The 126,318-nt window shown below is 35.9% G+C and overlaps 6 protein-coding genes across 7 annotated transcripts; 5 read left to right on the top strand and 1 right to left on the bottom strand.

Annotated features, from left to right (window-relative positions):
- The first annotated feature begins 24,356 nt into the window (after nucleotides 1-24,356).
- On the top strand, nucleotides 24,357-25,541 carry LOC115440952 (3-oxoacyl-[acyl-carrier-protein] reductase FabG-like). Its single transcript, XM_030165485.2, has one exon. It carries the CDS (start codon nucleotides 24,371-24,373, stop codon nucleotides 25,127-25,129), a length of 759 nt encoding a protein of 252 aa, XP_030021345.1. The 5' UTR covers nucleotides 24,357-24,370; the 3' UTR covers nucleotides 25,130-25,541.
- Nucleotides 25,542-28,283: 2,742 nt separating this feature from the next.
- LOC115441514 lies at nucleotides 28,284-36,590 on the top strand. The gene is made up of 4 exons (XM_030166334.2): nucleotides 28,284-30,647; nucleotides 31,840-32,000; nucleotides 33,419-33,508; nucleotides 35,903-36,590. Exons 1-4 carry the CDS (start codon nucleotides 30,500-30,502, stop codon nucleotides 35,987-35,989), a joined length of 486 nt encoding a protein of 161 aa, XP_030022194.1. The 5' UTR covers nucleotides 28,284-30,499; the 3' UTR covers nucleotides 35,990-36,590.
- Nucleotides 36,591-41,232: 4,642 nt separating this feature from the next.
- On the top strand, nucleotides 41,233-43,919 carry LOC115440980 (neuropeptide-like protein 33). 2 transcript variants are annotated; one of them, XR_005112622.1, is made up of 3 exons: nucleotides 41,233-41,314; nucleotides 42,713-42,817; nucleotides 43,528-43,919. XR_005112622.1 is itself a non-coding variant. In XM_037440419.1 (3 exons), the coding sequence occupies exons 1-3, from the start codon at nucleotides 41,297-41,299 to the stop codon at nucleotides 43,824-43,826; spliced, it is 378 nt and encodes a 125-aa protein (XP_037296316.1). In that variant the 3' UTR covers nucleotides 43,827-43,919. The 2 variants fall into 2 exon arrangements, 1 of the variants encoding a protein (XP_037296316.1); XM_037440419.1 differs by having other exon boundaries at nucleotides 41,297-41,314; nucleotides 42,713-42,773.
- A 27,426-nt stretch (nucleotides 43,920-71,345) lies between these two features.
- On the bottom strand, nucleotides 71,346-108,985 carry LOC115440778 (muscarinic acetylcholine receptor DM1). Its single transcript, XM_030165244.2, has 4 exons — nucleotides 108,235-108,985; nucleotides 84,948-85,056; nucleotides 74,485-74,660; nucleotides 71,346-74,304 (listed from the first exon to the last, which is right to left on the bottom strand). Exons 1-4 carry the CDS (start codon nucleotides 108,969-108,971, stop codon nucleotides 73,533-73,535), a joined length of 1,794 nt encoding a protein of 597 aa, XP_030021104.1. The 5' UTR covers nucleotides 108,972-108,985; the 3' UTR covers nucleotides 71,346-73,532.
- A 7,177-nt stretch (nucleotides 108,986-116,162) lies between these two features.
- LOC115440790 (esterase FE4) lies at nucleotides 116,163-119,612 on the top strand. The gene is made up of 3 exons (XM_030165257.2): nucleotides 116,163-116,373; nucleotides 117,362-118,677; nucleotides 119,209-119,612. Exons 1-3 carry the CDS (start codon nucleotides 116,245-116,247, stop codon nucleotides 119,414-119,416), a joined length of 1,653 nt encoding a protein of 550 aa, XP_030021117.2. The 5' UTR covers nucleotides 116,163-116,244; the 3' UTR covers nucleotides 119,417-119,612.
- Nucleotides 119,613-123,256: 3,644 nt separating this feature from the next.
- Nucleotides 123,257-126,068, top strand: LOC115440799 (para-nitrobenzyl esterase). Its single transcript, XM_030165269.2, has 3 exons — nucleotides 123,257-123,472; nucleotides 123,606-124,921; nucleotides 125,318-126,068. Exons 1-3 carry the CDS (start codon nucleotides 123,344-123,346, stop codon nucleotides 125,505-125,507), a joined length of 1,635 nt encoding a protein of 544 aa, XP_030021129.2. The 5' UTR covers nucleotides 123,257-123,343; the 3' UTR covers nucleotides 125,508-126,068.
- The last annotated feature ends 250 nt before the right edge of the window (nucleotides 126,069-126,318 follow it).

Raw genomic sequence — 126,318 nt, 5'->3', positions numbered from 1 at the left:
TCGAGGGACAATAGTTCCCCCAATTCTCCGCAAGTACGGACTTGTGGTTAGCTAGGTATTCCGACCAATAGCCGTGTGGTCGCGATCGAATCTATTTACTGAGTACTCAGCTTTGACTGAAATGTCCTAACCTAGACTGGTTTACCATCTGCATGATCTAAATCAAATGGATCTAAATTTTGTTACCGTTGGAGCTTGATTTTATGACTTAACTGGCTTAGCTTGTAGTTTTGCCTACGTTTTTTCGATTTCGGATAAAAGTCTGTAATTCGGGACAGAATGTGTCGGATTTCATTCTACGGTTTGTTATATTCTGCTATATATATATATATATATATATATATATATAAATGAATCCCTATTTCCCTTGGTCACGCTATCATGCGTGAACGGCTGGACCGATTTCACTATTTTTTTTATTGTGTTTGTTATTGTCAGGAAAAGGTTCTTATAAAAGAAAAAAATCAAAAAATTGCGCGGAAAAATAGAAAATTTAAGAAAACTTAACGAAAATATTAAAATTTATATAACTGTCAATTGTTTAAAATAACTGTCGGCGATTGACGGAGCGCACGCTGCAAATTCATAGTTAAGACGGGACAACGTCTGTCGGGTCAACTAGTTATATATATTTTGATAAACGCCAAAGAAACTATTGAGCAGACTTCAACTCATGTGTAAGGAGGATCAGTGCAGTGCACTTTATGCTACTGTCTATGTAAGAACTTGACTGCCTTGCTGACGTAGTTGTAATTGTAACGGTACGAGTACAACTACCGCGCTGAGGTCTTGGGTTCGATTCCCGTTTGGGTTTAATCATTGTGACTGGGTTATTCCATCTTAAAAACATTACTCAGACACAGCTCGGAGTCAGGAAGTTGACGGTGTGATACCCTCGTGCATCGGAAAGCACGTAAAGCCGTTGGTCCTGCGCCTGATCTCTCTTCGGTCATGTCGGATTGCCGTCTCACCGAACTATAAGAGTGAAGGAACAGAGAGTGCACTTGTATATTGCGCACACACTTGTGCACTATAATATCTCCTGCGTACTTAGCTGATCTCCGTTGAGATTGTCCGCCGTGCCCGAAATTCGGTAAGGAAAGAATCATTCAAACTATCTTCATATGTTTAAAATGAACAACGCAGTCCTGTCCTTATCAATCAATTGTTTAAAATCAAAACAATTATAGACATGAAAAACAACATGTTAATTTACAACCATCCAGACGGAAGCTGTCTGGAAAACCTAATGACTGAATATTAAAAATTTTCCTCCCGAAAAGACAATGTAAGAAAAACTGCCATTAAAATTCATTGTCGGTGGTGCATGATTATTATGCCAATGTACACTATGGGCACATTATTTTAATAATGGCCGCCCTATATGGGCCAGGGCGTCATTTTTGTGTAGTATGACAACGCTGGAGAAAATAGACGGACATTTATTTATTTATAATTAGGACAACCAGTAGTTGTTACATTATACATAGCTCCAATAAAATATAACAATAATGATAGGTTTAAATGCTCAACATTTTAAGGTGTCACAGCATGCATTGACAAATAAAAATATCAGCACACATATTAATATTAACTAGACATACATCATTAATGCGTATTAAACCGGATGTCTTTGTTATATCATCATTTTTTTTTCTCTATTGCCCCTTCATCTGTCGGGAAATATTTTTCGCTGAAATATAAAAATAAAAACATTATTTATTTATTTAATATGTTACATAATCAATAGTTTCCTTTCCTCTGAGTGCGTAATCATAAGCTAGAGCTTTCAAACCGCTGAAATGACGCTTTTAATACAAAAGCAATGTTGTAGAACCTTATAAAGTTATGAGACCAATCTTGGCCAACATGAATTTAATTCTCTTAATGATTTCTTATGTTTTCCCAAATATTGGACATTGAAATAAACGCAATTTTTAAAGTTTTATTTTAAGCCTCGAGTAAAATTAAACATAAAAAACCAGGATAAAATCCGTTAATTGTTACTTTCGGTAAAATTAATTAAAAACCTTTTAATTAGCGTACGTATGGTCACCGGATAAATCAGTGTTTAGTATGCCCGCACACGCGGACCCCTAAAGCGTAGTATCCGCTCCGCTTTTGGCGCTTGGTTCGTCGGGTGCGCACGCGCTGCCGCGCCGCCCATCGCAATGCCTGTATCGAGTTTTCATAACTATTTATGAAACGTACATAGTTATAACATTACGCCTTTTTACCTTTCAGAGGTAGGTTAACACACACCCACTGTCCGCATAGGTATAATAAAGTTTTCTTTAAAAAAAAGTTTTGGTTACCTAGGTTACATAAGCTATGAAAGTTTACTGGATATTACATTAAGTTAAATGGATACAAAAAAATATTTGTTTACCTAGCTTATATAAAATTATGAAAGTTTACTGTTTATATTAAGTTCTTTATTTAGTTCCCGAATGAAATATTAGGTACTCAAAAATCGTGAAACCGATTAATAATGATTTCAATGAAACATATCCAGAGCAACCAGGCAAATATATTTCACAACTGTGGAAGCGACGTATGCAGTGTTTTCAAATTCATACCTCCTCAAATCAATAACCAGTGTATGACCAGGCACATCATTTTTGTGACCGTCTTAGACGCAACGTATACACGCAGCCCCTGACTTCGATTTCCGGTTAACAATGAAATTATGTGAATTTTATTTTCATAACTGCCTCAGTGGTTTAGTTGTATTGCGTGCGCGGTATTGGTGTGAAGTCCTGGGTTGAAATCCAGAGTTAGGCAAAGTGATATTTGGATAGTCTGAAAGTTGTGCTCGATGTGGCGATAGGCTCGCTCGCTTGGCAAATTCACACTTGGCAAAAAGCGGGTGCTGTGTTTGCACCTTGGCCGTGGCCCTTTGGGCATAAACACTTGATATGTTTTTATTTGTGTTTTGTTTCTTACAAAAAATATGCTGTTTTTAGAGTCTAGAACCTTTGGTCGCTTTGTCGTTTTTTGTTTATGTCTTACAAAAAAATATTTTAGTCTAGAATTCGCCATCGGGCGCATTGCCGATAGATTGTCTTCATGGGATAAAGTTAAGCTGAAAAGTGCATGAGATCTTGATATAAAACTATACCTATAAATTAATAAAATTAAAAGACCGTGAGGTATTTTGAAAAAGACGCCATTCATGCTCATACAATTATGTTGTTACCACAACTCAACATTTTTATCTCTTATTCTTAAGCGTTAATTTCTCAAATAGCTAAATCAATTTTGATAAGATTTGCCAACGAACTTATCAGAGAGTAAACGCACGCATAATCTTTATAAACTTTACACGCAACCAGAGATGCGTGGAAAAGTTAGCGTAATCATGTAATTGTAGCTTCCTACAGCCAATCAGGGGCCATGTTGTCCCATAATACAATGTAGACTATGCGCTGAGAATTATAAAACATCCAGACATGTATTACCGCTATGTCACGTTCAAATGCAATCTATCCACAGCCTTATTAAGTGAATACATTGGGATTGGAGAAAAATCAATCAAAGCTGAATGTTTTTCTTCATTTTACAATTAAATTATTATTGAGATATTTTCACAATAAATTGCAAAGGTCGTTTAAATAAGAAATAACCAGTGTTCGATTTTCAAATCATTAAATATTTATTCCATTTTCAAAATTTGAATAAATTACTTACATACAAAAATAGCAGTTTAAGTGAATATAATTTACCATAATGAAGTATTCTGCGTAGAATTGTCGTTATAATTTATACAAATGCAATTTTGCTATATAATTTTACCGTCACATTATCTCTATTGAACAAATTGCTCAAAAAACAATAGCAATAGCAAATGTCAATCATCTAGCGATCTGGCGACGTAATAAGGCAACCGATCCCCCCTTAAAAAGGGCACAAGGATCCGAGGCATAAGAAAAAAGCTAAAATTATGAGATGGACCGATCGTGTTACGAACTATAGCAAAAACTGAGTTGCGCATGCGGAGTACGACACTGCTCATAAGGATCGGGTTGTGAGTAAAAACTTTGTTAGGTTATAAGATATAGTAGGGTCGGCGTCGTGTCGTGGTGTCGGCTTGGAGAAAAACTAACATCTGCCGAAATTAATGTAAATGTGTTGCTAAATCAAAATAAGTAAAATTATATCAAATATTTATTTTATCACGTACCCAGATTTATATTGCCCATGTTATTAATAAAACAATTTGGAAATAATGAACACAAAAATAAATAGTGTTTGTTTAATTTTATTAACTTATTTTAACTGTATTTTTGTTTTCACTTATAGCAACCGCATTTCACCTTTGTTTACGTGTAAATGTCGTGTCGTACTCGTATCGTGGGGTGTAAAGGGGCATATCAATTGTAGATGGGCAGTCATCGTTTGTTGACGGTACAGGAGGCGTAGTTCTGTCTCCCGTCGACCGTAGTAAGTGCACACGGGGGGATTTCTGTAATATTTTCAATAATTATAAACTAAAATGTATTCAATATTTTTTTATCTTTGCTATTTGCATACATTTCCAGCGTCTGTACAGTTATCTCTAAGCGACATAAGGCATTAAAAGTATTAAAAAAAAACTGTGTTGTACAAAAATAATATAAAATATTCAATAATTTCTAATAGAAAAACTGAAAAACCTATTACCATTTTCCAAAATCTCACGAAAAACAAAACTCGAATAAACATTAGAACTCGGACGTAAGATGAAAAATGCCCTCGTCTGCCGCAGCCGCGCACGTAGAATATGATATTCAAGGTACGCGTCCAAGCAAAAACTGGTCGCTTCCATTTCGGTCATCCGCCGTACTACTCCGTTTATTACGGGTCCTCTTATGTTAATTACAATTATTCACTACGGACGAGCACATCACATACGATACGCGACGCAAAAACACAACCTATACAATTTTAATGCGCCCTTAGGAATTTACGGAAGATTCCGCGTGGGTTAAATGAAAAAAGATGTGTCGTCAGAGTGTGCGGCGAATTTTGATTCGTACGCGATACGGGAGCGAGTTGCGGGTGAGAAGTTACGTTCGGAATGGTAGGGGATTTTTTGTAATTAATTTTGATATAACGAACGATTACACCTATAAATTCCAGATAAGACTTGAAACTGGTACCTACTATGAATTAGAACTAAGGTTTATAATTAATAAAAAACGAATGAGTACGAAAGTCAGGGCTATAATCAGCCAACAATTAACAAATTATGACTAGCTTCAATAAAATGTACGTATCAATGTAAGTACTAAATATTACTTTTTCAGTTAAACTGAATGTAACATCTGAGTTGTGTCAATTCGTAGTTTCATAAAAGGGGTGGGGACACGCCCTTATCCCCCCCTCAATACGGACCACTTTGTATATAATTTTTTATCCCATACATGATATCTTGACAACAAAACGATATTTATGTATGACGGACTGCAATTTTATTCCTTTTCTAGGATGTGTTGTGATGTTACTGTATCTTGTATCTTCCACCTGCCAGTTCGATGTGGGGTCAACGCAACCAATTTTTTATATTACAGAAAGGATTTCGTTTATATTTTACGGTCGGCTTCTGGTCTTATATCAACCTTGTTTAGTAGATACCGTCGCAATCTAATTTTGCATAAAACATAGTATAGCTCACCTGGGATTCAAATACAGGACTTCTCAATCCATATATATACGCGCTTGTATAATCCAGTGTATAAGATAAAGTATTTTACTGATTTCTGCACTGTATTATGTGCTGTCCCACTGCTGGGCATGGTCCTCATCTACAATTTCTTATTGTTTCTTTCCTGCCAGCCCGAGCTGGCTTCTTTGATATGATGGCCTTAATATGATGTCCAAAATAAAATGTCTTTAGTTATATAATCGACTTAATTTAAGTAATAATTAAATATTCTCATGTACCTTGACTTATCATAAGCGCAACTATGTTCGCCTACGTGATGAATAATGCATTTTATTTACAAAAAATGGATAAAATGTTAATTAGAGAGGACAAAGACCTTCGGAACCTCCTATGATTATTTCCTACAAATCATTTCAGTCATTACTAGCTTTTGCTCGCGGGTTCGCTCACTTCAAACTTTTCTGGGTTTAAAGTCCGCTATATTCTGCCCAAGGTCTCAAACTATCTCCATAGCAAATTTCATCAAAATCCGTTTAGTGGGTTTTGAGGTTTGAGCATTGAAACAGAAGCGGCATGAACGTTGATTTACGAGTATAATATGTAAAGATAATATTAGTACATAATTCCATTCTAAGCCTTTGATTAAGACATGCACGGTTTGTAAATTCACTGAATCCTGTTTTATTTTCCTGATGATTATAGTATTAAACCCTAAGCAATTAATGGTGTTTGAATTCACGGAATTTAATTAAATTAATTAATTCTGATGGCACGCTATAGATTCCAAGAGGCAGGTTACGTAAAAACAAAATATTTTCCTAAAGTAATAAATTACAGTACATTCTTGGAATTATATAATTTACTAATAATCGTTAAGGTTTTACTTTTTCCCCCATAGGTTTCTCATAACATAATTGAGGGTGAAATTATTTGCGCGGATATTTTTACCACAACTATAAATAATAATGTGTATGATTTTGAATCAGCTTCAGTTTTTTTTTTTTATTTTTATTGACACTATTGTAAAGTTGTAATAAGACAACTTAAAAATAAACTATTTTTCGGATTTTATCGTAGTTTTTATATTCCGAAAAATAAAACCGAAAAAATAGTTTAATTTTAATATCTAACATTCGCGTAAATGTCAAGGAAAATTTTTAGATTTAAACCGCTCTTCCTTGTCCAATCTCTGTCTCTTAATTAAAAAAAGAAACACCTAGCAAGATTTTCCGATTTCCGTCGCTTTTTCCAGCAATCTAATTCTAGTTCAGTGTGCATGCAGGTGCGTCGGAAGGTCAACCATATCCAGGAGCGCCTGCGCATACAGATGGCTGCGTATAGCTTACTTTCCTTACATCCGCCGGAAACGACCCGTTGCGTTAGGCTTAATTCGGAACGCAATATGCAGTATTATTGTTTAGAAATGTTCGTGGTGATAATATGAAATATATATTTTTAGTATGAAAAATACATTTTAAAATAAAGAAAAAGCTTTATATATGTATTTTTAGAAAGTGTAATAATATTATTCATAAATATTTTTAGTGATTAGTAATATGTGATATTTTTGTATTTAGGTGTCAAATTATTTTACACAATTGGTAGACGTCAAACCATTACATTAATTATTTGTAACTTCCAAAGAAAATAATATAAAATATAATAATATGAATTAATGTAGCCAATATTTTTTTATATGGATGTTTTTATGACTACGTGTGTTCGTTTTTTAATCAAATAAATATTCAGTTCACCAGCAGATAACAGTATTTTTTATTTGTAGTAATTACTAAGGACTCGTTTCACGAGTTTTAAGGAAATTTTATTCGACACTTATCGTATTAAATAGCTAAGGTACCTAGTACTCATTTTATTACCATTAGGACATATTACATTATTAGATACATCTTCATTAAATTATATATTTCTTTTTTTTCCTGTGTAGTCGACATCATATCACACATCTTGTCCATTCCATCCTCAGGTTGTCTGGAAGAAATCGCAGAATGCGATAAGACCGCCAATTGTAATATACAATAAAAGTGTAATAAATAAAATAATAAAAAAATATTTGGGATCATAGGCTACAATATGACTTTTGTATTTGGTCGACACATGTAACCTTTACTCAGAAGTTGTGAAACAAACCCTAAGCGTTATGCTACAAGTTATTCAAATTCCAATCTTAAACAAATAGCACACAGAATATTATTAGAAAGATCTACCCCCAAGGGTCCACGGGAGCCTCGACGGGGCCCTACATTGACATGACCAAAAATGTTCCACGAAAAATCTGGTTTTGATAGTAAAGAACTAAAATGTTGGCTTGACTTCACGTATGAATGTAGGCAGATAATATTTTAAGCTGTTGCATGTATAAACTTGCATATTCTGAATAATACGGTAGAAATTTTGCTCTAGGCCTACTGGAACCAGCAAAATAAGTGTTCTATAAGAAATCAAACTTTGGGAACCTCTGATTTAACCAAATAATAAATTTCCTTTATCAATTAACAATGGCCTACCACTCCAAATACAATTAGTTCTAGTTAGCACTTCACATCCTAATGAAACAAAGAAACGTTCACATGAACTAATTAATTATATTTTATTCATTATTACCAATTAGCAGTCGTTATTAAATCTCATAATTTCCTCCCTTTACAAAGGAATGGAGTAATTGAAGGGTAAACATAATACATAAGGTATTACGCTATCATAGAGATAAGCTTACGCCTACGTCTGCAAGGGGGTAGACTGAGACACAAATAGACTAATTTAGTAGTACCACGAATTGATAACTAGAGGCTTTGTTATCAAATTTGAATCCAGGACCTCTTTATTATATTATATAATTGATCTTTGATAATGTGTTTGTGTGAAAAGAGAATGATTAGTAAAGATGTATTGCAGTGACGAAAGGAAAAATTTGCTGAAAGGTAACCCGACACAACATATAAGAAAGAAAGAAAAACGATTTATTAGGCACAGCCGCAACATAAACAATCACAATGTACCTTAAATACAAATAATAATAAAAAATAATAATTTAAAATGGCTGGTCGCGGCTGTGACCGGTAGGTTACCACTAGGTTAGCATAATATTGTGATGTGGTGCGAACCACAACACAACGCTGTTTTTCAGTAGTCACCTTAAGAATTAATATAGCAACTAATATGCATGAATGCTGTCTGCAAATCGTTCTAATGATAATAAGATTCTACATAAAGAGAAGCCGGAAGGAATCAGGGTATATGGATCTTTTGCCACTGATATATTGATGTTTTTTGATTGTCTCGGTGGCGTATTTCTATAACGATACGATTGTAACACTGCTAAGTATATGACAAAAAGTAGGAGCATATACTCTGGGATGAAAGGCATGCCGCGTGAGTGTCCGTTTGGGTGTTTGTTAGGTATCTACGCAATGGCAGTTGCGGAAGTCATCTAGGTACTTCGTGTCGGAAGAACCCGCAGCGGAAGAACGATACAGCGACGGTTTTGTTGGTATGTCGTGCATGGAATTATACTCAGAAACGGCTCGACAAATTTAGATTAAATATGGCACCCAGATCATGGATTAACCCGTATTTCTTATTCCAGAAAGATAAAAAACTGCGCGAGCACAATTTATTATCTAGAATGACATACTCACGCCTTTTTATCCTCGAAGTTGTAGGCAGAGCCGCAACTGATTCACCCACTTTTCGCGAACGCCGGCATAATTGTATCGACTGGCGAGGAGTAATCATCAATCGTCAGTCGACAATCTGGATTTTCTCCACTTCCCATTAAGTGTTGGGTCATTTGCCGTGCCCAAAATAGGAATATAAAAATTGTATTTTACTTTTATCCCGACGTTTCGAAGACTTTGCAGCCTTCATGGTCACGGGAGGGACTGACTGACTGACTGACTGACTGACCGTGAAGGCTGCAAAGTCTTCGAAACGTCGGGAGAAAAGTAAAATATTAAAACCGCGATAAAATCCGTAAAATAATTTAATTTAAATGTCTAACATTCGCGTAAACATAAGAAATAAAGAATAGTGTTTTTTTATTAAAGTGGACACAGTAAATAGGACACAGTCCATATGAGTCGCACGTGCCCATCCGCCAGATGGCATTGTTATGCAATCGACGCGAAAGTAACTGTCCAGGGACTTCCTGGCCGGAAACAAATGTGTTACTGAGTTTAAGTTCTGCACACGTCCGTCCAACGGTGCTGTGAATTATGATTGGTGTGAATGGTTCCCACAGGTTCTTGAGGGCTGTTTGCACCCAACTACAGGGGCCGTGGAGAGCTGTGTTCGATTCCAAGAAGAGCTTCTTTAGGCGTAGAATATATGATTGTTTCTTAAGTTGCTGGACTATGACCAACAAAATGTTAATAAAAAACATAACCACAAGAATACGTGTTTTTGAGTCGGCAATTCGTTGTTCTTAACAGTCAATTTCGTTGTGACGGATTCTCTAAAGTTTTAGTTATTGAAGTTTTATAGTTACTGAAGACTCTTTGCTGTACAACTTTCAAGGGGCAATGTAAACAACTCAGAACTGTGAGCATCTTTTGTAGGCAAAGCGTGTCAGTCACAACTTAGTAACCTCTCTCAACAACCAGGACGTAGTTACAACAGTAGAAAGAATAACACACACACTTTCCCTTTACACATTTCTAGACGTATTTAAAATCATTCTAAAAGGGATTTACATTTTTAAATTTTAAATTTATATTTAAAATTTATATTTATATTTAAAATTTTAAATATAAATTTTAAATTTATATTTAAAATTTAAAAATTATATAATATATATTTTAAATTTACCGGAAAATAAACGCGGCAATTTGTATCGAAAAAAGATAAATCCCGGTGCATCGTAAGGCTTTCCATCACGTGTACCGGGAGAGCTTATCCCGCGGTTCCAGAAGCCATACTTCACTCCAATGCGCCTTCGATATGCCCGTCGGCCGTCGGCTTTACATTGCACGGAATTTTATGTGAATATATTTGATAAAATTTTGAAATGTATCGAAATATTGAATGTGATATTTAATAGATGTATTTGACGCTATTTCGAATTATTAAACATCTTCTCAACTCTGAATTTGATAGTATGAATAACTACCTAAAAATAAATGATTGCTTCTCCGCTTTCAACAACGCAAAATGTACAATGTTGCAAAAACCAATGAAGATTATACGACAATATATATTTCACAATTACCTAGCCTTTACTCGCGCTTTTGCCAATTTAAAGTACCTTCCCGGCCTGTAAATTCTTTTACAAATATTCGCATTTGAATAATACTACATCCAAACTGAACAACAAACCTAACCCTAACTCATTACGAACCAAACAGCACAAAACTGCAACCAACATTACCAACAAATTCAAACATCGAACATAACTGTAACCACACGTGTCAATAACAATAACATTACATAATACTGGCCGTTTAAGCGCGAACCAAAAAAGAATATTCCCACATGACTATGGTTGCTATTAGGCGGGCTGCCTTATGAGATGGACTGCCAGCTAAATATGTATGTCGTTCGGTTGCTTATGGTACGGATCCAAAATTATGGCAATCTTGTCGAGTATGGGTTCGCTTTCCACGTCTGGGCTGGGGGTTTTCTTGCTTTGTTAACTGAATGAACTGATGCGTAAGGCAGTGTACGCATAAGGTTACTATGCATTTTATCGTAGTCTCTCGTAACCTTATCTAGACGGTTTGTGTGTTGCGTTCATGTGGGTTTACAGCAAGGATTGTTTTCCAACTTGTAAATTATAGAGTGTAATTACAATTAGGTATTGATGAAGACAGCTGGCAACTGAATCTTATGGAAACAATTGGTGGAAGCCTTTGCTAACGACAAGCAAACTAATTTATTCAATTCTTCAGCTATGTTATTTGTCTGAATAAAGGTTCATCTATACATGTTATAAAAACAAAAGTCCTCTTTTCTGTCTGTCAGTTTGTTATCGATTTTCTCAAAATCTATTAAACCGATGTTAATAAACTTTAGTATGGAGATATTTTAACACCTTGGGAAGGTTATAGGACACTATCTACCACAGGAAAATATATTGCAGGAATTTTATCTCAGAAAACACCTCCAGGCGAGCGAAGCTGCGAGCAAAAACTAGAATTATTATAAAAACAGCGAATAATAATCATCTAAGAATGAGCAGCGCTTCACAATGTCATGAAACATTGAATTGACTGAAACTTTCTTTACAGTTTACTGAGAGACATTAGATTAAAGTTACGTCAGTTGTATATCTTAAAATAGATTTAATACACGAGTTATATGTCAGTATATCTGAGACAAGAAAAACCTCTGGTTCGTCGACATAACATTTAGACTACCCAATTTACGAGTACTAATAAAACATTTAGCTAAGAAATATATGAATATAGCTTTCCATATCAATCTTATTTAGGAAATTTCCCAAACTAGGAGTCTGTTTAAGATTATACTGTTAAGCGGAGTACGTTGTAGATAGCTAATATTTGTGTAAAGTTGTGATAATTTTTGTGATGTCACAATTCGAAACTCAAACATTGTGTATTTATTTACTTTGGGCTTTACGCGCTTTCATAAATTTTATGACACTTGTTTCGGACTTGATTAGAATTAGGTCTTATATCTTGCAAAAAACTGGTTTTTATTTGCAAAAGATATAAGAGTAAATTTAGTCGTTCCAGAATTTGGTCTAAACAGTTCCTTACTCAAAAAAATTGTGGAATGAAAAATTAAGGAAGTACGTCTTTCTAATATTCTTATTGATTTGAAATTAGCTTTTGCTTGCGGATTCACAAATGTGAAAGTTTATCCGGGATTAAAGTCCCTCTATATATTTTCCCGGGATGAAATGTAGCCTTTGATGTCGTTCCTAAATCTCAAATTCTTCAATATCTAAACTCATTAAAATTCATTTTGTAATGTTTGAGTTTATTGAGTTCAGACAGACAGACAGTCGCGGCGGGAAACTTTGCTAATATAATCCAAATATTCTTTATAGGTAGTCAAGTTATAATAAATTAATTTCTACGCAAACAAGAAATTAATTCTTTGTCATCGAATTGCAAAATTCGGCTTCACCTTTCGATAAAAAAGCAACTAGTTATGTAACATATTAAAATCTCTATACCATTGCAATAAAACAATTTTGCGGGCGAACTCGACCACGAAGGCTGCAGTCTTCGAAACGTCAAGAGAAAATTATAATATAAAACCGCGATAAAATCTCTAAATAGTTTTATTTCATCTAACATTCTAACATTAAGGTCACAGGAACACGCTGGATGCAGGCCGCTTTCGAAAGGTCCGTTTGGAAATTTTTAGTGAAGACCTATGTGCAGTGGACTTTATGTGGTTGATGATGATGTTTAACATTCGCGTAAAGATAAGAAAACATTATCTATTTGAGTAAAACTCTGATGGTAGGTCTCTCATATGTACTGGTGGTGTCATATGCACTGGTGGTAAGTCTCTCATATGTGAGAGTCGGCCTGGGTACCACCGCAATGTCTATTTCTGCCGCCAAGCAGCAGTGTAGTCACTGTTGTGTTCCGGTTTGAAGGACATTGTAACCAGTGTAACTGGACATAATAAGACTTAAAATCTCATGTCGCAGGATGGCGAGCGCAGTGGAATACCAAACTATAGGTGATACAAGATGTTGGATGGTGTTTCTACGATTTATGAGCATTCGTATCGCTTACCATCAGGCGAACGACAAGCGACTCCTCATTCAAAGAAGTTAAAAAAACTGACGGAAAGCTTGAAACCCAGGCTTCACGTGTCAAATTAGCTAAAAGTAAATGAAACTTCACGTACACATTGATTTACACATGACATAACCATCACTTAACACCGCGCGCCATCTACGCCACCTCCAATTGACATGACCTTATAAGTCCTTATGTTTGGCCACACAATTCTGACTACCCTTTTATGGACCGCCCCTTTTGGAGGCGACACTCTAATTATTGTGAAACTAATTTGTCTGTTATGGCGTTTGTTTGTTATACGTATTCCGTGTCATCTGTGACGTCAGTTAACTACGAGGCTATTTATAAATAACATGTTGTTTGAAAGTAAAATACAAATCATGTTAAGTACAAATGATTAGGTTGCAAGAGAGTCGGTCTTTATTGCTGGAAATTGCTTTAGAGCTAAGGTTAGACGGCGATAGCCTAGTTGTGTGTGGAACGGACTGCCGAGAAGAATGTCCGCAGGTTTAAATCCCAAGGTCACACACCTCTGACTTTTCTTAAAATTATGTGTGTATTCTTTGTGAGTTCTGGCTCTGCTTTTGGTGTAGGAAAACATCGTAAGGAAACATATCTGAGAGGTTTATAGGAATTTTGAGGGTGTGTGAAGTCTACCAATCCGCACTATGTTAGCTTGGTGGACTAAGGCCTAATCCCTCTCAGTAGTAAAGAAAGCCCGTGCAGCAGTAGGACAGTATACTGGGCTGATATTATAATTATTAGATATAATATTGTTTTTGCTCACTACAATCTTATTGGAGTCCTCAGACATTCACGCCTGTTTCGCCAAAAAGATACACAGAGGTGCGACTAGCGCACCCACTTTCGACCATGTGTATCCGTCCTATGATAGGTGTGAGCCTATCGCCATATCGAGCACAAATTGCAGACGCCGTGGTTACACTGAAAACTACAGACACTAAAAACCGTGCTGACTACAAAAAACCCATTATAATTTTGCCTGACCCAGACTTCAAGACTGAACTCGTAATACAACTACGCCACCGAGGCAGTCGTTAAAGTCATAAGTTTAATAACAAAATGGCTTTAGTGATTTTAAAACTATACGATTTCAATCACAATATTTTTCTTACTTATTTTTTCACTCGTTTTGTACCCTACAACTAATAGTACAGCGCACGCGTTTTGCCAACACGCGAGCTACTTATCCGCTCCATCATTGTTAAAAAAGCAGTGATGTCATTTGTTGTCATGCCATGATCTCATCCGAGAAATCACAAAACAACCGTTAGTTTCCGATCTAATTTCCCTAAAAAAGCAGTTTCCACCGACCAAATGGATTGTGAAAATAATCCGATACATATAAGGATAACAGAGTGTCGGTTGATTCAGAAAATTTCGGATTTAACGGGTCCGTGAGAGATTTAAAATAAGGGAAAACGCGCTGTTACGGACATACTAGTAAGTTACTGTGATTTGATTTCTGAAGTGAAAATTCTTTAGAATCGTTGTGATTTGAAACTCGATGAAACAAACCCCAAACAGAACAATATAAGCCATAAAATAAATTAACACTAAATATCACACATTCCAGATTTTTTTCCCAATAAGGTAGCGCATGTTAAGCAAAAAAGTGTGCCAAGCACTGGTATAAAAACGATGAAAGTAATAAAATAATGGTAAAGAAATCAATAGCGTCCATAATATCATCCAACTAAATTACCTCATTCCAGAGAATATTTAACTAACGATGCCAGATTTCAATAATGCTATAAGTTATTGATTAAATAATTTATACTTCATGAAGCTATATAATTATAATCTAATTTTAAATATTCGTTATCTATAATATAATCACCTATAATAATCTATACAAAAAAATTCGCAATTCGTGAGTCTGCTTGTGAAACAGCTTGTATTTCGACAAAGACCTCCCTAAAGATTTCTACTATATTCTATCCCGTGTGAGTCATATGGCGCCTTCTTTTGTAACATTATGTTCTAAAAAAAGTCTAGTATCGTGCCTGCTAAATGACAAAACGCTTGCACCCATGACAAAGAACTAGCATTCATGCCGAAATAGGGTATCTCTTATGATAGAAATGGTGTTAATTGCGAACTACTGTCTTACTGGTTTAACTAAAACATACCAATCAACTTACGATCAGCCAATGGCAAATAACAACCTCGTAAACTTCAGGGTCCATTTACAGCAAAACGATAATCGCATCTACGAACAAAACAATTAGCAGACGAATAACAATATTTCAAAGAACTTCAAACATACAATAATAAAGTCGATAATTTTAATACAAACAAAATTACAGTACAAAGAACAGCAAATCTATAGTGTTTAGACTCAAGTTTTAGGCTCAGTATTAATTTGGACAGACATGACTATGATAATAATTTGTGTTTAAACAAACATCACTCCTTTATCCCCCAAGCGGTAGGCAGAGGTGTAACAATTGCACCTACTTTTTTTATATGTGTTTCGTACTATGATGTGATACAGGGAGAGCCTATCGCCATATTGAGCACGAATTCCATACTCCAGGCTCATACTGAGAAGAAACATCTAATATTACTTTACCCATAACAATACGAGTATGTTTTACTGTTTTAAATTTAAATTATCTTTACGCGAGATTCAAAATAAATTCTCGATGTTTTCAGGCTAGATTTCCTTTCTAAAACGTAGCACTCTTCTTGAACTTGAAACTTGATTTTAAAAAAGATAACTTAAATAAAATAAACATAACAATTTCATTTTTCGTATTTTTGGCTCTATCATGCTTTAAAGTATGCAAACTGGGATTATTGTACTGTTCATTGAAACCTTGGCCATTATTCTGTATGATAGTGTAAACGCGTAACGCGGCCGTGTCATGTTATCTTCGAGAAATGTGTGTGGAATGGTATTCTGTAAGCCAAATTTCTATAGTCCTAAACATGATGCGTTGTGTTACGTGCTTGTTACACACTGTCAAAATAACGTGCGGGATAGAGAATAAGGCCCCTGGCCTAGAAATTTATTTATTTATTTACTGACACACCATGGATTTATCACACAAAACATACATATGACAGATCCACAATATTGAGTACTTACTTTAGGTGACAAACCTTTACAGGAGCCTTATTCTGTATGTCAGTGTAAACGCGTAACGCGGTTATGTCATGTTATCTTCGTGAAATTTGCGAGGAATGGTATTCTGTATGCCAATTTCTATTGTTTTTAACTTGACGCGGTGCGTTACGTGCTTGTTACGTAGTGTTAAAATAACGAGTGGCATAGAGAATAAGGCCCCTGGTGTATACAACACTATTGGCTATTTTTTTTCTAACAGAAAATTGAAATTATATAAATTTACAAAATAAATGAATTCTTAAAATCTTTAAAAAGTACAACATTACATAAAATAAACTAGCGAATTCTACTAGTTAGGGCACAGAATTCTTTGGAGCTTTATGAATCGTGAAGTATTGAGTCATACATATTATGTGGAAGCTAGCATATATATCGATAGTGTATACGGATTCCTATTTGCATGCTGCCTATGAAGCTATATTGGTATAAGCTCGATGTCCACAACAGTTCGCTTTACCTTACCCTATCACGTTTTTGGAAACGCGTGGTCGTATGTTTACGTACTGCGTTTGATTTGTCCGATGGTCGGTCTAGTTAGATTAGTTTGCACACGGCGTGATTTTAATCCAAACTGCGTTTTACACGTTCCAAAATATGATTTGAAATTGAATAGTTTATAACAGTTTCCCATACTTTGAATGGAAACATATTTCGGAACCGAAATGCCGACATATTAAAATAGTTTACGGCGGTGCATTAATCTGCAGTACAGTTGAATTTTAACGATGCAGATGTCTATATTTATTACTCCAAGATTTATTAACATTATTCCTATATAATATACTGACCCACTGCTGGACAAGAGCCTCCTCTACTACTGAAAGGGATTAAGCCTTAGTCCTCCACACTGCAGTCCTCCTGGCCTAGTGCTGATTGATAGTCGTCACACACCCTCATAATTCTTATAGAAAACTTCTCAGGTATTCAGGTATCCACACGATGTTTTCCTTCACCGATAAAGCAAGCAATAATTCGTAAAGCATACACACATAATTTTAGAAAAGTCAGAGGTGTGTGTCCCGAAGATTTAAACCAGCGGACTTTCGTCTCAGCAATCCGTTCCACACCCTATTACGCTATCACCGCCTTTTATATCACTATAAAGTAACTCAATATTGCATAGTATGCCAATTTCATACGGGATAATCCTAGAGCCCAGTCCTTGAGACTTGAAATTTGCAGTGCCTGTATGACAGTATAAAAACTTCTTAATAATTTTAAATATTAATGGTTACTAAAATCTTTCCGGAGATAAGTATTTATTTATCATATTTTTTAATATAACTATATAGTAGTTACCAATATATAGTAATAATATAGTACAATAGTAAACAGTTCTCTTCAATTTCGAAAAATACTGGTAACTGAATATCTTTGCTGAACAGCCAATTTCAGTTGACCCATACGCAATAAAAGCAGACTTTATCACAAAGCTCTTCTTTTATTGGACTTTGTACCTTAGGTCACAGAACTTTCAGACAGTCGACCTGCCAATGCCCTGTCTGTGAAACTGTCGATAAACCTTTTCTAGCGCATGAAATATTGAAGACCTAGATTTATTGTTACACCTTTAATTCTCAGGATAATTAAATACGTTAATAGGTTGACAAACTTTTTAAGGTTAAAGGTGTTAATTTAAATTATTGTTTTAAATAAAATAATTGTGCATGTCAGTTGTCTACATAAAAATATATTTTGGTTTCCAAATGATAGTCTTTGATTGATAGAAAAAATTACAAAAAATTAAAACCCTTTTTAAAACTAAAAAATAATTTGACTTTACCTATATATATTGGTTACTTACTAATTTTGAATTCGGTGACTAATGCAATTTAAACATTATCTTCATACATTTGTTAATTTATTTAACTAGCTTACTTAACAAGACAAGACTCGTGAGGAGTCGCTCGTTAAATCTATATAAAAATCTAAATGTAAGCTAGAGATCACTGTTAGCTATGTCAGAAAAATATACCTTTAATATCGTATTCATACTTAGCCTACGTTTTGTGATTCTAGAATCAAACCATCGTAGGCTTGATTCTATAATCACAAATTAATTTACTTCCAAATACTTAAATAAATAAATAAATATTGTATAGGGTTTTCATATCATTCATAATAATATTCATTATAATACCTACTTAATTATAATTGTTACGTTCTATATTAAAAATAAATAAAATTTGAATGATTTTCAGTAAATTATCAAATTGATCCAAAATTAAAGAGTCGAGAAATTAATTATTATCATCCAACTTTCAATATAATATTTAAGTATATATGTAGGCATTTTATAAATTTATCAATGAATGAATTTTCTGTCAACTTGCGCCATCTATGGTCAGATTTAAAAAATATTCAAAAATGAAATCGATAATGTTTAGTATACACAATGTATAAAGTTAAATAAATGTGACTAGAATCCGATAGATGGCGCCAATACTCAATGTCACACCAGGACTAGTTTTGAGTGGATAGGTAGAAGTGTAAATATGTATACAATTCATCAGACGGAATTACATATTATTAGGTCGGAAATAAATAGATTCGCAAGTGTGTCCCATCGCAAGTAGTAATCGCAAAGACGAACGCGGTGCAGTTTCGTGCAATGCTTTCTAGTAATGGTATAACATGGTGAGAAATATTTTTATATATACTCAATTACCATCATTGAAATGATTTCAGCTGTATAAACTCATATTAAAATCGATAAAACATACAACCGACCAAAGTTATCGATTAGATATTCTACAGGTTACAAAGAGCATTTTCAACACAATTTCTACATAACATGCCCTACTTGCTCATAATTATTAAAATCGATTTGTACATTAACGACATGCATACCACAAACAGTATACCAGGAACTCTAATACTAAATAAACGCGCGTTTTGACGAACAACGCAGAGGTCTTGTTAGACTGGACTTTAGTAATTTGATGGCAAGGGGGAAGGGGGTTTGTCTATCCATTATGTAGTGGCAATCAATGGTAGGTGTTGGTGATTGTTGGCCGCCGAGTGACGAATAGTTTCGAGCTATAGAGTAGACTTAGGTTAACAATTTTTTTTATAAAGTAATCAGCTACAAAATCAGATGCTTGGCAAATATGTAGTAGTAGAGATGTACACAACGTTGTCTAATATTCCAATTTAGGATCTTACAATGACTACGTGATGAACCTTTTATAGAACCAACACAAATTTCGATATAAATATTTCATACCAATATCTCCTACAAAAGTGCAATGAAACCGGAACGTGCCATTGCTATTAGTATTTTGTTAGGAGCTACTTAACTTGAACTGTTATTAATTAGAATAGCAATTGCAAACGCAAACGAAAATAAAATTTCTTGTTGAAGATTAGAGTTAGTCACTGGTCGTAACATATTTTCTATATCCGCCCGGATAGCGACCACCGTACATGTTGAAACCTGCCATAATGGCTCACGTGAGTTTGTCGCGTTCTGGGATCAACCTGTGTAAATCCGAGTCCAAGAAGCCGGCATCAATGTGTTGACTGCCAAGGGGTAATCATCTCTCGTCGGTCGACATACTATTGGACCTCACTCCACGTACTATCAGTGGGATCACTTTGGCGCGCACGTATAAAAAAGAAAACTTTAAATATTATTTTCTGTATTGTTGTCAATGTATATAAAGGCTGAGGTTTAGAATACTGGTTATCAATACATTGTTATTTACACTTAAATGTACATAGAGACAAGTAAGATCATCTAGATATATTATCAAGTACGATTTCGCTTCAAAATGATAGTAACATCACTTACAATGATGAGTATACGTTGCACTGTACTTATCAAGATATGAAATATTATTGCCGTTACTAAAGTCAGGTGTACGGATTGCAGTACAGTTGAGTCGACCACAATTAAGTAGTGTACGGAACGCCCGATGCACGTAGTACATATATATCGATGTCTCAAGTGACATCGGAATTGAAACTCTTGAATACATTTTCCAAATAAATCGAAATAAAGAGGGATTTAATCGTCTACCCGCATTTTTCACATACTCTCTTAAAAGCTTTTTGTTTGGCCGCAGTTTCGCTGCTCTTAATAATTTTAATGCATAGTCACCGCGATGCCGGTAAAATATTAACAGAAAATGTGGAAAACCGCAATTCGCAATGCGTTTTCAGGGTTGCGCAGTGAAATACGGTACCCGTAACATTAATAAATATAATATCACTCCTATACACCGTCCCACTGCTGGACACGGGCCTCTTCTACTACTGAGAGACATTAGGCCTTAGTCCACCACGCTTGCATAGCGCGGAAGGATAGACTTCACCCATCCTCAAGATTCTTATGGAGAACTTCTCAGGTATGCAGGTTTCCTCATGGTGTTTTCCGTAACCGTTAAAGCAAGCGATAATTCACAAATAGTTTTAGAGAAATCGGAGGTGTGTGCCATTGGGATTTGAACCTGCGGACATTCGTCTCAGCAGTCCGTTCCAACACCCAACTAGGTTATGGCCGCTTCTAACATCACTCCTGTAGTAAAATTATTTAGCTATTTATAGACAATTCATGCTAGCCCTAGTATGACTTTATAATGTATAAAGGCAAGTGATCCATAAAACGAGGTGAAAAGAGCATATGAAACACGAATTAAACAGTCTTACTTATAAACTTACTTTAGCGTTAAGATGTGACTAAGAATTCCTTAAATAGCTTTCGAAAACATCACCGGTTTTCTAGTTTAAACCTTATTAAGGGGCAAGATGGCCGGTTTTAACTTACAGCTGATAAAGTAAATTTGTGTTTTAACTAAGCTTAACTTTGCGAATTTTTTATAAGTAAGGCTGATATTGTTTAAATACGATATTTTATTAATTTATACCGTCTGTACTTATCTTAAAATAAAATATCGTATATGGGAGATAGAGGGAGCTTTAAGCTATGAGAGTTGAGACTAATGTTCAGAAAATTTTAATAGAACTCCACATTATCTTTGAATACTATAATTTTATTTTATTTCATGAACGGACAACGCAGACGGCGCCACGGAAAAAAGCTAGTATCACTATTTTATCAAATCTTACAATGCCTGTTATGCATAACTCAAAACGCCTGCCAAAATATTAACAGCAAAGTACTCGATAAGACACGTGTAAAAAGTAAAAACTACCACAGGAACACTTTGAATACAGCAAAAATTGAAACATTATCCAGAAGAGTTTACTGGGTTTCAAACGAATCGTCAGTAAAATATATAATTCTTGACACGTCAACGTAGATTATTTTGCTGGTGGTAGGATATATTTTATATCCGCCTTCTATAATCTCATATCAAATAAGTATGACATCTTTTTTGGTTCACTTCAAAATCAAGTTCAAAATTAGCATACTTAATAATATTATTTAAATGAAACCTCGCATTTTTAATGTACCAGTTACTTGACACGTGACATGCCATTTTAGATAGTCAATTACAATCTGTTTTACCTCCGTTTCTAAATAATTTATGTCGTGTCAACATCTAGAAGGTTGCAAATATTTTTATTACAATATGTTAGTAAGACTAAATCTTAGGAATTTCCAATAGTTTGTAACCAGTTCTGTGAACCTAATAAAATAAAAAATAACGACCAAAGTACAGAAGGTGTTAAAACTCGCCATAGTGGCGCACGTAAGTATGTTGCGTTCCCGGATGAGCCAGCAGCCTGTCCATATACGGTGCCAACAGGCCGGCGTAATTGTGCCGTCTGCCGAAGGGTAATCATCTGTCGTCATTCGACTTTCTATAGAACCCCATTCAACTTACCATCAGGTGCAGTGGGATCATTAAGCCATGCACGTATAAAACAAATAAACATTTATTTACACACAAACATTTATTTATACATAAATATTTATTTACACACTTTTTATACAGCAAGGTAATCGTATTTAATGCCAAAGGTATTTCCTACCAATCGACCTTAGGGTAGTTCAAAGATAAACAATGTAACTTTACATGGTGAGATAAATATTTGACTAAATGAATAGCATATACATAAATTAATAAATACATAATATCTAATATTCAATCGAGCATCAGTTGTCTCACTCTCATTTTATAATAGGATAGGGGCTAGGGACTCTACTCGAGCCCGCCCATTGTTTCTGTTTCTCTAGACTTTGGGTTGCCAGTACTTGAGATTGAACACACGATTATGCCCAATCTATGTTGTCTTTAACGAGATGGACGAACGACCTGGTGAGGGTCGCCGGAGCCCGATGGATGAGGGCGGCCCAGAACCGGTCCCTGTGGCGCTCAATGTGGGAGGCCTATGACCAGCAGTGTACGATTCCCGGCTAAAATGATGATGATGTTTTGTACTCTCTCAGCACGCCCCATGGGGAGTAGTACAGCAGCAGACTGTCTTACTCCCGCGAGGGTTGCGGTTGCATGCACATGCGCACCCTGCGACCTTCGATATTAGGGAGAGAGAGTCGAATAGCGCGGTTTTAGTCTATAGGACGGTTCATACCGTCGAGTCCAGCAGAAATCCGTCATCGGTTTTCCCCGTGTCAAGAAAAATAATAAGGCTCGCTTACCAGGCAATAAGCGGCGATAGCCTAGTTGGGTTGGACTGCCAAGACGAATGTCCGCAGGTTCAAATCTCAAGGGCACATACCTCTGACTTTTCTAAAATCATGTGTATATTCTTTGTAAATTTATCGTTCGCTTTAACGGTGAAGGAAAACATCGTGAGGAAACCTGCACATCTGAGAAGTTCTCTATAGGAATTTCGAAGGAGTGTGAAGTCTACCAATCCGCACTAGGCCAGCGTGGTGGACTAAGGCCTAATCCCTCTTAGTAGTAGAGGAGGCCCGTGCTCAGCAGTAGGCAAGTATATAATACAGGGCTGATATTATTATTATTACCACTCAAGGGGTGCCTTCAGCGTTATCGCTTAAAGTAAGCATTCCAATAAACCGGTATTGAATAAACAGACTTGCGTCATACTATCAAATGTACGGAAATAAAAAAAAACACGATTACTCGCAAAGTCAAATCATAGAAAAGTTGTTTTTTTTGTCATGTATTCGATTCTAAGTATTTCTGTAGTATCAGCGTACAGTACAAAGGGGTCGAGCGAATCTATACTACTGTTGTTAATTTCTATGTGAGCATTGTTCGTCCTTTGTACGAATAACAGTGCTTGATACTTGGAAAAAATATTCTATTTTTTTGTACGTTTTGTATATTTATTTGTGTAACATTGCCTATCAAAACTAAAATATGCGGGGGCTTGGAACCCCTGGGGCACTCAAGGACGCCCTAGCCGTTAACTGCAGCATGACGCCTACCTTCCACGCTGTCAACCATCGCGGGTGTCACCACAATGTGGTCAAAACGCACAATGTGCACTAACGGTTGATGGCCCTTGCTACGTACCTGCGACCCTGCAATAGCCTTTATTAGTCACCTCTTACAACAGGCAGCGGATACTATGGTGGAATTCTCCAAATACCCCCAATCCACAGGGTAAACTATGTTATATACTATCCCACTGCTGGGAAAGTAACATCTTTACTACTGAAAGGATTAAAGCAACCATATTAAACCTTAGCTGTTACTGAAGTTAATAGAATTTCGGATACTGGTGTCAGATGGTAACAGAGCATATCCTCGAAATAATTGGTGCTAAAATAATGCGCAAAATATTAAATCAAATTATAAAACAACAAACAAACCAATTGACAAACGTATTTTCATCATATAAAGTTCTACAAGGTTAAGAACACTGTCATTTATTTTAATGTAAATAAACATAATATATTCATTACCTTAGTAAGACGGAAACTGTACGGACATGAGTTTCGAAAATAAAGTGGTTATTGTGACCGGCGCTGGCGGAGGAATTGGGGCAGCTACTACCAAAGCATTTGCTCAAGAAGGAGCGCATATAGTCATGGTAGATATCAACGAAAAAAATCTCAAGAAAGTCGGCAACGAAATTTCACAATACAACAAAAACTATCTGCTAATCAAAGGCAATGTTTCTGTAGACGAAGACGCCAAAATGATCATAAATAAAACAATAGAAACATTTAAAAAATTAGATATACTCGTAAACAACGCTGGCAGTGTGAAATTAGGAAATATTTTAAGTGGTAACTCAGTGAAAGCATTTGATGTGATGATCAACAATAATTTGCGGTCAGTTGTGTTAATGACAAGTGTTGCTGCACCACATTTGATAAAGACTAAAGGGAATATTGTCAATGTATCTAGTATAACAGCGGCAAAGAATCCCACCGTGTCTCATTTGATGCCTTACAGCGTCTCCAAGATTGGTGTGGAACATTTCACACGTGGTGCTGCACTTGAATTAGGGCCTTCAGGAGTCAGAGTGAATGCTGTAAGTCCTGGACCTGTTAAGACGAATATAATTGGTATTATGGATGCAGCGAAGCTGTTCCTTGCTGATGTCAATATCGGACAAAGTCCCATGGGCAAGTTGTGCAAGACTGAAGAGATAGCGGACTTGATTCTGTTTGTAGCAAGCGATAAAGCGAAGAGTATTACTGGATCTGTGTATATTTGTGATAATGGTGTGTTGTTAAAGTAATATTATTGTTTATATTATGTATTTAAATAAGGGTCTTGTAATAGTTTGTTCGTATGATGTCATTTTCTTTAATAATACTACAGTATGACGTTCGTGGGTTTTAATGTTATACTGGTTTTCAAATTAAAAGCAGTGATGGTGACCTTGATAATTGACTTTGATTAGAAGGTGGAAAGAATAATTAGACAATGCAGTAATATGCTATAAAAGTCAAGCGACCTATTGTTTTATCATGGCTTTTCTTCAATTTACGTTTTAATTTATTAGTTATTGTATTTCATCAGATATAGGTACCGAATATTGAGCCTAAATATGAATTATAATTAAAATATTATAAACATCGATATTCTTCATTGTTATTGTAACTTTATTGGTGTTTAAACTATGACATAGTAAAGATTGTAAATCAGTAATTATACTATATACATTTATTTCTCACCCTGACCTAATCTTAACCTTCAAGCAATATTTTCCCTTGAACATATACGTTTATTTCACGTCGATTAACACGTTCACTGCGCTGTGAGGTCTTATTGACCCATGTTTAACTTACATCCCGTGCGGCGAATTAAATAGTTCTCGTTCACCTGGTGCGGAAGGCATAACTTTAAGAATTCTTATTGAAAGAAAAAGACAAATAGACTAAGCTATTTCCTACTTCAATAGGAACACTTTAGAATATTAAATACAATTATGGGTCAATTTGACCTCTCCCGCACCTAACGATAAATATTTCTCTCCAGTGCGGAGATATTATTACATTCTTACCTAATCGTTTTAATAAAAAGCGCAGGCGTCATAATGTGTTTTAAGGCCTTGAATCTAGAAAGCCTTTGACACGAAAGAAGCCACGAGTAATATCTAGTTGTATTATAAAAGTATCAAATCGTTTCAATCGCTCTCACCCTAAGGTAGGGTTGGAAAAATTGTATTTAGTAGAAAATAAATGCTATCTATGGATAGATAGTTGCGCGGACGATGCGGCCGCGACCGCACGGTACGATTCCCGGGCTAGGACGGATCTTAGTAGATTAGTGATTGTGAAATACAAAATATACATATAAATTATTTATATTACAAATAACATACTATAGCAAATAAAATCACGTTTTATACAAGGTATTATAATATAAAAAGAGAAATTATCTTATCACATCCATTATCGAAAATATTAACATTATATAAATAAATAAAATGTCGTTATTAGCATAGAATACGAAAGTAAATTTATTTAAAAACAAAACAAAGTCTTCACGCATTTGTTCGCGAAAGGGTAAGCAGAGGTGCGACTAGTGCAGTTTAACTTGTGTCTTAGACGTAAAATAAAAAAAAAATTGAACACATAAAATATTATTAAAAGATCTTTTTAATTTAACACGCTTTAAAGCACTACTACTGCTCTACGATATTCGTCGCAGTGGCAATATCAAACTTATTGTGAGAAATATACTCACGCGCATGCTATATTTGCAGTAACAACAAAATGACTAAAAAATCAGAGAAATAAAACCGGATTTTTCGTGGAAATATTCATTATAGGGACTTGATTTTGGCACGACGATAGCAAAGGCAAAGACGAGTATGTGGTTTCATTTATTAACATAAGAAACAAAAACGGTCACATTGAATAAAACTTAAATCTCACCAAAAAGAAGGAATCCTGACGGCCGACAAACAAATCTTTAAACTTTCTCCACAAATTCCCTTTCAACTCGCTAATCTAATCCCGGATCGAATCAGGAAATATAGCGTTCCATCCCTTCCCGTCTTATTTACGGTTGCCGCGCGAAAAAAATATCGGTATCCGTCTTGCATTGGATAGCTTTCCCCCACTTTTTCTGAAAAATGTTTGTACTAAAACTGGATGGTTAGTGTATTAAATGCTGTGATATTTTTACATACGTAGCATCACGCCCTTTACTCTTTACAGGGTTAGACAGAAGTATCATACCGATATTTCACCAGGTATTTTAGATACCATAAAATAGGAGGTTGGTCTATCGGCTGATATTAAGTAGAAAAACTTCATGTCACGAGCAACTCTGGAATTCAAACCCGAGACTTCAGTGCGACAGTCGTACTCCAAAAGCCATATAATTACCGCATCCAGGGATTCATATCTTAGGATCTACGCTAGTGTTACCCAAAGAGTAGACCAGCTAGAGTGTCAAGTATTTTAGACTTATTTCCGTCCCACAAAGGCACGCTGTTGGTGGTAGGATATATTTTATATCCGTCCAGATAGCGACCACCGTACACAAGACGTTTAAAACCTCCTTGGTGGCTAACGTAAGTGTGTCGCGTTCCAGGATCAGCCTGTATAGTGTGTACATTCGATGCCAACAGGCCGGCATAGTTTAATATAAAGCATGCCAATTTCAATCAACACTTATGCTTTGACCAATCGCAAAGAGCAAAGCATTTTAATTGACAGAAAATAATCAATAACATCAGGCGTTTAGTCACGATAAGCCTAATTACGTCACACGTCACACGACTTTATAATATTTTGTTTATAGTTTCACACAGTATCAGCCCGGGGTCTAGGATTTGTGTCCGTTGTGGCGATAGGCTCGCCCCCTATCACATCATGGGACGGAACACACTTGACAAAAAGTGGGTGCCCTGGTTGCGTCTCTACATATCCCTTTGGGGATAAATGCGTGTGCGTGTGTTTGTTTTGTTTCACACTTAATTATTATAAAGACGTCAAACATAACCCTTGGCATGACCAAGCAATTCATTAAAGAAGTAAATAACGATCCATTTTTGCAATTCATTTGACATAAATCTAACCGGTGCATATTATATTATGGGAACTGCCAACCGGATTCCCCCGGCTTATGGCATTGGAATTAAGCCTCATTTGCGACACGGTTAAATAATGTCCGATGACGCATTACTGTGAGAACAACATTATTTGACATCACTTGACGTAGAGGTGTTTATAAAAAAGCAACAGTAAATTAAAACAAAATCAAGAATGGACTTAATATAATATATAATATCAGCCCTGTATTATATACTGTCCCAGTGGTAGGCACGGACCTGCTCTATTACTGAGAGGGATAAGGCCTTATCCACCACGCTGGCCTATTGCCGATTGGTAGACTTCATACACCGTCAACATTCCTATAGAGAACTTCTCGGGTATGCAAGTTTCCTCACGATGTTTTCCTGCACCGTTAAAGCAAGTGATAATTCACAAAACGCCATCTAGTTTATGTGAACTTTATGCCTATCCTAGGTAAATTAGATATTGAAGCGGCTTCAATACGTATAGGTATTAGACTAGGGATAGAGCGACAAAAAATGCGAGTAGCCGGAATGCGCCGAATCACTTTTTATCAAAAGGCTGCAGTCGTTAAGCTGTGTCATTCACAATAGTTTAAAAATCGGAAAATGTTGAGCGAAAAACTATCGTGAACAATAGTCCTAAAAGCCTGTTTTACAACTTCTGAGTATTACGTCATATGGACGTCATATTATGTTGAATTAAGCACTGTATATAATATAGCAAACTACGTAATATATTATGCTAGCTGTATTCATATCAAGTAAATGTCAATTATTGTGAAAGTAGTATTAAGATATTTTTATTGTGTAACTTGTTGTCAAATTGTGCATCAGTTTTATGAATCGAATAATAAAAATATAAGCCGACTAAATACAAAAGTCAGACTCTAATCTCCCAAATAAATGGTTATAACCTGAGTACGATCTACAGTAACTAATACGATAACAATCTAATAAAATTTACTTGAAACAGACCTTAAGTCTTTTGCAATACTGACTTTTAAAAGATATCGTCCGCGTACCCTTTTTCTAGTCTTTGCTTACGGCTATACCTGAGTGGAATAGGCTTTGTGACGAATATGAAAAAGTAGCCTATTTTCTTTACAGCTTACACTTTATCAAATTTTATCAAAATCGATTGAGTGGCTATTTTACAGCGGGAATTTTAGTCTCGAAATTGACTCAAGCGAAGCCGCGCACTGAAGCAAATATACTCTTTACTACATCGTAACATCTTAACATTAATAAGGCATTATGGGAACAAACATCTGATGAGTTTTGCGCAAGCGTAGTGCATTGCATTACTTTGTAATTCCAGTTTTGTTGTAAATTCCTTATGGGCAGTAACTACCCATCGTGCATGCTACTCTTTCAGTTCAGTTGTGTTAAAAAGAGCTAAAAACGCCCTAAGTCTCAACGCAGACGCTGTTAGGTTGATTTATTAATTTAGCAATGTATTTTGGACAACTAAGTTTCAGCTCCTTGTCGCCATTGTGTCGTGTGTTGGTGTTCAACAAACCGATGTATACAAAGATATGGGAATCTGCGTAACAGCTTACTTTATAAAGTTTTTTTTATCGAACTCCACAGTCAACATCGGGGACTCTTGTGAATGGCGTACAGGAATCCCCTAGCTTAAAACTGCAGGGAAGAAGTTGGGGTTGGAAGGGGATAGCTGGAAAGGAAGTGTGAGGGAAATATAAGGAAACCTCTTAGGATGGGAGGATAGAAGAAGACCAGGAAATGTTTGCGAACTTTATGGACCTCAATGTGAATTGGCAACCATGAGGTGTCCACACTTAACTGTGTGCCTAGGGCCGCGACAAATGTACCCCCGCGGTAGTGTATGGAGTTTTGTGTTAAAGTAGAACTCTTTTACGAAAACATCGTGTATTATTAAAATATGTTTCATTAATTTGATTATATTCTGAGGGTTAATGGAACATTGGCCCAGATTTTTTATTGATATACGTTTTCTATTGAAACGGCATGTAGGGCAGTTAAAGTACAGTTAATTTTGCGAAAAGGTTTTCTTAAATGGGCCGTCTATTGTCGTGTGGGTTTGTTGTTATCATACATGGGCTATGACCCCTAATTTGAGTCCTAAATCGACTAATTTCAATTAATGTTTCTCTTATAATTAAACGCGTAAGCTGTTGAGGATTCCAAATTGACGATTAATAAGATTGGTAAAGTTTTGTAGTACAAGTTGCATCTCTACCTATCCATTTGAGAATAATAGGCGTGAGCTTATAAGAACAAGGACATCGCTAAACATTACCTACTTAATTTTATATGTAGAACACAAAAAATATTAAACATTGACGTTTCTTAAGTCATGAATAAATTCATTTGATAAATTAAAATTATTTTTTTTAAATATTATGTATAAGTGCTATGTTTGAATCATAGTTTTAATTAATAAAATACGAAAGCAATTAGTTATAAATTAGTTACGGTACAAGAGTTAATAATTATTTTTTACTATTCTGTGAATATTTCCAAGAACAGTTTGAATAACATTAATTTCCTAAAACATTTTTACGTCAAATAATGTCAGAATAAAGTGTGACCATGGGTTGTGGTCCTTCACGCGACATGGTCAAAGTCGGGGGAGCTACCAGCCCGGGGAAGGTGGCGAATGGCAAAACCGCTGACCCCGACGAGCCTGATGATCTACCGACCGTGGTTTTACCAGACACCCCGGCTCAGGCCAAGCCTCGTGAGTATACCTCTGGGGCCGTTCAAATATTACGTAACACATTTTTGAAGATTTTTTTTGTAATATTCTCAATTAATAATATAATATATCAGCCCTGTATTATATACATACTTGCCCACTGCTGAGCACGGGCCTCCTCTACTACTGAGAGGGATTAGGCCTTAGTCCACCACGCTGGCCTAGTGCGGATTGGTAGACTTCACACACCCTCGAAATTCCTATAGAGAACTTCTCACGTATGCAGGTTTCCTCACGATGTTTTCCTTCACCGTTAAAGCAAGCGATAATTCACAAAGAATACACACATAATTTTTTAGAAAAATCAGAGGTGTGTGCCCTTGGGATTTGAACCTGCGGACATTCGTCTTGGCAGACCGTTCCACAACCAACTAGGCTATCGCTGCTTTTTTATTTTCAATTATTTTACGCAAAATACCGGAAAGTCGCAAAATTACCTTTGTTATTGTTTTAAAATAAAAAAAACAATGTTACATAACGCTTTGTACGTGACTCCCCTCCCGCCCCTGTAACGCACCGTGAAGTTTTACAAGACCCAATACTTGAACGGACTTGTAATACTTGAACGGCCTCTTTACGTACAAAAATTTAGATGAAAACCGATGAAGGTACAGTCTTACCCATATCCAAGTCATTTGTTAAAATGTAGTATTCAAGTTTACGTTATACTATGTTGTCAATTTTATCGTAATATTTAGCTGTCCTGTGCTGTTTTGAACGACCAACCGTCTAATATCTCAATGATGAACTAGAGACTTGACATTCAATAAATCACCTGCAAGGCTTAACTAGTTTGGTTGTCACAATTTTAAATTATTTTGCTACTGTTTATGAGAAGTAATGCTTACTATCAAGCGATTATTAGTTATGCGTACAGGTGGTAGATTTCTCATATGTAAGAGTCCGCCTGGGTGGGTACCACTGCAATTGCTATTTTTTCCACTAAAAGAACAGAACATTGTAGCCAGTGTAATTACTGCACATAATAAGTCAACATCCCATGTCTTAGGATGGCGAGAGTAGTGGAATACCAAACAATATTTTATAATTCAAGATGTTGAATGATGTTTCTACTGTTTATGAGCGGTTGTATCGCTTACCATCAGGCGAACAGCAAGCTCGTCTCGTCATTCAATAAAAAAACCCTTATAACAAATACGAACTAACATTCCAGCGGTAGCATTCGAAATCCCAGTGGAAGAGTTTGACGGTAACCGGCGACCATCTAACACCCCGCCAGCTCACCTGCAACGGCTGCTGCAACCCCCACAGCCAGATATCAGCCTACCAGAGATCGAGGAGAAGCTAGCTGAAGCGGAACAGAGAAGACTTTCGGTAATTTTACTTTTTAACAAGGTATATTTTGAACTCGGTGGCGTAGTTACAATTGCGTAATACATTACGGTATGGCTGTAGTACCGAGGACGTGGCTTCGTTGCCCGGGTCGGGCAATGTGATATTGAGTTTACCCCTCAGTATCAACGCGGACTTTGGAATTTTTGCCCTATATGGCCATAGGCTTGCTCTGTCACATCATGAGACGAAATATCACAGCGAAAAATAGGTGCACCAGTTGCGTCTGCTTATACTTTCGGGGATAAAAGGTGTGAGTGTTTATTTAAAACCTAAATTATACACTGTATAAGTGGTAAAAACACATATTGGAGCATTGATATTGATCATGTTCGCTTGACACTTGGCAACTGCAACAGTTATAGTATACAAACCTACTTACATCCATCAAGGTTTGCTGGTGATCCGCCCTGTGGAATGGGGGCGTTTGGAGAATTCCACCACGGTATCCCCTGCCTGTCGTAAAAGACGACTAATAGGGGGGCCATCAGGGGGGTCGTCGGCGGGCGGCTGGGGGCCGTCCGCCCTTAGTGTACGTTGTGCACATCTCGCACATTGTGATGACCCCCGAGATGGACGGCAGCGTGGAAGGTAGGCCTCATGCTGCCGATGACGCCGAGAGCGTCCTTCGGTTACGCGGGAGCTTCTGAGTCCCCCCATAGGAGACGGGCCGCAACAGGCGGCACCGCGCAGGGACGACTGCGGACGAAAACTTAAACATTTCAGTCAGAGGAAGCCCACAGTCGTCCCTAATGCGCCGAAGACGGCCACCGCGGAGTTTTAGTTGGTATGCCGTGCGTGTATATAGGTTAGGGACTCGGCCCGGCGGTCACCCGAAGGTCAAGATCAAATCCGGGTGGCTCAACGCCGGGCCGTAAGGCACGGTGACCCCAACGTAACCGCTCAGTCGCCCCCCCTCCCGAAGGCTGTGCGGTAGTCATAAGGAACTATCTCCGCGAAAACAAAAAAAAAAGGTTTGCTGGTGATAGGATATATTTTATATCCGCCCGGATAGCGACCACCGTATACAGGGTGTTAAAATCCGCAATAATGGCTCACAGAAGTGTGTCGGGTTTCAGGATCAGCTTGTGTATCTTCAGTTCCAACAGGCCGACATAATTACTACCGAGGGGTAATCGTCTCTCGTCAGTCGACATTCTATTAGACCCCACTCCACTTACCACCATGTGGCGTGAGGTCAATTTACCGTGTACGGATAAAACAGATAGTTATAATTCTGGAGAATTTCGAATGCGCGACGTATCTTGTTGTTAGAGATATTGAAAAGCGATGAGATTGAATGAAATATTGAAACGTAATAACAATTTTATTAGGATAAAAAAACTGCATTACAATAACATGTACTTCTAATAAAGTTAAAATGTAATGATAACTTTCAGATCCTACAACAGCGTGCAGCGTCTGCCCAAAAACGAGCTCAGAAGATGATCAGATCTGTCCACGAATTGGACACGCTGGCCGCGGAACATGTAAGCACCAAACCTTCAGAAGTAGCTCTATATATCTATACATATTATAAAACAAAGTCCCCTTTTCTGTCTATCTGTGCGTTATCGATTTTCTCAAAATGTACTGAACGGATTTTTATGAAATTTAGTATGGAGATAGTTTAAGACCCTGGGAAGGTTATAGGCTACTTTCTACCCCAGGAAAATATATAGCGGGAGTTTTATCCCGGGGAACTCCTACACGCGGGCAAAGTCACGAACAAAAGCTTGTAAATAGTATTGATGTGGATGTTTTGTGAAGGTATTGTTTGTCTATAAAGGAAGACTTGAAGGAGAAAATGTGCAAGTGGGTCACCTGATGGTAAGTAATAACTGCCGCCCATAATAATACCAGATATTAAATGGTTGCTAGTAGTATACGTATAAATCAATAAATGGTTTTGGTTTAATATAAAAATTGCTTTTTAACTGCAAAAGTGCACAATGAGTCCTTTATTCCAAAAAAGAGCTTTTATACAAGCAATAATAAACTAGTACTATAAGCTTCCAATCATCCGTAATATAATAAAACAATAAATCGGATGAATGACAGTGGAACAAAGCTTTGAATCGATAATCCGCTTATAACGAAAAACTCTTTGTGACGCTCGAGGATTTAATTTCGATATTGATGAAGGCTTGTGATGAAACAATCAACTGTTTTTTGTATATTAATATTCATTTCATGCATGAATTCCCAACCGTAAAATTGTGTTTTGTTTGTACTTATTATGATGAGATTGGCGCATTGCTTTGCCATCTGCCAGACATTGTCAATACGTGTTAAAAAAATTAATGCTGGCCTACTTGGGTATCGAATTTTGGACATAGCCTACAATCAATACCTAGCGCCTAGACCAAAAATTAAAAAAAAATGATAAGGGTTTTTTTTATATTTCACATGTTAAGTATTAAAATAAAACTACTGGTCTGCCCCGTGACCACGAAGGCTACAAAATCTTCCAAACGGGAGAATAATAATATAATATTATCAGCCCTGTATTATATACTGTCCCACTGTTGGGCACGGGCCTCTTCTACTACTGAGAGAGATTAGGCCTTAGACCACCACGCTGGCCTAGAGCGGATTGGTAGACTTCACACATCTTCGAAATTCCTATAGAGAACTTCTCAAATGGGCAGGTTTCCTCACGATGTTTTTCTTCACCGTTAAAGTAAGCGATAATTCACAAAGAATATACACATAACTTTAGAAAAGTCAGAGGTGTGTGCCCTTGGGTTTTGAACCTGTGGACATTCGTCTCGCCGTCCCTTCCACAACCAACGAGGCTATAACGGAAGAATATTATAATATAAATAACCGTGATAAAATCCGATTTTTTTTTTTTATTTTAACGTCTAAAATACACGTAAACATAAGAAATCATCATATTAAGTATCAGTCGAAGAAAACGAAACTATTTGTTGAACGAAATAACTAATCCATTCTCTAATACTTGGAATCTCTAAATATGTCTCTTTCCAAACAAACAAAGTAGCCTGCCAAAACATAAGTCAAGTGAGTCTCACCTGCATTGCGTAACGGAAGTCCACAGTTACACCACTTCCGATTTGCCAATTTGGCAACGGTCATACCGAAATCTGAGATGTTACAAAACTTTTAGATATATATGAATATTTTAGCTATCTATAATACACTTGAAGTCAAAACTGAACTCCTTGTAAGCATATTCCACGATTTGCGATTACGATTTAATATAATTTAAGTTCATATGCAGAAAATCAAAATCAAGTACCTATTTGTTACAAATAAATTAAATTCGACGGTCGAATTAAGACTATTAAAGGACCGTATATTTACCATCATCTAAAACCGAGTTTATAATACAAATTTTGTACCGATTCTATTAGCGGCGATTCCAACAAGCTATCCCAACATTTTTTTTTTGTTGCTTTGAATGATGAGACGAGCTTGCTGTTCGCCTGATGGTAAGCCTGAATAAGACCGCCCATAAACAGTAGAAACACCATCCAACACCTTGAATTACAAAGTATTGTTAGGTATTGGCGCTCGCCACCCTGAGACATGAGATGTTAAGTCTTATTATGTCCAGTAATTACACTAGCTGCAATGTCCTACAAATCGGAACATAACAGTGACTTAACACTGTTACTTAAAACACACATAATTTTTTTTATTAGAAAAGTCAGAGGTTGTTGCCGTTTGGTTTTGAACCTGCGGACATTCGTCTCGGCTGTCCGTTCCACAACCAACTAGGCTATCGTCGCATTATTAACAATTTACTTAATTAAATTTATGTTCTTTTGAAATACAAAAGATATTCCGTAGCATGAGGTTGATCAATGAAACATTTCTATAGAATCCATTATACAATAGATTTGTAATTATTCTAGGAGCCGACTGAAACGAATAAGCTTGGCACAAACACGCTGACCATCCCGCCGGAGCCAGGAGTGTGTGAAGACAAGAACATAGCGTGAAGATACGCTAACATTCTCAATTTTAATAAGATAATTTTATTTATAGGATAAGTTATTTAATCAATGTCAAGGAGCGTTAGACTTATATTTATATCGTATTATTAAATAAAAAAGTAACATAGAATTCCTTATGAAATGAAGCCGTTATTAATGTACAGTCAGCCTCAGAATTACCGCAACAAATTCAAAATGCTTCCACACATTAACCTCAATTAAAATATTCTTTTTTTTACCTAAAACACAGTAAACCCTTTGAAGTTTATTTTAGTGAAGAAAAACGATGGTTGATAATAATACAAAAACAAAGACGATTTGATATTTTTAATTTATTCAGCTACTTTTGTGACTGACTGTACCCATTAATATTGTTTAAAGTAATAATTAAATTATCTGAAGATTAATATAATTTTTACTAAATTTCGAGTTGTACGAATAACAACTGCATTTTATTACTTTACTTATCCTTTCAAGAGTAAGTCGTGACGATAAGAAACACAAAATATTTAAAATTACCATAAATTATTCCTGTTTTTATCAAGGAATTGTAAATAGGAAGTAATTTTAACATTTTCTTTATGAAATAAACGTTTTTAAATTTCCATTTGTGTTTGGGATTCCCTCTTTCCTCTGCTAATGAATTTTAAAGTCGATCCCTCTCCGCGCAACATTGCGTAAGATATTACTCAAGAGGTACACAGGGAATTATTTTATTGAAAAGTATTGTGTTATCGGTATGAGTTTGGAATAAAACATACTATTTTATGAAAGTCTCAAAATAATTATAATGAATTTATATTAATAAATGTATTATGTAGGTATATTATACGTGTATTTATGTATGTATTGTTTATCAATATTTTTTTATTATTATTTATTGTTACATATAATTTAATCCACTGCACTACTCTCCCTTTCTCTTTCTCGTTTTTATATTCATCACATGGTTGTCTGGAAGCCATTGCCTAGAGCAGTAAGACCGCCATTTGTACTTGTGCCTTTTGTCTCTCTTTTCTTATTTATATTATTTATTCTGTTTTGAGTATAAATAAATAAATAATAAATTTCATACTTACCTGTATTATATGGCAAGGCTAGGAAAACCCTATCCTATATATAAGAAATTTGTTACATACAAATTTCAAATATTTACAAAAAATGACAACAAAAACTAATCTACTAGCAAACTGTTCCTAAAACAAGTATTACTTTCATTTTGAAACATCTTCGAGTCAAAACATCGTGTAATAGAATACAATGTTTATGAATATTTAAATCCTGCGCACAATGAAAAATGTAAGAAAGCCGGAGGATGCCATTTGTCGGAAGTACTTCGCGCATCCGGTCCTGGAGCATGCAACTTCCGTGAATTGTTTATGGTCACTGCATAGATATGAAGACGTCGACTTGAACCAAGCGAGCAGAGATGAATCTTAAATATGATAAGTTTTGAGATGAAATATGAATGAAATTGTTCACCTGTTTTCGTTTGTGAGATTTGGTATAGAAGAAAAGTTATCGAGGCATACAAATATTGAATTCTTTAGGCACTGCGCAGACGTTCACTTGTTGAATAAATGAGTAGACGACAACATCTGGTTGTTAGTTTTAATTAGTTAATAAATCATCTGTTCATATGACCAATTTAGCAACCAAAGTCGGCGATTATATTATAATATATCGGCACTAAAGAAAAGCCGGTAAACACCTTTACTTACCCAAAAAATACTGTTATATAACATGGTTTCAAAACCAGAAATCCATTTTCTCGTGCCTGCAGTTTTAAAATGTAGCCAATATTAAAATATTCTTGCAGTCAAATATAAGGTGTGAGAGAAATAAGAGGAACGCTTTGTACAAAGCGAGCGGCGGCTGGTGCCAACAAAATACAAAGGGAATGGTCCGGTAATGGTCGAACAACCGGATATTTTACGAGAAATAGTGCTAACTTAGTCATATTTCAAAGCACATCTTGCTCGTAGTTGCTACTTGCTATCAATTGTAAAATCTCTATTTTGAGCCATCTTACCAACTAAGAGGCTGCCGCGATGGCTTAGTTGTACTGCGTGCTCAATATAACACGGCTATGAGGTCGCGGGTTCCAATCCGGGTTTGGAAGTGATATAGGATTTTTTTGCATAGTATCAGTCCGGAGTCAGTAGCCGATATGGCAATAGGCTCGCCCTTTATCACGTCTTAGAACGGAACGCACATGCGAAAACTGGGTCCTCTGGTTTCAGCTCTGCCTACCTCTTCGGGGATAAAGCGTAATATATGTCTCTGTGCGTGTGTGCGTATGTATGTATGTATAAGAGGTACCCAACACTACTAAAAACTTATTTTAAATTCTTTTCCAAAGGTAGATAGATGGCAGAATTTTATGGGATATGACGAGGTAAGCAGGTTGCTAAAAAATATGTATTACATAGTACTTAATAGCTCCACACCTGCTAATTTTTACACGTTAAGTTTAATATGCCTCATTTAAAAATTTGGCTACGAAGATGTGACCGGGGATCAGTTGCGAAGTGTCCATTTAAACCGATTCCTGTCGGTTTCTCTTTCCCAATTTATGAAAAAACGAATTATCATCAGAACATCTGTATTAGTTTGAGGCCGACGGCCAGTATATTCTATATTTCCCCATCATCTGGAGGCAAACTTAACTCCAATATACGCATAGAGCCACTACATAAACTAGGACTAAAACACGGCGAGAAAAGGTAACCGAAGTACACCAAGAAGGTCATATATTATGTTAATGAACTGGTTTGTATGATCCAACCAGTACACAGTAATTATCTAATTACAGCACCGCTCGTATTATTTCGTTGATTTGGCATTATTTACGCGGCCCGACGAGCACTGAGGTTGCAATACGTTGAGCATCGCGGGTTGCAATATCAAATATCTGTTATTGTATGCAGGGATATTTTTACGGAATTGGGTACCGGGGTGCGAAAAACAGCCTACACCTGGAAATAAAATTTTTGGTCGTGTAAAAGAAATGGTCGCTCCTTCTTTCGACGTCCTTCTTTAGGGTGATCGACTTCCACCCCCTTGACCCTACGATTGGCTCACGCACCCTTGCAAGACTGGGTAAAGAGGGCCTAAACTGTAATTTTAAACTCAATGTTAAGTCAAAATATAAATCCAAATATATTTTTGCTTGAGCCAAATATAATGCGAGAATTATTAACAAAAATGAGTATAAATTGCTAAATTTGCTAATTCTGGCAATTAGCCCGATGATTATAAACGAATAAATATCGCGCAAAAATTTTAATTGTAGTATTCATGCAATAGTAATTATTGTATCTACGCATGTGTGATGAAATCATGAGGCGCATTTTGTATGGAAAAGATATTACGACGTAATTTATTTAATACATGAATCTAATATTAATGATAATAATTATGATTAGTATTCTATAGATTTTGTAATTTTCTTTTTTGCCTTTTAATGGGAAAAATACCTTTAAAAATATAAAAAATATTATTATTAATTTTACACTAAGGTATTATTTCAGGCACTAGCCTACTCCCTAATCTATATACATGTATTACACTAAATATGGCACTTAATGTCTAAAAAAATATCTAATTAATTTTTAAGAATTAACATTGTATGTATGTACTAAAAATCTTTTAGTAAAGCCAAAATCTTGGAAATATCGCCTAGTGAAGCCATTGTCCCTGACTATGATGAATAGTCTGAAACACGAATTTCCAGGCGATACGACGCTTATATAATATAGTTATACGTCTCTCTAACACAAAATCAGCTCTGACAATAAATATAATTTCATACATTAAATTTATACGTTAGAAACATACATAAAACTTAGATTTACGTTTGCATTTTTATGATAGTCCTATCTTGCAGGATAAATAGCGGCTATTTATATAAAGCCTTTTACCATATATTCATAGATATTTATGTACCTACTGTACTAAACTTGTTGGTAAGTTTAATATATTGTAATAACTCGCTTTTGCTCCGGCTGCGCACACGTAAGGAAGTTTTTAAATAATAAAAGTCCCGCTATATGTTTTCGCATGATGGAAAGTAGCCTATGTCCTTAGTAGTAGGGTATTAAACTATTTCTATACAAAATTTCACAGAAATCTCTTATCTAATCAGTAATTTTTAGGTTATCGCGTTCAGACAGACAGAGGAGGCGCGGGAATTTTTTTAAAACATTAGTCGTTGTAATAACAATGCAATAAACATCTTAGCCAGTGTAAATACTGGACATTATAAGACTTAACATCATGTGTTAGGTTGGCGAACGCAATGGAACACCAAGCAATATTTTGTAATTCAAGGATGGTGTTTCTACTGTTCATAGGCGGTCGTATCGCTTAGGTAAATGCAAGGTACATGAACCTATGCTTCCTTAAAGCATGGCAGGTTCATACTATGATCTCATCTACCCCACTTCTACATAACAATGAAATTCACGAATATACATATCTAGCATATCGCGTGTAGCAAAGACCTGGTTACCCACCTATCGAGAACTCCAATTACCACGAGGCGTGTATAATTATTCATTTACGTGTGATTATAGTTCTATCATGCTGAGAACAATAATTTTATTTTATCACCTTATTAGTAAATTGGTATGATATGAGTTGTAGATCGTAAGGTTCCAGCTTCGATGTTCAGACCGAAACCATTAGTTTTCGATTTAAAAATACATTGTTTTCTCAGAATTCAAAATTTTCCTTGACACTATGACCGGATCACCCTGAATTATATCATAGGATGGAAAGTAATGTTTTGAAAAATTGTCTGAGCGACTATTGTACCTCTACCTACTCCTTCGGAAAAAAGGAATACTCTTCCTTCTTGTCAAAGGAAAAATATGAATATAGTATAAAGATAAAGCTATAAACATAGCTACAAATGTAACATAATCTTTATTTTTATCCTATTCAATTAAGTAAGTATAATCCGAAAAAAGGACTAAACATGCGAAGTTGTGACCATAAACTAATTTCTATCACTTAAATGCCAAATTAAAAAAATAAACCCAACAAATAATTATCGGCTTCCTGCAAACCATCTGAATATATAAAATCTGCATACCCAGGAAAAACCGTCACGCATAGCCAATTCGCCAAATTAGGAATTGGAAAGAAATCCATTGTCCGATGCAAGGATGCTCGATGCAAATGACGCAACAGCGGCTTACAACATGCATTCCTTGACGGCTTCCCGGTCAGAACACGACCGGATGTCGGCTTTACAGTATAAATAGTTGCGTTAACTGAATATCGGCACACTTCGTCTGAAGAACAATCATGAAAGCCTACATCACTGTAAGTTTTTTTATATATTACAGCACAAATCGTTTTTTCAATGAAATATCTTATCGATTTTAAACTAATATGTTTATCAAATGATCTGGTTTTAAGAAAAAAGTGGCAATAATTATAGAGTTATTGTTTTTGATAATGGAATAAAATCCAATATAAATTTAAATGTTTTAAATGACGGTTTCTAGTTGTTAAAGCAACAGTAGCAAGCAGTAAAGTCTTTCGCAACAAGTTAATAGCGTCTACGCGATGCCTAAATCATAATTTTGTTTTAATTCACACTACATTAGAATTAGATAGTATAATAAGCCTAGTATATGCCATCATGCAGAAATTTACGCGCTATCGTATTGTTAACTCAATGCTTTTGATGAAATAATTTTGTATGAAAATTTTAACAGCGTCCCGTAAAGGTATATGGAACTAAAATATAGTGTGAACATTGCGCGCATATGCTTAGTAACGATAAACTTAAAATGTATGCGTGTCGGCAAGACTCATTTGTTTTTTTAACGCACATTCATTGTCAAACAACTATCAAAAAATGCGTAACTTATTCGGTAAAAATACTGTTCGTAAATTCCCTCTAGGGTTTGAGAAGGTCTATGTTTCACTACACCACCACTATTGCCAGATATAATTAATAATTAATCCAATATATTTTTGAAATTGCACTGTCCGTAATGTTATCTTAATAATTAGTTACAAAAGTTTGTCGACCTGTTATTGTATTTGATTAACGGTTCTATACTTATTTTACGAGTTTTTTCCGAGTTTTATCGTATTCTAATAAGTAAATAAAACATTACATGTACAAAATCACGGCCGATTCATATTAATTACACTTAGCACTTTTTTGATTTTTGATCAAAAACTCTTTTGAGGTTAAATAATTGTATGTTTTAAATATAAAATATTAACTAACATGGTGATTCGTTTTAACCAGATTTTGATATTGTTACGTCTCCTAATCCAATGCGAAATTGCATATCTTAAAATTGATTCATTATTAATTATGTTCTACTTATGGACTATAAATTTTCATTTAATTTTTTGTAACAGTATAATACTTAGAATAATTATCCTTGGTTGTGTTGTTTCATATAGCAGTACTTAATATGCTCTATATGCATGCTGCGTTTGTTGTTTAGAATGTCCTTTTAACTTATGTTTAGTATCTAAGTTTAAATTTATATAAGCTTGCTAAAAAAGAGAATTTAATTTGTAAACCAATAAAAAAAAGTTCCAGTGTATCAATTTATTTGCATCTCTAAATTAAATTATTCTTGTTAAAATAAGTCAAGTTCTACCCGGAACTTAAGATGTTTGTTTGGGATTGACGATGAAACCTATATTCCAGTCAATAAAAAATATTAAAATAAATTATAAATTATGTTCCAGCTGGCCTGCCTGTCGGCAGTACTTGCGCTTAGCCAGGCTAGCGGCATTGGCCTCGGCTACGGCGGCTTGGGTCTCGGCCAGGCTACGGGGGTGGTTACGGCTATGGTACGTACTAACCTTGAAATAATAGCTTCCAGTGGCGAAAGGTGGAATTTTCCGAAAGTGGACCCGAAAAACTTTATAGGTACTAATATGCTTTGAATATGGTTTTGCAAATCGTTCTGATCATAATTAGATTCTAATTTAATAGAAATTCTACATAAAGAGAAGCAAGCAGGAATCGGGTTATGTCTGTATTTTCGAGTATATCGCCTAATTTTGATTTGATAGTCCATTTCGATAGATAAATAACATTAATATAATTAATATCTTGACGTATTGTAAAACAAAGTTCCCCGCCGCGTCTGTCTGTCTGAACGTAACTAACTCTAGAACTACCAAACGAATACATACGGTTTTGACATTAATGCAGTTCATGATTGAAATTGACAACGATTGTTAAACATGTAAAAATAATATATAGATTTGTTTATTAGATTAATATACTAGCTTTCTGCTGGCAAGTCTACCCGCGTAAAAGTCCGACAAAGCAGAAAAATTGTAACCAACGTTTTAAAATAAATTAAAAATATCTTGAAAAAGAATAATTTTCTACGATACCCGATTTTCATCCAACAAAGCCTATATTCTGCTACAATCTGTGAAATCTCATCTGGGAAAAAGACATGAAAATGTATTTAATAGTTTTTCGTCATTCGTTAAATTATCTCTAGATTCATTTTTACCAATGTGATAATTATTTTAAAATAATCCAGGACTCGGCGGTGGTCATCTCCTGGCTCCAGCGATCTCAACCGCCAGCGTGGTGAAAGCCGCCCCGATCCCGGTCATTAGGACCGCTGCCGTAGCACCCATCATCACTGCTCCTGTCCTACGCACTGTACCAGTAAGCGTCGGCTACGGATACGGTGGCTATGGACATGGTGGCTACGGACACGGTGGCTACGGATTGGGTGGCTACGGACTTGGCTACGGACTGGGCGGCTACGGCAGGGGCTGGGGCGGTCTAGGCAGCTGGGGCGGTTGGGGATTGGGCGGCAAGCATTACGGCTGAACCAATAAAGACGAAGTGCATCTTTCTGTAAAACCAAATTGATTGTCCTTCGATTGGCTCATGCACCGTAATAAAATGTATTCACACGTCTAATATTGTCGTTTCAATTTGAGTCATTCAAATCAGTCAGTGTCAGTCAAATGCTATCGTATGATGGCATCTCAGACGGTCTCCGCAAAGAAATATATTAACCTGCATCAAACTAACCTGCTTTACTTTATACAACACTACAAAACTAATATTGGCATAAAAAATAATACAATACTAAAAACACTATTAATAAATAAAACTCAACTAAAAATATAATTATGTTAAAGCACTGTTTTCATGACTTCAGAATATAAGGGTAAAGTTTGAACCAAATGAAACGGATGTCATCTAAGCATTTTCCGCAATTACCTCGGAAAACTTTTCGATTCCATTTACTTTGCGGTGAAAACAAGTTTAGACCACGCTGTTTTCTTGCTGAACCTAGTTTACAAGTCTCTGAGAAATGCAATATTTTTCTCTAATTATCCTGATACTGGAAGTAAACAAATATTTCAAGGATTTTACGATTTAGATAGGTTAGAAACATTTGTAATGCAAAGCAATTGGCTCAATGATATAGCGTGCTTGAGCTTTGAACCTATTAGAAAAAGTGTTAAAAGTTTTTGAATAAAAAAAAAATGCGTTTCGCGGATTAGAATTCATTTCAGTTATTGCAATAAGTTCATTGCGATATAAATCCATGCATCTAATAATACTGACCTACATAATCCTAGCAACCATCAAGATGTCCGATTTATATTACTTTGAGATTTTGATCAGACCATCTGAGGCCGAGGACAAGATGTCTTTAGCATTAACCCTAACTTTATGTAGGTGCAAGAATATAGCGAATTATAGTTAGCATATGTCAATAATATTTTTCATTTTTACCACACACATCATACATTTATTCCCGAAGGGGTATGTAGAAGCGCAACCACGGCACCCACTTTTAGCCAAACGTGTTCCGTCCCATGATGTGATAGGGGGCGAGCCTATCGCCATATCAGGCACAAATTCTAAGCTCCGGGCTAATACTGAGCAGAAAAATTCAAATATCACTTAGCCCGACCCAGGATTCGAACCCAGGACCCCAGAGCGCTGCCGTCCCAATACTGCCGTTTCATTTTTACCAACGTTAAAGATTTATAGAAAGACATCTAGGCAACGGCTTCACGTCCAGTTACTTTAACATGCCAAATAAAAAAATATAATGATCAAATAACATAACAACAGCATATCAGAAACAGTTGATGTCTAGTTGGAAACTTCAAAATTAGTTTAGGCCAAAGGCTGACGAGTTGCGAAACTATTAAACTTGGTAGTAAATTACCTGCAAGTTTAATGTTCAGCGTGAATCAGTTAATGTGCGGCTATGATAGCCCTACGAGACTCGGTAAGACTGAAACTATAGGTTTTAATAATTAATTAGCTTTTGCTCACTTCTTTGGCAGCATGAAATGATTTTCCAGTATAATTATCCCGGGGTAGAAAGTACCTTATGCCATTTTCAGGGTATCAAAATCTTCATATCAAATTTCATCAAAATTTGTTGAGTTGTTTTTGAGTTTATCGCGTTAAGACAGACAGACAAATGCAACGGTGGACTTTGTTGTATAATATATTTGTAGAACTTTTTAAAAGCAACAATTCCATTATACATGTATAACTTTAACCGTTAACGCAGTACACATAACGAAAGCTGTCAAAAGGGATAAATATTTCCCGATTTTGCTACATTTTTCATTGATGCTCCGCTTCAATTTATCATAACGTAATATTATATCGCCTTTAGCCTTCCTCGATAAAAGATACAAAAATTCGTAATAAACCAATTTTATTTTAATGTCGAATATTGAAAATAAACAAAAAGAATCATAAAATTATTCCATTTCCTATTACAAAGTACAGAAGCTAAACATTGCGATACTTAGTGATACATTTTTTCAACCTCTACAAAGATCACAGGAAACAAGCTCAAAACTCAATAAGAAGCGGTGCACGTAATTGGCTCGAGCTGTATCATTTGTACCATCTCACTACTAAATGGAATTATGAAGCCGGTGTCGACGTCTCGCGGATTCGCATCCACAAATAGATCGGAAAGAGACGCGCTTGTAGGCATATTTGAATAAATTTATATCTACTACTTAAAACACACACAACAACAAGAATTCAAAATGTCTACAATTTTATGAAGCCGATGACTATTGAGAAATAAGGAAGACTTCATTTAATCGTCAGCGTATTACAATTGTGATCTATAATTAAGAAGAAATCTTAATTTCATCACGGCATGCTGCAGTTCATAGTAGACCTAGTCACTCACAAAATAACCATCTGTTTAGCAAGAATAAGGAGAAGTAATAACAAGGCTCCCAATATCATTAAGTCTAAAAAGCGCCATAAATTACTATACACGCCGGTTTTCTGTAACAATGGTACCGCCCCGGTCAAGTTCATAAATACCAAAACACGACACAAATTGACAACTGAATTTATCATGTAAACAATTTCGCATCCCAATGAACGTGTAAACAAGTTATAATAAATTGTATTGACATTACAAACATATGAGGTTAATTAAAATTGACACTTTCGTTTATAAATTAATTATGTATCAAATAATATTATTTTATTTGTTACAAATAATTTCGCTTGTTTCAATATAATTTATGATACGGTGCGACCGAATGGATGGCAGTACTCGACAGTAAATATTACTTCGAGTCATAAGTGCATGTGCTCTGTGCACATTGTTTTGAGGTTAGAGCGTTTTCGTCTTACGGCCTGTTTTAATACCTCAATCTTAGTCTTCATTCCGATTCCGAGAATAAACCAATCAAAATAATTCATTTATAAGCATGTCAAAATTCATTCTGATTGGTCCATTTTTGAGATAGAAGCCAGCGATTGAGGTCGTTTATTGAAATTGGCGATTAGTCATTTTATATCAGTGATTCTCTTTCTATGTCATATTATAAATTTGATTCTTGAATGTCGTTTTTAAATTTGTATTTTCTTATAATTCAAATCGGAACACAACAAAGCTTGCAAACGACTGCTTAGCGACAGAAAAAGACATTGCGGTTGTAATTGATACCTAAGCAGTCAGGGTCTCGTGTACGAATAACCTATCTAGAGAATGTATCAGAAACTCAATATAATCTTTGTATAACTGACCGGGAAAATAAAAAACCTGCTTTGGTGGCGCCACTATTGCTTTTTCCTTTTAAGAATAACATTTTTAAAACAATAAATTATTTCTATATTTCACCGCAACATGGCAAGGTTTTATATTTTCATGGTCAAGTTCTAACTATATGTCATCCACACGCTAAAATCCTTCCCGTAAATAAATACTAGACAAATTATTTGTATTTTAGGCTAATGAACACGAACCTCAATTAATGCAAGTAATTTTGGCATTTACATTTGCAAATGATATGCTAATAACTATCATTAACAACGCATGTTTCAGTATATTGTAGTCGAATATTGACTTAATCGATGGAAACCTGTGCCAATTATGTCTACAGTATATGGATAGTAACATCACTATTATGTTCCAGCACAGTATATACTGCTATATAGCTGGCATTGGCCTCTTCTACTACTGAAAGGGTTTTAATTCATCATTATAAAAAATAAAATAAAAATGCTTTATTCATCACGTAGGCGAACATAGTTGCACTTATGATAAGTCAAGGTACATGAGAATATTCAATTATTACTTAATTAGATTAGCTTATATAAACAAAGACAATAAAATAAATGAAAAATATACTTAGTAAACAAAGAAGCCAGCTCGGGCTGGCAGGGAAGAAGAAATAAAATTATGTATGTATGTATTTTTAAATAAGCAATAAGGGAGAAACGCGTCGCGATCCTCACCGGTGAGGACAATAAAAGCCCTAACCTAGCTAACCTACCAGCCTTTCACTAACTACCTAAGCGATGACTACCCGAAGAAGAAAGGCAGAAAGAAACTCCGGGCTTTATTTTTGTCATCAATTGTCTATTCATTTATAATATTGTTATTAAATATATATATATTTTATTAATAAGTCTTTTCTATACAAAGTCTGATTAATTATATAAGCTAATACACGCACATCACCGTAAAATTGCGGAGAAAATCCACATAAAAGTATTTAGCAATAACTAAAAACTAACGGAAAAAAACAATAATACTAAAAAATTATAAAAACTATGAAACAGTCAGTGTACAGCGTGCATACGCCTACATTTACAAACATAATATTTTCATTTCATATTTTGTCGCAGATCTTGGTCAATATAATTAAGATTATAAATTTTAAGGCTGGTGCAACAAAATGATCGGTCGGTCGTCTATTATACATTGATAATTCAATGAGTCAATATAAAATAAAATATGTCACATAAATTTAAAACTGTTACCCAGTATAATGTCAAAATTGTAGAAAGGTACACATGAGACGTTTATGTAGTTAATTTATAATATTGGCGTTAACATAGGGTTGGACAGGGTGTGCAGGACTGTTTTTCCAAACCGTCTGATCATCGAGGTAATCCTTTACATTATAATACCCCTTTGACATTAATTCGCGCTTAACATGACACTTAAATTTGTAGCCGGGCAGATTGGTTATTTCAAGAGGGATTTTATTATAGAATTTGATACAATTCGCTAGATAAGATTTATTTGTTTTACAGAGCCGAAAATTTGGAACAACTAGTTTATTCTTATTTCTAGTGTTCAAACAGTGCAAGTCACTGTTTTTCATAAAAGTACCTAGGTTCTTACGGACATACATAATATTTTGAAAAATGTATTCAGCTGGCAAAGTCAGTACATTCACCTCCTTAAACAGTTCTCTAAGGGAATCGCGAGACCGAAGGTTATAAATTGCACGAATCGCTCTTTTCTGTAAAATAAAAATGGTCTGCAGATCTACTGCAGTACCCCACAGAAGAATGCAATAAGACATAATGCTGTGGAAGTAAGCGAAATATACTAACCTTGCCGTAGCCACATCAGTTAAATATCTGATCTTCCTAATAGCAAAGACTGCAGAACTCAATTTACTCGAAATTCTTTGAATGTGGGGTCCCCATTGTAATTTCCTATCGATAGAAACCCCAAGGAAGACTGTAGAGGGTACTAATTCTAGTTTATTCCCGTCTAAATCAATATCAGTTCCATTAATCTTGTTCAGTAACGAGAATCGAACACATTTAGTTTTTGCTGCATTTAATAGAAGATTATTGGCAGAAAACCAGTCAGAAATCAATTTAAATACTTTATTTGGCTCTACAAAATTTCCTTCCCTTCTATTTAGTTTAAATATTAGTGAAGTGTCGTCAGCGAATAATACAACTTCAGCCATTTTGTTAATAATGTACGGTAGATCATTAATATAAACTAAAAACAGAAATGGTCCCAAAATTGAACCCTGGGGACCCCAATCCCAACTGTGGACCCTGCAGAGGAAACGTTGTTGATAAAAACTTTTGTTTCCGACCCGATAAATATGAAGATATTAGTTTAAGCCCCACTCCCCCTGATGCCGTAATAGTGGAGCTTTAAAATGAGGGTTCCATGATCAACGCAATCGAACGCCTTGGAAAGATCACAAAATACCCCTAAAGCATCCTGCGATCCCTCCCAGGCATCCAACACAGCTTTAACTAATGCACGTCCTGCATCTTGCGTGGACCTACCCTTTGTAAAACCGAATTGCCTGTCATGTAGAATCTCATTTTTATTAAAGAACACCAGCATTTGATTAAGCATTAACTTTTCGAATATTTTACTTAAAGTTGGTAAAATAGAAATAGGCCTATAATTGGAGGGGGGTGTTGGAGCAACCAGTTTTAAAAATTGGTACTACTTTACTTATCTTCATAAGATCAGGGAATATGCCGTCTCTTATGCAGCAATTAAAAATATCAGAAAGGATTGGGGCGATGCTAACTATCACTGACTGCAACGCTTTAACAGACAAACCCCAAAGATCTTCAGTACTCTTCATGTTTAAGCTCCTGAATACTTTTATAACATCATAATGAGTAACACATTCAAATTCGAAATTTGGAATTGATAAATCTAAATATTGTTTTAAGAATGACTCAGCTGCCTCTGGTGAGGATGGCAGACATTTTGTCGTCTCAAATGGTATGGTATTGAAAAACTTTTCGAAGTAATTAGCCACAGAATTATTGTCTGAAACTAGTTCGTCATTAATGTTTAATACAATCTTGTCATTACACTTAGTTTTGCCAGTTTCAGTATTAATTATTCTCCAAGTTGTTTTAATTTTATTATCCGATTTTTTTATATTTCTACTAATATAAGCAGCTTTGGCATACCTACATACACTTTTAAAAATTTTAGAGTATGTTCTTACATAATTAGTAAATTTGACATCAGGTGTAAAGGACCTTCTGTCATATAATTCGTATAGAACATCTCTACTACGCCTAATACCTTTGGTTGCCCAAGCACTGAAAGATATTTTATTTTTTAGTGTTACTGATTTTACACTACATGTTTTATTGAATACATTTGTCACACTATTTAATAATGTTTCAAACATATTATTTGGGTTGTCCGAGTCGCAAGTCAGCATAGGTAGCACGGAATTAAGTTTTGTGCTAAATTTCTGCAAATTACGTAGGGATAGTGGTCTAAATTTAATAATGTTTTTACTTCTTTGTTTTACACAATTAAGTTTGACCATTTGACAAGTATGGTCTGAGCGAACACCGCTTAATAATTCTTTATAGTCAATTTTAAAATTTGAGATAACATTATCAATACACGTGGCCGAAGTTGTAGTTAGTCTAGTTGGCTCGAGAAAGTGACAGTTAAGATTAAATGATTGGAGCAAAGTCAAAAATATACTTTTGGCTGTTGTATCTATCAGTAAATCTATATTAAAGTCTCCGCAGACTAAAATCTTACTATGCATCTTAAGTTTTTTTAGAATATCCTCCATTTTAGAGATAAAAGCTAATATGTTGGATGAAGGAGGCCTATATACACACAATATGATATAATCACTAGTCTCTGCACATGAGACCTCACACACTCGTTCAACAGAAAGTTTTGTTATATCTTGTCTATCCTTGTAAGAGATACCATCCTTGATGAGGATCATGGTGCCTCCACCTTCTGCTGAAATCCTAATAAACGAGCTGGCAACTCTGTAGCCATTGACACTAAACGCCATTCTATCTGGTTTCAACCATGTCTCAGTAAAACATAAAATATCAACATTATACCTTTCCACAAATAACTCAATGTCAAAAGTTTGCCAGAGAAACGATTTATGTTTTGGTGGGATAACATTAAAACAAGTCATCTTCCTCTGTTGTCATACTTAAATGTTTAAATTATTGACTACAATAGTATTAGTAGTACTACTAAAACATGTAGTAATTGAGGACTTCGTCATAGTACTTATGACTGTCTTAATATTATATGCTAACAATGTAGCTATAGAATGTCTACAAGTATTTGTCAGATACACTGTATCCCTAGTCAAACTTAAACTACATTTTTCAATAAAATTATTGACGTCCAGATATAATGCGGGTTGACATATATTATATACGTTCTATATTCTAATTGATACTATTATAGTAGTTGAAGTTACTTTTTGAAATTCAATTTTTAAATTGTGGCTCCATCGTTGGCAGACGATGATTTTGCCAATGTCAAAGTTGAAAGTAGGAAAAGTTACGGTAAATTTTTATGGGTCTAATATTATCTATGACTGTTGAGCGGTAAATAAAGCAATGGCAATACAAAATAATCGAAAAACACATTATACGTAAATTCAGAATAAGAATATTTACTTTTTGAAATACTTTGATAAAAAATATATGTCATTTAAAATTTTACTAAAAAGAATTTGAAATCCATGTAATAATGTAGTTATGTAGCTTTTAAATTTGGTAGATCAGGTGGCTATCAAATCACTAATAGCAAACTGTGACGTCACCCAGTGTCACTGGCCACACCGCTGTGTGAGTGAGAAAGAGATAGCGCGATACCGAACCACGCCCCACTTTTGCTCAAAACCATACTTCCAATATGAATAACTGCTTTAACTTTAAAACAATATTGCAGATGTTTTCACATAAAAAAATATTTTTCGTATTATTTATTTGTTACATATAAAATAATGTAAAAAATCAAACATAGGATACTGCCCTATTCCTAGTTCAATGTGTTTAAATACAATGTGTATATTCCATATGTCCATATATCTATAATAAGCGACGGTAGGTTCATGAGGATTTTGAAGAATCGAACGTGAGAAAAAGAGATATATTCGCGCACATATTTCTTTTGAGTGTCTTAAAATATCTTTACTCCATCCGAGCCCTCATAACATATCGTAAATTGGACAAAAAGTAACCAGTTCATAATCATTGTGTGCGAATTTGAATGTGTTTCACTCTTACGAACATACCACCATTACGCGAAAGATTATAGAAACATTTTATATTATAAACAACAGTACGCAACAGTCTGAGGTATATCAGTCAAGTCTCTTCTGCAAAATGTATATTCTATACACAGTCCATTACTCCTTCACGAATAGCGAATGCGATCCCAAGAGAGTCCTCTCCCGCGTTAATTGAAAAAGCAATTAAAGCCCCCGCCGCCCTTCACTCTCTCAGACACCCCCGACAGTCAATGGAAACATAGGAAACTACCCGCAAGATTTCGATCATATTCCGTAATGAATTTCTGATATTAAGAATTTGAGGGGTGCAATTGAAATAGTTATTTGGAAATATCGATCTAGAACGGATTTTGCAATAAGCTAGTCTCTAGTCATTTCATGCGACGCAACACACACGATGAAAAGTGGGTGTCCAGGTTGTCTACCTCTTTGTAGATAAGAGGGTGGCGTGTCTTTAGATATAGGTGTGGTTTAGTCATAGTTCGGTTGGTCCTGACATTCATGGAATGAAAATATGAATCCTGCCTGTAATTATATGGGTTAGTTACTAAAAGATAATACTAACGAGCAAAAAACATATACATAGTTACCTAGTGTTCACATACTTGCCATCCATGTTAAAATTAAATGATTAAATATAGAATCTGAAATTTACCTGTCAATATCAATGTCATAAAGTGTATGTGATGTATGCTCTACTATCTGACTTCTCTAAATAAAATCTTTGTAAATTCTCTTAGAGCATAATTTTATTCGAAAATAACCTATAATTTGCCTAGGAAAATAAAAAACCTCGCTATGCTAGGGTAAAATATGGAACTAATATATTTTTTAACAACGATAACTTTAAAATGAAAAATCAAATGTCGCCACCAAAGCAAGTTTTTTATTTCCTAGACAGTCCATAAAATCCAACAATACAGGCTCTCTTGTCCAATATACAATACTTAGAAATTCAATACAAATAAAACACAGATCCATCGCATTTTGCATCAACAAATCCAAGTCTGTAAATCAGATATCCCGAGGAAGTGGCATCAATCTTCAACGAGATGCGCGATTACACTCGGTGACAAATTTGATCCAATAACTGAACGAACACTTGGGAAGCACCGACTAACTTCATTTTGTACTCTCGCTGATGCAATAACAAATAATATTTACGGTGAAACGCGAACGCTGTTTTAAGAGATGGAAATCAAGTGTAAAAGTAAGAAAATCGCGAGTGTATTTTAAGAGGGACAAAGTAAAACGCGTATGTGTGTTTAATATCAGCATTATTGTGTCAACTGTCGAGGGATAATCATCTCTAGTCAGGTGACATTTTATTGAATCCCACTTACCATCAGGTGGAGGGGGTTGCTATGCCGTTCCCCTATAAATAAATACTTATAACCGCGTGTATGAGCTTTTTAAAGAGAAAATTACTGCAGTCTACCTTATCGTAGATTCCGAAGACCTCTGTACATAGAATAGATTAGATATTTACATAAGAATGCAGTGTCGTTTTGTGTATGACTACTTTAGACCATAACTCACTACCTTGAGACATCAGATTTCTTCTATTGACCCTATTGTACCTAACGGTAAGCGGAGTGGGGTCAGATAGGTTTAACTTACGAGAGATAATTATCCTTCGCCTATGGATACAATTATGCCGGCTTATTTGAGCCGGATATACACAGGCTGATCAAGGAACGCGATACACGTAGATGGCCTTGTGTGATGGTTATCCGCTCGGATAAAAGAAATATCCAACCATAAAAAAAAAGTTGCTAAGTCCATTAATGCTCACTGATTACCCAATGCTACTTGGCTACATAAATTGCCATTATATATACATTCAACTGGTGGTAAATCTCTTATATGTGAGGGTCCCCCTGAGTAGGCACGACCGCAATGTCTATTTCTGCCGCCAAGCAGCAGTATGTAGTCATTTTTGTGTTCCGGTTTGAAGGACATTATAGCCAGTGTAACTAATGGACATAATAAGACTTAACATCTCATGTATCAGGATGTAGAACGCAGTGGAATACCAAACAATACTTTCTAATTCAAGGTGTTGAATGGTGGTTCTACTGTTTATGGGCGGTCATATCGCTTACCATCAGGGCCCTTATTCTGTATGATAGTGTAAACGCGTAACGCGGCCGTGTCATGTTATCTTCGAGAAATGTGCGTGGAATGGTATTCTGTAAGCCAAAGTTCTATAGTCCTAAACATGATGCGTTGTGTTACGTGCTTGTTACACACTGTCAAAATAACGTGCGGGATAGAGAATAAGGCCCCTGAACGGGAAGCTCGTTTTGTCATTCAAAGCAATAAAAAAATTAAAAATATATAAATCCAATCACAAGAAAGAAGTTGCTAAGTCCATTAATGCTCATTAATTTCATTGCTTACCCAAAGCTACTTGGCTACATAAATTGCTATTGTATATACATAAAATTGCCCCATTTAACCAAAAGCCAAAGAACATTTCGTTTCCCACAAGGCGTTAAAACAATTTTGCACTTAAAGCATTCATTACGGGCACTCGAGGAAACTCGGGCTCACAACCCCGCAAACCTTGTTAAAAACATTTCATCTAAGAAGCTATGTACGACTTTATACGAATTTTTTTTACAAAGGTATTATGTGTAAATGATTCGTCTTAATGTAGACCGAAAACTTAACAAAGTAATATTAACTTGGCTGGTAAAGAGATATTTTTAAATATAGTCAGGGAGGCCCATTCCATTCATAGGAGCAAATCTGTATTTTTGCAATTACAAGCGTTCTAATCATAGAATAATTTTGATAATTGTATAGGTAAAATAGAAAAAAAAATCCCTTTCTGGGATCAGCCTGTGTAGATTACAAATAGACCGGCATAGTTGTGTCAACTGACGAGGTGTAATCATCTCTCATTAGTGGTAACTAGATAATGGTACTATCTTGACCCTACTTACTATCAGGGTCACTATACCGCTCTCCTTTAAAAAAATCCTCATAAGAAAACTAAACGTATATATTAAAAATGTCATTTCAGTAGTATCAGGACATAGCATAAATCTTCAAGTAATAACACAAAAATTCCCAAAGGAACGATGAGGGATCTATAACAAATAAGTTTAAAATAAATTTTCAGTGCAATTCTGTAGTGTCGGTGACGCGAGTAAAACAGCCGGTCAGGTTCACAATCACTTTATTACTGGTTGACGCGCGGGTGAAGATGTTTGAGTCGCAGCTCGAGGGTAGATATAAGTGAACGTTTTATAATTGTTCGCGTACATATCAAATTCATAAAATTACTGTCAAGCGGGCTTTGATAGATTCAATGGCGGTATTGAAAAATTGTTTCTACATTTTTATACCAATGAAGACGAACGGTAGATTGGATATCGACTTTCCAACAGTAACAAGCCGACTCGCAGTTTTAATTACAAATCATTGAATATAATACGTTCATTATCAAAGCCTAGTGTTATAAAGTCTTACTTATAAACTTGTTTTAGCGTTAAAAGATAATTAAGAATTGCTTAAATAACTGTCACAAACATCACAGGTTTCCTACATTAAACCTTATTAAAAGGCAAGATGGCGGGTTAACTTACAGCTGATCGAGTAAATTTGTGTTTTAACTAAGCATAGCTTTGTGATTTTTTTATAAGTAAGACGGATAGTCTTTATAATATCCCTCTATGCGGCGATAGCCTAGTTGGGAGTGGAACGGACTACCAAGACGAATGTCCGCAGGTTCAAAACCTAAGTCACCTATGACTTTTCTAAAGTTATGTGTGTATTCTTTGTGAATGATCACTCGAACGATGAAGGAAAACATCGTGAGGAAACCTGAATACATGAGTTCTCTATAGGAATTTTGAGGGTGTGTGAAGTCTATCAATCCGCGCCAAGCCAGCGTAGTGGACCAAGGCCTAATCCCTCTCAGTAGTAGAGGAGTCCCTTGCCTAGCAGTGGGACAGTATGGAGCACAGGCCTGATATTATTATTATTTATTATACGTAAAGTCACTATAGTTTCTTTCCTTCACAGTAGTGGATAATTGTGCTACACAACGTGTACCTCAAATAAAAACACATGGCACAAGTTGGTAAATCTTTCTTTATTCAACATATTGCCTTTCAATAGGAGAAAACGTAGTGTTAGTCACAGTGCATGGATTTTGAAAATTTTACCAACCATAGGGCTTTTATCACAGTGTGCAATTGGCCTAAATTAGTCGCAAAAATAACGTTTTTAAACTTCAAAATCCTTTGGTTGTTTACCGTGAAATAGTAAACTTTCGCAAATGATTCTCAAATATATTTTATTCGCCAATCGATGAATGCCAAAACATAGCTAATTGACATAAAAATCGTTTATTTAACAGTCATAAATTTAATCACGTTCTACAATACAATGTTTAAAAATAAAAGTGTGGGCAACGGCGCGCGACAGGAAAGTCTGCAAGATGGCTTTTAAGGCTGAAAATATGTGACGGTTCGTGAGTGAGCAAACTGCCACAGTTACTTGTTTTCAGTAGGTGAATATTGATAGTAAATATGATATATAGGGGACGTAGGTGTCATATTTTTTTGCGTGGTTGGAATCGCTAAGGTTATTTTTTTATAACTTATTTCATGTAATGTTTAAATTTCTACTAAGTTTATAATATATTATAATTTGTGTAAAATTATATTAATTTCTTATCAATATGTTTTAATGATATGTGATACAGACATAGTAAAGCGAAAAATCTCAAATAGCTAACTTATGGTTATGAAATCTAAAAAATCTTTATTAACATGGCAACCATACCTAACACCACACAACATTTGCCGTATTCTGGACTTTAGGTATTAAATTAACACTATCCCAAGGGTAATATGGTTTGTACGCACAAATGCACATATCTTTTAAAAAAATAATAATGATAATAATAAAAGAAAGATGTATGAATCGAACTAACATGCCAAAAAATCTAAATGGACTCACTGAATCCACCTGTTCTGTGTGTAGGGTAGACGTATGAAAATTATTAAGCACGAGAGGCGGCCGGCACGCGGCGGTTAAGAGCGATTTAAACGCCGCTTTGATATTTTAACAGAACGTCATTAGCGGAGTAATATGCTCATATTTTTGTTTGTAAGTGGGTAAGAACCTGATGTATGGTAAACAGAGATAGTACATAGGGATAATTGTTTGTGAAGTGATATTCGATTACAATGTTATCCTCACAGTCACCAGCGACTCGTACTTCTTTGCTTAATTAAACATATACAGTTTTACTTATAAAATTATTTTAGCGTTAAGAGTTAGTTAAAAATTGCTTAAACAGCTTTCAAAAACATCACCGGTTTCCTAATTTAAATTTTATTAAGAGGCAAGATGGCGGCTTTTGACTTGCAGCTGATCGAGTAAATTTGTGATTTAACTAAGCACAGCTTTGCGATTTTTTTATAAGTAAGACTGTAATAGTTTAACTACAACTTTGGACTTTGCTAGAACACCTAGTGCACGTAATACTCACACATAGTAACGTACACAAAATTAATTGCAACTGCGCCGCAAAATTTGCCATTCTGCACTGACGACGAACGTGGCCATTCGCCTGGTAGCTCGGCACTTTATTGGCCAACGGACCGTGTGCTAAGCCGTGATTGGCCGATTAATTTGGCGGCAAATGTGTTCGAATTTTGAATTTCGTTCGCTCTTTAAAAACGTTTGTCAAAACAATTAGAATAGGAGTCTATCTTCATGCTAATAATAGGCGATGCACATTTACTACTAATGATTTCTTGTCTTACATCTTAGTTTATTAAGTTTAATAAAATAAGCAAATTATTAAATCCTATCTAGCTGTGGTCGCGGTGAAAGAGTTTTTCGGCGATAAAAGTTGCGCAAAATATTTACCTAGAATAAAAAGTAGCCTATCTTCCCAGGGTATCAAACTATTTTCATGACAAATTTCATTGTAATCTGTTCGGTAATTTTTGACTTTATCGCGTTCAGACGGACAGACACGTGGGACTTTGTTTTATACTATGAAAGGATAAGAAAGTACTGTTTAAATAATGTACACAAAAACACTTAGAAGTTGTCGTTAAAGCATACATTCACACAATAATTTTACTATCCTCAGTAAAAGAAAAATATCCAGAACATATTAACGTAAACCAACCAAAAGCACTCAACCTAAATAAACGAAATTAGGTTAACACATTAAGAAAGTTCAAAAATAACTTTGATTTACGCGTTACGGTGTAGTGTTAATTTCGAACTCAGGGTGTTCTTAAACGAACCATTCTCTAGCGTTTCCCTTAATTTGTTTGCATAACTTCGATATTTCCCGCGGGGATCGATTGCACGGAATAATAGAGAGCAACCTGTATAATGCGTTTAAGCGGGAGTTCCACTCGTGCGATTAATTAACATGCAATAAACTAAAAGTGTATGATAATGTAGCGATTTCACGTACTTAGATAAGTCACGTATCTCCCGTACCACATTAGTTTATAAGCACTATTTGTACATAGAATAAATCAGACCAAAAATCATCTCGTGACTACATCCCATGGGATAACGTTGGCATATTGGTAACCCGATATTGGTAATTTAGCATAACAACATTGGCTGTCAATAAAAAATCAGGTTATCTCATAGACGCACTAGCATGTAAAGCCGTTGGTCCTGCGCCTGATCTTTATCTGTTTATGTCGGATTGCCGTCTCACCGGACTACAAGAGTGAAGGAATATAGTGCACCTGTGTATTGCGCACATCCTTGTGCACTATAATATCTCCTGCGTACTTGGCTGATCTCCGTTGTGATTGGCCGCCGTGGCCGAAACTCGATTAGGAATCACCATTAGTAATTCGGCATAACATTTGCTGTCAATAAAAAAAATTATTGTCTAAACACGATATGGTTAAAGTGACAATGCCAGTCTTCTTCAAATTGGGATAAAGACATCAGAACATGTCTACGGGCTGCATTAATAAATACAATTGAGTTTTGTTCTGAAATGCGATATCAGTTGAGACGCTATCAAACGAAGGTCGGCATCTTGAGATGTCGATAGTTAATGAACCTATACTCTCAAATGACATTACAAGTCACAATATGTGACGGATTTTGACAGTTGACTTCTGTTTTTGTCGCAGCGCCAACATAACTGAGTGCAAGCTCTTAAATAATAGTTTAAGCTTAATTAATTTTATTAATATAGCTCAATATATTAAATGTCTACTTAAAATTTTACTCAAAGGTCTTTGAGGTTGTTTGATCATCTTTTAAAAGATATGGCCTAATAGTATATACTGACATACTATACTCGTTAATTTATTCTAGAAACCTTAACATAAATAAAAAAATAAATGAAGGAATAAATTTCAGTTTAGAATTTAAAAAATCACACTAACACTAACTAAACACAACCATGTATTCACAGTTAACCAGTTCTGATCCCAAACAACTCATTTAAGTGTACGACTATTTAACGACGCAACGGAACTCCCCCTTACCAGGTACTTGGCAACTACGCTGAAGGTTGGCCCAGAAGTTGGCTCATAAATATCTTCGCGCCGCAGATTTATGGGCGGCCGTCTCTGTCTCGCACAATTCTTACAATTATATTTCTCACGGAAAATGTTATTACCTTTTGACAATTTGCGAGCGCTTTTATTGCGCAATCTTATTTTTGGTCCGATTGAATTTACGAGGTAATGTAACCGATACTACACTTTTATGTCGTTTTGAATTTTGATGAAATATTTTTAGGAATATAAAATGTTCTGTGTATAATAAGTGATGTTTAATTTTCAAAGTTCTAGTCAAAAACCATAGAAGAATTTCATTGTACCTAGCATACATACCATAATTTTTTAATATGTAATCTTTGAATAATAGTTACACTGATAGGAATAACACATAAAAAAGATACACTCGAATTGAGAACCTCCTCCTTTTTTGAAGTCGATTAAAAATCACATAATATCCATTATCCACTCACCTCCGTAGTACACCATAAGTAATTTTATATACTACGTCGTAGCACTACGCGATACAAAACGCTACGAACTACGCAGTCTACTAAATGCGACGCGACGTTTATATTAGTGAGCTCAAAATTATTTGTCCTGATTTTTAACTTGCTACGCGCTACGGTGCTACTACCATAATCCGTCTACGCCATCTGTCCTATGCAATTGTTTCACTTTTGACTAATTGAATTATCCAATTCCACAGCTTTGCGGATTTGATTCCAGGATATGGTGTTTCAACGCTATTACGTTGAACGAAGAGAACAGATTGTATCGGCAGATAAATGTATTGTACAGACGTATAACAAAAATAGAGTTATGTTTTATTTACTTACTTTTAAAGATATCAAATTATACTGTTCATATACAATATTATAGTTTTTCATGAATTTAGACCTAAAAATGGGGGCAATAGAGTATAGGTTTTCTTTTAAAAATCCATCTAGGTAGCTGTGGCGAAAGCTTAATATAATCCGATACCTATCGGCTTCCATTTCTGTTGAATCTAACTATCATTAGAACAATTTGCAGACCGAATATATGTACATTAGTACGTATATGTTGGATTTCGGAAAAACTCACGCTACGCCACTGTTACACTCACACTCATTTCTAAAAACAAAAGTACTAGTGGTGTAAAGTACTAAAGTATTTCATTTTAAAAGTACAGAATATAACAAAACATAATATCTAGTATATCAAGATGAGGCCACATTCTTGACTATAATGTTTATACCCAAACACTAATAAAAATTAAATCATAGACTCAAAAAACACGTACTCAATTATTCTAACCCAAATACACATAAAAAGGTAACCAATCGAGTTATCCTTCCCAATCCCAGGAACAGCTCCCGAAGGTAACATCCACACACGTTCCCGGCACGAATAGGGATGTCTTGATTAAATTTTCAACTAAAAGTAATTTACAATCCGAGCGTGCGCCACTTAAGTAAAAAGGCGTAGATAGCTTTGTAAGTAGGTTTTTTCATTTATATTTAGGTCAGATACAGACCAAATGGACCTTAAACCCTGCGAAATATGGGTCATTTTAAAGTAAGCCTGCATCGTATCATAGTTTATATGTCATGGAACAGTCCATCTCGCGAATTTTATCCAAATGTATTCGGTAGTTAATAGGCTTACTTCTAACAGACATCCAAATAATCATAAAGAAGTTCTCATCTACATCAGGATTACGATGATATGCATGGTCAGAATATAAAGCAACTTGGCTCAGTAAAAACCGGTTGTTACGACTCCCGTTATTACAACGCTTCGTTATAACGACATAACAGCCTGCCGACATATATATATATATATATATATATATATATATATATATATATATATATATATATATATATATATATAAATAAGAAGTATTGTTATGACGACTATCGGAAATAGCGATCAGAGTAGGTGATACATTTTATCGATTTTAATAATCTTTATGCAGTTCTGCCTTTGTGGTGTAGTTGTACTGCATGCGCGGTACGGCAGCGCTCTGAGGTCCTGGGTTCGAATCCCGAGTCGAGAAAAAAGTGTTATTTGGGTTTTACTGCTCAATATCAGCCCAGAGTCTGGAATTTGTGCCTGATATGGCGATAAACACGCCCCCTTTCACATCATGGGACGAAACACACTTGACGAAAAGTTGGTGCCCTGGTTGCGCCTCTGCATACCCCTTCGGAGATAAATGCGTGATGATGTGTGTGTGTTATGCAGTTCTAATATCAAATTCCCTTCGCCTTATAGTCCCAATATCTCCATGTCATCAAAATGTTTTAATTGCCTTAACATAGTTACACGGCCGGTAATGAATATTAAACGCATTAACACATGAGTATTGGACACGGCTGCTAATGGATTCCACTAGTACCTATAACTAATTCATAATCACCTTAGGAACCGTCGTAACCATGTATTTTTTATTGCTTTGAATGACTAGACGAGCTTGCTCTTCCCTGATGGTAAGCGATACGACCGCCCATAAACAGTAGAAACATCATTCAACACCTTCAATTACAAAGTATTGTTTGGTATTCCACTGCGCTCGCCATCCTGAGACATGAGGTGTTAAATCTTATTATGGCCAATAGTTACACTGATTACAATGTAGCCAGAGTTGCATGTTTAAATTTATCTGAAAAACTTTCGGGATTAATTCTGCCTGTGTGTATACTTTCCGTAAAATAAAGTAAATGTTTGCAACTTTTTCATGTACAGTCCCTAACAAAAATAGGTAAACAAATTCAAAGCTACAAATCGCCTATATACGATGATTTTTTTTTTCTTTGGTAAATTAAAGTAAATCCCTTCAAGTTATTTTTGTGAGGATTTTTTAGTTGTTATGATCACAAAAGTTTATAACCATATAAAGAAATTAAATTTAATTTGTACTCGTAGAAATTTATTGTGAATGATCTATGGATTAACTTAAGTGTTTTTCCCTAGAATTTAAATTAAAATGTGTTTCATATAAGTATATTATGTTGCTTGCTACAAAAACAATGCACACTTTAATAAAAAAATAATTAAAGGTTCATAAGAGTGGGGGATTGGAAGAGGAGTTGCTATATTTATTATTTGTTTGTTAATTTGTAATTATTATAGTTTCTTTACTTTGTAATGGTGCAGTAAAGGACATGAGGTACCATAGCCAAGTGACAGATATTTTTCTAGTTTCATTTTATTATACGGGAGCGCAAAATATCTTCACTGCACGTGATGGTAAGTGAAGTGGGCTCCAATGGAATGTCGACTGACAAGATATTATTACCCCTCGACAGTCGACACAATTATGCCGGCCTGTTGGAACCGAATGTACACAGGCTGATCTCTGAGCGCGACACACTTATGTGGACCACCATGGCGGGTTTTAACACCTTGTGCACCGTGGTCGCTATCCGAGCGGATATAAAATATATCTTACTTTATATAATAAAATTGCAAACTAGCGTTGAAAATAGACAAATCATGCTTCGTTAAAGGCGTCAAAGCCACTCGTCGCTTTACTTCACCTTTACATAAAAACAAAAACACAATTTTTAGTTAAATTTTTATTGTCTTTGGTTATACAAAAACATGGATTAATTTTAAAATAACTTACAAAACACATTTATTTATTTTTTTTAATTAATTAATCATTAAATACATTGTGAATTACTAAAATTGTACATTGATTATAATAAAAACTATTTTTTTAATGCGACATTTTGACACTAAATAGTCGTTTCTTCCACACACAATCAATCTATCTACTTTTCGCTATCAATTAAAATAATACTGTTGTTTAACAATATAAACATAATCTTTTATACAATCTGATACAGCCATTACTTAAAAAAATATTGTCCACTAAAATCGAAAACACATTTTCGAGTATGAAATAATGGTATGATACTAAAGATTTTTGGAAATAAATTTAACAATACTGATGTAAGTAGCTTTTTAAACACTGTGTTAATGAAAAAGTAGATGTAGTCAAGTGTAGTAGAACTAAAACACATGTCTACACGTTGAGCAATAAATGAAGCGAATCCGAAGAAATAAGTGGCTTTAAGGCTTAAATTTCACTGACACATGTGTATCGATTTATTGTGGTATAATAAAAAAATCTCTGAATACGGATTTTCTGATTTTTCAAGTTATACATTTCCAGTTACAGTTGTATATAACAATAGCAAATAAATTGTTATCTGACAATAAATATAAACATTTAAAGAAATAACACATCAAATATGAAACGTTATATATTTAAATAATCTTATATTTAATAAATTTTGAATATATTTGGCACAGGGACGTGAACATTAAACAATATAACTTCAATATAAATTGAAATAAACAGAACAACTCGTTCCAGACAATATATTTTTTTATCAATATGTTTGGCACTGCACCCTACTCGTACACCATGCAAAATCCCATCGAATATCTATTACGATACACACTTATCGAATCGTTTATATAAGTTTATTTAATTTATTTTACAACACTACTAAATACACGACAATATATTTTTTATATTTATATACTTCAGTTCGTTTTACTCCCTTGTCATTATTTTAATGATTTTTAAAAATTCGACATCTAAATATTTATTATTATAATTAATAATAAACTGGATTTTTGTATTTTAAAATATAATTACCTCAAATATAGTGTATTGTTTTAGGTTTTAACTTTAAAACATATAGAAGTTATATTTTAAAATATCGTTATGTCAATAAATAGTGTTAGATTTGACTCTCGTCTGGATACAAATATTAGAGTATAATTTTATTGTTTTTAAAGTCTACAATTCATGCCAAGTACGAGCGAATGAATATTGCAACTGTGAAGAAAAATACGTTTTGCAAGATTTTTTATTTATTCATTTTGTAGCTAAGGTTATTTTGAGAAACATGGCATGAATAAATCAATTCTTGAAAATTGAGTTATTTATGCCATGAACATAATATATAGTCAGGGCCACCTTTTAGTCAAGGTTTGTGTTTAAAAATAAACAGTCCACAGAATTATGAAAAGATAATAGTGTCTAGAACTTATATGTATTATCCAGTTGAGGATTTCTTTGCAATTTATTTTAGCTCTTTTACGTAGGTTTTTAAGAATGTTGATTTTTTATAGCAAAGCTATAATCCGTTTCGATACACCCACGTCTAAATACATAAACTATTTTATTAGATTAATCACCCACATAAATGTTATTTCTTGTAAGTAATACCACATGAAATATAAAATGGGGCGTAGGAAACAAAATGTCACATATTTTTATGATTATTATAGAAATAATATTTCTTATATGAAGAGTATTAAGTTTAAAAATGTTATCATAAGAAGACATTGATGGCGGTAGATGAACTGAAAACAATAAGTGAAGATCATGCAAATTAAAATTTCATAAAATTCCATATGCTTAGTCCTGCGGAATTGAGGATTAATATTACAAAGTAGAATAAATAATATGAATGCATAAATAATTAAAAACACTTGACTTTCAAAGCAAATTAGAATATTATTTATATTTGAGGTAATTATATACATAGTATATAATATGAAAAATGACAAATACGTACATTAGAGCAACTATCGCTTACTATACTATAGAAACGTAAATATTTATAAAATATAAACAAACTATGCTAAGTCACAGCGGAATAACCGAGTTCGTGAATTGTAGTCGCAATCATTTACCAGAGAATTTGACAATAATTTGGCACTTATTGGCACAAGTTGTTTCTGGAAATTCGTAAAATTTTGTTAGAATAAAAAATGACTTCATCGTCAATGAAAATACTATTAGGAAGAGAACAAAAACGAGCTGAAAATAGCATTACAAAGAGAACCAAAGCAGGGCTGAAAGATATTAAAATTTATTTTATAAGCAGTCGGTAGAAACTATTTATTAGAAGCAAGTTCTTTTAATAATACTATTTTATTAAATATTTTGTTTTACTAAACCAATGTATAGGTCCTTAAATTATCCTCTCTGAAGTCTTATTTCGGGTATTTAATATGGAGTTATCATGCCTACGGGCATCAGATATACTATCCACAGATCTTGTTTTACGTAAATCTATGTTATTTAGAATACCAAATTCTCTGATAAACATCATTAAATCTATTAATTGCAATGAATGTAAAACTCTGTATATTTGCCGTTAACACATTAATACACGTACACGTAAAATATTATGCTATTGAGCGATATCATGTTGACACTGAAGAAATCTTTCAGTTTTAATATTTCATGGAAAAAATTACACAAAATACACGCTCTTAAAAATTACAAGCTATAAAGTGCGAAAATAATAACTATGTACACTGTTTCGCTCGCGAGTTAGCGATGTAAGCACAGGTATATTACTTGTGCAGCCTCTGTTCTACGCCAAATATTACTTGCTTTTTATATATGGGATAAAGTAGCAAGAATGTATAGTGCACTTGATGCTATTTGTATGTCCGTCATGGGGAAAAAACACTGGTATAGTATGTTACTTGTGCAAATACCTTCTTGTGCGGCTCTATGCTTGCTCTTAATAATACAAGCCATAGTTATTATTGCACAAGTAGTGCGCTTCTTTTAAACTGTACTCATTCACTCGATAGGGCGGGGAAAGCACATGTACTTACACATCACTTGTGCCAGCTTGCAAGTTAATTATAATCCTTCATTATTACTAGTAGCACAGCGAGATATTCATCGCTTAAGAAATAATACCACGTTATTTCCGTCATTTAATTAGGAAAAAGGTATGACTATCGCTACACCAAATGTCCTTATCAGTCATCAAAATAGAATAAGTAAGTAGCTTGTAGATGTCAAAAGTGATAAACATTTATTAAGAACAAACATAGATCTGATTTATATTTATATTTTGTATGTAAACTTACACTTAACTGCACCGAATTAACAATAACATAAGGCATGTTTTCATTTGGCATTGATGTTTTAACTCGCAAGGTATGTACTAGTTTTGTACTATATTTACATCTGTTAAAAATGATAACGCAATATTGGAAGACCAGGACTAAATGTAATCAATCAATAATAAATATACCGATAGTAATAAAAGTATTATTGGGATGGACATGATCCTTTACCAAGCTACATTAAATCCACGTAAAGATCTTGAAATTACAATTACTGAGTTCAAAAATGTTCTTAAAGGCACACTTAGTACGAAAAGTCACTGCTTTCAACATGGTTGCACCTCATTTAATTCTGGCACGTAAAGTGATCAGTGTCACTGTACCTGAATGATGTGACACTGCACCGGACGAGAGATGATTACCCCTAGGCAGTCGACACAATTATGCCGGCCAGTATGAACCGGATATACACAGGCTGATCACGGAACACGGCACACTAACTTGAGCCACTATGGCGGGTTTTAACACCTTATGTGCGGTGGTCGCTATTCGGGCGGATATAAAATATACCCTACCACCAGTGAAACTTGTTGACTGTTAATACAATACGTATGGCGCCTTACGTAGATAGAAAAAATGAATATGCTCAAAGATAACTTTCCAATACGTAACAAAAGAATATAAATCTACAAAAAAAAAAATATATTCAATTTCAAAACGTTGTTTCAACTGACAACGAATCAATCAAAATCCGGTACATAGTTTGACATTCCAATATTGCGCAGTCACGAGAATAAAAAACATGTTAACCCTAGAATAACCTACAAAACAATTCGGTCTAGAAATCTAGATCAAAGTACACACGGAAAATATCTTGTTAAAACTTTAAACTATTTACTGTGCGCATTGTCAATACTTTAGGAATTAGAATTAAAATGGGGCCGAATAACATTACATTTTGGTTTTAAGATGATAAATCAATCAAATGGAATACCTGTTGTTGCATTTGGCACTTTAAGTTTAAATTTAGATTCGCAGAGGCCCAAATATTTCTTTTGCTTGAAATTAAACTACTTAACTGATTTTATTAACGATAAGTCCACAGGAATGGTCCACTAAGTCTATAAGTCCATCCTTTGACCATGAAGACTGCAAAGTCTTTGAATCGTCGGCGGTAAAAAAATTGACAATTTTATCGCGAAAAAATCCCTTAAATCATCTTATTTCAATGTCGAGCGTTTACGTAATGATATATTTCCCTTAACTTCTTTCTTTGAAAGCTAAACGTTCATCCATAACCCTTTTTGAGTTGCAAATATTTACGTGCAGTAGAGATCGCTGGCCATGTAATGACCCATATGCTTATACGCACACCACACCTGATAAATTTTCACTATTTTCAATAGGTATATTTGATATACCCAGAAAACAACATAATCCATTTATTCCACGCGGTAAACTTACCAGTAAGCTGTAATATCAGTTAAGTTATAGTTAACGAACTTAATCCATCAGGAGTGCTTATTTCTTTCTTTTAACTTTGTAATGTTATTCGGTAACATAGAGGGTGATTTTTCACTTTCAAAAACATTTTGTATTCTGATTAAAAACTATTCGGAATTTGTAGTTAGCACGTTGGTGCGGATTTTGCTATAAAATCTGATACTTCTGTAATGTGGAAGTGGAATTCAGAAATATTTTGTATTCTGATTAAAAACTATTCGGAATTTGTAGTTAGCACGTTCGTGCGGGTTTTGCTATAAAATTTGAGACCTCTGTAAGGTGGGAGTGGAATCTGAACAAACGTAGTGGCGACCCACTGATTCATTAGTCCAGTTTGATTTGATTATACAGGACTAGTCCACCATTGTAAATAAGGACTATAATACTGCTGTGCTAAGCGCAAAAGCGGTGTGTCAGGGAAAGCTTAATTCGAGATAATCGAAGTTTTATAAATATAGTTTTATAGTTTTGTAAGTAAAACTGAGATAAAGAAACTGTTTTGAGTTTTTTTAACAAGTTCTAAACAAGATACCGTTATTGAGGTAAGTTATTTGATGGGTATTTCTTTAAGATATCTGACGACATAAAACTCAAGATTTTATTTTTTTTGAGATACCGCTTTTGATCTTAGCACGGCAGAATACGATTCGGTTGATTAATATTAGATAAAAATATAATTTGGCATACAATGTAGCATAAATACTAAGGTATTTACTATCTTGATGAAATTATAGAAAAATCACCCTTATGTAAGGAGAATTACGTATTTCAATAGACATTATTCATGTGGCACACAAACTATTAAAACATGCTGTAAACTAACAAGTATGATAAGTCAAAAAAACATATTTTTGAGCATAACTTCTGTACATAATGTGAGCTAAAAATATTAACCTTTTACAAAACTTGACTTGAAATATAGTCAATTTGGACTTCCATATGATCGGTGGTTTTGCCAAGTCGGACATTTCCAACTTTGCCGTAATATTAATGTTTCACGTCTGTGAGAATGTGGGAACTTCGAAATATGGAGCAAAATATTTTAATACGTGATATTTTTTCATTTGTATCATGCTGGTCAGTCTACAACATATAAATGACTCAAAACCCGTAAATCTCCGTAAATTGGTACAAAACTTGGTAACATTCGATTCTAAGACTTAATATTTACCACATGATATTATGTATCTACTTCTACACATATATATGTATAAATACATACAAAGGAACGTTGCACGACATATAGATTGATGTATATTATATTACACTAAATTCATTGATTATTTTGAAAGAAAATCAGTTGTAAAAAGGTCTTTTTTGACTTATGACCTTAGCGACAGATGAATCTTTCAAAACGACCATTATAGAACCACACCCATATTTTTGTATATATGAATATTATCACCTAAATATTAATGGCGATACAAACACACTAGATATAGTTATTTACATTTTTATTATAAATACATATATTTAGAATTTAATTATGTCTCACCTATAATTTATTATGACGAAAAGATATTTTTTATTAATAAAATTTCAGTGGAAATAATACACATCCAAACATTTTGGGGCAAACGATGGTTACATATGTACATAGAGAATGCTGGCAGTGACCAAAGTCCAATATAGTAATACAGAATAAATAAAAAATACACGAAATACGGAATAAAAAATATAGAACACGAAAACATTACTTCACCGAAAAGTAGTTACAGACAATAATACAAAAAAGGTATATTACATTGTTATTTGCTAATAATTATTAAAAAAATCACATCGATTTAGACATTATTTTTTATACTGAGGGAACATCACATACAAATGTAGCTACATGACTAGAGTAAGGATTTCCGTGAACTCGTTGTATGATGTTTGTATGTATAATCACAATATGTAATTGATGTAAATCCGTCTTATAATCACAAGAATCGTACATAATGCCTGTGTACACGAGGTGTATATAGTCTAAAATGTAAACAAATATTTACTCAATGCTTCGACAACAGTTTGCGCTGAAATTCTGCTTTAGTCGCCTTACATTTGAATTTTTATCACATATTCTAGTTTAATCTCAAATTTATAGTCAAATCATAACAAGTCGTCAGTCTGTTTACATTTTAGACAAATTGTATTGAATATTTAAAGATATATATTGCAACGATGCATTGTTATTTCTTATCTGTTCTACTGTGCATCGTTGCCGGTCTTATTTCCGTTCCCTGATAACTTACAGCCATTTACAATAAATCCCAGACTAATTTGTATATTTGGAATCAAATACTCATAATTGTTGCTTGATCCAAACTAAAGGCCTCGCCAGACTGAGCTGAGTACTAACGGCGTGCGAATTACTACGTATGGAAGGCACCACACAGAAACTGCCGCACGTAGCTTGGCTTGGTTCAACGCGCGACGTGAATAACATCGTAGTTACGCTCTTGGTCTGGCGAGCCCTTTAGTAATCTTTATACCTATAGAGAAATTTTGGTCGCAAAAGTTTAAATATCAGCAATATAAGCTCCCACGTCGAGTCCTTCTTGGCTTTCATTCTCTGAAATCTACTGTGCTAATACGTATTGCAGAATAATTTTATTACAGTCTAGACTTTGGAGAAAGCCTTATAATTTTTAGGAAGGAAAAATGTACGAGATTTAATATATGTACTTAAAGCAATTGCAACTATTTCACGATGCCTCTGTAGACTTAACAGATCGACTTACAAAAAATATAATAGAGATTATTTGAATATGAATTTATTTGATTTGTTTGTTACTGGATAATATAGTAGTTTTCTTTCTAAGGGCTGATTTTTATGGTAGGTAAAAATATATTCATAGGATAAAACAAAGTGTTAGAGTTCCATGAGTGAAATAGTGAAATCACTTTATTTTATATTCAGCAAGATTACAATTTACATGATGGATATATTTAAATTATACTATTTTACGAATTTTATCGCGGTTTTAATATTTGTCACGGGGGGGACATGATGACCATGAAGGCTGCAAAGTCTTCCAAACGTCGGGAGAAAAGTAAAATATTAAAACCGCGATAAAATTCGTAAAATAGTTTAATTTAAATGTCTAACATTCGCGTACTTAAGAAATCATTATGATGGATATATTTTATCTGATGGAAATAGTTTAAATATATATCGATGTATTATGGTTTTTACCAACCTATTTCGTTTTTCTGATTATAAGTCGTATTCACATCAGTCTGTAACCACATCCTACTCTTATCTCTGCTACCGTCAGATTCAATTCTATACACGAACCACGTCTCACAATATGATTATTGCTTTGATTTTCAAATAAACACTAATAATATTTAACGACATCTATCGGCGGAATGGTAAATAAAGGCTGTTTCCATGTTTCTCTCTCTTGAATTTGCACGTATTTTTGTGACATTAGAATATAAGAGCACATTCACACGACGCGAAATTTTTAAACGACGCGCTGTGAACGCGATTTGCGTTCTACATCCTAATTTGCGCACTTTAACGCGTGGAAAATGTATATTAACAGCGCGTCGCGTGACGTCGCCCTTATAAATAGGTAATCTCAGGTACTAATAAAAATCAAATAACAATGACATACACAGAATTGAGAACAAGGAATATTTTAGCAAGTAGCGCTTGACAAAGCCACCACAAGAATCATAAACAAATCAGTATCTCGTTTGCGTAAACCAAGCGTATATAGGTCGAATCTTAAGCATCTGACCATGACCTGGTCATGCCAAATACGGCCTTAAGAACATACTTAGACAAGGACACTGGTGTGTTACAAAATATTTACAAACACCCAAAAACAGTATAAAAATTATCATGAAGACTTGTATAGAAAGCAGAAAATTTTTAATTATCAATATGCACTCAAAATTGCCTATTTTGAAAGGATTAGTAAAATAATAGTACAGGTTTTCCCGTCGACATAATTATCATTTTTGGGAAACATAATTATATCATACCAATTTTGATTAAACAAAATAAAAAGGATATATAATATGATACCAATTGATACAAGGAAGCAACGGAATAAACTCGAAGCCTTTTCAAAATTCAAATTTCCTCACCTGCCCCGCATTAAGCGTGATAGGAAATCCACTAAATTCGTAATATTAACCCTAGAAGCTCAACCTTTATCCAGAACATCGAGAAATAACTAGAGGGACATTGTTTTATCCTCTATCTGTTAATGTTTCAATATTTCCATACTAAAACCTAATTATATCTTTGGCAAATGTTTATCTCCAGGATAAATTTTAAAATAAATTTTAATTTAAAAATGTTTCCGTATTACGTTGATTAAAGTACTCCGTATAAAATTTGGTAATTAATATTCTCTTTGTCTAAGGAAACATAGTATATGAGTATTGAATACAAGTATCTTTGTGTAACGGCAATAAAACGACTTTCATAATAAAACTACGTATAAAAATCTATGAGGAACAAAGGCGATGTTAATATTATGGAAGAAACTGGAACAGAAATGGTGGACTAAGTTTGCGATTGTGTTTTCTTGACACAGAACAATAACTTGCTGCAAAACAAACACCAAGTCAATAAACAAAAATAAAGTTGGACTGCGCCATACATCGATTTAACCAGGCCAAACTAAATCGAAGTATTGTATTTCATTAACTTTAAACCAACACAATACAGAAATATATTTGGAACATAAGAAAGCAATAAACTAGCGAACCAAAATATCACACAACGTTCTAAATTACCTACGTATGGACGGGATGCTCAACTCACTAATGAAATTAAATTGTTTCACAATAAATTGCTTTCAACAAAAACAACGTCGGGCAAAGTTTTCAGCTTCCATACAGTTAAAGTATTCATATTATATCTCATTTAGTTAATTTCCAAACTAATAGAAGTTTCGAATTTAATGCATGCAATTTGATTTGTTCAGTAAACACGCTCGACAACCGCGCTCCGTCTGAAGCTCGTGTAATTCCGAATGCTGAATCAATAACAACCTACCAACACCTAGATTTGAGCAAATATTTGAGGATTGCACTAATATTTGTTCCAGCATGGAAATTCTAACTGTATTGTAACGGTGTTGATTGGTTTAAATTTTTGTGATTCAGTAACGGCGGCAGCGTACCATATTTTTGCGATTGCCATTTTGTGTCGAAAGAAATCGACACATTTTGCTTTCCATACCAGATTGCATGATTAAAATTAAAACAAAGCCAAGACCGGGCAATCTAGTCTTGGCGCTGTTGCTAAATCACACGAATCCAACCTGGAAACCAGTGCTAAAGCCCATCACGATTCACGACTAATTGTAAACGCCTCTAGTCATCGCCTCTCTGTTCCTGTTATGCCATTTGCAAGTCAAAATCCTCACATACGTCCTTCTGAAGGTGGCGTTGCATAATGCATAGCACACTGGGTTAATTGTAGAGTTAATATAGCATAGAGCATAGAAGAAAGACCAGAGTTCGTCTGGTATACATTTCGTGCATGCTGTTAGTGGTTTGAGTAATACAAGAATGTTGTAAGGCGTCCAAGTTATGATAAACGATAAGAGAATAGCCGAGAGCGTCTTAGCCGCTTTGGTCTCTTGTTTCTTCTCTTGCGTCTTCTTCTTCTTCGGCTGCTTAGCGATCCCCTTCCCTGCTAGCTGTTTCGGAATTATTTTCGCGTTGAGAGGTATTCTTACGTCTTGTATATGAGACGTTCTTCTCGTCAGCGCGGCATGTCCAGCTGGATGCAGGTTCAGTTCGGAATCTCCTCTTGTCGGCCGATAGTGGGTTCTGCCTTGAGGCGGAGACTCCTCAGTAATCATCTTGATCGTTGGTCTTTCTGTGTCGACATCAGGTAGTCTGATAAGAATGGTGTAAACGGAATCCGCTGATGCGGACTTCGGTGCTGGTGAGGTAGTGGCGTTGATTCGCGTGTTAGGGGGGAGAGACCGGCTATCCCTTGCGGCGGGCATCACTGCGGGGGGGTCGTACGTGCGGCGGAGGGGAGAAGTACCTCCGTCTCCAGACCCGCTGGAGCCTCCGCGCGTCGCGTAAGGGTCTCTTATGACGTTAAGTGATGTACACCTGGTAGACAAATTTAAAAATAAACACTAAATTCAACTTTATAATATACGGAGTTCTATCAATATTTTAGGAAGTTTTAAATTTTGGTCGATTTGTAAAACGGATGCGGTTCGCAGTTAATCGACATTTTTACCTTGATAGAAAATGTTCTATAACTATACTTATTTCCTTGTCCCTTACCTCGACACAGAGCTTTGCAGTGGCGTCTCCACGGACACGGGCGTCGCGTACCCAGGATCCGAGGGTTCCTCCTCGGGCTCGGTATCCTCCGTATCCTCTCTCCCGGAGTGCCACCACGCGACGCACCACGCCCTCACAGCCGCCAGACCGCGCTTCGGTCTTCGAGAACTTGAGGACTGAACAAAGATATTGGCACATTAGCTGGTTCACTATATATATTAGATCAGCACACAATTAGATACGATAGCCGTGGTTTTTTATTATTTAAGCCGGCAAAAAAGCAAGTTAACCCGATATTAAGATTGACTGGACGTAAACTCCTATACTTCCAGGAGTCATGGTCAATACGCTGTCGGATATCAAAAGAACAGGGGCAAGGAAGAGCGGGGCTCGTGTATCTTGGACTATGAGAGTGAAGGAAGAGAAATTGCACCTGTGTATTACCCACACTCTTGTGCTTTATAATATCTCTTCTGTATCTGACGTCTCCGTAGAGATTGCCCGTCGTGGTCGTAAATCAGCTATAAGAGATTCATAAGGCACTTTAAGAGACCGGCTGAACGAATAATAACACCACACAGGATGATTCCTGTCTCGGGTTAATAGTTTTACAGACTCAAACAAAGTATTGCCTGACGACTAAGACATATACGCTTAAACTAGACTAAAGAGGCGATTAAGTTAAACTACCTATTTAAAACGTTTATAAGTAAGAAATTTTGTATAACATCAAATAACTCTTAACCAATCAAGAGCTATTAAGAAGTCGTACAACTTCGCAAAACTTGATATTAATTCGCTATAGTTTCACAACAGGCCTGTCTCATTGCGCCTTCGTGCCAAATGATTCCCGGTGCTTGCACTTGGCAGGCTTCCAGACTCCGTTGCCTTATCTTGTTTGTCACGCGAATATGAACCGTACGTGTACATAATATGGTGTGTGATGAATGTAGCTACTTTGTGAGGTTTAGTGTAAATAAATGTGTGGACATTTTTCATTGGTTTCGACGTTATATGTTTCTGTATGCATGGATTATTTATTTTGTATACTTTTTATGTAATGTTGTATAGACAGTCTCATTGTAACGTCTTTAAGGTTTATAATGTTCGAAGGTAATTTAAAACTCCAGTTACTTAATTTTTAATTCATTCAGTTTCAAAATAAAACCTTTAGTAGATTAATATGGTCCGATGTACACATATACGTCTGCTCATATGAGGGGGAAAACTAAACCACAATACCTATCTAGAGATAAACAAGAGCGAACACACAAATCTGAGCGTGAAACTGGCCCAATTTGCACGGAATGTAAAACGACGGCAACACCGCAACCGGCAGGCACTGACTGATGCAATCCAATTTAACAAAATCCATCCGACATGGACTCGCAAACAGTTATGTCGCCAAACTACAATGATGACGGTTAGATAGTTTTTTGAATTCTTATTACATTTAAAACACCCTCAGGGCGTACTTAGTTGAAAAGAAAACAGCTCCTCCACACTTATAAAATGATGACGGTTGGATAGTTTTTCTTATTACATTTGAAACACCCTCAGTCCGTTATCAGTTGAAAGGAAAACAGCTCTGCCACACTTAGCACTACAATATTTATTTCTTAGAACACTTTTGGACCTCAACTCACTAGATACTACTTTTCGTCTCCGACGCTCAAATAGAAATGTCTAACTTAGCGCAAGCAAACCGAACATAACGTCTGTTTTCATTCTACTCACTTGAGGTTAACATCAAAATGCACTCTTTTTTTTAATTTAAGGTCATAATCGAAAGCTAAATGCAGCACTATATTTTCAAATCTTAAGTTTGTTATACTACGTGATATTTAGAAATCATGACACAGTTGATTATAATTTAGATTGCATGTTAATTAGTTGATTTAGTTTTCCGGCAATTTCTACACTCAGCAACAATGTCAATATAATATCTTACATAATTATTCGGGTATTATAAATAAACAGTATACGTAATCCTGAGGATAGATAGAGAATATTGAAATAAAACCAAAGAATGTTTTTTTTTTAATTTTAATAGCTTCGCGAATCATTTTGTATAGGAATCGTGTATTTCCAATATTAATCCGATTTACGAGTGACTTTGGAACTCTCAGTAATCGCTCTCTCACTGGCGGCAGACCTGGCGCCGTAGCCAAGATTTTTACAAACGTTAACGCTAACCTTATGTATAAGAATGACATATCCTACCGATAAACTTATCGATTGTTTATATCGCCTTCATATATTTTGTTTTCTTTTAACGTTAACTATTATAGAAAGCCCATTTTACTTCGGCTCCGGTTGTGTTTTCGATTCTCGATTAAGTAGTATTTAATACTATCTTACCCAGTATGAACGTGCCTGCATATATAGAAAGAAAAAAGAAAAATAAATTCGGCACAATATACAGAGACACACAAGTAATATTTATATTAAAAAATCAAAGGGGTAAGCAGCATGACTCCCTGTTACTGCCGAAAAGTTTCCACATTAATACGAATGCGTGCTTAGTACTGATCTATCCGATTTAAGAGGAATACTGGGTTACCTGATATCAATCGAATCATTCAAATCCCAGAGATGATTCAGAGGTCAACTCATCCACTAATTCTGTTTGCATTAGTCCGAACGCAGCTTTCGCAGTAAATAATAATTAATCCCTAGTGAACAGCCTCTCCACAATCCAGTGCACATTACTCTAATGTTGGTATATCACAGGAATTCCTAGAATTTTGGGAACGAAGAGTCCATAACAACATATTTACCTACTTAGGGGTAGGCCAAGATATACCCATATTTACCTAGATATTTTGAGTTCCACGTGTTCTATTGCCATTAACAGGTTACAATTTTGGGTTTTGGATTGATATAGAACTAAGAAGCACAATATCACAGCCAACCTGTAAATCGAACCCGAGGTCTTAGCATTGCAGTTATACCGTCATGCAGCTACGCCACTGAAGCATTCGTTATTTATTTTTCAACCTCGTAATATTCAATCTTATGGACAGTATTGTCTTCTTAAACAGTATAATGGTTACATACTACTACTTAGCTGTAGAAATAGATATATCAGTACTTATTTTTATTCAACCCTACTGCATCTGATGGTATTGAGTAGAGTCAAGATTGTGGATCAACCAGAGATGACAGATGACCATTCGCCAGTCAACACAATTATGACCGCTTTTTTTAACAGATAAACACGGACTGGTTTTCGGCACGCGACACACTTACGTGGTACTACGATGTGTTTTACGCCTTATGTGTAATGGTTAAGATCCGGACGGATATAAAGATTCTACTACCAACAAATACCATGACGTATACATATATAGTAAACAAATATTTTTTTAACAGCATTTATAGTCGTGTGTATTCTTTGTGAATAATCGGTTTAACGGTGAAGGACAACATCGTGAGGAAACCTGCATACATGAGAATTCTTTATAGTAATTTTGAGGACGTGTCGAGTCTACCAATCCGCACTAGACCAGCGTGGTGGACTGAAGCCTAATCCCTCTCAGTAGTAAAGCAGTCCCGTGCCCAGTAGTGGGACAGTATATAATTCAGGGCTGATATTATTTGTATTATTTAATAATAGTCGAGTAACGCAGCGCGGATTCTAGAAAGATACTCTGACAGACGGATACTACAAGCGCAATGAAATTACTTTTCTATTCAACGCCGGGCGAACTCGTAATTTCATAGCTCTGAAAGTTCCGGATTATCTACCGATCACTCTGACCGGGAAACTTTGTAAGAAATACTATGTTTACTTGAACATCTCTAAGATATTTGTTGCGTCATCGGATATGTTTTATACCCAATTGGATAATGAATCGCGCACATAGCGAAATGCTGAGCTAGCAGAGGTGTAGCGTGTGACAGGGTCGAGGAGGGGTTCCATGAACCTAAGCAGTACATGTAAAAAGGGTCGACGCGTGCCGCAATTTTTTAAGATATAATTAAAATCACTATATTTCATGATCTATATTTTATTTTCAGCCGGATAGAGGGGGAGGTAAATTTTTATTCAAGCAATAATTCACGCTTCGTCAGTGAGCTCTAGAATTGTTCTGGATAGTTAACGCATCGCATAGACACTGCCAATTTGCTACGAAACACTATTCTATTTTAAAACAAACGATTGCTTCAACCGTTCATTTCTTAAAAGTGTTTATGTTAATATAGAGATATTTATCAAAGTTAACGCCTGCGCCTAAAACAGCCCGCCATGTTTCAATTAAACAAAGCCCATACTTCATTGCCCTACATTATATCTTTAATATATCATGCCTTCAACAACACACAGGGTCATCAATCATGTTCGGATCAAAAAAAAGTTTTCCTGAACGCTCGTAGACCGTACTCTGTTTCACGAAAAGCTTTATTGCAAATTCATTACGATTACGCACAACCCTAAACTAATACCGTCATAAAACACACCAAACGTGCGAAAACAATGGGAGAACAATGCGAAAACAATTTTATGTAAACCAACTAACAAGTCAGAATTGTTGTGCGAAACCCATTTGTACGAATAAAGGCAATAATCGAATGAACGGTCCGAAATGTGTCCGAAATGGAACGCGGCCCAGTCGGACTGCTGTAAAACACCAACGCTGTCCCGTTTATTAACTAGGGCTGCCAATATTCAGTTTCCAATATACTCACGCCTTTCTTTTAACGGGTAGGCAGAGGTGTAACTTTGGCTCTTTGGATACGTTTAAGTTCTGTCTGTTGTATCTAATTCTTTTGCAACTCAGGTATTATTTCAATTAAAAAACTTTCAATGTTAAATACCCGATATGTCAAAGACTAAGGTTCGATTTTAACCTGACAACAATAGGTCTGAATATTTATCGTTATCTGATTGAACTAAAATCCTTCATAATTATTCCTATTAAATGTCAAGCAGTTCCCAGTAAGTGATGACGTCGTTACTGCTAATGAAATTAACCTAATTAAAGAGGATCAATAAACAGGAATAAGAGCTTAAAGATGTTTTCCCTTCATCCTCTAATAGGATTATATCTAGTTAATTGAAACAGCCATTAACATACAAAGTTAGACCAGAAGAGCGATCATAAAGAAAATCAAAGCAAAATAAATAAACTTCACAAAATCGTAGCGCAAAGAATATTTTTTCATTTTATTATGTCGATACTTGTATTGTGGGAAATTAAAATATGACTTATCTGCCACATTTCATCCAAATCCATTCTGTTGTATTTGAGTTACCATCCAAATACATTCGCTAACTTTTGTATTGGGCAAGGGTCCATTTAACCCGATTCCCACCGGCTTTCTTCTATGTACAATTTGCGTTGACTCTAATATTATCATTAGAACGATTTGCAAAAGCCATTTATGCATATTAGTACTTATATGTTATGTATGTCGGGTTCCTTTACGGAAAATATCACGGATGGCGTAGTTGTGTTGCGGTGTCTTAATCGTTGTTTGGGGTTCCATCTTCATATGAATGGTTTAATAATTTTATTTTATTTCTCAGCATCAGCTCGGAGTTTATAATTTGTGGCCGATATAGTGCCTGACGGAACCCATGCCGAAACGTGGTTGCATCAGTTGCACCTCTGCCTACCCTTTCAGAGATAAACGCGTGATATATGTTTATGTTTTCTTACATAACACCTAGTTATCCAAAATTGTGCGTCACACCTTTTCCTTCCCTAGAAATAAGGCACGATATTATGTATGCAATACAATACATTGATATAGATTCCGAAATACACGTGTCACAACAAGTCAATAGTATTTTGATAGTCATTTAACCGTAAGTTGGATCAATCAGAGTGTCTCCTGCAGTCTCATAGCAGTTTAATTGAACAGCACCGCATTCGCCGCAGATTAGTGGCCAGTTGTCGTCTTTGTGCCGTTTACTGCATCAGTGAGCTCAATAGATATCTCTTGAGAAGGTAGCTTCAAAGGGGTAATGATCTGTTACGCGGGTAGACATTAAGTAACGTGTACAAAGCTAAGTATGATACTACCATAAAACCTTCACTATAAAACCCGCCATAGTGGCCTCATATGTGTCACATTCCCGGATCAGACTGTATATATCCGGTTCCAATAGGCCGGCGTAATTGTGTCAACTGCCGAGGGGTAATCATCTCAGTCAGTCGACATTCTACTGGACCCCACTCCACTTACCATCAGGTGCAGTTGGGTCACAAAAAAATACTTATATTAAACATAGTGTACCCATCGTCTTCCAAGATATTCTGCATTAAAGAATTCGCATAGTTATTGCATTACACCAGTTACACCCTGCTATGACGTCATGCCAGTAATTGGTATTTTGGAATGCAATTATTCCAAATGGAATTTCATTTAAGCTACCAGTTCATGTTATATAACGTTGCTTGGTTGTGAGATGGTATTAATAGTGTTACTTTGGCCTATACTTTGAATATGGTGTTTAAAGTCATATCAATATTTATTTTGCATAAAATTACTTATTGTTTGAATGATTATTTATTTTTAGCGATTTATAGCAACGCTTTTTACTGACATTGTTAAATTCACAAATGGTATGAATCTTTCGGAATTAATATTACGCATCCTTTAAATATATTTCGTTCTTATACGTATCACCTATAGTTTTTTGCTTGACAATAAAATAAATAATACGAAACAGAGCGTGATTTATAAATAAAAAATGGCGCTGGCGTATTTGTTACGAATGGAAATTTACTTTTATTTTCTACCGTAATTCTCTACTTTTAGTACCTTACGAGATCAATAAGATTAAAACGGTATCAGGTACACCAAGAATAGACCTCTCGTTATTCAGTTAAAAAAAACTCTAAGTCCCATAGCATCAAATATAGCAACATACACGTAATTATAATAATGCACACATAAAGTCCATAATCGCACCTTCCATCAGCTTGAGAAAGCTCAGCAAGACACACTTGCAGTGATTAAATTCAATTACACTTTAATATTAAATTTGTAGGCAAACACAGTTAGTTCTCTTGTGCAAGATTCCATCTGGATACATGCCATTAAATAAAATGAAAATTTCTGGTTTAAACGCTTGAACTCGGATGACTCGAACTTGACGATGTTTTATTAATTAATTAAATTTTAATTAAAAAAAAATAAGGTACCGCAGTTATTATAATATCAACAGAGTAAAGATGAGAATACTTATAGAAAGGTAAAAACCCATCATTTTAATCACAATGTCACAGATACTTAAAGTATTTAAAAAAATAACGCAGAAATTTAAAAAATAATTGTATATTGTGTTCGAGAAAGAGTTTTTATTTATTACATAATAAAACTTCTTTCCTTTAAATGTAATTAATTAAGTCGGCAGTAGACCAGAACCTCATTACTACCGAGGTGTCGTAAAAGGCGGGTAAGGAATTTAATGGATGACTATTTTATTACCCGTCTATAAACCCTTATATTGACTTTGGACGCACTTCGTCTTATAGAAAATCATTTAACATAACGTTAGTATTTCTTGTCTACGCGATTAAAATCTTTGAGATATAAATAATAGATAGTGAACTTTATTATGTGTTATTAACTGACGAGAAAAGAGTATAGTTAGGCTTAGAATTATGAGAATTAAACAAAACACTTAAATCTGGAATTCCAAATTTAAAACTGTTATTTGTGATACGCAGCTGTATATCGTCAATTTCGTTTATATTACTTTTAAGTGTTTTATTTACTAAAAGAATGCCTTCAAGCATAATGTTTAGCTGCGATTTTGTCTGGGAGTTGAACTTAATCAAAGATGTCTTTATAGATAACTGTTTTGTAAAAAACATACAGTCTAATAGAGAATCTCCTCCTTTTTTGAAGTCGGTTAAAAAGCGATTAAACAATTAGTTAAAACTAGATGTGATATTAATTATAATTCAATCGACTTGAAATTGATAAAATTAAACTAAGGGCTTAGTGAAAAAGAAATATTTTCTTTTTATGCAGAAGTATATTCTGTTCAAAGATATTTACAATGGATACCCCGACCCCTGTTTTTTAAACATCCTGTATAACCTTATTAGTATCTTATTAACATACAGAATGCGTTCAAAATGACAATGGTGTGTTTACGTGTGCATTCTCGAGCCGTCTCTTGCGTGGCCATGACAAGGAAAGTAGGTCACTCCCATGGAACACGTTATAATCAGGTTTTATAGAGACGTGACGTAATAAAGCTTGACTTTCAGGTGACTTGACGCTTACTGTTTGACCTATATGCGAATGTTGGCTTTACATGTCATTCGTAGACTAGAATTGTATGACATGATCTGATGAAATTTTGAAATATCATTTTATAGCAAAATTTAAGTGTGGAATCCAAATGTGTTCAATTATTACTCATATATTATCGATATTAGGTCGTTAGGGGTGTTCACTTGATAGCGTGAAAGGTACTTAATAACTGCCCCCTATCTTTTTCCTTCTCTTAATCACAATATGAATACCATGTATTTATATTACACTTATCCAACGATGTTAAGATGCTAATGTCATATTAATAGATACAACTGAGTTTCGCTGTCAAGTGCGATATCATCTGAGACGCTATATTAACCCTTGAAGCATCGGAATGTATGCCGGCAAACATGATAGCTACATGACATTTACGTGTGTCACGGGAATATAACCTTATATACTACATAATAATTTATTATGTAGTATATAAGGTTACATTTTAAGGGCGTCGCTATTTAATAAACAGATGTCGACATCTCAAATGATATCTTAAGTCACAGTATATGCAAATTTTGATAGCTGAGTTTTTATTTTTATTTTATTTTATTTATTTATTCATCAGGTTTTCCAGCAGACTTAACACTACGATTACAGTGATTTTATTATAACTTATAGCTATAATGTAAGTTTTGTTTATTTAACGACGCCGTGTCAACTGAGAACAAGCTTTCAAGTAACAACTTTAATATATTAAATGTCTACTTGAAATCCTACTCAAATGTCAGTTTGTTTTTAAGAGCTCGTTGTAAAGTAGAATTCGCCCTTATCACATTGCAGGACAGATATTATAAGCTCAGCAAAGTTAAACACACTACATGTCTTTATTCTCGAAGGGGAGTTGCCGGAGATGCTACTAAAGCTCCCGCTTTCGCTATGTATTTTCCGTCCCATGATGTGATAGAGGATTCTGTGATAATATTAATAAAAAAAAATCAATATCACTTTTCCCGGCTTGGTTTCGAACCCGAGACCTCAGTGCGAAAGCCTACCGCGCACGCAACCAAACTACACCACTGAGACATTCAAGAAAAAAAAATTGAAATATCAAAATATAAAGAAGTATCCGACCCTGCAGCGAGGGCGCATGCCTCGTATAATCTACTTACAGAGGCACGACTTCTGACGCTAGCTGCCGTCGACGAAGTTATTTTAGATTTTTTGGTTTATATAACAAACTGTTTTACCGGTGTATCCCACGCCGTTAATTTATGCTCTTTTTCAATAAAATGAAATATAATATTACCAGTGCAAGAAATCTGACCACATACAATCTATCTTCAATTTCTTAAAAGTTGGTGGGTATCAGAAAAAAAAATTGCTGCTATTGACATGGGAAACCCTTCATAATGATGCTACGATGCTGAGGCTACACTTAGATAAAGGTTATTATTTCGATAAATACATAAGGCATATAATAAGGTAACATGCTCCTTTGCCGGCTTAAGAAAAATAAAACTTTCGTGTGGAGAAGTTATGCTTCAATTTTATGTACATATAATATCTCCTCATAGTATTTAATAGAATAGGATCCAAAGACGATTAATAATGTTTCGCCTTTGAGAACATGTTAAACACTACAAAGATTACTATAGGTTTTGATGTGTTGTGTAACTGTTTGTTGTTCTTAATAACAAATAAAATAAAAAACAATAAGTATCTACTACCTTTCTACTACTCTCTTTAAATATTAGATCATAATACCATTTTATGTGTCCAATACGGACACCGGTATTAATAATGATCTACGATTTATACACCGTGTTGCAGAAAGAAGGTATCAATAATAACTCGATGAGGGGGGGGGGGAGTATGTTGTTCTTTTGAAAGTTAGAACAGTTTTTTTTTGTAATAATAGTTTTTATACCATAGTAAAATCATATTAATACAATAATTATTCGAGTAGATATCCTATCATAAAGTATGACACACCCTTGCCGCCGAGGTACTTTATAAATATTCCAGTTTTAAAGAATTTATTCATTACAAATTTCATAAATATTCCAGTTTTAATTCCATTACCAATTCATTCAATCGAATAGTACCAACCAGGTTTACATAATGTTCACCTTATTTTTTTTAAATCTTTTGGGTTTATTATTATTACCCCTATTCTGCACCACCTGTACAAGCCAACGTACCTGGTTCTGTCTCCACCTGCGGCACGCCTTGAACCAACATACCTGGTTCTGCCTCCATCTGTTCTCATGCAGGGCGCCCCTCACGTGGTACACGGAGTCCGCGTCTCCTGACTCCGAGCGCGCTCGCCCGTCTACCTCCCGTGTTTCGTCACTGTGAACAAATATTCAATGTTAAAATACAAGTTAACTTACTATCTGAGCTTAGTTATATTATTTACAAGCTTTTGCCCGCGGCTCCGCCCGCGTTATAAAGTTTTTCAGGCTAAAGTTTTCCGTTATAAAAGGAGTAGTTTCCCGGGAGCCTATGTTCTTCCCAGGGTCTCAAACTGTCTCCATACCAAATTTCATCTTAATACGTTGGGTAGTTTTTGAGTTTAACACGTTCAGACAGACAGATGCAGCGGGGGACTTTTTTTATAATATATTTTTTAGAACTTTTTAAGAGGAACAATCCCGTCATACATCATTGTTGCATAACTTTAACCGTTTACGCAGCGCACGCAACGGAAGCTCTCAAAACTAATAATTTTTCCTCGATTTGCAACATGTTTCATTACTGCTCCGCTCCTATTGGTCATAGCGTGATGATATATAGCCTATAGCACTCCAGGAACAAAGGGCTATCCAACACAAAAAGATTTTTTCAGTTCAAACACAGTAGTTCCTGAGATTAGCCATTACTGCTCCGCTCCTATTAGTCATAGCGTGATGATATATATCCTATAGCACTCCAGGAACAAAGTGCTATCCAACACAAAAATATTTTTTTCAGTTCGATCTGATAGTTCCTGAGATTAGCCATTACTGCTCCGCTCCTATTGGTCATAGCGTGATGATATATACCCCATAGTACTCCACCAACAAAGAACTATCCAACACAAAAATATTTTTTCAGTTTGAACCGGTAGTTCCTGAGATTAGCCATTACTGCTCTGCTCCTATTGGGTATAGCGTGATGATATATAGCCTATAGCACTCCACAAACAAAGGGCTATCCAACACAAAAATATTTTTTCAATTCGAACCGGTAGTTCCTGAGATTAGCCATTACTGCTCCGCTCCTTTTGGGTATAGCGTGATGATATATAGCCTATGGCACTCCACGAACAAAGGGCTATCCAACACAAAAAGAATTTTTCAGTTCGAACCGGTAGTTCCTGAGATAAGACATTACTGCTCCGCTCCTATTGGGTATAGCGTGATGATATATAGCCTATAGCACTCCACGAACAAAGGGCTATCTAACGCAAAAAGAATTTTTCAGTTTGGACCGGTAGTTCCTGAGATTAGCGCGTTCAAACAAACAAACAAACAAACTCTTCAGCTTTATATAATAGTATAGATTAGCTATTGCTCGCAGTTACGCCCGCGTGAAGGATTTTCCCGGGATAAAAGTTTCGCTATATATTTTACCAGGATAAAAGTTCCCTATAGTCTATCCCAGAGTCTCAAACTATCTCCATGCAAAATTTTATCAAAATACGTTCAGTAGTTTTTGTTTTTATCGCGTTCGAACAGACGCGGCGGGGGACTTTGTTTTATAATATTTAAAGATACAAATGTTTGATTTTTTTTTTATTTTTAACCTGTTTTTTTATTGCTAATATCGTAAAGCCGCCATGGAAGTACTAAAGAATATAATTTTTATGCCAGGAAAGGTTTTACAAACGGGTGAACTTGCGAGCGACACCCAGTATTGAGATATAACTTTTGATAGTAAGCACTAGGAATACCGATATACAGTAACATTGATCACATCAGTGCCTATTTAGCTGGCTTCACTCCACTTACCATCAGATGCAGTGGAGTCGTATAAAAAGTAACACATAAACCACAAGTCAGTAGCTAAAACCCCGATTTCTTAAGCATATTTCAGCAACATAATGACAATAGCAATAACAATAAGAATCGTGACACAATTTAACTATGGTGGAATGGGTTAATCAAAACCACATAAAGAGCGTCCGATGGGACTGTTCCAGTATCTGGCATTGCGCCAGAATGGTACAATTTCGCTCAGAACAGCACCATTCATAAGCGTCAGCGGTTTTCGAAAGCTTTTCTTATTGATAAAATCAATGTTTTGATGAGAAGGCCTCTTCGAGAACAAGGGGGCATTAGAAACTACTTCATTATTTTCTATTATGTTAGGCGTGGTGTCTACTTAAGCAAAATTATAGCATGCCGAATAGACTCGCATTCGTTTCGCATGAATGGTGATTTGGCTCGACATTACGCGTTCCTAATGATTTTATAGTAATATTTTTTTGTATGAGCACAGCAATGTAACTGCACTGCACCTAATGGTAAGTGGAGTAGGTTCCAATAGAATGTCGACTGGCCAGAGACGATTACCCCTTGGCAATCGACACCAAAAAGGCCATACTGTTGGAAACAGATGTACACAGGCTGATTTCGGAACGCGACACTTACGTGGGCCACTATAATATAAATAGAATATAAAATATATCCTACTTCCAGCAGGTACTTATAACAGGCGAATTATTGACTCGACTCCATTAGACTCGGCACGCTTAGTCGACGCTATGCATAAAATGTTACAGACTGTCAACTTGTTACCGCGAAACACTACAATGAAACTAACAGTTACTATAGTTGCTGTAGCCTATATTTTATAGTATAGTATATCTCAACAACTGAATCTATTTCGTGCAAGTCAACTTATTAAAGATGCCAGTTTACGCGCTCACTGCTAAGAAGGTCCCATACGTCATGGCGCCACTATTCCAAAGAGTGTCTCTCCGTACTTCGAATGGTATTGGGCAAGTCGGCATCGAAATTTTGAGTTACTTGCGGTTTAGGAGTTATTTGGATGGTAAAACCAAACTGTCTAGGAAGAAAATAGAAATTGCAAAAACCTGGGGGTGAATATATCGGTTTCATTTCACATTAGTTTTTTATATACACTTACAAACTGAACAGATGCTTAAAATCGTTTAAAGTGATTCGACCGCGCGTCGCCTCCAACAAGCGCCAACGAAATTAAAACCTATCTCCAAGTCCGTGGGAATTGGCACTAAATTGTGTTCAGATTAGCCAGTGTACAGGTTTATTTGCCTGACCGTTGGACCGGTGCTCGCAGTATTGGCAATAGATAGGTTCTAAAATATAACCTATAGATCTGTACTTTGTATAGATTTCTCGTATATAAAGGAACGAGATTGCGCTACAACGTGGGATGACATTTCGAATGAATGCGTTAATAATTTAGATAAATGTTAGTCTTTCTGAATCTCATAAACAACTTTAAACCTTCAGAAATTCGGAATACAGAAAGCCAATAATGGTTAGTTTGTGATCCTTTTTTGTATATCTCTATACATCACAAAATATAATACTAATCTAATGCTCACAAGTATGTTTTCGTACTTTGGATAACAAGACGAGGTCACCGCTCGTTTAATGATCACACTGCTGGTATACTATAACAGCAGCACAGAGATATAAATTACATAACGCATTCGCCCTCTGAGGTATAAGACAACGGCTTGGCTATAGCTTTGGTATTGCTTTAGTCCATGGACGGCAGATGCTGCTTACTAAGACCATAAAAAAACTAAAAGATGTCGCATAATGCCCAATAATTGTGCTAGCTACAATGTGAATCAAACTGGAACATAACACTGTTGCGCGGCGGCAGAAATAGACATTGTTGTATCTACCCAGACGGACCGCCGCATATAAGAGACCTATCACATATTCCATTGGAACTTTTCCACCATCACCTGTCTGAAGTGAAGCATCCACGAAAGTCATCTTAGACAAATCCACAAAAAATCTCGCTCGTGCTACAAAACCTAAAACAAAACGTATACGCTGCCACTAAACCTATACTACACAGACACATTAATTAAGTTAATTAGTGTAAATACAGTGTTGTCCCGCACAATACACACGGGATGAAAACTTAATCGGTTTATTGAACCTATGCAATGTTTTATATGAGTTAATAATCTTACTTATTTATATTATTAATTTTTTATCGTAGAGCTGATGGCCGTTGGGGCGGAAAAGTTCAAGAGTGACGACCACGAACCGGGGACGCAGCGTAGGCCCCCCACGAGATGGATGGATGACCTGGTGAGTGTCGCCAGAGTCCGATGGTTGAGGGCGGCCCAGAGCCGGCCCCTATGGCGCTCAATGGGGGAGGCCTTTGTCGAGCAGTAGACGATTCCCGGCGGAAATGATGATGATGATATTGTTTGTTAGAGGGAGGTAAGTAAGAGAGATTATACCTCTTATAAGTTATGAAAGACATTATAAATACGATGAATCATCAGCTTCAAGTAGCCCAAGACATATTTCTCAATATGAATGAGCGGGCTCGACTAATGCAGTCTGTTGTTACGCTATCTCAAAAATAAAAAAATGTGTAGTGGGTGGTAGTGGAAGCTCCCCTCCTCTGTCTCATGCCTATTCATTTTATTAAAGCCAACAGCAAGGCGCCTCTATAGACCAATCAAAACCATCTATAGAATAAAAATCCGAAAAATAGTTTTATTTAGACATTAACGTCATAACACATTTGCCCCAACAGTTATAACTTCCATATAGTAAGTTTAAATCGTCGAAATCAGCACTAATTGTTTAATTTCACAAGTTTTCTCATCGCCGTACGCGAGTTCGATTCTAGTTGGAAAGTTTGTTCCAAAGTTATTACGATACAAAGTTTTCTTGATCGTTCATTTCGCTCAGGAGTTGTAAAAAGAGATGCGAATTATGGCGTTTAGTTTCACCTTTACTTTACAAACGTGTGGTAGTAAAAGCAAGTGGCTTAAGGCCCAAAACACATAAGCCTTGACTCGCATTTAGATGGATTGTTTTACCCTGTTTACGCATCACATGCTTTGAGATCCTACAGCATGCTTATAGTACCTTAATCCATTCTGAATTATGATCTGATTTCTGATAGATCTGATCTGCTTATAAAAGGACCATTTTCTTATTGAATGCAACAACAATCAGCAATCATCAATATTTCGAGATCCAAAATCACATTAACGATTTCCTGAATCCAAGGGTTAGCAGTTTTAATTTTCTACTGCTTAAACCTAATTATATTGATTCCTTAAAATTGCTTCCATTCTGTCAGTTACAACAACTAAATCTACCACCAATTCCCCATTCCTAACAACCCAACACAAAGAAACTGGTACAATATTAAACGTACAGCACGTATACAAATAGAACGCGGATTCTATTGAAACTTCACAATATTCCTCAGTTTAAAATCCCCTCTCAGCCAAAGATTATCCATTAAGCAAACTAAAGCCGTTTCGATACAGAAAAAGACAACTGTCGCAAACACTACAATGTGATTCGAAACAAAGATGGCAAAAATCACGCGGATCATCTTGTACGGAAAATCATTCCAACAAAAACAAGATTCAATCTAAAATATAACCTAATTCGAGACAATAAAGTACATATTACATTGCACGCCCCAGCGATACTAAACGGAAGGAGCGAGAGTCGTAATAAATACCTTCGCGAATTTCCATCTCGCAATATTCCGTGCAAATCCACGTCAAGCGGAGTAAACTGATGTCACTCTTCTTACCTTCACAGACAGTCCATTTTCGATTGCACGCCGCTTGAAGAGGCAATCCATTTGGAAACGTCTCGTGTGACGTGTGAGTATTGAAGAAATTTGTACTCTATTACTCAGAGGTAGGGTGGTTTATTGTGCGATCGAGCAGAAATGGTCCTTGTAGCCGGAGCTTCTAAATACTTGTACATTTTCCGAACGTGTTCTTTAGGATTGGGGGTGTAAGATGGGGGGAGGGATATTTCGATAATAGCAGAAACGTCGGATATTCTGATAAATTGATAAAGTTAAGCTTAACCCAATTTAATGTGAGACGTACGATACATCTATATTGCCACCTTGGGTTATAAAAGGAAATGTTGGAGAAATTATTACGTACGTTAGCTTTGCGATCTTTAGTGATTCTCTATTCAAATCTAGGACATGTTTTTTTAAACACGCAATGAAACAGAATTTTCCTAACATTGATGCATAGCAATGTATCTATAATTTACTCTTAATATTTACTCATTATTCCACATTTTTAAACATCACCAAACTTATATATGGTATAATACTAACCCTATATACTGTCCCACTGCTGAGCACGGATGTCCTCTACTACTGAGAAGGTTTAGGCCTTTGTCGACCACCCTGGCCTAGTTGGTTGACAGACTTCACATATCTTCGAAATTCTTATAAAGTACTTCTCAGTTTTCCTCACGATGTTTTCCATTGTTAAAGCAAGCGGTAATGCACAAAGAATACACACCTAACTTATTTGGATAAAACGACCACAACTGCCCTTTCTTTTTCCTTTTCAACGTCCATGCCATATTGTCTGCAAGATATTGCCTTGAGTGATAAGACAGCCAATTGTACTCTATTAATTTTAAGTGGATATGCTATTTTTTCCCTCTTGTACACGTGTATAATAAAGAATTAAATATATAAAAAGACGAACAGAGGTAAAATTGTGAGGTCACAAGACATTTTTCGATTCAACAATCCGTAACTCTGCCTCTAATTCGATCATTTCGTTTTATAAACAACAATGAGAAAGTAAAACAGGTACCCATTATTTTAATAAGAGAAAACATGAAACAAAAGCGTAGAGCCATTTTCACGTTCGTAGCTTTCACGTAAGCCGTTATGAAGTCAAACACAAACCAAAATAAATCTTTGCATAGTAGACGAACAAACGGATGGAAATACAAACAAAAGCTATGAATAAATGAAAACACGGCAAAAAGAGCGACACCAGACTCAACAGCGCTACATTCATGTCTTATCTAGCGATATTTTCGCTTTCGCCGGATAATGCGAGTAAGATTTCCATTTTCGCAGTTCGACATTATAAAATAGTTACCTGTATTAAAGCGAAAAGAAGAAAAACTTAGATTGAAAAATTGACACTGATAAAGCCATTGATTGTACGAAACAAAAATGTATTGAACAAGAAATTAGTTATCATAAGATAATCCAACATAAAATATAAGGCATGATAGCCTGATCTGGACAATAAATAAAACCTGTTTTGAGGGCGCCAGTTTTGCTTCTTTTTTTAAAGTTAACAGTCAGTACAAGTTGTTCTACATTTTACCATAACATGGCGAAGTTTCTCATTTTTCTGGTCAGGCTATACTGAGGTCCAAATAACATAAACGTGTATCGTAAGATAGCTAACATTTCCAATAAGAGGCTATTCCACCCTCACGCCGATCTCTGCAATTCCTATGAGCCAAGATCGTGGTACGCATTTTAATGATGTACTGAGCACTGAAGCTCGACGAGTCTTTGATATTGCTACCTTTACCTCGAACAGAATTAATCGCATAGTAAAAAATAGGAGTTCGAAATAAATTTATTATTCACTTCCGATCGTAGCAAAGTGAAAGAGAGGGAACAGGATAAATGCAAAACTTATATAAAAATACTTTTAGGGGAGAGAGCAGTCAAATATGATGTCGTGGATCGAGGATAAAACATACAGATACAATTTGTAGTAAATAAAATATTATAAACATTGATAAGGCATTAACGAATTGTTCCTACGTCTGTCGCATTCATTTTCAGGCATAACAAAGCTACAACAATACAGGGAATCCGTCCACATAACGATCAAGATTGTTTATTAATTAGATTATAATTTTTATTCACCATATTTGACATCACAAAACTAACTAACTCATTTGGTATTCTCGGTGTATATTTCATTTCCGTTTGAGAATTACCAGGGTATAATAAAATGGCGGCAGCTGAGTCACACGCGACACTAGTCCAAGATTTATTCGTAGCATTTTATACGACACGTGACGTGGCAGGATGCACTGAATTTATTTATGCAGAGTGGTTCTACAGAATCACATTCTGACTGTCCAATCTACATAGTATTATCCGTCTACCACTCGCATTGAGATGGCGTATTCAGCTGGTATCAAGTCTTGTAAAGTGTGGCACAATACAGCTACCATGTCTTTTGTTCATAGTACGAAAGAAATTATGTTCTTAAATAATAATAATATATTTTCACCCGCCCGATTTGACTTTGGTGAAAACCTAACTTTTCTTGCACGGATTGTACAAATCGAAGTTTTGATCGTCACTTAAATCGTGAAGTTTCTGTCTTTATCGACGAACGTTGTAAGAAATTCTCTTATATGTCGTACAACGTATTTACTGCAAACGATAGCTGTAACAGATAAAGCCGTAACCGAGAGTATTCACCCACGAACGTCTTTGTTTCATTCAAAAACATTTCAAAATCCAAAGCAGACCGACCAAGCGACTGTGGTTGCCATAAAAATAAAATTAACTCGTAGTTTTGTAGTTGTAACACACAGAGTACTGGGAGAGCAGACATAAAAGGAGTTTCCTCTCTGCATACAAACTAGCAACAATCGAGCCGCAACACAATGACACATGTCCTTCCCTTTCACTCGCTAGACACGGGTATAATGCCGTCTCGCCCACTGACACGTCCTTCCTGAACTATAATAGACACGGACCGGGTACGGTAGATTATATCTGAGGTTTGTCACGCGATTTCTATACATCATGAATAGAACGAAGTGTCAATGGATCTGGATGGTTGTTCTCTGAGATAAATACCAAATGGTATGACGTGGAAAATTGGCGATTGTTATTGTGATGTTGGGATTGATTGCTATTGTGTAATACAGCACTAGTTGTCGACTTATGATAATAAGTGATAATTTGATGAAACAAAATTGATATTTGTATCGGATTAAAGCAAGAAGATATATATCTTAATTTAAATTGAAGATACGTATAACTTTATAAATGATTAAGGTAATGGTACAAGTCTTTAACACTTTAAGGAGATTACATATTTTATTTAAAAAATAAAATAATTATATACGAAATGGCACACACCTCTGACTTCTAAAATGATATGGATATTCTTATGAACTATCACTTGCCTTAACGGTTAAGGAAAACATCTTTAAGAAACCTGCATACCTGAGAAGTTCACTATAGGAATTTTGAGGATGTGTGAAGTCTACCAATCCGCTCTAGGCCAGCGTGGTGGACTATGGCCTAATCACTCTCAGTAGTGGAGGAGGCCCTTGGCTAGCAGGAGGACAGTATATAATACAGGGCTGCACTTATTATTATTCGACTGCAGAATCCTATAGGCGAGCGGTTTTTGTCACACACCTTTATTTAAATCATAAAACGTTATAACATAAAAAGATTTGAAAGTTTGGATGTAAAATATAGATGTAATCTCGGAAAGTACTAATCAGGTTGAATATTTTTTATTAATAGCCACATTATTTCAAACTGTTATACGCAAATTAATCATCTTCTTTAACATAGGACCGTGATAAGACGCGGACCACACTGCAGGCGAAAATGAACTAGGGCGAGACAATATCTCTGGAATGCGGGTTTTGTAGAACATACTCTTTATACGGGCACCGGGCCGCACGGGCAAAGTGGCTTCGAGGCACCTGATGGTAAGTGGAGTGGGGTCCAATAGAATGTCGACTGACAAGCGATTATTACCGCTCGGCAGTCGACACAATGATGCCGGCCTGTTGGAACCGGATATACACAGACTTATCCCGGAACATACTTACGTGTGCCATTATAGCGGTTTTAACACGTCGTGTACGGTGGTCGCTATTCAGGCGGATATAAAATATATCCTACCACGATCTACTTTTCTACTATTATAACAATCATAAGCAATCATTTGCGACACAAAATTCCACTCCTACAACCAGTTAACTAACGATATACTTAAATTAAAACCCCAGATAAATAGAAAAACATTTTACAGCGGTTTCAATCCTTTTTGCGTCCAATTTACATAATGAGGAAGTGTGGAAACTCCGCCGTCTTCATATATAATGCTATTTAAATTAATTCCCGTTTAGTTTGCAAAACTAACTTCGCAACCGCTACCGACTCGTGGATTAACATAATGAATGGAACGTTAAAAACAAAGCGAACGTAGTGTTTTCATAGTTTGGCATAATTGGACGCGGTTTAATTTTGCAACATATTTATTCGATGTTACTAGGTAAAGCAAACGGTATCAACTTATAAATGTACCACCCGTTTATTTACGATCGGGTAGACACAGGTGCAACTAGGACACCCTTTTTTCGCCATGAGTTTCGTTTAATGATGTTAAAGTCTAGGAGCCTATCGTCTCATAACACCTCAGAGCGGTATCCCGCACGCAATACGACTACACTACACAGACAGTCACGCTACCAACTTATTACTGAGCAACCCTAGTAAATTGCTTCAGCAATTTCAACAACTGTCTGCTTTGTAGTAATAGTTTTGATAGCGTTGCGCAATGTTACATTGTCTAGTTCGTAAGAATAATTTAGACGGTGCGATTTTTGTTAGCAATAATGGTACACATTTATTGGTAGTTTAAACAGGATTTTATATCATACTGTTCAGATGTAGATACCAGGCCTTTATTATATTCTGCCCACTGTTGGGCGCGGGCCTCCTCTACTACAGAGAGGCCTTAATCCACCAAGCTAGCCTAATACAGGTAGGCAGTCTTCACATAACTTCGGGAATTTTTATAGAGGACTTGTCAGTTATGTATGGTATGTATTTCCTCGCGAATTTTCTTGCAATTAATTATAAATAATGTACTACATTATATTATTGACTTAGAAGCATGCACATACTTACAAAATAAATATTTCGTCACATAATGTACTTATACGGGCATTAAAAAATATTTACAGATTACGGAATAAATATTATCAGACACACAGTTACTATAATTGTAATTTATTTAAACCTATCTTGAGCGTATTTTGTAACCCTACATTACAAGGCCCTAAAATCTAATTTTTCTTTATAACGAAACAAGTGTAACTACTGGACATAAAAAGATTCACCATCTCATGTCTCAGGATGGCGAACGCAGTGGAATACCAAACAATACTTTGTAATTCAAGATATTGTATGGTGTTTTACCGTTTATGGGCGCTCGTATCGCTTACCATCAGACAAACGGCAAGCTCGTCTCGTCATTCAAAGCAATAAAAAATACTGTCAAATAACAATATTGTTCACGTTCAAAACATCCACGACACCCTGTCCGTCATCCAATTATAGTTTCTATTACTATAGCTCTACTATCGCCTCTATTACGAGGGAATAAAGTTGAGAATCGCGTGGGAATCATGAAACAATTCGCGTGTTTCCCGTGATTACATATCGAGACCCGTGTCAGTCCGTATGTTATCATTTCCAGAAGTTTGATCATATTGATTTACACAATCCTGTTTATATTTAGACTACTTGCTTCGCTAGAAGATCCCGAAGGAATATGTTCTGGGGATAAAAGTATTCAGAGATTACGTAGCTCTTTTTTAACGAAATAATACTTGATGACTGCCTCGGTGGCGTAATTGTATTGCGTGCAGAATACGACTACCCCTTTTAGGTCACGGGTTCGAATCCCGGGTCGGACAGGGATGGGTTTTTCTAAAAAGTTTTAGTCTTGAGTTTGGAATTTGTGCCCAATATGGCGAAAGGCTCGCCCCTCTCATGGGATGGAATACACGTGGGGAAAATGGGCGCACTAAATACATCTCTGCCTACCCCTTCCAGGATTAAAGAAGCGTGTGTGTATGTGTGTGTGAAAAAATAGTTCTGGAGATCTAAATTCCACACTCACGAACTGTATCTAACATTTAGTATATAAAATACGCAAGCACGGGAATAACGGAAACCCGGTAGTAATTAAAGTTACGTAACGTACTTTCAAGGCATAATAATGACTCGCATCAGCGTTCCACATGTCTAGATTTTACCGCAATAGCTAATGTGGGTCGTCAACAAACAATATTCAAAGTAGGGATGTTCTATATCTAATATTGTTATCGATGATAATTGAGTATAAAATTAATAGATAAAAAATTACCAGTCAGTAGATTTTTAAAAATAGAACATCAAAGAAAAGGTTATTACTGATTTGAATAAAGAATCCTAATCGCTGTCTCGGATCGATTGTGACAATGGACCAATCAGAATAAGGTTTGCTCATGACTTAATTTGATTGGTCCGTTCGAGATTTATTAACGGAATAGACATTACGGTTAAATCTCAACGGTCCATTTGACACGACAGACATTCCTAGTAATCCTACTCAGACAATAATATCTATATAGTTAAGTTCGTAATGATTCCTCGGCAATACATCAACCCTCGTGGAACGTTCCAGGGGAGCGCCAATTTGTCACCCCCTGTCTTTTGCGCCCCTAACATGCAAAGTGCGATGCTATTGGCCCTAACACGTGGGGTGACTGCAGGGGTCTAGATCACGTGATATACTAATTTAAACATTTCTATGGGGATCGAAATTGTCGGCTGTTTTAATTATCTTAGTTATGGCCTTAGTTGTAATGGGTTCATAGTTTGATTCCTACTGGTTAACCTTCACCTAGACGCACAAGCTATTTGTTGTCCCGCGGTGCCATACTGTAGCACATTCTAGATCACCAATTCCGCGAACTCTCAACGCTCTTAATGCCTTCCTTAACAGCGCACCAGATTATGGCGTGTTTCGGTTGATTGGAACGTGATCCAGTATGAATGTTTGCATTATTGTGAAATTAACTCATGATACCGCATATTTCATGTACTTATTAAGTACTTTATTGATCTGTTTAATATTTTATTGTAGTTATATGTTGTTATTATTAACTTAATTAGTGTAATTGGTTTATCCATTCTAATTGAAATAAATAAGTTTACTATGATATAGGTATATTAAGTATACATAAAAAATATAGAAGTGTGCGTCTATAACGTACTCCTCACTCTTGGAACAGTTTATTCGACATACGTAACATCTATGTCTCAAGGGTGACGAGCACAGTGCAGTTCGACATAGTGCTTCGTAATTGAGAGTTTGAATGATGTTCCAGCTGTTTATGTTAAGATGTAGACGAGCAGCTTGCTCGTCTCGTAATCTTACATAGAAATCTATTAAAGATGTCAAGTATTAATAAAAATTAATTTCCACGCGTATGCATTACCACGTCGTAAAAATATTTTTCCTCATTCATCACACCCTTTTCACTCCATACCTATAGAACCCTTATTGTAACAACGATTCAACCTCATCGGTCTGGTGCCAACGCACGGGGGCGAATAAGGAAATTACATATTATGAAGGCACCCTTGATTGTTCTGTGTAAACAATTTATTTTGAAGCCAATGTGAACGCAGTGAACCTTGGTAAAATTTCCAACTCGCCAAAATATATTTGTGTCCTCGAGTTATTTCCCCACAACGCAAAATTACGTCATAAAATTTTAAAAATCGAAAAAAAAATATCCCATCGCTACCAAAGTTCAGGATCACCGGCTGAACTAATTTGATGATAACCTAAAAATTTCATTATAAATCGCTCGAGCCGTTTTGGAATTCATAGGAAAAATAAACACACAACTCTATATTTATACATCTACAGTTAAAAGGTTAATTGACTTAAGCGACATTCAATTTAAAAAAAAAATAACTAATTTAAAAGAACATTGAAAAGAGTGCTGAGTTCAAATATGAATGAAACTTAGTGCCGCAAAAATGTCGCTTAGGTATTTTTTTTATGTGCCAGTAAAGGCAGACGAGCTATCGGCCCGCTTGATAATAAGCGACCACCGCTACTCATGGACTCGACGATACCAGGAACACTGCCTGCCGTAGGAACCTTTTTTTTTAAGCCTCGTTTGAAGGACAAGTCATGGCGGTTAGGGAATTCCGACACAGGTACTTCATTCCAGAGCTTAGTTTAGCTTAGTCAATTAGCTTTTCAATATATAGATTATTTTTCATTAAAATAAAATTCGCGGCTCATCACTATTAGGCAGTATAGGTTGTTATTAGCGAACAATGCCGCTGCGACAATAACACGTTCTCATACTGTTGTCTCACTCTTTGTCGCTGTATTAATACTAATTACGATCGTAATTTACGAGAATGAAGACTGTGGAGTAGTAATTGTTTAGATGAACTAAGAAAGAATAGCATTAAACCGTGCTTTTAGATAAAAAAACATACAAATGCCGTTTTTAATTTTAATATGACCGTGTCTGAAAAACTGCTTTGTGTATTATGAATATAATTAGCCGATATACGACTAATACGCAAATAGAGAGGTTGCGTTGGGGTAATACCGAATCGCTGGTTAATCCCGTTGAATCAAGATTACTGCTAAACTCGACAATAATTCCGTGAGCAACATAGACTCTAATGCAATTTTTAATGCATCTCAAATGTTTGCCACTGTATTAATATAAGTTAGAGTAATCTTCAGTATTAATCGTCATCAGTAACATTGAAACAACAGGGTAACCCAGTAATCCGGTATCACCCCAATGCAACATACCTTTTTATTTTCGTATTAGTAGCATATCGGCTAAACATAGTCATAAAAGAAAAAGTATTATTTTAAATACAGTCAAAACATTAGAATAAAAAACGGTATTCATATGAAACATATCGAATAACACATTTTTGTCGCTATATTTTGAGCTGATTTACAGTCAAGTAATATGAAAATAAACAAAGAAGACATGAATTACAAATTAATAATAAATAAAAATTACGAATCTCCCTTTCAAAGTATACATTCATTTGATGTTGACCGTACGCAGCACTTATCAATACGTGACCCGATAAAAAAAATGCAAAGGAATAATCGTGATAACATGAAGATATCTCTCATATGACACAACAATATATTAAGATTACAATGTAGATAATACTAATAATAATAATTGTATGCGTCATATTATGTCAAAGCGTGTCATAAACAAAATAAACAAAATTATTTATATTTTAAGCGAAGCGGCGGCCAACTCCTCGTAAACTTAATTACTGAGTTCTCTTAGATCAGCACTAGACTACATCCATCTCTGCCTTCCCGTTTATTGACACAAGCACTGTCTATACTAGAATGAAACAATATTTGAGTACACCCACGCGTTCTCCGCATCAATATGAATTTCATATGAGTAATTGTTTATTGTATCCCTGCACGATAAGTAAATATTATTGTTCTATTTTCGCGTATGCAAACACTCGATACAATTGAATATTGTAAACACAAGGTTATGTAAAATAATGTAGAAATTTGGATAAATTTAAGTTTTTCGGTAAAAAGAATGAATAACAACGTAGATAAATGTCCCTATATACCACGACTATACCCGAAAGGGTAGGCAGTGATGCAACCAACGCCCCAACTTTTAGCCGCGTGTGTTTCGTCTATGACGATATAAAGGGATACGCCATATCGGGCTCGAATTCCAGGTTTCAGCCTAATACTGAAAAGGAACACCCAGTATCACTCGATAGGGCAAAGGCCCAACCATCTTCGCAAAATTAGTAATTACTAACCATTTTCAATAATAATTCCTGGCCAACATTACCAACTTCTTATTACAGACTAAGGTTTACCTTTAGCCATATTCCCGCAAACGGACTTTTTGGGAATAATAACTAATGAAATAAAAGTATTTTTTCGACGGATTTTGAGTCCGTCAAGTGACCACAAAGGCTGCAAAGTCTTTGAAACGTTGGGAGAGAATTATAATATAAAAAACTGTGATAAAATTCGTTAAAATAGTTTTATTTCAATGTCTAACTTTAGCATAAACATAAGAATAATAACTACTCACAGTTCTATTTGAATTATTTATCTGTGAGATAAAATTCATCCAAACCGGCTCAATGGTTCCTTCAATTACTTTTAACATCAAAATCCTCTTATAATATTAGTATTACACTAAATAATATCAAAATACAAATACACCCACGCGTAAAAACCTACACACTTGTAAAAAATAATGAGCTCTTCAATTTATTTTCTAGATAGTTCTAAAAGCGTGTAAGTTTCCGCTCGTCCAGCAGGGGGCGTGTACCATCCATCTCTGCCAATGCTACGCAATTATGTCGGGATAATTCAACCCGTTTCCTTTACTTTAACTTTTAAAACACGAGCAAAATGACGCCATAGTAAAACATTCCTCGGACTTCTGGTCGCTTTGACTACTTTCAGCGGAAATAAAAGTCTTAAAGACGGGTTTTTATGACGTGGAATTGCGTTTTCTAAATGTTATTCGTTTCGGAGTTGAATTTTTTAACGGATTTCGTAGAATTGTGTTGAAGAGCCGTGATGGAATTGATTTGTCGAAAAGATACGTATCGGCCACGGTAGCTCGTTGTCTTGCATTAATACGCCATATTATAGTTGATTTTATTTATATCATTGATGGAATGCCTCGATGGCGTAGTTGTATTATGTGCGCCGTTTGACAACACTTTAATGTCCCGGGTTTTGAATCCGGGGTCAGAAAAAGTGATGTTGAGTTTTTCTGATGTGGCAATAGGCTCGCCTCCTATCACATAATGAGATGGATTACACAGGCGAAAAGTGGGTGCCCGATTGCATCTCTGCTTACCCCTTCGGGGAAACAAAGGTGTTTTATGTATGTATGTACATAATATTTGTTCAGCCATATTTCACATAGCAACGACAAAACCAAAATACTGTTTGCAAATTAGTTTTGACGATGAATCAAAATATCTCAGAAAATGTGTAGACATTTTTCGTCGGGTAAACAGCTATACGCGGGCGGCGCCGCCAGTAAAATATAGTATAGTAGGCTATTGAATGCAGCAAAGTAAAATACAGTACAGAGGAAGTAAGATTTTATCGTTTCTGACGGCGCCCGTAGCGGAGTTGCCCCAATTCTGGAACTGATAGAATCTTGATGGCAGAGATTTTCTGAAAGGTTTTTTGGGTGACAAAGGATTTATTTAGATAATGCATTCCAGTGACGTTCATAACATAGATCTTATTTTAAAAAATAAATTTGCGTGTCTTTTTTTACCAGTCTAGTAAACACACTTTGATTTTGTGTTTTTGGTTGATAGTAATTCATCGCTCTAAGAGATTAAATAAGGCAGAAATTTTGTATGAAACTCAAAAACGAATTAACTAATTTTAAAAATTCTTCTTTAATAGAAGCTTACCTTTAAATGTCTTGATCATTGGGTTGGATTTCATCGGCAAGGATTACTACTATCCAGGATGCCAAATTAGACCAGCTTGGCGGGACTGGCTTACTCGAGGTGATGGACCCCCTCAAATGGCCTAATCCCTCTCAGTAGTAGAGGAGGCCCGTGCTCAGCAGTGGGACAGTATATAATACAGGGCTGATATTATTATTATTATTACCTTTAAATGCTACGGACATTAAAGCAGGCGGAGTTGCGCGCAAAAACTAATACTTCATAGATAAAATACCACTAACAAGTAATTACATACCCGACATACTCATTCACGTCGGGCCATAGACAAGAATCCGTCCATTAATAAACACGACACACGTTTAATATTGCATGAAGGGCTCCACTACAGCATGCAGGTACCTGGGTTCCGACTATTTATAACCTACCCCATATTATCAAAGGGGTAATGTTCGGTGACACGTAGTTACCCCAAATCGATTCGTGAAGACATCGAGATTATTTTGGATCAAATTTAATATGCTTATCAGAATATGACAAGGTTTTGAGTCATTTTTATGTTACTTTGAATGACAAGACAAGCTGGTCGTTCGCCTGATGGTAAGCGATACGACCGCCCGACCGATACACCTTGAATTACAAAGTATTGTTTGATATTCCAGTGCCAACCTGAGACAAGAGTTATGAAGTCTTATTATATCCAGTAGTTATACTGGCTACAATGTCTTTTAAACTGGAACACAACAGTGACTACACTCTGCTGCTTGACGGCAGAAAGAGACATTGCGGTGGTACCTACACAGGCGGACTCTCGCATATGACACACCTACCACCAGTATATTCCATAAGTCTAGAAGTGTATTGGTCGGGTGTCAAAGCGTCTGGACGTTACTGCGTTGCCTGTGTCCCTCGCCAAACACTTGTGACTGGATATTATGTGACATCTTATGTCTTAATGTGATGAGCGCAGTGGAGTCACACAGCACTTTTTAATCCAAAATTCTGTATGGCGTTGCTTATATTTGTCGACTGCGTATCGCTTACCATCAGATGAGCATGCTAGCGTCTTCATTAAACTATGACAAAGCGATATAAATTTGCTATTATGTGCCGTTCTGAAGGACAAAATCAGCATACTGTCTAATATAAAAAAATCCGTCTATCCAAAATACAGTACCCCATCTAAACACTATATCCCAAACGAAATCCGAGTATACCCCAAAAAATTAGAACGCCTTATAAATGCATACATGCCGCATAAATCCAAAGACTCGGAATAATGTCTTTCGCTTCACGTAGGGGTGGTTGCCACCCCGCCTGGGGGGGTGTGCGAAGGTGTGCGGACGATGAAATTTTAAAAGCCTCTTACAGGGTTGGTATTTTTATTAGATCTACTGGATAAAAGATGTTCTATTAAATTATCAGTTTACGGGAATCGGGGGTATTTGAGGTTGCAGGTTTAAAATTACAAAAGGTATTTTAATCTGTTTCTAGTCAAGCCACATATACCATAAGGAAAAGTTAGAAATGAGCTACGTTGTTAATTCTATATCTGAACTTATTTACTTTACTTATAATTACTATTGATAAAGCACTACGTTAGTTTAATTAATTATAGTTTAAAAATACCCAAAAAAATATCTATATAAACTAAATCAGACCTTAAAAAATCAAAACAACATTTGATACCTGCCTACCCTACACAAAATACCGTGAACATTGTTTACTATGCTCGAATTATCAATTCATTTATCAGTTATCCGTTATCTATATCGATGAAATCATCCGCCGAGAACGGTTAACTCATTTTCGCCTATTATTTATTTTGGTTATATTGCACTTGTAATGTTATCAAGGACTGCTAATCCACGGATATTAAGTGCCTTAGGTAAATTATATTAGATTCGTCGTTTTAATTTTAGTAGTTTATTTTTGGTCTACGCTGGTTGTAGGATGTTTTTATCCGTCCGGATAGCGAACACTGTACACAAGGTATAAAAACCTTTACAGTGCTCCACGTAAACGTCACGTTCCGGGTTCAGCCTATGTTCTATGATGAGGGGCTCCTTTTACCGCACTTAGCCGCTAATCGGGACGTTATACGCCATCAGGGATCATTCTGTGTATATCCGGTTTCAAACACACCGGCATAATTGCGTTAACTAGGAGGGCTTTTTTTGTGAGGCACCATGGTTATCACCGTTTCATATTCTTTTTCCTCCCGCGTGAAATCGTTCCCTTTCCACATCCTCCAATGGGGCACCATGGTTGCTAAGCCGGGGGTTCGCTTGTATACCATTGGCAAGGTTCCTCCGGAGATGGCCATGGTGTCTCACAAAAAAAAGAAGACTGGCGAAGGCTATTCAACTCTTATTAATCGACTCTACACCAGCGAGTGATAATCGACTCACGTTAGTCAACCCTCCGCCGCTTACCATCAGGTGCAGTTTAACCACCATGCAGTGCCCGTATGAAATAAAATGACCATGGTGGTTACCTGGTGTTAAGTAATCTCCAATAACCGTAAACATCCACAAGAACACCAGGAAATGGGCTATCCAACTTAAAAAAAAATAGGAATTAAATAGGGAAGGGAGTGCTTAGACCTAGTATACACCTTCTCTAATCTTGATAATACGAAACACAATACTATAAGCTGTCACTTAACATAGATTTTCTGCAAGAATAGTGAAGCCTGGTTAAGCCGAGTCATAAATACTGTTGAGAAATATCTATACATTGAGACTCTACCAATGTACTGTGAGATTATGGATTTGATTGTTATGCCTCATTTACAACTGTTTTTAATAATCGATCCCAATCTCAATCTTCAATCCGATTCTGAGAATGTACCAATCAAAATAAATCATTTGTAAGCATGTAAAAAAAACTGTTCTGATTGATCCATTTTTGAGATTAATCGAAAAAGGTGATTGGGATCATTTATTGAAAATGGCGATTAGACTTTTGGCAAATAATACGCTGAATAAATTTGACTACGAATTTTGAGTAACGAATACTTGAATAAGCTGGTCACTTAATCGGTTTAGAACCAAATATTCTAAATTCTGTATCAATAATAGAGTTTAAAAAAATTCAAATGTAATTAAATAAAATAATGTTTTTTATAAAGATTCAAATTACATACATACATAACATCACGCATTTTATCCCCGAAGGGGTATGCAGAGGCACAACTAGGGCACCCACTTTTCGCCAAGTATGTTCTGTCCCATGATGTGATAGGGGGCGAGCCTATCGCCATATCGGGCACAAATTCCAGACTCCGGGCCGATACTGAGCAGAAAAACCCAAATATCACTTTGCCCGACCCGGGATTCGAACCCAGGACCTCAGAGCGCTATTGTACCGGACATGCAATACAACTACGCCACCGAGGCAGTCTTTCAAGATTCAAATTAATTTTTACTAATAATAAATCAAAACTCGTAGTAATGTAATTAAATCTCACGTACTACTACGATCACTACGATCGGTGCCATTCATAACTATAAATAATTGTCGCGACGTTACTATAATTATTAAACTCGAACGGGTGAAAAATGTTATCAAAAATTATAATTTTTTAATTATAAATTACATTACAATTAATTCACTATTTTTTTTGGGCCAGCAAGTTTTTCTAAGTAACGACACTTTGGTTCCAAAAAGAATATAAAATCACGGTGTATAATGTAAGTATGGATATATTTTCAAAAGGAGGTCATCTAAGATAGTCGCGTAATCTGGAGTGACGACATTTAGGGTCATAACCGATATTAAATTACATGCCACCTTAATCGATCATCACCCTACAGATATCAGAGAGTAGCTAATGTGGTTTATAAGAGTCATTTTTGCTTGCATTAGGTGGGTACTAAATATTTTGTACTTGACCACTTAGCGACAACTACATATTCATTAAATCGTAATTGCATATACACAGGCCTTTAATCCTCAAAGTAAAGATGCAACTAATGCAATTTTCATCCGAGTGTTCTGTCGCATGATGTATTAGAGAGTCTATAGCCATAATAATATATTATCAGCCCTGTATTATACACTGTCCCACTGCTAAGTACGAGCCTCCTGTGCTACTGAGAGGGATTATGCCTTCGTTTACGTTCGTCCTTCACGCTGGTCTAGTGCGGATTTGTAGACTTCACACACCCTCAATTCGTATAAAGAATATCACAGGTATGCAGGTTCTCTCACGATATTTTCCTTCACCGTTATAGAAAGCGATAATTCACAAAGAATACACACATCATTAGGAAAGTCAGAGGTATGTACCCTTGGGATTTGACCTGCCGACATTCGTTTCAGCAGTCCGTTCCACACCAACTAGGCTTTCGATGCTTTTTTTTTTAACAACATAAAAAAAGTTATTCTCTTTTTTGCTACATAAGAAAAAAACTACATGCAACCTTATAATAGAAAGCCAGAAATATTGTAACGATAAGTCTATTGCTAAGATTTGTCATTCCCATACATAACGTTACCGTTAACGATTATAGGAATGCATTTTGGCTACGGCCCCAGTTTTCTGTACGCCCTTATAGTACGACAATCGTATTGCCTTAATGTTTATCAGAATTCGAATCTTCTGTACATGTAAACACTTTTAAACATACAGTAAATCTCTATTAAGGAGACAAGATACTGAAGCAAGCCTTTTTACCGGACGCAGCCATTTTATTTTGGTCTTCTCTAACAATTATTCTTTGTAATGGCAATGAAAATGGACTTGTTAGTGTTTAGTTTGTAGAATGGATGGTATCAATGCATTATAAGGCACCGCGTAGACTTCGCAAGTCAGTGTCATAATGTTATCAATGTATCGGTATGAAGAATATATATTACCTGAGTTGCCTTATATTAGAATTTGTGCCCGATCAGGCAATGTATTTACTTTCCCATCATGGACCGAATATAATCGTGCACTATAACATCTCCTGTTTACCTAGTCGTTGAGACTGGCCGTCGTGGCCGAAAATCGGCTAGGAGGTATTCATTCATTCGTAATGCATAAACGTTTAATATTTCTCCTAAAAAATAAAATATGTAACTTGTAACGCGTGAGCAAAAAACACGCTAGGCTTAGGCAACGCACAGACGCTCTGGACTTACAGGAAAACACTACGCTACTATGAAAATGACACTTTTTTGGGCGACATCCAGTCAACTTTTTAGAAGAGTAATGTATCTCGGCAACACGTTGACAATGTCTACGCGTTGCCTAAATTTATATGAATTAATTTACACCACAGTGTACATTATATCGTTTGCAAAATCGACCTACGTGAGGATCATTGACCTTAGGATATTACGGTATTGTGAAGCAAACCTTTTGTGAAGAATATCACTCCATCACAAGTAATGGGGCAAGTTAGATCTGTAAACAAGTTATGTAACGGTAAACATGCCCGTGGTTATTTATAGCTATGTTTATGTACATTATATATTACCCACCATTTTGCTGTTTAGTAAACATATTTATGTGCAAATACTTTTTTTAGAATACACATGATTATTGGCTTCTCGTGTTTCGTGATTACCATATCTGTTCATTCGAGTTTATAAGAATAAATACCGATAATACCAAAAAAAATATGGAAAGTTTTAACCCAAAAGACATTTTGAAAGGGGTAGACAGAGGTTCATTAGAATATCCATATTTACCATGTACATACCGTCCCATTAAGTAAAATTGGTCCAGCCTATTGCCATATCGGACACAAATTTAGACTCCGGGCTGATGGTACGGTACACTTCACATTGGTATTGGGACACATACACTTACAAATATTTGGAAAATTGATATTCAGTATGATCAGATCAGAATGATACAAATACTAGACCGACCTTAATCACTCATGCTCTAGACAAATATCTGCTTGGCTCTACAACTTTGACGTATATTGTGAAATACAATATATGAGGCGCAACTAGCGACGCTCAACATGTTGCAGCGCGTCATCTATTCATTCGGTCAACTAAACTCTACTTTTCAAACAGAGGAATCAACGAGTAAATAGAACTGAATTAAGAGCAAAGTTATAAGATGACGATGATGAACTTTGCTTTAATTTTCATTCACCATAAGTAGGAGAACATTTATTGCATAGATAATACTTAAATTTTCTTATCTGGGTATCATTTCTTTTCACGAATTGATTCGTAACCACCACCGCCCTATCGGCCAAATAATGAATTGAAAATTGGACTAACCTGGAGTTAGACCGTTTGGAGGAGTCGTGTTTCTTCCCGCCTTGGAGATTGGGCAGATCCTTCTGCCGTTTCTTCGTTTCTCGCCATATCCTGTAGTACAGTATGCACATAACAGTCACTGGCACATAGAACGCGGCGATTGCCGTCCCAAACGTAATAAACTGGTTCGTCTCTATGAACTGAATGTAGCACTCGTGCGGCGGCACCTTGCGCTCGCCGTCGATGTACGGCCACGCGTAGATCCACGGCGGCCACAACACTAAACTGAACCCCCACGCACCGCCTATCATGAATGTCGCTCTGCGCGTAGTTCTTTTCGCACGGTACGTGAGCGGCCGCGTGACACTGAAGTATCTGTCGAAACTGATGATGAGCAGGTTGAGCACGGACGCGTTGGACGCGAGGTAGTCGAGCGCGAGCCACGTGTCGCACACGTGCGGCCCCAGCGGCCAGTATCCGTAGATCGTGAACATGGTGTACAGCGGCATGGAGATGAGCCCCACCGCGAAGTCGGCCACCGCCAGCGAGAACAGGAAGTAGTTGCTGATCGTCTGCAGCTGCTTGTCGATCTTGAAGCTGATCATCACCATGGAATTGCCGACGACGGTGAGCACAGAGAGGACGCTGGCGACGATCGCGATCGCGATCTTCTGGACGAGGCTGTACGGACTGGTCGGCAGGTCGAGGCCGAGCGCCGGGTCGGTCAGGTTGTCGGAGAAGTTGGACGCGCTCAGCATGCTGTCAACTGGGCGAGCCCGCCGCGCCCGCGCCGCCCGCGCCGCCCCCGCCGCGCCAGCCGCGCCGCCCCCGCCGCCACCGCCCACCGAGCAAGCGCGAGCCTACACACACGTCATAAATGGGTTTTATTATGGTATACATACTGTTAATACATTTTAAATAACATGAATAGCCCTGCTTGCCTGCGTGATATCACCGTCTAACAGAAAAGCGAGGTAAAATTAATTTCACTATAACGTTTCGTACTCTCAGTAAGACTATCAGACACAACAAATTCTCGACCTACGTGCTTGTTTAGTATCGTTGTGGTAATATATTAAAGTGGTCACAGCTACACAAGCCACTTGTGAATCCCACGCGATCATTCAGACCATTTAATACTAGCATATAAGCGCCCACACATTTAAAACATGAATTTATACATGTTTAAAATAAACTCATTGTGTATTGTGTACCATTATAATTCTAGTAAGACATAACAAAAATATATAGCCATATATATCCTTTTTTCATACAGTCGCGTCATACTTATGTCTCTACAACACGTGATAACCGGAGTAGAGTCTTAATAGAGTACCGATTGGCGGGAGATGATCATCCTAATATTACATCTCATGTCTCAGGATGGCGATCGCAGATGAATACTAAACAATATTTTGTAATTCAAAGTATTGGGTGTTAGGTAGTGTTTCTACTGATTATGGGCGGTCGTATCGCTTACCATCACACGAACGACAAGCCCGTCTCGTCATTCAAAGCAATAAAAAAATGGTAGGCCTTAAGAAATAATGAATACAGGGCGTATATGTTGCTATCAATGTAGAATACCACTTAATTAACATTTTTTTATTTCATATTCCTAAATAAACATAAATAAAATATGCATATTCATTTATTTTTATCTAAATTATTACATTATATCAGAATCCCAACAATGTTTATCTCGTTTATGACTTATCAAGGAGGAAGCATGTCGCTAACAAGGCCTTTGAGTTCCTCACAAGAACTCAAACCGCTTCAGTGTGTAAACATCATATTTCCAAGAAGTTATTAACAATGGGGGTGAACGTCGCCTTTGCCCCGCACACTTTCGCCCCTATAAAGGCGGTAATTAGTTTGTATCGGTTCAAATCCCCGGCACGTGAAGCTTGAACTATTAGAACTTTTGAAAGCAACTAATTCATGCTGAGTTCTAAACGGGTTAGTGGAATAATGTAACATGAAACACAATAGTATTTTTTTATATGTGCACGGCTAAGGTACACCATTACAGTTAATGGTATGTGGAGTGGGATCCAATAGCATGTCGACTGACGAGAGATGATTACCCCTTGGCAGTCGACATAATTATGCCGGCCTGTTGGAACCAGATACACAGACTGATCCCGGAACGTGACACACTTACATGGGCCACTATGGCGGGTTTTAACACCTTGCGTACGATGGTCGCTATCCGGATGGATATAAAATATATCCTACCACCAACAAAATATATACAAGTACATAAACCAATTTCACATAATATGCACAAATATGTTCATAATTTTAAAATAATTACTCTAAAACGCAAACAAATCTTTTAATCATTCATAGAAGCTGATTGTATATTCAAACACCTTAAATCCATTTGTGCTTGCATTAATTTACTTAAAAATTACATTCATTTCTAAAAATTCAAACAAAATCCTATGTAAATTATGAAAATAACACATCAGTTTACTAGAGTTTCAGACAAATTCAATTGAAATGAATACCTACTACAGTCACAAATATGCACGCTCATTTATAAATATAAAATATATATCATCGGACACTGTACAACAACTGGACAGTGTCGAACAACTGTAATATCTGCCAGTTGCTTCAGGAACGAAAAGGATAACAGCCGGCAAACAACTTGAATACACTACTGCGTGGTGTGATAGTTACTACAACATAAACATCGCTAAAACAAAAGCCAAAAGAGTTGCAACAACACAAACGTCACTAAAATAAAAGCTATAAGAGTTGCAACAACATAAACATCACTAAAAAATAAGCCGCAAGAGTTGCAACAACACAAACGTCACTAAAATAAAAGCCACAAGAGTAGCGACTACACAAATGACGCGAAAATAAAAGCCATAAGAGTTGCAACAACACAAACGTCATTAAAATAAAAGCCGTAAGAGATGCCACAACAGTAATAGAATAATTTTCTATGACCATTTGCAGAAAAGAAACCGTAAGACTATGCTATATTTAAGACAACTCCAGACATGACCTTCGACTCTTGGCTATGTAAAAAAAAAAACAATTGTTTTCAGATACCTCGTACTAAAACTTCTATTTCACACTTAACCGTTTGGTAAGAGTATCTTGTATCAAAGCGGCTTTCGTGGAACAACTCCAGTGAAATTGCCAAGTGCGTATGGTTAATTAATGATTTTGCACGGACCAAGTTCCCGCAAACGTTAAGGGAATTTAAATGCTGCGGTTTGGTGCAAGGTGTAAGATAAAGACTGTTAGAGCAACTAAATATTTATAGAAAAAGAAATTAAAAGTCTACCAAGGCCTGTTAAAAAACATGGTAAAGGTAAATCATACTACCTCTCTTTATAATATATCCCTACCCAGCATAGAAACTGTATAACCGACTCATGCCTTTTTATTTAATTATACAATTATTCATTTTTATAAAGTACCGACTTTTTTTTTTGTTGCACAACTCCTAGTAAACTAGTTAGAATGCTTATATTATACAATTTATCTAGACATTACCTAATACTGTAAAATATAATAAAAAAAATATCTTATGCTACAATAAAAAAACTGTAATAAACATAACCGCTCCGCTCGTCGACCCGCTAATAGCAGCCGCTTATACCCTGCGCCGTATCTAGCCCCAGAGTCAGCCGAGCTTCGCTTGGAACTGTTTACAATTCAGACATTCTTTGAATATTCAGAACATTCGCAACGAATATTATCTCTATTATGTTACATTAGTGCATCGTTTTAACGTGTTTACTAGACTATTTATGTTCTATGTCGGAATATGTTGATCTCTTCCGTTTGGCAGCGTAGACATTGGATAGCAAAGGCATTTAATAAAAGATACAAACCATCAAATCCCTTCTGCAAGATATGATAAGTGTCATGCTGTCCCACATTAGACTGATGATTACATCAGTAACCAATGCAATATTAATTGTTGTTAGTTCGCGATTTGTTGAAACACGTAAATTATAATCTATACTATTATATAAAGCTGAAGAGTTTGTTTGTTTGTTTGTTTGAACGCGCTAATCTCAGGAACTACCGGTCCAAACTGAAAAATTATTTTTGTGTTGGGTAGCCCTTTGTTCGTGGAGTGCTATAGGCTATATATCATCACGCTATACCGAATAGGAGTAGAGCAGTAATGGCTAATCTCAGGAAATACCGGTCCAAACTGAAAAATTCTTTTTGCGTTGGATAGCCCTTTGTTCGTGGAGTGCTATAGGCTGTATATTATCACGCTATGCCCATTAGGAGCGGAGCAGTAATGGCTAATCTCAGGAAATACCGGTTCGAACTGAAAAAATATTTTTGTGTTGGATAGCCCTTTGTTTGTGGAGTGCTATAGGCTATATATCATCACGCTATACCCAATAGGAGCGGAACAGTAATGGCTAATCTCAGGAATTATCGGTTCGAACCGAAAAAAATATTTTTGTATTGGATAGCCCTTTGTTTGTGGAGTGCTATAGGCTTTATATCATCACGCTATGCCCAATAGGAGCGGAGCAGTAATTAAACATGTTGCAAAAACGGGGAAAATTTATTAGTTTTGAGAGCTTCTGTTGCGTGCGCTGCGTAAACGGTTAAAGTTATGTAACAATAATGTATGACGGGATTGTTCCTCTTAAAAAGTTCTACAAAAATATATCATAAAACAAAGTCCCCGCTGCATCGGTCTGCCCGAACGTGTTAAACTCAAAAACTACCCAACGTATTAGGATAAAATTTGGTATGGAGACAGTTTGAGACCCTGGGAAGAACATAGGCTCCCGAGAAAATATATATAGGGAGACTTTTATAACGGAAATCTTTAGCCCGAAAAACTTTATAACGCGGGCGGAGCCACGGGCAAAAGCTATCAATTAATAAATGGTAGCATCTATACTAATGTTTTTTCCGATGTAGTCGTAAATAACTTTGGCAAAAACAATCACACATTCATATTTTTTACGCATTTAATAACAAAGGGTACCAAAGCTTAGATCTCAATATTAATGAATACAAAAAGACGCACAATTTATGATTTACAAATGTAACATATATAGTAATAGAGTTCATAATTATTCAGCAGGAAACAAGATAGTTCATAATTATTCAGAAGGAACGCGGAAGACTGGAGCGCATTATGCATACGCCCCCTGTATTACAACATGCAAATTTACTTCGGCAAGTGACAAAATCATTAACAACTCTTGCATAATCTCACCGAGGTGTGGCAAGGGCGGGCAAACCAATTTATTATGTAGTATACATATACTAAAAAAGCAGCGATAGTATGCTTCTGTTAGAAGTTCTTTATAGGAATCTTTATTATATCTAATGACGTGTGTATTCTTTGTGAATTATCAATAACGTTGAAAGAAGAGAGAGGAAACCTGCATAGCTGAGAAGTTTTCTAGGAATATTGAGGCTGTGTGAAGTCTGCCAATCCGCATTAAGCCAGCGTGGTGGACTAATACGTAATCCCTCTCAGTAGTAAAGGAGGCCCTTGCCCAGCAGTGGGACAGTATATAATACAGGGCTGACATTATTATTCTACATAATATATCAAAAAGTGTATGTGAAATCTGCTATACTAGGCCAGCGTGAACTAAAGCCGAAACCCTCTCTAAAGTACAAAAGGCTCCTGTCCACCAGTGGAACAATACAGGGCTGGTATTATAACATTATATTACCTTATAAAGTAATTTTAATTTTAGATATAGTTTGAAATCGACTACCTCAGTAGCATAGTTGTATTGACTGTGCAGCACAACATTGCTCTGAATATAAAAGCAAAGTAATATTGAGTTTTTCAGCTGTGTGAGTCCGATGCGCTATAAGGCGATCTCACCATGAATCTCAATTTTACATCGAAAGACAATTTTTCCTACGTTGTTGCCATATTATGATAACTACTTTCGTCCAATCATGGAGATCTATTGCACAATATTAAGTACTGATTACTAAATATTATCTCTTAATTAACATAATGTGTGACAATGGAATATACTCGTAGATAATATGAAATTGATTGTCTTTTATTTGACAACATGTTTACTGAATTTGATCAACTTTTAAACTAATAGTGATAACAAAAAATATGTATTTCTTGTATGTTTGTATGTAATGAATAAATTCGAAAACTACTAACCGATTTTGTAATTCACTGACAGGACCTGCATTACCATTGACTATTTTTTAATCTCGGGCCTAGGCATTAACATGGACGAAGCCGTAGACAAAAGCTAGTATAAATTAACAGCGTTGGATAACATTCAAAAACCTTAATAACATATTTCAGAATCTCAAAGAATTTTCTACAAAACAAGCGCGTTTGCTTGAGATATAAAATCAACAGTTGTACAGTTTATCACCGGGGCAGCCGTGACCTCGCTGACCTAATTCCCGGCTCCTACGGGATCCGTATTGAGACGGGCCGAATGTGCGCAGCCTTGAACGGCATTGTGGGCTTTGAAATAGATAAATGCGGGTAAAAGTCAGTGATTAGCTTAATCGATTTTGGGTCTTATTAATTACTGATAGCTTGCATATTCGCCCGTCAAAAACTACTAAACGGATTTGGATGAAATTTGGCAGACGGGTGGATCATGTCCTACTTTTTATCCCCGTCGAATAAGATATATTAGAAATTAAATAGATGACGTTATGGATCGCTGAAGTATTAAAGGTACTTTGTAGCAGATAGGCTTTTGCACGCGGGCGAAACAGCAAGCAACACCTAGTACTATATAATCTTCGTAATCATTTTTAATTCTATTGGCTGTCGGCAAACGATAGCGGATAACACCTGATTACTGATATCTTGGGTGATGATATATTTTTTCTTTTTCCTGGTAGTTTACCCAACAAACTTAGTACACTAGGTTACATAGGTTCAGAAACAATTCCCACATGGCTTACTGCGGTCTTGTCTGTCAGTATAGAACACACACATATAAAAGGCTGAAACAGAACTTGACAATAACAATTCCCTTTGTAAAGTAAAGCCTCAAAGCTGACTTTTCCCAGTGAAAACATTCTTTACTACCACTGTCCCACTAAATGTAGGCGTATCACTTTTTACCAACCGTATTAGAGAAATGATATGTCACTAAAATGGCACTGGTTCATTGCCAACCTCCTCTATAGATATGGCTCCAGCTAAATCGTTTTAGCCATCGATAGCCTAGTTGAGAATGGAACGGACTGCCGAGACGAAAATCCATACATTCAAAACCCAAGGCACACGCTCACAGACAAGCTCTAACTTTTCGATATGTGTATTTTTTTCGATATGTGTATTTTTTCATACGTGCATGGCAAAATGACCCCTCTGCACCTAATGGTAAGTAGATTGGAGTTTAATACAATGTCGACTAATGAGAAATGATTACCCCTCTCCAATCGACACAATTATGCCGGCCTATTGGAACCGCATATACACAGCCTGATCCCGGAACGCGACCCACTTACGTGGGCCACTATAGCGGGTATTAACACCTTGTGTACGATGGTCAGTATACGGGCGGATATAAAATACCACCAGCATGTGCATAGCATGTGTGTTGTTTATCAATAATCCTTCGCTTCAACAATAAAATAAATCATCGTAAGGAAGCCTACATACCTAAGGGTACGACACTAGATTTCAAAGGTATGTGAAGTTGGTCAACCTAAGCTATGCCAGTGTGGTTCACTAACGGACCCTCTCTAGAGTAGAAACTCGTAGCCAACAGCAGGACAGTATATAATACGAAAAAGTATTCTTATTATACTATATTAATAGTTTTGAAAAATATGTTAACCTATAAATCGAAACAAAACCTTCACAGTCAGCCTGATACAAGAACCCATCGTCCAAAGTACACATGGATGCAATAATTGCCTTCGGCCTTGGAGATTGAACCTCATTATCATCGATAACTTTATCAACTGACACATTGTATCATTTACATAACTCCAAAGAGTATTTACTCGCGCTTTGTACTGCGAAACACCTGCGTCAAGAGAGAAATTTATACCGGCTAACTGATGGCACAAGTAACAGTAACTGAGGGAGTGCTGGAAGGCGAGTTAGTGCAAAATGAATACGGAGGAAGTTTCTACAGCTTTAAAGGAATACCGTTCGCCGAACCTCCTGTTGGAAGACTTAGGTTTAAGGTAAATATTATTGTTATCTATAGAGTTGTATTTGTAGTATTCTGATAATGTCACTGCAAGTGACTGTGATGAATCTGGTTCAGTGAAATGCAAAAAATATTTTGATTTACTAATGGCGTTTAATACCTCTACGTTTGTTTCTTTTACTGGGTGTATTCCGTCTTAGTCGTTTAAGAAGTCAACTCCTATTAGTATCAACATTGCACAAAATTTAGAAGTACCAAATACTCTCCATAATGTCTGTCGGACGTATTCCTAGAGTTCAAAATTTATTTGACAAGAATCCTTAACAATTCCATTGTAAATAGAGAGAACAGAATATTTACTGGTGGTGGTAAGTATATGTGAGAGGCCGTATGGGTAGATACGTGGGTGGGTGGGTAGGTAATGTCTATTTCTGCCACCAAGCAGCAATATGTAGTTAGCGTTGTGTTCCAGTTTGTTGGACATTGTAGCTAGTATAACTACTGGACATAATAAGACTTAATACCTCACGTCTCAGGATGGCGAGCGCAGTGCAATACCAAACAATACTTTGTAATTGAAGGTTGGCTTCTACTGTTTATGGGCTGTCGTATCGCTTACCATCAAGCGCGTTGCAAGCTTGTTTCGTTATTCAAAGCAAAAATAAACAAAAAAATAGTAGAAAACGATAAGTTCACAGTTTGTTGTTTGCAGTTTAGATCTCAGATTTTTTTATAGATGATAGCAGGTAGTCCCTAGCTAAGTGGTCATCTCCGATCTCACAAAGCTAGAAGAATTAGAATATAATGTGGATTGTTGAATTTGATATTTGGTTAAGAGATATTAAAATTTCCAAAATCTTATTTTCCCCAATTAAATTTTAATATATCTTTTGAAAAATGCTGTCAGTTCAAAACATTTTTTTTCTCATATTTATAATTAAGCGTATTTAAAAATTTGTTAGAAACAAACAAACATGAAACCATTGAAATAAAAATTAACGCAATATTTCATTTGTCTCCAGGCGCCACAACCACCAAAACCATGGCAGGGAGTACGCAGTGCAAAGAAATTTGGATCAATCTGCTGTCAAATACTGATGGGCTCCCCACCGCCTGTAGGCAGCGAGGACTGTTTATATCTTAATGTCTACACGCCAGACATAAAGCCCAAAAAACTGCTGCCAGTCATGTTCTGGGTGCATGGAGGAGCCTTCGTTAGTGGCAGTAGTAATGCATATGGCCCACGGTTTCTGGTCAGGAAGGACGTTATAGTAGTGACAATCAACTACAGGCTTGAGGTCTTGGGATTCCTCTGTTTAGACACTGAGGACATTCCTGGGAACGCTGGCATGAAAGATCAAGTGGCAGCCCTACGCTGGGTTAATAAAAATATTAAGAACTTCGGTGGTGACCCTAAAAATATTACCATCTTTGGAGTGAGCGCCGGAGGTGCCAGTGTCGGATGGCATTTAGTGTCACCAATGACCAAGGGTCTCTTCAAACGAGCTATAATGCAAAGTGGAGCTCCTACATGTCCTTGGGCCTTGACTGTCGAGCCAAGAGAACTTGCCTTAGCATTCGCTCGTAAACTGGGATGCTATTCCAAAGATGATAAAGAACTCCACGAGTTTTTCCTATCGCAACCTTTAGAGTCGCTCATTGCTACCCAAATGCATTTGACACTTTTTGAACAAGCAAAAAATCTTTTCGAGCCAGTATTTGTCATTGTGGATGAGAAAAAATTCGGTGATAATGAAAGATTCTTCTATGGTGATGTTTATAGTTCTGTAGCTAATGGCGTCCATGAAGGAGTTGACGTTATAACAGGGTACACGGAAGACGAAGGATTACTGGGCGTAGCTCTCGGACTACCCCTAGCCGATAAACTGGAACTGTTCAACCGATTCCACGAGTACCCTGTTCCTAGACCAATAGTAACTAACAAGCCTGTCGGTGAACTTATAAAAGCAGGAAAAATGATCAAGGAATTTTATTTCAAAGACAAAATAAATGTTGAAGACTGGGAGCAATTGGTAAAATATTATTCTGTTGAATTATTTGTATACGGTATTATTCAATTCGCAAAATTGTATTCAAATGCGAAGAAAAATAAAGTTTATTTGTACAAATTCACTTGCAAATCTGAAAGAAATGCTTTGGCTCATGTTATGTTAGGAATGAGTGCACTGCTCAAGGATAAGAAGGTAGTCAGCCACGGAGATGATGTTGGCTACTTATTCGAAGTTGAATTTGTTAGGAACAAAGTAGAATTGGGCTCAGAAACATTTGAGTTGATCGATAAAGTAACGACGATGTGGACAAACTTCGCGAAGTATGGGTGAGTTTACATCAATTCCTTGTTGATAACTTGATTGTTTACCATATTTTTATCTGTTATTATAATTGCTTCATGAATAATGGAAAAGGAAGGTGTAACAGATGTTATAGATATCCAGAGCTGTAAAATATTTAAACTAATTTCAAATAGTCACACACAGTAAAATATACATATAGTTACTAGAAAACTTTTAGTATATTCGTTTCATTACCCATATATACCCATTTAAAAAGATAATTTATGATATTATTAATTATGACAATTCGACTAGTGATGGACGGCTTAGTGGCGTAGTTGTATTACGGTATAACTGCCTTGCTCAAGCGCAAGTTCAATCGCCAGGTTTTGCTCAGTATCAGCGCGAAGTTTATAATTTGTGCACGTTACTGCAATAGGCTCGCCCCTTGACACATCATACGATAGAATTCGCATGGGGATAAGTTGAAGAACTAGATGTCTATGTCTTGAAGAAAATACGTGTTTGTGATTATTTGCAATGATCCCTGTTTTAATCATTAAATTTATATCCAGGAACCCGACCCCAGATGACAGCTTTGGAGTTACTTGGACCCCGTACAGTTTGAAGCATCAGGATTATTTAGAGATCGGGAACAAGATTGTTTCGCGTGTTGAGCCCGACAAAGAACAAATCGAATTCTGGGAAAACCTTTACAAGAAATTCTGTCCAGGATTTGTACATTCGTCACACAATCCAAATACAAAATGCTCTATATTTTAATGTAAAATTTACTCGTATTTTAAGTGGAAACCAACTTGAAGCATAAATATCGAATTTTTATTGAAGCATAAAAATAATGTGTGGTCCTTGAATCCTTTTCTATTTTTTAAATTTTCTATATACTTAAATGTTACATTTAGCATATCACACACGGCAGCTATAATGTACATGATTATAATAAACACGATGTACTTCATAAATGTTTTCATTGAAAGCGTCACAAGATCACCCATCCCAGCTATAATATATTTCTTTGCTTCTTCTATATTTTTAGCTTATCATGAGATACCGAGCGATACCAAAATATACATTAATCATACATGTACATATCTCGATACATGTAAACAATTTTCATATATCAAGTCATATTTATCTTCAAACAGAGACTTCGGACTTCTCGACCGAAGTTTCTTTAAAAGATTAAAGACATAGCAGTCAGTCTATTCCATTGCCTTCGAAATGCGGACGTCGTAATCTATCTATCTATACTTATAATAAATTTGTAGAGAGGTCAATTCTGTACATGAAATATATTTCCAAAATAACTATCAGGGGGTGATTAGGGATCGATACTGATGCCAAAAATGCAATTAGTAAAATCTTTGTCTGTCTGTCTGTCTGTCTGTCTGTCTGTCTGTATAACCGTTATAGAAACAAAAACTACTCGACGGATTGTAACGAAACTTGGTACAATTATTTTTCATACTCCTATGCCGGTTATAGTATACTTTTCATCACGCTACAATTAATAGGAGCAGAGCAGTGAAGGGAAATGTTGGGAAAACGGGAGACGTTACTCCATTTTTTAAGCTTCCGTCGCGTATGCAACTTTAATGGTTAAAGCTACACAGAAATCATGTATGACGGAAATGTTCTCCTTAAAATTATGTAAAAAATATCCTCCGACAGCATATGTCTATCTTTTATGGTTGACTCACAATAACACGTGTAACTCCCGATAGCTTAGCAGTTCGAAGCTTTCTCATTATATTTGTCTACTCTTACGTTTATAATACTCTCAGTCATCCCTAATTAAAAAAGTTAACATTATTAAATATACCATAAAAAAGAATCATATAAATCGATATAGAAACACCAATGTTATACATGAAATACGCTAATAATAAGCCATCACGCGTGAATACTGAATCATGCTATAAGGATTATTTTTGTATATATATAAGGTCGCGAACGCACAGGCAGGCGGCTTGCTTGGCACCTAGAGGCTAGCGAATCACCTAGCGAGTAGCTTCGTAAAACGAACATTCTCGAACGTTCGCGACCGGCTCCATTTTTGAAGTCCGAAATCCACGCGGGCGAAGCTGCGGGCGGAAGGTAGTATCAAAATAAAACACTTAATAGAAGGCGTGAGCAAGAATCCATGCTAATGGAAACTCAACTCAAAATCCCCTACCACATCTGTTTGCATGTCTGAACGCGACAAACTCAAACACTACCCAACTGCTTGCGATAAAATATGAATTTACAATTTGGAACTTATCCCGAAAAACTCTTTTGCGCAGACGAAGCCCCGAGCAAGCTAGTAATAAGTAACTTGACAGATCCGTAATAGGGCATTAACAATAAGAAAACCCTGTATAAGATCTTAGTAATTCGAAAGTGCCTCAATCGAGCCGTATACCAATGGAATGATGGGATGGATTAGGAAGGGAAGATACTGATTTCTTATGTTTACACGAGTGTTAGACATTGAAATAAAACCTTTTCGAATTTTGTCGTTGTTTTTCATAAGAATATTTTCTCCAAAATTTCGAGGACTTTGCAGTCTTCCCAGCCCCAAGGAAGTCTCGACTTCAAACATAAGTTTAGATGGCCTTTCCTGCAATTCACTCCGTTGTATATTCGAGAAGCCGACATAACGCGATCCACTAGTGCTATCTTCCGCATAAAAATGCATGTCCCCAATTGACAACATATCTTTGATATGCAAGATGAAAAGCGTGGGGGAGAGCACCGAGCCGTGAGGAACGCCAGCGATCTTGGTCTCGGATATCGTCAACGTTAACTTTTAGTCTCGGACCATCCAGAAAGCTGACAATCTACTTGCAGAGTCCCACAGGGATACTATTAGGATGGCAGCTTCGAAAGAAGGCTGCTATACCAGATCCTATCAAAGGCCTTATATCCAATATTTCTCTTCAAATTCATTCTGTCAAGTACCTGAGATTTGGGAAGTGTAGTACTGTATTAATATTGGTCTTGCCCATTTGTTATCGCATTATGTAATCTTGGAAGCATAGGCATAGGGATTGAACAAGTTAAATTAAAACGTGTTATTTATATCGATATTATTTTTTAAATCAGGTTTTATAGCAGTTTATTATTATTTATTAAACAATTTTGTACACAACGTTAACATAATATAACCTAAAAATAACTCTGTAAAAATACAAAAGAAAAATAAAATCTGTAATGGTTCTTATTATATATTTAATTAAAATTAATTTTATGATGTATTCCAATGTCATATGTAACAAAAAATAATATAATTTTTGATATTTACGAAGGAATTTTTAATCACAGTGGCGACCTTGGGCGAAGGAGGGGTGTCGAGGAATTACTCAAAACCTTGCGCAATATCCAACAGAGAATCTTTTTAGATCATCATCGTGTTACCATAAGCATACCACGAAATTGTTGAAATCCGTTATCTTTTTATTATTTTGCTGCCGCTCAAGGTCTCTCGCCGGCGCTAGCAGGGGATAAAGATAGGAAAGGCCTCGCAAAGATTTGCCACCCAGAGCCACGCATTAGTTAAGGCCGCCACTGCACATATATGTAATATTAACTTGAAATATACACCAATCAATAAATAAAAGTCTTCAGTAAAATGCCGTGAGCATAGGATGTAATAATGGGAACCAATACATCTTGTTATAAAAATCCATTTATTTTGTTATATTAGGGTCTTTTCCATTGGTCTTTTAGATATATAACATAAATAACTGTTTTACAGAAATTTAAATATAAGTGTAAAAGTTAGCAAAACAAATGCATTTTTTAAACCTTAAACCAAAAGAGATAACATAAAATGTGCTTTCGCCGGAAAGAGTTGCAAGAATATTAAGATTGCAAAGGGCGTCAAAGTTGTTCAGTATAAACAAACTCCGTAAAATTTTAAATCTAATATTTGTCATTCTTTGTTAGTAATTCCTCAGAGGGGCCTGAAATACGAAATACCATCAACCTGACGTGATGTTTTTGAGACATAGACCATCAAACGAGTAAATGGGTCACCTAAAGATTTTTTTTATACGTTCACAGTAAAGTGACTTCACTGCACTTTATAGTAAACGGAGTGAAGTTCAGATAGAATGTCGACTACATATGATTTCCTCTCGCTAGTCGACACAATTATGCCGGCCGGTACAGCCTCATCCCGGAACGCGACTCACTTACGTAAGCCACTATGGTGGATTTGAACTCCTTTTGTACAGACTATATGCTACTACTTCGAATGATACCAGAAGAATCATCTGTGCCCTACCAGATTAAAAGGAAAGAAACCGAAATTAGATGGGCATGTTTGAGCATCCCGAAATCTCACTTAAAAACAAAGTGCAACAGCGATCTCTGTTTTCATGTGCATTTTCTGGAAAATGTTGGCACTACCACGGTCTAGCTGGCCCATCCACCTTATAAATGAATACGTCTTCACCACGATTCAACCATTTATTATATCATGTTAACCAATCATTCGTCAAGTATCGACAACAAGACTTCCCAAAGTACTGACCACAACACTACCTAGTCAATATTATTTTTACCATTCTCCTTCCATATCAGATTATATTTTATCAACAAACTGCGTGGCATTAAGATTAAAATTGAAACATATAGGAACAGTACACGCAGTTCGTGTCACAAATCACTTGTAATTCTCGTCGGGAGGTAACCGCGCTTATAATGACACAAGTTAAAGTAACTGAGGGGGTGCTGGAGGGGGAGTTAGTGGAGAATCTATACGGAGGAAGTTACTACAGCTTTAAAGGAATACCGTTCGCCGAACCGCCCGTTGGAAGACTTAGGTTTAAGGTAATATTAGGTTTTATAAATTAAGGACATACATGTGTATCTTTTTTTTAACCGACTCCAAATAACAAAGAATTATCTATTCATTCACTAAAAAAAGTTTAAAATAAGATGCTATTCTAATGTTGGTTCCCAGGCTCCCCAACCACCAAAAGCATGGGAAGGAGTGCGATCTGCAAAAGAATTCGGACCATTCTCCTATCAGGTCGATTGGTGGTCGCCAACGCCCATAGGCAGCGAGGACTGCTTGTACCTCAACGTCTACACGCCAGACATAAAGCCCAAAAAACTCCTGCCAGTCATGTTCTGGGTCCACGGAGGAGGCTTCGTAAGCGGCAGTAGTAATGAATACGGCCCACAACTGTTGGTCAAGAAAGATGTTATAGTAGTGACAACCAATTACAGGCTGGAGATCTTGGGATTCCTTTGTTTAGATACTGAAGACATACCTGGCAATGCTGGCATGAAAGATCAAGTGGCAGCCCTGCGATGGGTTAATAAAAATATTAAGAATTTCGGTGGTGACCCTGATAATATTACAATCTTTGGTGAAAGCGCAGGCGGTGCAAGTATCGGGTGGCTTATAGTGTCACCAATGACTAAAGGCCTCTATAAAAAAGCTATAACTCAAAGTGGAACTTCTACATGCTCTTGGTCTCAGTCTTTCGAGCCACGAGAACGTGCTTTAGCATTAGCGCGTAAATTGGGTTGTTATTCTGAAGATGATAAAGAACTCCATGAATTTTTTATATCCCTACCTTTCGAGTCCCTCGTTTCTACACAAACTCGTTTAACAATGGCTGAAGAAACAAAAAATGTTTTCGAACCAGTGTTCATCGTTGTCGATGAGAAGAAATTTGGTGATAATGAAAGATTCTTTTACGGTGATGTTTTTAGTTCTGTAGCTAATGGTCTTCATGAGGGAGTTACTCTTATGACAGGATATACAGAGGACGAAGGGATACTGAACATGGCACTCGGCATACCCGTACAGGATAAAATTGATCTAATCAACCGATTCCATGACTACCTTGTCCCAAAACCAATAGCAATTAACAACCTCATCAGTGATCAGATACAGGCAGGAAAAATGATCAAGGAATATTATTTTAAAGGAAAAGTAAATATTGAAGACTGGGAACAATTGGTAAAATATTATTCTTTAGAAGTATTTGTATATTCCACTATTCAGTTTGCAAAATTATGTGCAAATGCGAAGAAAAATAAGGTCTATTTATATAAATTCACTTGCAAATCTGAGAGGAATGTTTTTGGACCTGTGATGGGTATGGGTGAACTGATCAAGGATAAACAAGTGGTGTGTCACGCAGATGACCTTTACTATTTATTCGATCTTGGCCCTTTGGAAAATGTAAAACCAGAAGTAGGCTCAAAATCATACGAAATGATTGAAAATGTGACGAAGATTTGGACAGACTTCGCTAAATATGGGTGAGTTTAAAATATTTAATTGTTGCATTATCACAAATATATCTCACTAAATATATTAAAACCCAGCTTTTACTCATGTGTTCAAACATTTATGTCGCTTTTTTATAAATGCCTTACTAGCTTCAACTAGTCATTTTATGAGCAGAATCAAATTGAAAATATTTTAACTTTATCAGATTTGACGAGTGAGTCTTATCACATAGATTGAAAAAGACATATTAAACATCGACTTACGTCTTAAGCTATTGGGGATTTCCAAATCCTAATCTTATCGAAGATTACAAATGACATATAGATGAATTTACCCTGACAGTTTAGCACTTGCCAAACTTCCCAATTCATTGTCATTTAAATAAATGCTACTGTAGATCCTGACGAGCTATATCTTCTTTACAGGAACCCGACTCCTGATGACAGCTTCGGAGTAGAATGGAAACCTTACACGTTGGAGAACCAGGATTATCTAGAGATCGGAAACGAGATAGTAGCTGGCGTAGAACCCGACAAAGAAGAAGTAGAATTCTGGGAAAAACTTTACAAGAAATATGCCCCCGCACTTGTTTATTCCACATATATTTCAAAATGAATACTGAAATATTGAAAATAAATTACAATTATTAAAAAAATTATAACGACAATATTGAAATTAGTCAACCATTTTATCTTTAGCGAAAAGTAACAAGAAGCAGATCAAAATTAGGAAAAGTAGTAAACTTCCTTTAGTAAAGGTCGAAGTAGAGTATGCGCTCATGATGTTCTCCTACATTAATTTGAATTATATAAAGAATATTTTTTATCTAGTTAATAATAATTCCTTATAACAAAGATGTTATCTTTGTTATCCATAAAGATACATGCTGGTAGGAGTATTTTATATGCGCCCGAATAGCCACCACCGTACACAATATGTTAAGACATATCTGTGTGCCGTACCGGGGTCAACCTATGCGACTCCAATAGGCCGGCACAATTGTATCGACTGCCTAGGAGTAATTAACTCTCATCAGTCGACATTCTATTGGACCCCACTCCACTTACCATCAGGTGCTGTGGGGACACTTTGCCTTGCATTTATAAAAAAAGAGAAACACAACCAAGATTTTTCGCAGCTTACAAAATAAAGATGTCAACATCCCCATTAAAGGCATCTTGTCACTTCTTTTATTTTACGACCTATTTGTTAGTTTTCTGAGATAAAATTAGAAAAAAGTTAGTTAATTGTAGCCGCTCAAAACAATATTATTGTAATTTTAGTCCCGATTATCAATGCTTTTTTTACAATTTTGTCAAATTGTGGAATGGACATTATTCTTCCTTTTATTTTGAGTATAGGCAACAATTATGATAATGACACCTTACAAATATTTATTTTATTTTGTTGCATTATTTTTGTAATT

This window comes from Manduca sexta, chromosome 19 (genome assembly GCF_014839805.1).
Source record: "Manduca sexta isolate Smith_Timp_Sample1 chromosome 19, JHU_Msex_v1.0, whole genome shotgun sequence".
NCBI lineage: Eukaryota > Metazoa > Arthropoda > Insecta > Lepidoptera > Sphingidae > Manduca > Manduca sexta.
The sequence above is the reverse complement of the archived record's forward strand: the minus strand, read 5'-3'. Positions and strand labels throughout refer to the sequence as shown.

Coding starts and splice junctions, on each gene's coding strand:
- LOC115440952 (XM_030165485.2), top strand. CDS start 24,371: ATGAGTTTCGAAAATAAAGTGGTTATTGTGACCGGCGCTGGCGGAGGA.
- LOC115441514 (XM_030166334.2), top strand. CDS start 30,500: ATGGGTTGTGGTCCTTCACGCGACATGGTCAAAGTCGGGGGAGCTACC. Junction 32,001..33,418: donor CGGAACAGAGAAGACTTTCG/GTAATTTTACTT, acceptor GATAACTTTCAG/ATCCTACAACAGCGTGCAGC. Junction 33,509..35,902: donor ACACGCTGGCCGCGGAACAT/GTAAGCACCAAA, acceptor TAATTATTCTAG/GAGCCGACTGAAACGAATAA.
- LOC115440980 (XM_037440419.1), top strand. Junction 42,774..43,527: donor CGGCATTGGCCTCGGCTACG/GCGGCTTGGGTC, acceptor AAAATAATCCAG/GACTCGGCGGTGGTCATCTC.
- LOC115440778 (XM_030165244.2), bottom strand. CDS start 108,971: ATGCTGAGCGCGTCCAACTTCTCCGACAACCTGACCGACCCGGCGCTC. Junction 85,057..108,234: donor TCCAAACGGTCTAACTCCAG/GTTAGTCCAATT, acceptor ATTTGTTCACAG/TGACGAAACACGGGAGGTAG. Junction 74,305..74,484: donor CTGCAAAGCTCTGTGTCGAG/GTAAGGGACAAG, acceptor TTTGTCTACCAG/GTGTACATCACTTAACGTCA.
- LOC115440790 (XM_030165257.2), top strand. CDS start 116,245: ATGGCACAAGTAACAGTAACTGAGGGAGTGCTGGAAGGCGAGTTAGTG. Junction 116,374..117,361: donor TTGGAAGACTTAGGTTTAAG/GTAAATATTATT, acceptor ATTTGTCTCCAG/GCGCCACAACCACCAAAACC. Junction 118,678..119,208: donor ACAAACTTCGCGAAGTATGG/GTGAGTTTACAT, acceptor ATTTATATCCAG/GAACCCGACCCCAGATGACA.
- LOC115440799 (XM_030165269.2), top strand. CDS start 123,344: ATGACACAAGTTAAAGTAACTGAGGGGGTGCTGGAGGGGGAGTTAGTG. Junction 123,473..123,605: donor TTGGAAGACTTAGGTTTAAG/GTAATATTAGGT, acceptor GTTGGTTCCCAG/GCTCCCCAACCACCAAAAGC. Junction 124,922..125,317: donor ACAGACTTCGCTAAATATGG/GTGAGTTTAAAA, acceptor TCTTCTTTACAG/GAACCCGACTCCTGATGACA.